Genomic DNA, 108,592 nt, shown 5'->3' with positions numbered 1-108,592 from the left:
TAGTTAGGTTTAGTATGGGTTGTGTAGGTTTGAAATCCATACCGTACTGATCAATGTTTATCACAAAAGTCGATGTATATTATTTTACTCCCATAGTTGCAGTGTATGAGCTTTTCTAGAAGTGACGTGAATATTAAATTAGTACCGTATGAGCAAACCAGATGATCTTTTAATGATCTTTCCAAGCGATCAATTGATTACTGTAGATTCATACATTTGGAAAAAAGTGTACCGTATTTTATTGCCATTTGAAAAGATATTCATCTGAAAAAGAACTACCTATTTAAATCATAAAGATTTATTGACAGACACCCATATAGTGCACTTTCTCAGAAATTTCAAGCAATAGAAAGATTATAATTAAGCAGGATATAGGCCTAGTTTACTAAAGCACAGTTCCAAGTAGAATGTAGTTTATGTTACTCTTCATGCTCAAGTTACTCGTGTAAAAATAGTAATAATATTTGTTGTATGAAGTGCGACTTGACTTGAATTTCATATTAATTGTTTGTTTTATTTTGATTTGTATATTCAGATTGATGATTTAGTGTATAAATTGAAATGGACATACCTTACCTACATAATATTTGGACAATTAGAGAAAATTAGGAAATTGAAGAAGTTTTAGGCAATAGATGCTAGAGCACAAGATTTCTTTTTCTAGCCACGCCAATTATTTAACTACAAATTATTTATTAATTTTCATGTAAAACTGTTGTTGGCTAATTGGTAAATAAATTTTGATTGGATTTGAAAAATAGCCTGTTCTTTCTTTACCGACTATTGTATTGTTTGCTCTATCCAATAAATAAAAAGAGTTTTAAAATAGATTAGCATCCTTGCACTCCTATTCTAACCTACAAATTTGACTAACCTTTCATTTACTTTAAATGGTTTTTGTATATTATTATAAAAAATTACATCATTTCTATTCTTTACTTTTACTTCTCTATTGGAATAGAGATATCTTCAATAATGACTGAGATAACAGGGGGAGCACACCGGCTAGAATTTTGCCCTTTCACCAAATCTCTATAGGCCTACGTAAATTCAATATGTACCCAACTAAAAGCTTTAGTTGAAAATTGTAATCCTTGCTGTCCAAATTCTACAAAATTTAATTGCTGGCACAATTTAAATAGGCGTAATTGAATCACGCAACATAAAACATTGAGCTTATCAGATAAACTTTAGCTTTACTGTATTTGTATTATAAACTAGCCTACCTTTAAAAAATACTTTAAGAAAGAATAAGTGTAAAAATAAATACGTCAAATCTCAACAGACTGCAAAAACTATAAAACATAAACATTCTATTATGAAGAATTAAAAGAAAACTACCTTTACCTTCAAGGACAGCTCAAGACCGGCTATTACAGCAATAAATTATTGCAAGAAGATAATTCTATATTCACTTTTAAATATTTTAGATAAGAAACTCAATTATCACTCATTCGAAAAACACTCAACAGTATAATAATAAATAAAATTAAATTTTCATCACTTATAAAGGTCCTAACTAAACATAAGACTGGAAGGTGAAGGTCTGTAATGCTTGTAGAATAATAGGCTAATTTATTCAAAACTTCCATAGTAATATTTGGAGTCGTCTTAACGATAGAAGTGAAATTTGGAATGTTTACCAAGATGGCGGCCGACCTTCACAGTGAACTTGGAATGCTGACAGCGCTCCAGTGGGCGTTTTGTGAACTACGAGAGATACGAGACACATGATTTTATTCTTTGTAGGTTATGTTATTTTAGCGGAAAATAATGGTTGTGTTTACTTATAATCAATAATTATTAGTTTTCAAGTTACATGAATACTTTAGCTACAAAAGCCATAGTTTCAAAATAAAATTATTTTTCAAAATCGATTTGAGCTAGACTATATAGCTGTATGATAACATAAAATAATGATGAAGAGTGATGTTATTCTTTACTGTACCAGGTTCCAGGTAAGACAAACAAATTTGATTAAAAATCAAACTTTTGAAAATAAACAGGTCCAATTTATTATTCAATAAATAATGATTTTTTTGCCTTTTTATTATGTTATGATATGGTTAGCTTTTCAGGATTATCAATAATTATTCATTCCCTTAACCAGTAGCCTAACTTTTTGTAAAACCAACAAACATTGCTTCTGGAAGATATGCAGTAGCCCTGCAAATTACATGTATTCTTATAATGCATTTTAAATTGCATGTAAATATCCGTATAATGCATTCGACATTAAACATTTATTTTGTGTTAGAATTTTTACTAAATGGCGTCTGTAAAAATGATTGTTATCTATCTAGATCTTTATAGACTCACAAGTTTTTAATGCACTTCTATTGTGCATACTTGTCTACATATTATAGACACTTTACAAATATTACTATATTATAATATAATATGCTTTTATTACCGTTATGATAACAGTGGAGAGAGAGATAGAAGAACAGAGTTACCAGAGTGGACAGATTCTCTGTCCACTGTCTTCTATAAAGGATATCTGATGTAATATTAACTGTTCATTCTTGTTTGAAATAACTAATTATGTTTTATTCCTCATGAAAAAAAATAATGATTGCAGGAGGTTTGTGGCATAGGGTCCTAATCCATCCTGAATGGAGCAAGTCCCTAGCTTAAACTCTTAACTTTTTTACAATTTTAGTTTTTTTTCTTCCCATTCATATCCAACACTTTCTTATTTTTTAGAAAACATGCAGTCTGTAATCTACCCCCATGTCAGTGTAGAGAGGCCTGTTCATGAAGACACAACGTCCTTTGATGGTGAGTAATGCGTTACTAGTTTTGATCATTGGTCTTAGAGATGAACAATTATTATTTGAAAATATCTAGAATCCATTAAACGAGTCTCATCCCCAAACAAGAACATTCAAACTTGTTTCACTTGCCTGCCAATTTGAAACTGTCAGATTATATTACTCTTATGCCCAGTTTCTAGGCCATTTATTAAATCTAATGAACAATTGTATCTTGGACACCACTTATTAAATCTAACTCGACCATTAAACCCTATAAATTGTTTTGTCAATGATTATGTTTAAGAGGGTGTATGATTTTAAATTGAGTTGGTAATTGACTAAGAACTAAATTTCAAATCAAACATCTCTCAACTTATGATGCAAAATTCCCTGAAATTCAAGATTAGAAACATTTATTTCCAGGTAGTTGATTCCCAAAATTCATAAATGCCCGGGAGTTTATGATTATTTTGTATAAGAAACGTAAAACAACGCCTTTTTAATTAAACTAAAGGTGTGTTTTCGTAACGGGCAGATGACAGAATTCACTTTAAATTAACATTGGTTCTTATGGGAGTATTCACCCATCGGCAGAAAGTTGAGCAGAAAAAAAGAACTGTTCAAATCAGAGACGAACTGTCGTTCATCTTGCCGTTCTTTATAAGGCCTATCAACACAATGCTATTTTGCTTCGACCGATCACTGCTCGTGAACCGTTTTGTCGAAAAAGAACTAATTTCGGGATTCTGTCGACGAGAACAGACAGCTTCGAATCACTTTTCTGCTCTGATCACGTGACACCGGCAGAATAATGTTTCTGTAGATCAGACGCCATGTTCTTTTTAACCTCAATCTTTAATTGTTGGATGGTTTGTTTTGATATTGGTTGTCAGATTTCGGATTGCTACTATTATACTGTGAAATTAATTTGCAGTGGAAAATTGAGGTATAAAATATTTCTATTGGTTTCTTTATTCTTATAATTTTTACAAGAGAAATTGAAAATGGATTTACAACAGAAAGGCGTGAAATTTTCGAAGTTCAAAGTTTTGTACTTTCCAGACCTGCACAACAAATTACCTATTTGAAAAATAGAATATGGTTAGAAATTGCTGATATAATAGAGGATTCAAGTAAGTACACTTAAATTTCTCATAATAAAGTAGGCTAGATTTACCGTACACAATTATTTGATATAAATTTTATGAGTAGCCTACTAGCATGTTTACAATTTTTATTCAGGTAGCCCACTGTAGTAGGCCTTTAATAACCTAGTCTCTAGGCCTAAATTGCTATCTTTTTCATTTTTCAAGAGGTTAGAAGTTGACAAAAGTTTATTTATTTATTTTTTTAATGTTTAATTTGTAGTATTTAATAATAATGTAAATCCTAGACTAGCTAGTTTGTGTATGGTAGAGAATTATCACAAGAAAGAGAGAAATCTAACCAACTGATTAGATTTAAACTCATTTAAGATTGATTGATTAGATTAACATTAAATGATCAGATTCAAAACATTATTCAATCAAGATAACATTTAGCATTTTATGCTAACAATCTTTTACACTTTCAGTAAGTTGGCCTAATCACAAAATACATTTTTTATAATGCAGCTAGTAGTTTTCACAAACAGATTTATTAAAAATAATATCATAATTTGACTTAGAAGTATTTCATTACATTCTAAGTCCTAAACTTCCATTATCCTTGTTGCACCTCAAAATATTGTAAACCCATAGTATATCAATATAATAACAAAACTAACCTGACTATTAGAACATTTACTTTGTCTTTGGTACCTATCTATGAATTAATCTTCCCTTAATTTATAATTCAAAATCACTTGGAAACAATATTAAATAGATTGTTATAACTTGATCAGAGTCAGTGTAATTGAATATTGAAAGACTGCCATTGGAAAAATATAAAATAGGTACTATTTTTCTGGTTGACCATTGCTACCAAACTCATTTAAACTACAATAGTAATGTATTTGAAAAACTTATTCATGCTCTATTGATTGATATATTGCGTGATGCCAGGTATATCAATGTGAATAGTATAAATTAAAACAGGAGACACACAACATAGATAGATTAAAAACACTGAAAAACTTACATTATAATCGGAAATTTTTAAGGAACTGTGTCCCCTTTCTCAACCGAGCAGAGAGTGTAATGTAAGTTTTTCAGTGTTTTTAATCTATCTATGTCGTGTGTCACCTGTTTTAATTTATATTATAAAACTTTAAAGTGTTTTCTGTTGTGTGCTATGAATGTAAGTATATACTTATAGTATTTATATCTAATGTAAATAGTTTATTGAGGCCCAGTTCACTTCTAATTTATTCAAAGTCCAAACTATGTCTTATCATTGATGATTAATTTCACATTATCTCCAAAATGAATATGCTGAAAGATTATGTTTCTTTTTTCAGGTACCATTTACAAACAAAATATTGAAGAGAATGTGCTCAAAGGAAATGCATATGAATTCTTTTTTGTTGACCAGGATGGAACAATTCTTTGGAACCTATACTTAGAATAAGTTAGTTAGGTAAGATAAAATTCCACTCATTTTTTAAACTTTATATAGGCGTTGTCATTTTATACAGTTTCCCATTTTTTAAAAAGGTTTATCCACTTCAATGTTTTATTATCGATTTGATGGTAGATATTCAAATAGTAAGATTTAACTATGGTACGTGACTAAAATAATAGAAAACTGACTGAATTTTGAAATCATTAATAGCTTACAGGAAATCTTAATATTTCAAAACTACCTGAAACCACATGAGATCAAGATGGACAGTTGAGAAGAGTGCTTAAAAAACAATGTATTCACTTATCATTCAGGGAATAGAGTTATTCATAATATTTGGGATTCCTTCCATAAAGAAATAATTTATGTAACATTATCTAATAATGTGATAACATTACATCAATAATTTGATGTTAAAATTGTTTTTAAAACACTCTTCTCAACTGTCCATCTTGATCTTGAGTGGATGATGACTTTATAAATGACCATACATTAGAACTATGAATAGATGACTTCAAAAATTCACCCAGCAAGTGCTGGTAGAAAACACTGAATAATAGCTTTTAATGACAGTCATTCCACCTTTTAAAATTTATGATTAAATTCATGGATGAAATACCCACATTGTTCTGAGAGAGATTTATGTATTTGCAGTTTGGTATTCATTTTCAAATCACTTAGTTCTACTTATAATGTTGTAGATAATCATCATTTCAGATTAAGCAATTAATTTATTGATTATTCCATTTGTTTCATTAAAATTGTTTCTCTAAATGTAGAACTAAAAATTACTTTATGCAGTACATTTTGGAAGAGTTAAGTAAACCAAACGGTCGAGAAGTAGGCCTACTGACCACAGAAATAAATAAATAATTGTTCATGGTATCCAAAATATATTGTTCACCAACAAGTTCTTTTGACCTAGGGGCACACTGATTAATCCCAATTCCTGCATGGAGATTTATTTATTCAATCATTCAGAATTACACAACTAACAGATTGATGCTAATAATAATTCAACTGAATGTTGGTTTATTGGAATTTCTCATATAATATTACTTTGTCATTATTGGAGGGTTCCTTCCCAAGAAATATAATTAAAAACTTATACAGATTACAATCAATTTCAGAATTCACTTTGCAAAGTTTTTTTTATAATGAATAATAAATTATCTATAACTTTTTGATTTCAGGCCTAGTGATGTACCAGCCAGAAGTAGAGGATTACAAAGAAAATCAACTATGGATAATATTCCATGGATATGATTCATGTATGATGTAGTAGCCTACAGAAGAAAGAGATGGACTAATCTAAGAAATACATTCATTTTTTCAGTACATCTTGATGTGTTTATTTCATGTTATTCATAATAATATCTTCTTTTTCTGATCGCTCCTGCTAACTGCTTCAATTCAGGTAGTGACAACAGCAAGTGACATGAAATTAATAAAATATGTTTTAATTGTTTATACTTGAGGGATTTTTAAAACTATATTTAACCCAAAAGCATCGAACTCTTATTAACAACTTTATTGGTTCTGTATGTCTTCTGCTTTTTTGGAACTAATAAAATTATTTAACATTGCTGACTGGCAAATGCTATAGGTAACACGTAGTTAAATAATAGACTTGAATTGGATATAAAATAGGGTATCACAATTATTATGTATTGTATTAAGAATTAAGTAATAGTACTTATTTACTGCATTGAAGGGGTAATAATTCTTTGAATATGAAAAATAACTTAAGCAAAAGTTGAAAATATGATGTTCCAAGCCACATCAAATATAATCACTTTCAATTCTACCTTCTAGGCTATATTTCCAAGGTTTTGATTAAAATTGATAAACTTTTAGAACATTATAGTGAATAAGGAGTTTGAAAGGCTACTCTATTTCCAATTAATACTCTAATAAAGTATTAATTTTAATAGGGCAACTTTAATGGTTAATTGTAGAAAATAACTAGTAGGCCTACCCTAAAATATTCAAAATAAGCATGACCAGTTTCTAATTATGTCATTGTCAAGAGAGTCCTTATTGAAAATGTCGAAACTAATCATGTTTCATTTTGGAATATTACAAGGGTACTAGTTACCTTCTATAATTAATAAATATTCATCCATTTTAAAATAGGCTATGTGTTATTTAAAGTACCATAACAGAACTCGTTTATTAAAGCAAGATATAGTTATCTCAACAATAATTATTAGAATTAGTTCGCCTGTTTGAATACACTTTGTACATGTCATATGTGTTAATCTATAATAATAATAATTTTCAATATTCATATAGCTTTTACTGGTGAGGAGTCCCTAATTGAACATTGCCTGAGAAGGCATATTGATTTAGGCAGTCAATTGGCCTCACAATTCTTATACATGATTGTATATCAGCCGGGACCGTACCCATCCAATGATCTAAAAGGGGACTGCTAAAATAAAATTGCTTAAAAAACGTTTACAATATTGATATCCCTTGGTGTAATATATCCCATAGATTCCAAAAATGCCAAAATTAAAGCACTTATTTATTATTTATTTATTGATTTTTTTTCGATAGAGCTTCAATAGGCCTTTGAAGTTGAATACGGTACTCATAGTAGGTAGGCCTACCTATAAACGATGTGATTCAAAGAACATGCATTGACTCTGAAGGCAATTGATTCTAGTTAATAAAATAATTATAATAATAACTTATTAATAATAGAATGCTTCTAGTTAATAAAATAATATCTTATTATAATGAAATTAATATCAATATGAAAATTCATTATTCGAATCATCATTAAACTATTTTTCTTGACGAATAAAGTATGATTGATTATTTTAAACAAGTCACCAGGATCTTGGATTCAAATATGAATTACAATACAATTCCGTAGGGTTATATATTAGGTATTTTCAATAAGAAATTTAGATCTCTCAACATTCATTGGAAGTTGAAGGACAGTGATGGTTTTTCTTCTTGAGATACCGGTATACCATTGGACATTCAATAAATAAATATATCCATCAACAAGCTCTCAGACAAAATAACGTTTTTGTTGAACTAAATAGAGTTTCTAATTGAAGCTTCAATTATTCAAATTGTATTCAGTCTATTTCAAGAAAGTTCTCATTCTAAAATATTAATATCTTCAATTTGAAATTACAGAACAAATCAAGCTGGCCATGTTGTCAGCATTCCAAGTTCAGCTTAGCAGGTAAACATTCCAAATTCCACTTCTATGGTTAGGTTAATTGTAATATTTGGAAATGGAACAGATACTACATTCTGTAACAGAGTATTGGAACAGTTCATTATCCTCCTTGGAACAGTTCATTATCCTCCTTGGAACAGTTAACAGTATGATCGAGATGGCAATGACAAAATCATATAAAAATATAATGGTTAATATTTTGACGGTTGAATCAATTTATTTGAGTGGACAAAATAAATTGAAGTTGAATGATTGATTATGCTAAGGATTTTGATATGAAATTTTTACAATGTGACATCAAACCAAAGTTCACCATCGAATCTCGCTACAATTAGGCGCGCTCCTGTTGAATCATCGGAATTCCGACAGCACTCACAAAGTGAAAGGAATCTTTCAATTTCCAAAAGAAAGAAATCTTCTACTTCCACTCTCCCTTCTTCAACTTCTACTTCCACTCTCCCTTCTTCTACATCTACTTCCACTCTCCCTTCTTCACTGTGCAGCACTGCAATAACGGCACAGAATAGATACAGAAAGGAAACTTGTAATCAAACGCCTATCTAACCAATGCTTTTTACATGACGCCAAAACTAAACACGTCACGTGACCTTGGGAAGTTCCAATCCTGGTCTTCTGATTGGCATGTGGCAGTGGATGAGCTCAATTGATCCGGATCATTAAAATGATCCGAACCTACCATCAATACTATTACAATCTTAGACTATTTATAGAGTAGACACGGCCAATTGTATATTCATACTAAAAGTCGTTGAAGCCAACATCTCTACTGCCAAATTCGCCCACGTTGACGTCACAACAGTTTGATAAACAGGATTGGTCCCAGTATTGAACCCTGTGGCACTCCGAAATTCACAGGAAGTGGGCTGGAAGAAGCTCCTCCAAGAGACACCACTTGTGCCCTCCCAGTCAGGTAGGAATTCAATAGAGACAAAGCTGAGTCCACAATCCCATAGTAATGGAGCTTATCAGACAAAATTCCATGGTCAACGCAGTCAAATGCTCTGCTTAGGTCACAAAGAGTCAGTGCTAGGGATTCACCATCCTCAAATGCTGAACCAATCCGTTCAGCAACCCGATTTACCGCATCAAAAGTAGACCACTGTAAGTGTCGTTACCGACAATGACAGGATAAGACAATAGAAAAAACGTTTCATAAACAGTTGACAATAGCTGTACTTCCACAAAATATGAAATATGGTCTTTAAATATTCCACAATGTACTTTGCTTAGTTTCCATAACACACTAATTTTATTTGAAATAAAGCTGACATTTGAGTTTTTTTGTAGGAGAAAAAGATCATCATGAGAAATAATAGAAGAATGGAGTATTTTCAATTTACAAAATTCGAGACTAGTTACAATGTCAGATATTTTATTATTCAGAAGCAGGAGCGAGTCGAATAACAAGAGGATTGCTGATTCATTTCCATTCGGTTCGATTCATTGAACAAAGAATTAAAGTAATTGCTGATTTTTAGATTATTCGCTCTGATTACTTTCATCTCATTATTGAATTCGTTAATTAATTCTGATTTACAGCAAATTGCTTGTCTACATTGTTACTAAGATGATATTCATTAGATTGGACTGTCTGCAAAATTTTGTCATATCTTTCCTTATCATCAGCATCCATGTTCCCAGTGATCCACGAAATCGCGGATCTTAAACCATTAAAAAGACCTCTTTTCTGCCTATAATTAACGGATTGAATCTCATTCAATTTATTCTTAGTGTATTTCAAATTCAATTTCATCATACTTAAGCGACTCTTATCAATATTATTCCTTTTAGCGAGAAAATCAACAAATGTTTCAATATTACTTAATTCTAAACATAAATAACTAGTATTAATATTATGAACATAGGTAAAAGTTTCATTAATTATATGAGAATTCTGTATCTTGATTGGAGCAATACCAGATGTTCTGCTCAAATCTACCATCTTATAAGACGTTGCTGGGGCCAGCAACAGGAGAATTAGGGGCAGTATCATCACGTCCTGTAACAAATAAATCCTTTTTCTTACCCTTCACCGGTTTTTTAGGCCGTTTCATTCTGTTAGGGTGCAATTTAAAAGGGCGTTTTTGGATAGCTTTAGGATTCCTAGCTAATTGCTGTGTTTTATCGTAATTTACTTTGATGAATTTCGGTTTTGTTTTCTTATTAAATATCGATTTTATGTGTGGCTCGTTTTCAATTTCAACATTCTTCTCACGTTTAACATTCAATTTCTCAGTACGTTTTTGTTTTTCTTCTTCAATTTTATTCTTAATCATTTTATGCACTAGGTTGACTCGTTCAAGATACTGTTGGGACAGTTGTTCAGTTACTAATCTCTCTGTTATTCCGTTTACAAAAGGGTTATTCGATATTCCATATGTTATTTCCATAGGAGACATTTTCAAGGTAGAGTTTAGAGTATTATTGAAGGCAATTACCGCTAATTCATATTAGTTTCAGTGGTGTTGGTTTTGTTTTCAAGTTGAATGGCATTCAGAATTTCAATAAGTGTAGAATGAGTCCTTTCTACCAAACCTTGCGAGTCTGGGTGTCCGGGAGTAACGTAATATGGTTCAATGCCATAAAGTCTCAGGAAATCACGTAGGCCTGCATTGTCAAATTCACGTCCGTTGTCCATTTGTACAATTTTGGGTATGGGGAAAGCAGAGAAATAGTCGTTTAAGCATTCTTGGATATCGACTTGGTTCAAACTTTTAATTGGATGGACCGTTAGCCGTTTGGAAAAACAGTCAGTCATCGTTAAAAACTTTATTTTGTCATATTGGAAGAAATCAATCTGTATTTTTTCGAACGGTGTTTCAGGAGTGGGTGTGATTTTATAGTCAACTCGAACGGGTCTCCTGTCATATTTAACCTTTAAGCAAACAGCACATTTATTAATGTAACCAGTCACGTCCTGTAGCATTGATGGCCAGTAATATTTACGTCGTATTTGATTATAAGATTCATTGATACCGCGGTGGAATGTTTTACCCTCATGATAATTAGAGATTACCTGTTTTTGTTCATCATTTTGTGTCACATCTAAGTTCATTCTTTTATACCGTTTAAGTTTGATCGAATCAAAAGTCTCTAGCAGTACGTTCTTGAAATTGTTAAAAATCCGTTCATACTCATCGTATAGGGCTCCGGCACGCGAGCAGAAAAATCCATACTTTGTATTCGGTTTCAAATAATACTCTATACATTTGTCCTTCATGTCATCGTAATCATTAGCATTCCTAAAATAAATAATCATTCTTTTTTTATCAAAAATCTTAATCAAGCGAGGGGGTTGGTCACCTCGTTCAAGTACCAATTGGTTATGTTCTACATTCAAAATCTTATCGTCATCAGCAATAGTCATTTGCTCGTTGGAACTCTCTTGAGAGTGTATTGTGACTAAACTGTTATTATCATCTTCACGTTCATTACCATTTTCATTATTATTTACAACATTTTCATAATCAATATCACGCACAATGTTTTCATAAGCATCATTATTTACAACGTCGTCATTTCTATTATCAATACCTATAATATCATCATTATCAGTTCCTACGGCCGGGTTGTCTATTTGTTGGAGAATTTCATCAAGGGAACTAACGTCTATGGAGGGAGCTTCAGTACGAGTATTGAATCGCAGCAATTCGTCCACGTTAATATCATCGAATTCATGATCAGGGTCGTGAGCACTATTATCAAAACCGTGAAAGCCATCTTCTAGACCAGTTTCGTGGGGGTCAGTAGCAATATTCGCAAACCCGCGAAAGCCATCTTCAAAACCTAAAAAATCATCTTCCTCATTTTCCATCATGTGAACATTATTAGGACGAGGCAGAGCGTCCGCTACGTAATTGGTCTTCCCATTTATGTAAATAATATCAAAATCAAATTCCTCTAATAATAGTTTTCATCTAATGAGTTTCGAGTTCGGTTCTTTGATGCTATGAAGCCACTGGAGAGGCTTGTGATCAGTTTGAATGAGAAACTTCCGTCCGTATAAATAAGGTCTGAAATATTTACAGCACCAGACAATAGCCAATAACTCTTTTTCTATGGTGGAGAGATTGATCTCATGTTTATTCAAAGTTCGCGAAGCATACGCTACTGGTAGATCTTTTCCTTCAAAAACTTGGGATAATACCCCTCCTATAGCATAATTGCTCGCGTCAGTCGTAACAATGAACTGTTTAGAGAAATCAGGGAGTTGTAATATTGGACTGTTCTGTAACATTGTTTTCAATTTCTCAAATGCATTTACATATTCTGTATTATTAATATCGATCTTTACATCCTTTTTCAATGCCTGAGTCAGAGGTTTTGCGATTTTTGCATAGTTCTGTATCATTTTCCTATAGTAGCCTGTTAACCCTAAGAATTGTTTGATTTGTTTTTCGGTTTTAGGTATTTTAAAATCCTTTATGGCCTGCAATTTGGCTGGGTTGGGTTGAATACCGCGTTCTGAAACAATGTGGCCAAGGTATAACAATTCTCTTTTGAAAAATTCGGTTTTGTCAAGCTGTATTTTGAGATTGTGATTTTGTAGTTTCTTGAAAACAGATTTTAAATGTTTCAAATGTTCTTCCAAATTGTCAGAGAATACTATTATATCATCCATATATACTAATACATTCGGCATTTTAGCAAATAATATATTCATATTTCTTTGAAAAAATGGGGGTGCATTTTTCAGCCCGAAAGGGAGCCTAAGAAACTCGTAGTGACCATCTTCCGTTGAAAAAGCAGTTTTAGGAACAGATTCTGGGTCCATTTCGATTTGATGGAAACCTGAGTACAAATCTATTGTGGAGAAATAAGTGGCTCTCCCAATTTTACCGAAAAGATCTTCAATGTTTGGTAAAGGATATTTATCAGCTATTGTCTTGTCATTAAGTTTCCTGTAGTCTATCACCATTCTTATTTTCTTTTCTCCTGAAGCATCTAGTTTTTTTGGAACAACCCATATTGGGGAATTGTATGGAGAGTTGGAGGGTTGAATGATTTTATTTTGCAGCAGTTTATCAATTTCGATTTGTACGTCTTTCTTGAATATTTGGGGGTACCTATAGTTTCGTGTGTACACAGGATTGTCATCTACAGTATTGATCTTATGTTTTAATAAGTTTGTTGAACCAAGAGGAATATTATCAAGCTTTATTATGATTCCAGCAGCAGGCAGTAGTCTACATCAACGAGAGTCTAAGTCCGGCGCGGAGAAGAATTTTTGCAGCTGCCAGGGAGGCTAAGAAGAAATATGACTATGCTTATCTGTGGGTGCAGAACGGGAAGATACTAATGAGGAAGGAGCAGGGTAAACCGATTGTGAAAATATCGTCGTTGAGTGATCTCGATAGACTGTAAATTGTTTTTTCTTAATGTTTCAATACTAGAGGAAAATATCAATGACTTTCGTTTATTGCAAAAATTTCGCTTTCGCTATTCGGGCAGAAATAAGGAATGTTTAATTTTTCATTGTTTGTTTTCTCTCCTATATAAAATTGATTTCTCTAGTTGGTCAAACGTTTTATATTACTTATATTATTTGATAATAGTATATCGTAGAGGTTATGAATCCAATTGTGCACATTGGGTCAAGCGATGTGCTCTAGTTGGTTTATCTCAATTTTTGTGTAATGATAACATTTTCAGCATTGGAAAGCATAGTACTGGTGACACAAATTCTATCACTCAGTTCAGAGCTTTATCAAGCTCCGTTATGATTGTGATGGCTATCCCAGTCGAATTGATAACAGATTTTTGTAGCGGTCTATCGTTGTTTATTATCAATCATGTTAGTTTAAACTGTTTTCTTCTATTCATATTATGTTCTGGTGGAGTTGCTTTTGCCAAATTGATTTTCATTTGTTCAAAAGATTCATTTATTTTTCCCCCATTTATATCAAATTTAAGGAAAAGAGTGCAATTGTTGATTGATGCTAGTTAATTTAAACTTCAAAGTTAGCGAATGAATAATTCTGAAACGACTCTTTTAAGCTCAATTGATGAAGTGAATGAGTTTTTTGATTCGGATTCTGGTATTTTGTTCTTCCATCAAAACATCCGAAGCCTAAATACTAATTTTGATAACTTCCTTTCATACATTAATAATTTAATAACCAAGCCACATATAATAATTTTAAGTGAAGCCTGGTTGCAGGATATGAATGAATTAAATTTATATAATATTGTCGGATATGAAAGCTTTGCTGCTGCTGGTTCTGTGACGAGGGCGGGCGGTGTTGTGATCTTTGTTCATTCTTCTATTACTGCCACTAAAAAGGATTGTTGCATTGCTGACTGTGACTCACTGTTACTTTTTTGTAAATACAAGAATTATTTATTTAATGTGTTAGGTTTGTACAGATTTCACCTAGGTGATCGGCATACATATTTATTGCCAGTTTTGATAGTTTCTTGGCTACCACCAGGAGCTCAGATTTATATTGTCTAGGGGATGTTAACCTAAATGTTAGTGTTTCGGATGTTTATAGTGATTCATATCTAAATTGTCTCAATGGAAATGGTATGCAGCAGTTAATAGATATAGGGACGAGGGTAGTGGGGTCATCTTCAACCTGTATTGACCACTTATCATATCGTTCAAATCTTTTTGTCATTGACAAAGTTGCTGTCATTGAAACCCTAATCACGGATCACCGGGCGGTGGCTTGTATTTTGCCTATAGTTATTGAAAAGAGAAGGATTCAGCAGTCTGAATTTAAAAAATTGGACCACAAGCGTTTGAGTACCTTATTAAAATATGAAAATTGGGAACCTGTCTTTGAAGAACCCGAAACTAACAAAGCATTTGATATTTTTTATCAAATCTTAAATAACTGTATTGTAGAATCACAAAAAATATTAAATACAAACAGAACATAAAAATGTTAAAGCCCTGGATGACTCCTGGTTTGTCCAATGCCATTTATGTAAGAGACAAATTGCATAAGATGCATAAAAATGATCCAAACAATTTGATCCTCAAAAGAAAATTCGTAAATATGAAAGATAAAATAAAGGTATGGGTGAAAGAGGCCAAACTTCTATTTTACTCTTCACAGTTATTCATTCAAAAACATAACCCCCGAGAAAAATGGAAAACAATAAAAACACTTTTGCCAGTAAAAGACAATAATAAAGATACGGATATTGTGTTGCAGGAGAATGGTAATTTAATTGATGACAACCGCCTAGTTTCTGACGTAATGAATAAATACTTTATTGAAATGCCTAAGAATCTTTCTGATTCTTTTCCTGCTTTACCCACCCATATTCAGGCACAATCTTCAGAGTCCTTCAGAATTAAAACTAGCCATAATCTATTTTTTTCAGCCCTGTTACACTTGTTGAACTCAAAACATTTGTTGACTCTCTTTCTACTCGTAAAAGTTCGGGTGACGATGTTGTGACTGCTAGAATCCTTAAAGATAACTTTTCTTCTATTTCTTCAGTTCTTTTATATTTGTTTAACTTGTCGTTGGTATCTGGTTGTTTTCCTGAAATACTGAAGTCGGCTACTGTTGTTCCCATCTTCAAAAAGGAAATAAACTCAGTAAAGAAAACTACAGACCCATCTCATTATTACCAGTCATGTCAAAACTATTTGAAAAAATTATAAAAACTAGATTACTTTCATTCCTCAATAGCTGCAACTTTTTTTCGGCCTGCCAGTTCGGTTTCAGGGAAAATCTCTGTACAGAAATTGCCTTACAGCATCTTTTGGAATATGTCTATTCAGGATTAAACAGTGGCTGTAGTGGCAAAACAGCGGGAATCTTCCTGAATATTAGTAAAGCATTCGATACAGTTAATCATAGTCTGTTGTTCCGCAAGCTGGAGAGTGCTGGTGTAGGGGAATTCCACTAGATTGGTTTAAGTCCTTCCTACAGGGTAGGAAACAGTATGTAAGGATCAGAAACGTTGCAAGTGAAGTATTACCCATAACTTGTGGTGTGCCGCAAGGTTCGGTTCTTGGCCCTATTCTCTTCTTAATTTTTGTAAATGATTTGTATAATGGTGAATTGAATGGACGGATAACTGCTTTTGCGGACGACACTGCTCTTTCATATAAAAGTAATAACCTTCAAGATTTACATCAGAAAATGCAGTCTGACTTGAACAAAATATCTCTATGGTTTACATGTAACAAACTTAAAATTAATGTAGTCAAAACTAATTATATGATGTTCAGTCTCTCTGGAAGTGCTGACTTGCCTGCTCCACTGCGCTTTCACTCTCCGGTTTGTTCCTATTCTAGCTGTGACTGTCCCAGTATCAGTCCAGCAAAGACTATCAAATATTTGGGTCTTTCACTGGATGAAAATCTGAATTGGAGGCAACAAATTGAAACTCTAAAGAAGTCTTTAAGGTTCTATTTGATGATTTTCCATCGCATTAAATAAATGTAATGAAGGAACTTTATTTTTCATTTGTACATTCCAAAATTGAATATGGAATCACATGTTGGGGAAGCTCCTATTACGCTAACCAGGATCCAATTATTAAACTTCAAAAAGCTTTTATAAGATTGATAACGGGCAGTAGGTTTGATGATCATACATTTCCACTGTTCTGTCATCTTAGAATTTTGCCTGTCAGGTTCCTATATGTATTCAAGGTTTTGTCATTGTTCTTCAATATAAGTGGAAATAGAGGTGTGACAATTGATTACTGTCAGCCTGTTACCGCACTTCGCAAGACCAGGCGGACTGCGGCTTCCCAAGTCAGATGTCCTAAACCCAATTGCACTCTTTTTCGTAAAACGTTCATTTTCCTGGCACCTAGATTTTATAATGCTTTGCCGCTTGAGGTCAAGAATGCCATTGCTGCATATAATTGTGGAAATAAGATTAAGAGATTAATTAAAATTTGGCTTTTGTCACTCACTCCCGAAGCTCTAGAGTTTTGTTCATAATTATTGTTTAATCCGTCTATTTTTCTTTCCATTCTGTTAACTTTGCATTCTGTTATCTTGCTTTTCTTTTTATTTTTTCTCCTCTTTATTTTTTTTTTGTATTTTCCCTGCTCTTCTTACCGTTTTTTTTTGCAACATAAATCAATAAATTAATCTTTTCACACAATTTGAATCTCTATTTTTAATGATTTTCTTTTGCTTTCTCTAATTAGCATCATCTCTTTAATAATTAAATACTAATATCCTATTTTGATTACAGCCCATAAATGTTTTTTTTTATCTCTCTTTTTTCTTTTTTTCAGTCCATTCTATTGCTTTAGTAAAATAGTGTGTTAGACTCCCTCCAGCGGTCCGTAAGTTGCATCTTACGTGCTGGATTGTATTTTTCTCAATAAGTAATATTAAATTTGGTTTGATTCGTTACTATGCAGCTATGTATATTATAAACTTGTTTATTTGTTTTTTTTATATGCATGTATTTTACTTTTTCTTGTATTGAGCTTATTGATAATAATAAAACTTACTTACTTACTTATTATCGCAGGGAATTTCATAATTAAATCGAATATCTCTCTTTTTTCTTCGTCATTCATGTGGTCAGTTCGTAAAGTTTCATGGATCAATTTCTTTATCAATGCAAAATTTTCAGGACGTGTGGTCATTGAGTCATTATGCGAGTCAAGAATCGTTTCTACTTCCTCAATTTCCATGGGTTCAGGACTGATGGTCATGAGTTCATGAGAGAAAGCTATACAAGTACATTCACCATTAACAATATCAACTATACCTTCTTCAATACAATAGTTAGAATTATTTATAGGTTTAAGTAATCCCTGTCCTACAGTGGGAATAGACCTAACTGGGATAGTTATTACATTAAATCCAGGTTTCAATTCAATTTGTTTTCTACTAGAATTAATTACAGATAATAACGGTTTTGATACGTTGCCATAATCTAACGTATTAGTCTCATAATTTACATGGGCCTTGAGTTGTTGCATTGTTTCATTACCTAAAAGAATATCGTACCTGTCGGAAAAATCATATATATACATCTTAATTCTAGAAAGATTTGGAAATAATGTGGATGGACCAAAAAATATATACTCATGTCCACCACTTGTACCAGCCGGGGTTTTTACAACAAATTTTTCCTTATATCTAGTTACAGTTGGTGGTACAATTGCAGGATGTACATAATTCATCATCGATCCAGTGTCAACAAGCCATTTTCTGTTTACATCATCGACAAAATAGGGTAGCGATTTATCAATAATATTCAATTCAAGCTCTATGGGGGGGTTTCCGCCGGATTGGGGCCACACCCTAAAAAATGATCTGCCATTTCATTCACAGCTGATGTTAGATTGTTGAGTTGCGATTGCAACAATTGAATACGAGTCGATGCATTTACTTGATTGATATCATCATTTGATTCATCGAGATAGTGAAGATCCTGGAAAGGATTGTTTCTTGCCGAATTGTTAGCATTTTTATTAGTAGAAGCAGTACGCATGGAGACAGTATTCTGCGAGTCCCAGTTGTGAGACTGTTGAATGTTTCGTGCTCCGTTTGAAAAGTTACGAGAATAGTTATTGAAAGATTTCGGTTGGAAATTTTGAAATTGCGACTGCTGGAAAGTAGAGGTAGAGGGAACTACACTTTGTTGGAAATTAGAATGTTGAGGCTGTTGAAAATTGATTTGTTGAGGTTGTTGGAACCGATTCTGAGTAGTGAAGGGTTGCTGGAACCGATTCTGATTGAAGTGTTGCTGGCGGAAATTCCGAGGAGAGAATTGTCGGAATTGATTGAACACTGGTTGTGGTTGAAAGAAATTCCGCGGTTGGAACTGAGAATTGATTTGCTTTTCACTCACTGCACTTTTGTCACTTACAGGCTCTGCACATTTTAATTGTTTCAAAACAATGCTACAATCACTGCGCAGGGTATCGCGGGCGTCGTCCAAGTTCTTGAGTTTGTATACTTGAAGATGAGCTCCGAGTGTTGGATGAACACCGTGAATGAGCGTGCGGACAAGAGTTGTATCGAGTTGTTCGAGAAGATGTTTCAGGAGATCCCCGGTTACACCATCAAGCTTATAGCGGGTCACCACTCTGGTGCGTTTTTCACTGAGTCTTTGTAGGAAGTCGAGGGGGTGTTCGTATTGGAATGATTTCATTACAGCAATTTCGGCTATTAGGTCAGGGACCCCAAATTCTTTAAAGCGTAAGTCCCGTTTTCGAAAATATCCGAAAACAAGGAAGTTGTGGCTGTTTTTAATAAAGCTTTCTATTATCATATAATTATACGGTAAAAACGAACAGGTACTGTACTATACAGTACGTAAGTACTGTAGCTATTATAATACAACTCAGCCTACACTGTATTCGTGTAGGGAATTTGGTAGGATATTTATCTTGATTTCTGAAAATACCCCAAAATAAGGGAGTAAGATAACTTTGAAAAACCAAAGTTTTCCTGCCGATTGAAGAAACATTAAAAATTAGTCTAAGACATATTATGTCTTAGACTAAAAACGTGTAACAAATATCAGATCACCATTCAAGCTATCAAGCTTTTCATAAATTTATTTGTCTCCTCATGGCAGAAGGTTTGCGCCCAACGTTTTCACTTAAACATTTCTGTGATTAAATTGTGATAGAGCACATTATCGTATTGATCTTCTAAATCCAGTTACATGTACATCGATTTTCGTAAAATTGATTTTCTACCGTTCCTATGAATTCTAAGAATTCTTTATACAGGTTCAGCACAACTTCTTAAATAACATTATGTTTGCTTCAACAGAATTCATAAGGACGACAAAACATCGAACAACAAAAAAACGCTTTCTGAGTAACTGGTTTTAACAAAGCATGGCTTCACGAAATACAGTACGATAATTTAGAATAGTTGGTACAATGGTTATGCTTTTCGCATTATGGCAGCACTGTGCTTGCTCACTCACTTCTCCAGTTGACACTTGTTGACTTGTCAGTTGTTTACTTGACTTGACTTTGACACCTGTCATTACGCGATGTCTGAGTTTGATGTGGAGCTGTTGATTACTGCAGTTTGCAACAGACCTGCTCTTTGGGATAAAAGTCTTGACATCTACAAGGACCGGAATGAAGTCGCCAAAAGTTGGATGGAAGTTAAAAAGAAATAGTCAATAATTGCTGGTAATTTAAAGTGATATTCAACGATTTGAACCTGATAAATTGGATTGTTGAATGACAACTGAAATTTAGTGAATTTTACTGTACAACATTCCTTTTCCTCCTATTTTATTGGGTGATGAGTGGAGATGATTTATGATTTCATATTTGGATTCATCTTTTCATAGTTCAATATTTTTTTGGAAAACTAGAACTTTTAAAAATTGAAAATGTTTATGTTTAAACTTCTCAGGTGTTCAAAAACTTCTTGAAACCTTTGCATGTCCCTTTGTGAGGCAGGAGTATTATTATCTTAGTACGTTTACTATATAATCATATAATAATGGAAAGCTATATTAAAAACAGCTATAACTCCCTTGTTTTCGGGTATTTTTGAAAATGGGACTTACACTTCAAAGAATTTGGGGTCGCTGAATCCAAATCCGAAATCAGAAATCTTCTATCTATATTTTTAAGGAAGTTAGACTTTGAGAAAAAGTGATGAGTCATACTTTGAGCAAACGTTGGCGTAGTTGTTAGATCTGTCGGCTTATTTGTAAGATCCCCATGTGAAAGTACAGGAGAGCTGCAAAATATTAAATATGATCTTCAGTAATATGATCTTCCAGGAGCGAGGTCTCTGCCGTGTGAAACTGGCCGAAATGTATCATCACTTGCTTTTATGTACTTTTATGATATTTAAACTGGTCCTAATCTGTCAGCATTAGTTCATTAGGAATATTCAGGCGCCAAAGAAAGGACGCGAGCATTTCAGAGAGACCATTATGGTTGGGGGTGGGGTTTGGTTTCGTCATATCATAGCCTACTGTGATGATACTTCCAGAGACGGACGTGTTACCTATGAATCCCACAGTCTGCGATATTTCACATGCCTACTACTTCCAGAGACGAGGATACCCTGTTTCCCACAGTCTGGACCCACACTGGAAAACCCCGAAACTCCGCCAGAGGCTTCACTGTGCCCAGCTACTCCCAGAGACCAAAAGTCAAGATGACCTCCCATTCTGGAGCCTTCACCTGACCGTAACCCATGGGCCAGGCTACTCTCAGGGACAGAGTGATCCTGGTTGACGGCTTTACCATGAGAATCAGCAACCCGCGGCCGGTGGACCCAGTACTTCCTGAGACGGGGCAAGGCCAGATCCCCGAAGAGTCCAAAGACCAGCCTGATCCCTCAGGGGCTAATAGACAATAACAACTATTTGGCGTTTTTAATGCAGAATCCCTATCTTCCTCGTGTAAAATTTTGGCTTAATTGATGAATTGAAGACGCTTCCGATGTTTTCAAGTAAAATGTGTTGAAAAGGGAAAGGGGATAACAAATTAGCTATTGTATAATACTCATTAATTATATTATTCAATTAAATAATGTCTATATATAAAGTTACATCAACATTACATCATGCTCGGCAAAAACCAATTTCCACAGATAAATAAGGAGTTCTTAAACGAAATCCATGGTTAAATAAATATTTTACATAAATATATTTTACAAAACTAGGCCTTATGAAATCTCAAAATCTATCTACACATTTTTACAATGAAAGATGAATAAATTGAATTATATTACTAACTTTACAGAACATCATTCAAGAATATTATAATATACTCAACATATTTATCTGCTCTAAAAAAGAATGGTTGGTTACTTTTATTGACTTCAATTCAAATTTCTTAGTAAATTTCTATAATATAATTGAAGACAGACTAGCTGTCTGTTATCCCGTTTAATGAATTATAGATCATGAGATACTCAGTATTATTCAAGTATAGTACATAAACTTCCCGGGTTCTATAAATCGACATGAGTAATGAGCTCATAATGAAGGAGATGAAGCGAATTGTACAGTTCAACAACCATATTGAGTTCCTGGTACTAATGCTTCGTTATACTCAAGATTAGACAATCTAGGATAGATGGGCTACATTGTGACAATAGAAAAGTTGGATAGACTTGACAATAGAATAGTTGAACTAATATTATTTTAAATGGAAAATATTAAAAAATTTTATGTTAGAAATACTTTAACAGTTTCTTAAAACGTTGAGAATGAGCCCGAAATTCGCTCTCAATCTGATATATATACATTTTCCAAGTTACTCTTTTATTAATACGGTGTCCACATGAGCTCTAGGTTTAGGCGTAGATTATGAAAAATACAATATAAAATTCAAATTGAAGACAATTTTTAATACAATAGTTGATTCTAATAAATGTTTGCAATTCTTCTATCATAAATTATGAAACATAATTTTTCCTCATAGCTCTAGAAGTAGTTTCTATCAGCTTTCATAAATAAAAACTATATGCAATATCTTGGTTCATGGTATATGTTGTGAATTTCGGTCATAAACATTATAAAATATTTAAAAAAATTGAATTTTAAAATGATTAGGAAGCTCATTTGAATAGACCCAAGTTGAAAAATTGATTCAACATGAGCCTCTTTTCTATAAAGGACATTTTTCAGAATGCAGATGAGACTCATCCAAAAATTAACTCTGTAACTGAGGACATGTTACATGTGACAGAGCGAAAAGAGGTGTAATAGGTGAAAGATACAAGAAACTGAGAAAGAATACTTGAAAAATCTAAAAGTTTATGACATTTCATGTCAATAAATAGTAAAAACTATTAAATTGAATAACATGAAGAAAACAGCAACAGCACTGTATAACCGGCAGGTTTTTCCGTCAACAAAACCAATCCAATTATAATAATATCAACAATATAGTGTTCTTGCTATGCTTAGTTGGACAAATTTAGGACAAATTGAATAAATATAATCTATCATTTATTATACTAATAAAACGATACATAATCTTGGAGCAGATAACATTATACAAAAAAATCATAACAAAACCCTATTTGGAGCCTGGTTCAAAAATACATTTAGCTAAAATTGCCAAAGTAATAATCAGAGTAAAAAGGAGCAGCGGAGCGTTAGTATAGCCTCTTCATAATTCTGTAAGTTATAATAATTATCTGTTGGGATGACTTGTTGGTGTGATGTGATGTATTTTGTTCTAAACAATAACAACTTGAGCTTGATTAGGACATAACTATATGGAATTTGAAATTTAATTTAAATATTTCAAATGTTTCAAAATTTAAATTTTAATAATATTGTATTTCAAAAGTAATACAAATTAAACTACAATTTTTATAGAATCATTCACAAGTGATTAATTCCATAAATTGATATGTGATTACACACATGATAAGAACATTGATTTTCGAATTATTACTTACAGAGAGTATTTACTAATTGAATCCTCGAAATATATATATATTTATATATAAATATTGACAATTAATTATTAATTAACTATGTAAGTGAATTTTTCAATCCAGTTGATTTAAATATGCAAAAAATCGAGCATGACACAAATTGCTATTATATGTTTAATCAATATATTAAAGTTTTCTCTGAATTACTAACATTATATTTGAACGGATTACTAATATTGTTCAGTAATAACTTGGATAAAAATGTTGTTCACAGGTACCATTGGTTATTATTTGAAAAATAGATTGGCATGTATTATTAAAATAAATTGTTGTAAAACGATTTTATTAAACTGAGAATTCTAATAAATAATGCATACCGTACTGTTAACATGCTAAGGATGGTCAAAATATCATTCAACAATCTAATCTTACATTATTTAAATAATTTTCTCTACCTAGTTTATGTACAACAAAAATAGTAACTATGTTTGATAGCTATTACTATCAAAAATTGATATCATGCACATAGAGAAATAGAATCTGATCGAAAATGCTAGCCATCTTTACAATAGTTAGAACAACTGTCAGAAAGATGAAAACTATAGAAATCAAATTAAAATTTGCATTTTCTTACAATGAAATATATTTTTCCACCATTGCTATTGCGATTTGTGACTCAAGGAATTCGAAAAACAGTGTGGAAGTTCATAATACACAATGCAAATAAGAAGCATGATGAATGATGGAAGACAAAGCCAGTAGTAAATTGGAACTGGTGATAAGTGAAGAATCTCAAATTGAAATATCTTTGTAAACTTGACATTCATAACTAAAATCATCTCATTTCAATGAATATTTGAAATATGTTTCAAAATTTTCAACTAAGTTACGATTTTTACAAAGATAATTACGTAATCAGATTTGTATTCAATTTAAATCATAGAAGAACCTCTGATATATCAATTTTACAAAGAAAATACATTAACCTAGAGAGCTTTATGAAATACCTACGTTACAAACTTAATAAATTATACATTTGTATGGTCTTTGGTTACTTCAATACCTTGGCCTTGGCCTTACATGACATAATAACTTCAAATATTGGAATTATTCCCAGTATAGAAATCCTAATACATTAGTTTTTTATAACAATAATAAGCAAAAATTAACACAATTACAGAAATTGTACATCAATTACAGATGTTGTATTCTATGAGTTGATATTAGACGATGAGGTTTAATAGGGTAACTTGTCATTACTTCATTCAAAAACTACAGTTTAGCATAACAAAAAACTAATAGATTCTTAACAAGTTATCTTGTAATTCATGTTGTAATATTAAAAGAACTGATCATAGAAAAGTAATATTTTTGGAAAGTAGGAGATACCAAAACTGTATCTGTTTCAAGACCACCATTTACTATTTTATTCTTAAGTAATAAGGAATGCCAATGAAGATAAATTCAAGTTCAATACAAAATTATTAACCATTAAACAACTTCAAAAACTTCAAATGAAAGATATGAAACTGATATATGAAAGAACTGAAATTATTCATTTATTATTCAACGCTTTGAGCAAATAACATACCTAATAGACCACTTTTTTCTCAATAGCCTGCACAAGAGAAGGAAGTCATTAACTTAATTTACTTCAAATTGTTCACCTTTTCTTTACAGGGATACTACTATTATCGGAATAAATGAAAATCATTAAGTATCATTATAATTTTATTGAAGCATAACATGTTTCGACTCATAAGAGCCATTTTCAAATGCAAATGAAATGAAGTAAAAAATGCTAAATTCAACTCAATGTTATTTACTTAATTCTATTTGCATTTGAAAATGACAATGTTAATTTCAATTTAATGAAGTTTATATGATTTTATTAGCAATTTAGTATTCATTAAGCAAAAATGTTGTGCTTCAACAGGACATAAAAGGGCACTGAATGATTTTTATTTATTTCAATTACTATGAATTATACGAATCCTAGCAAAATTCTCGATTGTTTTAGAAATTGGTGTTATTTTCTCTCAAATAACGACATAGAGAACAGTGATTTTCATTTATTATACAGTACTTGTTTGTTCAAGATATTGCTGAATAGCTAGATGTTTCACATAATCAATATTATATTTATTATTTGAATAACTGGAATATTTAATTTAGCTATTTATCGGCTACAGTACCTGAAATGAAACATTATGTTACTATGTTAATAAGCAGCCCAGTTCTTGAAAGGAATCGCAAAAATCTGAATGATTAGTGATGACTTACCAACTTGAATTTTACGTATCGAAAAAATATTTTGAAATGCTAGTTAAGGTGACTCTTAAGTTGGTCATTTATTGTGGATGATTGAGACATCACTTTCTAATTGAAGTGAATCAAATTTGATCAAACTCGATATTTAAATGCAACACGCAACACATAATGTCAAGTATACAATGTGCTCTTCGCAGACAGTCGTTCATTCAGTCTTATAACCAAGCCCGGATTATTCAAGGCTTCCAATAGACTCTTCTCTTCTACCCGAAATTGAATCTATTACTTTAGATAATAAACCTATTTATTAAAATTAAATACAGTTAACATTTTTTTACAACTGTACATTTTATAAAAGCTGCTTCTACTTTGATGAATGGGTTTCGGCAAATTCATGCTGATTATAAATGGAAAATGTGTTATGCTGTCAAAGCTGTCAAGGTTGGGAGACGACAGAAATGCTGAAAGTAGCAGCAGCTGCTCTACTGCTCATGCTCAATAGCTGGCTTCATGTCCAGCCAATATGTACAGGTCGGCGCCATCTTCATTGCCTGGCGTGGGTGTGCCTTCCGGCTTCACTATTACATGCGATTCCAGCATCACAACTCTGCAATCACATTCAAAATATGCCATTTAAATTGGGCAATTCACCATCTCTTAAACTTTACAAAGAATGTAATTATAAATTCAATGGCATTCACAAACTTTGTTGAACCTGTAATAGATAACTAATAAAATCAATAATATTTTACATTCTGGCAAGATTCTCAGGTTTTGAGATAAAAACAAGCAGGAATGATATTACGACATTGCAATAATTCGATTACTTTTCAAGTCATCAGTGCTGTTCTATATCTAATGAATGTGTTTAATTTGTGACAATTTTCAAGTGAAACTTAATATTTTATTGTACCTTCTTGGTGTTTTTGAGTAATTTATAACATAGGAATGGTAAATTTTGGGTCATTTATAATATAAAAAAAATAATTGCCTTTGTATCTCACACAGTGTTTGGATTTGAAAGGGAACCTTTAAAAAAAAACATATTTTTAATTACAGAGAATCACTAGTACCCCAAGTATTAGTCATTCTCTGTATTTAACATTCAAGTAGCCCTAATACTTGATTGAAAATTTTTATAACCTCCATTTGGATAATTAATCAATATTAGGAGGGAGAGAATGTATGAACGCTGTCTATTATTGATACCTGTAGCAGATTTTATTAATTAAATTTCAAATCTTGAGTGTTTCATTGACTCTAGACTATGAGTGCGTCCATTGACCATAGAATAGATAACACGCGAAAAATAAAACAATTTAAAATTAAAAACGAAACACAAAATACATCCTGTTAGTACAATGCTGCAGTCTAAGGGCTCATATTACAGAAACGCTTTGTTTTATTTTATAATAATTTATATTTGCCACTTGAAAATAGAGTGAACGTCAAAACATGTAGGGCCGGTTTCCGAGTTCGGGATTTAGCCAAGTTCTAGACTTTAAACAGCTGGAGTCAGAAAATTGGCTTTCCGAAACGGGGCGTAATCGTAGTCAAAGTCACGTTTAAATTAAATTTCGAAAAACTAGAAAATTGAACACAAAATAAAATAAAGAGAAAATAGTGTAAAGTTTTAGCTTTTTTGAACTATTTAGGAATGTTTCATTTCGTCAAGGAAAAACGTTTCCAATCATAGAAATGAGAAAATACAGATTTATTTTGCTGCAACTATTTACTGCGACTACGCCCTGTTTTAGAAAGCCAATTTTCTTACTCCTGATGTTTAAAGTTTAGATCTAGAACTTACCTAAATCCCGAGCTCGGAAACCGGCACGTAGTGCCTTCATAAATTATCAATATAGGAGTGAATTATTCTACTTTGGACCACATTTTTAGAGTATATTGATTTAAAGTATATTTTGTGTCTACTTTTGTTATAAAGCTTTTCGTTTCAATTTCTAGTTATTTTAAGGATTTTTTAAGCAACTCTCACCAGCGGGCAAAGATTTTTCTTTTTGCTGGTGATGCCTAGAAATTTTATAATTGGTTTTTTCTGCTTTCATGCATATGCATGTATGTGTAATATTGTATTATGAACATTTTATTTTTATTTTTGCTCATGCATGTATGTGTATGAGTAAATTATTGTTTGTTTTCTTTTTGGCAATAAATGAATTTGAATTTGAAAAAAAATATTTATAATTATGTATTCAATTAAATTTCAATATTTAAAAAAATGGATTATACTTATTGTCACAATAAATGAATGAATGAATGAATAAATGAATGAATTACTGACTTGTCTGATCCGAGCAGCCTGTAGGTGCGACTCTTGTCTGCGATCTCCTGCGTGACCTCTCCGTTACGCAAACTGCGTCCCAGAACGCCATGCTTGTGAAACGCCAACACACTATCCGGCAGGCACACTGCAACACCACAACATAAACTTTATTTCTTTGAGAATAATGCTCACACAAGCCGAAGACTTGTGCGTCAATAATTGGACGCTGATGATGAGAGACAAATGAATCACTTGTGTCGTTTGCACAGCTCCTGTTCAAAAGGATTTCCAGTTTAAGCTGGATCAAATCCATATTACGTCTCATTTGCTATAATGTGGTTCATTTTGAGATTGACCGACCAGCTGATTCATTCTAGTTTAAGCTTTCACTGTGCAAATGGGCCCCCAGTGGAGCTGGCCTATTTTGAAAGAGAGAACTGTGAGAATGTCAATTATTCAAATTAAAATTAGGTTTTAACGTAAAAGTTTACGAAAGAAAAAACGAGAGAATTTCAAATGAAATAGTAAAGGGTGATTACCGGGAAATGCATGTTTTTGTATTAGGTAGTATATGACAAATAATGAGGAAAAACAGCTGAGAAAGTCATACAGTGCGGAGGCTGGTTGGAAGTTTCAGTTACACTCAAGATGAGGACCCTTGAACACCGTGCTTTTGTTGTAAGACGGTTTTACGCCAAAAATGAATCCGTGACACAGATCCAGCGAGATTTTCGCTGGCACTTCAATGCTCCACTGCGTGGGCGGATTCCAAATCGTAACACAATTTTGAGGTTGATGCATAATGTGAACACAACGGGATCATTAATGGAAAAGAAACCTCCAGGACTAGAAAAATCCCGATGTACGCCTGAGAATGTTGATCGTGTGCGCGTCACTACGTTGAAGAGCCCCAAACGTTCGCCTGGGAAGCGGGCCTCAAACCTCAGCATTTCTGTCTCTACGGCAAGAAACATTTTGATTAAAGACCTAAATTTCCATCCGTATAATCTTGCAATATCTCAAAAACTGATCCCTGGTTATTACAGACAGTGTCAGCGAATGTTGGCAATCTTGGACGACAACGAGAATGCAGTTTTTTCATGAGCGACGAGTATCATTTTCATTTGGACGGTTCTGTAAATAATCGTTGGGGTTTCTTGAAGTCATGTGTTTACGCTGAAAAACCACGCAAATTTCAAGAGTTGAAGGAAGCCATTCGAAGAGAAATCCAAGCCATTCCAAGCAATGTTACGAGATGCGATGCGTAACTTCAGGGAACGTCTGGAAACATTTATTCAATCGGAAGGACGCCACCTACGCAATGTTATTTTTGCTACTTAATTTTTGTAATTTTCTCAAAGTTCCGAGTTGGTAGAGCATATTGTGTGAAAATAATACATTTTTTGTTCAACATTTTAAAATTTGTGTTTTTTAAAACCATGCGGTTCTCAGTAAACACCCTTTGCATCAATAGAAGAAATTCATCCTGAGAAAATGTAGTTCAATTACAAATACATTATTTATATACAATTTATGAAAAGCGAGGGTACCAGTTATTTGAAACATCTTACCAATAGATTGTATTGGAAAGTCGAAATGCAATTCTGAAATTTGTTTGCGGTTTGGTTTCATTCGGCCATGTAGGGTCACAACTCTAACAACACCTGCAATCAAACAGAATAATAATTATTTTTCATAAATTGAGTTCACAAGAAAACATTCAAAACTATTTAAGATACTCTATGTAAGATACATCGTTTTATGTTAATTTAATATTAATGTTTTTAATGGAGATGTTAAAAAAAATTTATTATTATGGGGATTGAGATCAAAAACTGTGCAAATATGAAATATGAAGACTTATTCAAATTGAAAAGTCAAAATATAAATAACTGAGGTCAATAAAAATGCTTATTAACATTAAATGCGACTTTTATTAATATTGTCAAGTTTATATTTGCATACCAACCACACTCAAATGCTGCGTCAACATCTCTTTGAATACATTTTATGGTAAATAAATTTGAATTTGATATTACAAAGTTTCCATCATATACAACGTGAACTAGATAAGTGTAGGAGTAGAAAAATGCTTAATATACTTTACATTGTTACTGAAAAACACAAATATAAATATAAATTGTCAAGTAAAAAGTGGTTGACAATTATTATTTTATTTGGTCTTTCATTATGGAATAGGCCTAATACCACATCATACACAACACAACTTTAATATTACTTTGTTACTCTTTATTGATAATTAGTCTTTATATGTCTCTTTATAAAATACATTTTAAAACTTTCCTTTGTAAATTGGATAGTAAGGGCTATACACATGTTTTTCCATTTCCAATCATTCTATGATTATGTGTTATTGTCCTTTTCTAATAAATAATAACTAATTTAGTCACTTTTGAATTTGAAATGTACCGGATCATCAAACGGGCCCGTTTAAAGAGACTACTACTGTGATCACTAATGTTTGGACATATTCAGCAACTAATTACTCTGATGAGCCGTGAATTCCTCCGCCCGCCATCCATCCATTATAGTTACCAAACCATAATATAATAGCAGTGGAGGAAGATAAGAGAAAAACGTTGCCGATCCTCTGTCTTGTCAATGCCTTCTATAGACGGTAGCTGATACAGGTTTATTGATGTAATATTAACTGTTCATTCTCGTTTAAAATAATCAATGATATTTTATTAAGCAAGAAATTATATTTTTAAATAATTTCGTAATGAATTTTTATAATCAAGGTGAAATATTTTGTTAATTAATTATCAATTCTACATTGTTGAAAGACGATCTGGCAACAGAGCAAAGCAAGAAAGAGATAGCGCTATCCGCTTTGTTGAATGATAGAAAAGGATAGGAATATAATTGCTAATCAAACACTGCCATTATAACGTGGACCTCACTATAGCAATAAATACATTAAGGTCGGTTCAGCTGGGAAAATGTTTGACAAGCATAATATTATTGGAACAGTCTGAACAAATATTATTATGTGTTTGGACAAACAGTTTGCAAGTTGTCGCTATAAGTTTGTTTCTATTGTTTGTCCGAAATTTTTGAAATGTTTGTCACTTAATGCATAACAAACATTTGTATTGATTTTTTTGTCAGGAATTGCAAAGATAAGAGACATGCAAAAATATAAATAACTCAAGTCAGTTTTGTAAAAAATGATTGTAATATTTTGAGAGTTGTTAAAATTCCAACATAATAAATGGTGGTAAAATCTCAATAGAAGAATACTTACTTGCATAACAAACTAATATGGCGTCCTTGTCCAACTGGCTGACATTGATCACGTTGATATTCTCTCTCCTTGGAATGACAGTAGCTGTAAAAAAGTTCAATCCTTAATTTGTAAGTTAGAATACATGACCTACAACTCATTCAAGATACAGACGCTAGTCTCTCATTTTCAAAATGAAACTGCATCGTTGAAATAAGAATTTCAAATCAAATCATTTTATATTCTGCCAAGAAACGCTGTTAAACAATATTGAAATAATTTACTATCATTAACTCAGTGAAATAAAGATATATGCATATGCATTCATAGGCCAAGGTTGAAAAAAATAATTTTACATTTAATATGTTAAATACTAATAGAAGATTCTGGAGAGTGAAATAAAGATAAAAACTTCTATACAGTTAGTTCCCGTCAAAATAAAAATACTACTTGCTAAATTATTCTTAATTTGTATGCAAGTAGGAGGTCAGTGAAATTTTTTTCTTTTGCTACATTCACTCACACACACACATCTTTCTCTTTAAAAACTTAATGTGAAAATAGCTCTTTAAAAGGCTCAGGAAGACATCCAATAAGCCATTTGAATATTTGTCTGTTTTAAAGGATTTTGTTCTCAATATTTCTTATATCATCAGGTAAATAATTGAACAAATTTGGTCACAAGAAAACAAAGGATTTCTAATAAAAGTGTTATACGTCCTGGGGTGTCTTACTAAATTGCCAATTACAGTTCTAGTTTCGTATACATTATCAATCTCAAACATTTGCCGACTTCGATTACCTGATAAAATGTAAGAAGATGATAAGACCTTAAAAACATATTTATAAAGCAATTGCAAACATTTGAAATATTGGAAAATAGGAAAAGATTGAATGCTTCTCACACCCTTCATATGACTTTTTATGCACTAAGGCTTTTGAGCACAATTAGAGGTGCTAGATGAGTTTTGTAGGTGGATCAGCAACTGATGCTGTAACTTCATTGGAACCTACCCGAGCAAAATAGAGTTGTCTAAGCGCAACTTGAGGAATTCATTTTCTAAGGTGTTAGAACTGTTCAATAAGAGGTAATTTTTCAAGCTACATATATGATGAGAACCGGACAGTTTCTCTGTACTACCAAACCTAGATACCTAATAAATTCAGTTTGTGCTACAGTACCACAATCACAATAAATTGATTTGGCTACAATAAATTACATGAAATTTTAATGGGTGAAGGAGCTGCCAAGGAGTAGACAATGCAAATAATATATATTTAGTTTTGGAGAGGAATTTTCATTTAGGTGACTTCTTTCAAAAGTCAAAAGACGTGATTGAAAATGTATAATTGATTTGTATATTTGACTTTCTATGCTAGAAGGACATAGGATTTATAAATGAAGATTATAATATAATAAAAATGGAATTATTCTTTTTCAAGTAAGTACATATAAAGTTTGTACATGTACTGTGTGCTTAAAATCTGCATATGTAAGAAATTTGATTCCTTTTGGCGTGAAACATTCTTGCTAAAACTTGAATAATAAATTGTAACCATTTTTAAATTGTCAATGTGGGGGGTGGATGATGTATGAAACAAAATTGAAAATTACAAAAAGGTAAGGTTCTATCAAGAAAATTAGAAATGTACCATTTGAGGATCAGCTTGCACAGAGCTACAATTCTCATAAGATTTATATTGTGCTGTAAATAAAACCCGGCACACACGCTCAAACTTATCGTCAGTCTTGCATGATCATGCCGCATTTGACGGATTGAATTGAATGGTTGTGTCCACACGTTCAAGTAAGTTTGAATAAAATGTCAGTTTTATTCAAATAAGCATTTTACAATTGAACAGTAAATACCTGGAACAGTACATTTTTTGGTTTTTCAAACATTATTTAACTCATGCCAATCGTCGAGTCTTTGGCGCAAACACTCAAACTTGTCTGTCAAATCTGGCAGTATCATACAAGACTGACGATAAGTTTGAGAGTGTGGACTGGGCGAGTGATATGGACCGAGTGATACGCATCGTTATCAAATAAGAGGATAAACCATTCTTAACGTTGCCATTGGCAACCAGGTCACGAATAGTTTTACAGAGGTTGACACTCAGTGTAGTGCCAGCAAAAAATATTATCCAGTACAGTACTGGTAGCTACTGGTAGGCTTTTCGAAGCTACGGGACTGCAGAATTTATCATAAATATGTTTATGCTCTTCCATAAGGAGCATCTAGAGCTCCTATTTACTTGAAAAAGAAATTTCGATTCCTAGCAGGACTCAACAGAAGGGACACAATACTTGGTACAAGCCTGTTGAGAGCATTCCCATCCATTGCACTGTGACATAATTATAATAGATCGTTCTGTGTGACTACTTGCATACTGTGGAATAGCTTACCCGCGTCTTTCAGAAGTGTGCAGAGGCGGACAACGTTCGGCACGGAGGTTTTGGCATGACTAAGGGAGGGCGAACGGGGCATAAGATGAGATAGTGTGTGTGAATGGTGTGCGTTTGAGATTTCCTAGTTTATTGTACTTCAAAAACATATCTTTTTTCTTTCATGAATATATATTGTTTTCTCATTTTATTCTTAAAATTGTATTGATTTACAGCTTTCCAAATTCGATAACTTTCGGGATTTTTCCTCCGTGTGTTGTTCGTCCTTCGTCTGTTGCTGTTGCTATAGGGAATTTTCATCCGTTTGAAAACGTTCAGTTATCTAAAATTAGGGCTACAGGATGGAACGGTTGAGGCCAGACTATTGTTATGAGCTGTTTATAGTAGATAGTAGAAATTAAAGTTACTGTATAATTACAGTTACTTAAAATATACTGTAGTAACTCTAGTAGAAATACAAACAGTCTGTTCCAAGAGGGTATTAAGGTGGTATACCGATGGAGGAAAGCGTTTTCTATGATTTTTCATATGAACAATTATTATTATTCATGGACTAACATTCATTTTATATAACGATTATTGCCAAATTGATCCCTAGTTGGATGTCATGCCCAAAAAGCTGGCAACCTGGCAACCACGCAACCAGGTCCAGCTGGTATTTCTTGCTTATCACTACTTTGAACTCTAGTTATGAAACGATGCAATTTCACTGAAGTCAGGGCATCCAACTAGATACTAGAGATGGATATTAGTATCCAACCAATGTTTGGATATTTATCTCGCAGGAGTGAATCGAAAAAATAGTGATAAGTATTATTGGAGTATACTGTAGATAAATTGAGTACTTTGAAATATTAAAAATGATGATTCAGGTCATCAAAGATTCAGGTCTTTTCATATTCTAGAATTTTGAATTGATAATTAGAATAGGAATATAAAATTTGTTTAAGGAGAATTGATATTTCAATTTTGTCACATCCACATTTATTAGACTTTTACATTTTACACAGGACTGCAGTTTCGTGTTGAAACTAACACATGGAGATGTGTTGATTTCAACACGAAACTGCAGTCCTGTGTAAAAGTCTAATAAATGTGGATGTGACAAAAATAAAGCTGTGTTTTTTCAAGAATAGTAATAATCAAATTAATACAACTTTTGAATTGGAAGAGCTGAACAAAGAGTTGTCTCTATTAGGCTGGGCGTACACCGGTTAGTCAAGACAAGACTAGTCACGTTCAGTCACAATAATTCACATAGTCGCTTATAAAGATACGTCTAATTGCAATGACTAATCAGTGTGAGTTGCGTCATAAGCAACAATGTGAAGTATTGTGACTAGACGTGTCTGATCATGTCTTGTCTTGACCAACTGGTGTGCGCCTAGCCTTATGATGATATACAAAGGTTTATTAGTTCAAGTATAACTACTATAAAGAAAATATAGCATATGCTATGCTATGTTGAGTACTTAATATGAGTCAAATAAAAATTATTATTATTGTCCTGTCGGCTGGTAACTATCAGGTTATAATGATTCCTGGCATTTTTTTGTGCTAAGAAGTTTGCTGGTCAGCTAGTTTGATACTGAAATTTATTAAACCACCTACCATAGTTTAAGCTTCAATCATTATCTCAGTCAGATAAGAAAGCTGTTCTCTTTCTCTCACTAAAAATACTATTTGTTAACTTCATAATAGCCGCATACGGCTATTCTTTGCATTGTAAGTAGAATTCCTGACTTGAATCCAGCTTAAAACCATAATTATAAAACCCACGGAAAACGGATTATAAGATGTTCACACACTGAACAGGAATTATTGTGGTCAGAGTGTGGAAATCATGAAGTCTCCTATTTTCATAATAAGGGACTTCCATAATTCTATAAAATCTGCGGGCCAGAATAGCCGAGACGACTAAGGCGTTGCACACTGCAAGCGCTGCAGAGCAAATCGCTCAAAATGCAGAGAAAAAAATCGTAGAGAAATAATAAAATATTTCCAAAAATGAATAATTTAACGAGATCTTTAATGTGTCAATAAACAATATCAATCACCAATAAGAAAGATACTTATTTTTATCTAAATCAAATCATTTGTCCAAAAAATTGATTCCATAATTCGTTTCAAGATTATTTCACATTCTATAACACCTATTCAATCGGTTTAATTCTTTAAAACAGTTATTGAGGTATTTTGTATTTCTCAAGATTTAATATTTTAGGGTTGATAAGCTCGAATTTTAAAACAAAACAACGTGCATTCAAGTTTGTATTACGTAACAATGCAAATCATGCCTTACTCATAAACAGTATAAGGAAACCAAATCCAAAAAAAAAAATAATAAATAAATAAACTTCATACTAATATCTTATTAACCAGCAATCTTATTCAATTTTCTGTACTTTGAATGAGCCTTCTATGACCACTGCATTGGTACCTCGTGAAAAGCATTCTTTTTGTAATTTGTTGATAGGAATTGCAGCAATTGTAACCTTCTGATTTTCAGGCTTTATGTTTCCATTCCACTTGAAGTCCAACTCTTTTTCAATATAAAGATCATCGTAACTGTTAACAGCCATTACTCTAAGTTTCGTTTTCATGAAAAAAATGAGTGTATAATAATTTGTGGAAGAGCCAGGCATTATTTCAAAGAAAACGCAATTACTGGATTGGAAAGCTGAAATATAAAAATGATTTTTAAAGGCGAATAAATCATATCGATTACATGATTCACAAGTGCTGTTAATTTTAATCATAAAAGTATTTTGCATTGTATAACTTTCAGTTGGTGACGCTGAAGTGATAAAGTGCCGCTGTTGTGACTGTGAAGACAGACTGGCGGGCACAGGTCTTGCGTTCACTTTCATCTGATTCATTCCTATGGCGAATTTTTCATGTGGCGTTAACAGCAAAGACTCGGAAACTCTTGACACACACTGCTGCTGACCGCCGATTGTAAGAAATCTGATGTGTTTTTTGAGATGGTTGAAGCTGGTCGCCATGGATCCGACAGCGATTTCATTGCGACTGGCTTCAGCCAAAGCCCAACGTTCAAAGAGATCGAAGACCTCAAATTCTGACTTTAGACTCAGCGACGAGGATTTCAAAATTAATTCTATAGATTCGGGTTTGGCTAACGTAAAGTATTCACTTGTAATTACCTCGTCAGTTTTTTCTTGAATAATTTTACAGCATAGTTCTTCGAACTCGGATACGCTAACAATTTTGCAACACTCGTAGAATTCCAACACTTCTGCAGGAAGTATATTTTCTTTAATGTAATTGCTGCATACTTCACTTAGCACAGATATTAGGTACTTGCGAGCAGCTACGTAAGTCAACAAAGCTTTTATTACCGATGTGAAATTTATTTCACCAGTGTAAATGAACTGTTTCATACTTTCAAATCCATCCGAATTTAGATCTTCAACTATGACAGTTTTATCCTCCTTCAGATCACCGTAAAACATGGCTTGGAAAACTTTACTTGAAGCAGCAAACAAAAATTTATGTCCCCTCACAACAACCTTTTTAATACCAACTATGAATTCACAATCAAAATCCATTCCTTCATCTGATAAACTTATAAAACGTTTAGAAAATTTCTCAATTAAATTAGAATTGTCAGTATTATTTCCAGCGTTGGAACACATTTTCAAAATGTTTAACACTTACTCAACTACACATTCAAACGTAACATGAATTAGAATCATTAGCTTTTTAAACCTCTCACTCATTACTTTCACTCCGTCAAACAAAAAATTAAACATAAAAAAGAAAAGAACTGTACATTCTTAATTGAACATTACTAGTTCACTACTAAACGATAAATAGCAGAAGTTTTGTGGGAAGCGGAACAAACCTACTAGATAAGATATAACGTCTCAACGATTGCTACAATCAGCCAACGAACAAACAACAATCTGATAAGTAAATTGTGATAATATTATCATATTGGACAGCTTATAGTCAAACCAATAGATTCTTGTTTTTTCTTTAGAGCTACTTTTAATATAAATATGACTTGAAAATGGCATTAGTGTCCGAAAAATGTTGTGACAAAATAATTTAAAAGGGTACTGAGATTTATATTTTTATTTACAATAGATTCTAGTTTGATCACATTGATTGTACAGATGTGCATTAACTGTTGACTGTTGAATCAATTGTTTTAGCATTAGAACTGTAGCAGAAATATGTTTAGGTGTTTCATAAGTTAAGGAAAATTTCAGGAACAATTTATAATTGACATAAGTAAAATCAGGACATAACAATTCTTATGGTTGCCATCAGCAACTATAGATAATCAAAAGATAGACCTATTCTTAAACGTTGCCATGGCAACCACTTACCGAATAGTTTTGCTATATAGTTTGAATTTTAAGCGACAAAGCAGCTAAGTTGGCACCACTTTCAGTGTACAAATCTTCACTTAAAACGCTTCACTTAAAATTAAAGTTGAAATAATTTTCAATTTATAAAATTCAAATTTAGAATTGAAAAAAAGTTAAAATTCAAGGTGGGACTGTTAAACAACACTATTTTAGGTATTAAAAAAATCACAGGACATATTTTCAAGTCCAACAGGTCGTTAGAACACAAATGGGAATTTTGGTTTTATACAGAAAAATTTTTACTTTTCAATATTACTCTAGTAAAGTGGCGACCATCATTTTGAATACATTGTTCAAGTATCACACTGAAATTCTTACTAACACGTGATTAGACGAAATTTTCGGTATTGAACTGCTCAAAATCCTCAAGAACTTCATGAATGGCCACTCCATTCAGCCAAAGTGACTGTCTGGTGTGAAAATGCTGATGTCTTCGAATGGAGTAATTGGTCCACATTTTTTGAGCATGACAACGGCCACGCGGTTACAGTAGTATCAGCTCGCTATATTCAAATGCTGAACAACTTCCTCATTCATGAACTTCTGCGATTTCATGTGAATGAGAACGCTCATCTGCAACGAGATGTAGCAACTAGTCATAAGGCGAGAGTAGGAATGGGGGGGGGGGAGAGGATAATCAGAGGCCTCATACATCACCCCATCTAAGCTCGTGTCATTTCTTTTTATGGGGTGACCTCAAGTCAAAGGTTTTTGAGACTCATCCTGCAACAATACAGGACTTGAAAATGCGGATAACAGAAGAAATTCTAAAGTGCAATAATACTAGAGGTGTTACGGAGAGAGAATTTCAGTGTTATAATTAACAATGTATGCCAAATTATGGTCGCCACCTTACTGGAAATATATTCAAAAGTAACAATTTTTCTGTATAAAACCAAAATTTCCATTTGTGTTCTTAATATTTGTTAGAATATGTATGACTTGAAAATATTTTCTTCGAATTCTATTTTAATACCCGAAATAAAGCCCCGCTTTGTGTTATCCAGTCCTTTTTATAATATTTAAAGCATTACTCATGAGAACCATTTCCACTAATGATAACCAACATTGTTATGCACTAATAAAATAATTAATGGTATTGTAAGTTACTGAATGATATTCAATTGAATTTAGAATTGAATTTTATGTTTCTGAAAATGATATTCAATATTAACAATTTTAATTAATTTCAACTTCAATTTGAATTATAAAAAAAACATGCCTTCTAAATGAAATAAAATATAGGATGATACTACAATGAGTGCCAACTTAGCTGCTTTGCCGCTTGAAAATTCAAACTAGCCAAATTATCAAAACACTGCATTCTCAATTATTAGTTCCTTCAGATATACTCGATGTTAGCAACCAGGTGACGGATAGATTCATTTAAGAGGCAATAATTGATCCTCAACTTCCTGCCAACCTATACAATGCAGTCAGTACCTACACTGAGTATTTTTTGCAACTTTAAATTTAAATTCATAAGTTGAAATAATTACAAATATCAGAGAAATTTTATATTTTACTAGTGCATAAAATGTTTCAATTCATGAGAGCCACTTTTAAAATGAAAGACATGATATTTGAAATGGTATTCATGAGTTGAAACATTTTATGCACTAATACAATATTAAAGGGTAATGGATAGTATCTTTATTTTATTTCAATTTATGAAGTTGAATTGAAGCGGCAAAAAATACATAAAAAATAGTTTACTGTCTTTTTTAAGTTGGCAGAAAGTTGAGGATCGATTGTCAAACAATGCAAACCACTACTGACTCAATCATTAGTATCTCCATATCTAATTTTGAGCTTGATGCATTTTTATAATGCTTTCGTGACTGGTAATTCTGCGAACAGGTAGGCCTGAGACTTCAAGGGAGGGCAATTGAAAAAAACAAATGCATTTTAATGAATCTATAATGAAAAATCAATAATTCAGCAATGCCTATTAACAAAAAAGAAATTTGTAACCCCCAATAAACTCTAGATGTGAAAAGCTTGAATATTCAAAATAAAATAGTATTAATAGCATTTGAGCCTTTTGAAAGTTTTATATCAGTAATAATAAAAATTAGGGGGACCCAGCTCAACTCGAAAGTAGAATGAGCCCAGAGTACATTGAGTATGTTCTTAGTTAGGTCGGACTTACATTGAAGTCGACTTGTTCCGTCTGTTGTTTTTTTTCGGTACGAGGCAAAAAGACGGAAGAAGCAAAATACCTGTTTGATCATATCTATAAACATAGCTCTCGCCATCGGTAGGGTGCGGACGGACGAAAGGAATTGGCAACAATGTGGGATTAGCCTTACAGTAGGCCTATGTCATTAGCCATTCATTTATATCCAACGAAACTCAAAAACAGCGTCAACAATTTCAAATAATTTTGAAGATAGAAGGTTAGTGACATAAAAATTCATTTACAGCAGGTCTCATCCCTTAGATGATTTAATGAAGGACGCACCGTTAAGCCTATAGTGTAAGTGTTGATGTACAACGAGTACAAACTACTTTCTCCTTCTCTTGGCAGAAATTCCAATTCCAAGGAAATTTTCGTGATGCGCTGACAATAGTCACTGACTATTTAGGGCCATGGACATTTAGGGAAGTATTTATGAAAGCTACTAGCTAGTCCACAGACGGCAAAAAATACCACATTTTCAATCTGCCGTGCTATTTCATTAATACGAAATTTGTTTACGCTGATTCACTTGAGATTTCTATCGAAGAAGTTCTGTTATAATAAATAAGTAATCAGTCGACAATACAAACCTTATTATGTATATTGAAAAACCTGAAGAAAGTGAAGAAGTAATGAGCCTGTACTCGTCAGCTCACAACATTCTTGAAAATCAGCGCTTCGGGTGACAGAGTATGGTGAATAGATGAAGTTCTTGTTTTTTTCATAAATAAGTGTCATTCATACTGTCATCTATTTTCACGATTTTTATTAATTTTATCACCGCGAGATGAGTATCACAACGCTGTGAGTGAGATATTCAATAATCTTTTACGCTAAAAATTAATAGAAAACACTATCTCTCCATCGTGTGCATTGCTTTATAATAGGAAAGACACTTTCCAAATTGACCGAGAACAATATTGTTAATTATACAATCATGTCTAAGATAATAATTTCACATAATATACATGATATATGACTGTATAATATGATACAGTTAGTGAATAAAGTTAACGGCGAAAATCTTTTGACATACCTGTTCCATCAAGATCTTCAAGCTCATCACTATGAAACCAGCTCGCACCGGAATTCATATTGATAAGGTCGAGCTTAAGCCGATTCTTTTCATAGGCTTGTTTGACACTGACACAAACCATGGGATATTCCAGCTCAGGAGTAATTATCATCTCAAAAACAGTCAAGGGCTGAGGTAGGGTGCACTCCACGTGCTAAAAACACAACAAAATAGACAAATAATATTTTCGTCTGTATCAATCAAACTTTTTTTAGATTTCTTAGATTTAGAAATTATTCTGATTAAAGATCAATGTATAATGTAAGAATAAAACAAGTCATCTGGAAAATTATCAAGAAAATTTAATAGGTATGTGATTAAAAAATTAGAATCTTTTAAAATAAAAAATATACTGTAGTAGAAATTTCATAAATATTAGACCAATCAATAAAAACAGATAATTTGATCAGTAAGCTACAGTAAGTGAGCAAAAAATTATGCAATTGCGCGTTTTCTACACAGCTAGAATAAGCTCATGTATAAGCAAAGTACATGAAATAATATTCAAATCAATGAAAATATTTTTTCTGTTGATCAGGAATTAAAAACAAAATACAATTATTTGAATATTAACAACAACATGAACTCTATCATCTATGAATAAAATTATCCATTTATTTAATGAGGAAAATCATAATGGTTCTCTACCCTCATTAGGGCACTAATATATTTAGCATTGTATTTGGATATTGTCCAAGCGAATGGTGGAATGATGGCAGAGTTTATAGAGTTTTATATTTCATTCTATAAATTGATATTATAGACGTATAGAGCTCTCAAAGTTTTATTTGCAGTAACCTGCATTCAATATCCAATATGTGTTTCAATATCAAATAAGGGAGGATGCAGACGAACTACAATCGCATGTGGATGTGGGACCGACATACCACAGAACAATGCGACTAGCGAAGAGTGTCTTTCACACTACATTCGAGAAAGCGCTCATTAGTGCAACAGTAATGTTATGCAATCTATCAGGTTGTAAGTTAATATTGTGGTGATTTCATTATTGTGTTTTTTTATAGTGATGAAATTTGTATATTATTATTTATTTAGCGTATGACAGTTTTTTCAAAATTAAGAAAATATGAGATGAGTATCACAACTTAAGTGCCGGAGAGCTATTTTTCAGGCACTGGGCCTCCTGGTTTTGAACTTCCCCGGCGCATCTGGGTGCCGCTTAACAGAATTCGGTCTAAACATGGGAGATGTAATGCATCATTTTTCAAATGGGGACTTGCAGACTCCCCAATATGTGACTGTGGGGCGATGGAGCAGACAGTGCACCACATCATATTTGAATGTGAGAGATGTGCCTACCTGGGTGAGGCTAACGACTCTACTGTAGCCAGTCCCCAGGCAAAACAGTTCATTTCAATCCTTGACGTGCACTTATAGTGTATGAAATTTGTAGAACCAATATCGATATTGTGGAATCTTTCCATAATTGAAGAAACGATTTGAAATTGTCAAACTCCACTTTAATAAACACAAAGTTTACAAAACATGAAACCATGGTAGGCGGCTACACTAATCTGTCAAAAGTACGCAGACAAATGAGTTATCCAAACTAATACATCTCATCCCCGGTAACAAAATTGATATTTTTCCCTGTGGGCAAGCGAAGGATGGCAACGGAGGTCATAGACTGAATCGTTGAAAACTTTTTCTTTGACATCAGTAAGATATTGAAAATTATTTTTCCACTATCAGCTCCTTTGGTTTCTTTTTTGTTTCATGTGAGATTGATTTTGTTTTGAATTGGTGCTCTCACTCAGCGGACAGGATTTTTCCTTTGCTGGGTGATGCCAATAGTGTATTTGAATTGTTTTGTTTAAATTTTCTTTAAATTTGATCTCCCTATCGAATTATTCTAAGAAATTGATAGAATGATTTTATGAATTGTAAATATGTATTAATTTTGGTGAGAGAAATTATTATTATAATTATAATTAAAAACTTTGTGTTTATAAAAGTGGAGTTTGACAAATTCAAATTGTTTTTTCAATTTTTAATGTGAGTTTCAAAGTCCCACAATGTAGGTCTTGAGTCAATTTCAACAATAAACCAATCCGTGTCAAATTCTGGCATTATGAAGTAAACAATAAAATACCAATTACAATTAACTACCGACCTATCTAATATAACCTACAAATTTGAGGTAAAATTCTATAAAAACACTATCACAGCGACTGCGATTGTGGTACAGAAGCTAGGGGAAACGTGGTGCTCAAACCAGTGGTACCACAATCGCGAGGAAAATAATCGCTACCACAGCGTGCAAACGCCATGTTGAAGTATCAGTGCCACTGCCATGCCTGCCAATGCATTCCGTATGCGCTGCGTTTGTGGCACGACAGAAGGAAAATAGTAGCTCCCACATCCCACATGCGATTGTGGTTCGTCTGCAACCGGCCAAGTGTCAAGAATTTCCTCAATTCTGTTTTGATAAAAATCAATGGTTGTGACAATTTCAAGTCCTCTTCATTCTATATTAGAATGTTGTTGTTAAAAGGTCCGAAGTTCGTTATACTGAGCCCCAAAAGTTGTAACAACTGAAGACCGTAGATTATACATGAAATTTGCAAAAAAAAATAGTCCTATATGATTATTATTGGAAAGTTCTAGTTTGAACGTTCATAAAAAATTCAAGAACGTTAAAAAATGGAACACTTTACCTATGCTATTCTTATTTAAAATGTCTTGCTCTTTTCAACCATGTCCTTAGAATTCGATTTCGAATGATAGTTTTCTAGTTATAGACGTTTTTCAAAAATATAGAAAAATAATATATACCTCGAAAACTAAGGTCGATATAAGAAAATTCTACAAGATATTGTTTGTTGCAAATTTTATGTAGAATGTATGGTCTTAGGCTGTTACACCTTTCGTGGGACACTCTGTATACTGTATAAGCAGTGGTGGGATGAAGTGACGGGGGTTTACCTTGAGCAGCATGAATTTGTTGAGCGGGTCGTACCACTGCATGAGGAAGATGCCGGTGGGCGTGGCTCCACACAGGTACTTGTAGCCATTGTAGGGGTTGCGGCCCACGCAGCAGCAGGTGCACGCCTTTGTGTCCGGCACCTAACACAACACAATCATACCATATTCATGCAACCGTACATCATTATAGGCTGAACTTGTTTGTTCACATTAAATAAACATCTAATAAGAAAAGCTGACCTGAAGATGTGAAGGAAAAGGAGTAGGAGGAGGTGGTGGTGGTGGAGAAGAGTAAGGAGGAGGAGGAGGAGGATGAGGAGGAGAAGTAGCGGAAGCCTATTGACCCGACGTTATGGTCGGACTAAACGATAAGCCGGTAAAAGGTGGGTTTTCGTTTGTGCGTAAATGCCGTCGTCGACACGACAGGGTGAGGATCTCACTAGAGATCAACACTAGATTTAAATTTTCTAAATAACCTAAAAGGTTCGGTTTAATTATGTTTTACTAAAATATCACCTAATTATATTTTTTGCGTTTTTTTCTGTCTTTGTAATGCAGCTTGAGTGTACAAACATGCACTTTACACTATTTACACATTTAATATCATTTGGATCGGGCAAGCAAATTATGATTTTGAGTTCTTCCTTTCAAACTGAAATTATTTTTTTTATCTTAGTGTGAATGTTATGAGCATGTGAGTAATTGAGTACCTATTAAATGGGAAGATTACGTTCTTACTTTTAAATGGCAATATGTTGATATTATTCAAAATGTTTTGATAATAATTATCATAAACTAGTAGTTCTGTGAACAGTAGACCTCGCGCTCAGTAAGTTACATTGGCCTCCTGTTATGTTTTCTCAAAAATTAATAAATAATTTATCCATTTAAAAAGTCTAGAAAAAATCCTAAATAAACATGGAGCTTTCTGTCCTATCGTACCGTGACGTGTCGTCCCGGAATGTGAGTGTGAGCGCTGTTATCAGTTCTGGCTGCAACTGTCTACAACGTTGATGGAAAGATACATTTTCAAGATATTCAATGTTTTTGAACGGGTAGTTTTATAGTCAACTGTCTACTAACGTTGATGGAAAGATACATTTTCAAGATGTGCGATGTTTTTGAACGGGTAGTATTATAGTCCACTAGACAGCTGATTTATGATGAATAACTCTATAGTCTGATTTTTACTCTAATATTGGCGTGTGAAGGAGGCTCCTTTTACCTTTTATATCATCCTTGAAATGCTATTATCCTATTATCCAAAATTTTCAAAAAACTTGTATATACGTCGACGCGCAATTTAAAAAGGAACATACCTGTCAACTTTCATGAAAATCTATTACCGCGTTTCGCCGTGAATGCGCAACATATATTAAACATTTAAACATTAAGAGAAATGCCAAACCGTCCACTTGAATCTTAGACCTCACTTCGCTCGGTCAATAATAAACACAAATAACGAAAGATATTTGATCAGATGTTTTTAGCAAATTTTGAATTTGGGTTTTAGGAATGTCACCCGGTTGTGGTCGACGTCGGCAGTTTACGCACAAACCAAAACCCACCTTCAAGCAGGGGATCAAACCGTGGTTATAAGGTTGAAATATTGTCACTGTCATTGTCATGCGATTGGCACCGGCTCTTCTTCCTGTACTTCTTAGTGTTCTTTTCTTTATGCTTCTTCGTGTTTTTTTTTCATCAAATTAAATTCTTCACTTGTCATGCATAATACATTACAATTTTCGTATAATTATCTGTACGCACCTTCACAGGCGTGCCATCAAAACCAGAGTTTGTGTGCTGCAACGAGCATGAATCATAGAAATATTTCATTGATATACATCAATTACTTACATCACGGTTTTGGGCTTTGGGCCTGTTGTATCATCTATTATTATGTATTATCAATAATATATAATACTGTACAAGAATAAGGATTGATTAATATGCATGAATTACCTTGGTGGTGAGTGCGAACTTGCGCGGTACCAGCCGCTCGGGGATGCGGTTCATGTGCAGTGAGAAGCGGTGGCTCTGCTTGCTGTGCAGCGCTAACAGGTCATGCCGATACAGCTGCGGCGTCTTGCCTACCAACATACCACAATACAATCCATTAAACACAAATTACTGTATATTCGGTTCAATAGTATTTACTTCCTTGATTTTCAGAGAATCAAAAGCTTCAGCTGTTCTAGCAATGGAGTTTAAAAACCCGAAAAATTGTCATGACGCAGAATGTGATTTGAACTCTTCCCTTGAACAGAAGACACCTAAAATAGTAACAGTTTTCAATGTAGCTCTGATCAAACGTTTGCTTATCTATGGACTTCAAATTCTAATGAATACAGAAATTTTTGATGAAAGAAGACTTACAGATAGAAGACTTCTTGACTTTTTCTAGATTTTGTTTATGAAAATTAAATTTCCTCCTCAAGTTTTTCTACATTTTGTATATAAAGATAAAACAATTTTAATAATTAAATTCCAATAATTTTAATCATAGATTATTTTTTTATAAAATTAAAGAAGTTCCGTGTTATGGAAACAATTGAATGTATGCTGCCATCACACTACACACGGGTACATGTACAATTCTATACTTGCCTATAGTGTACGACAGCAGATGGGGTGATGAAATCAAATTTTGATTTGATTGGTAAGGTTATGATCTGAAAGCACTTAGGATTCATCCACATCGGTTCAAATAGCTACTTTTGTCCAGTAAAAGAGTCGTCCTATCAATTTCAATTTCCTTTCAATTTCGTCCTAATTTCCTTGCAATTCGTGCTAACATTATCCCAATTATTGAAATAGGCACCTCGACACATAATATGAATCTACCCACATTACTTCAAATTGATTTCATCAAGCAGATCGCGATCCTTTGCTTTTATCATTCCAATCATTAACTTCACTCCTTAGTCTGATTGAAAGAAGAAAGTTGGAGAGAAAGAGAAGAGAATATTTTCCCACCACTATCTCATCTTCTTTTGCTTATCCTCCTCCTTCTTCTTCCTCCTCTCCACTGATAATATTATGATTATCATGATCATGATGTCGATCAATGCTGCTCATTTATAATCGCATACTGTTTAAGCTGGATTGCCACACACCAGTGACAGTATAAGTAACCATTACAATGATAATATTATTCCATAAGTTCAAATGGGATTATACAGATAGATATCTTTCTTGATCCATGGGCATAACGCAGATAGATGCTTAACCCAGACTCGTAAAAAAGCAGGTGAAAAATTAGAACACATCAGAGTCGAATTTAATAAGCTAGTGAAAGATAGTATGCCTGTATGGTTTCAGCGGTTACTATTCATACTCGCTATGCCATGCTGAGTGGGAGCATTTCAATCAGAACACATGAAAATTATATTTTAACTGTGTCGATCACTTTCACTGTCACTGGTGTGTGACAATCATTTACCATTATTATTTATCAATACAATTATTACAACGATCTATAATAATAGATATCATAATCTGATAGAGGAAAACCAAGCTTAGCTTGCACTATTCCTCTTTCAAATTTTAATGGTAATCAAGTCCAAAAAGTACTGTATGTGTATGAAATGCACTTCACATTTTTGGTTCGAGAATACACATTGAGATTAATTATTGATATAACAATTGAAATTAATTATTGACATAAGTGATAACAATTTTGAAATTTTTTGTATTGTTAGAAAGCCAAAAAAAACTTGAAATCTCATCAATTTCAATAATAATTTTATTTTTTGGAATCCAGCTTCAAAGTTTTTAACTCACTATTGCACCCATTTCTGAGTCACTAATAGCATAGAGAAAAGATAACATGAGAAGATATCCCATGGTAAAAGTAAAAAGTAAATTCGTATGGCTTTTGTTGATGGGACTCCCTTGCGGGAAGGTCCTGAATATTTAATTTAAGCCGTCAATGGGCCTTACGACTGTCATACTTCAGCCGGGACCGAAAGTCAACGTGCCCATCCGATAACACGGGAGTGATCTGGTTAAAAAACTTTTGGTAATGAGAGGGTTTGAACCCGGGATCTCTATGATGCTACGCAAGCACTGTATCCACTAGACCACGGATCACTCCATCACGGATATCCCTTGGTATATGGCATTTATGATCCAAATTTCACTGTTAAATCAAGCCGATAGTCCACGTAGTTCTTTTAGTGAAGCTCTGTGATGCTGGCAGTTTCTCTTACTGAGCCGTTCTTAGACTCTCACCTGGCCAAAAAAGTATTAATAGTAGTCGACAGTATCGGCTTGAAATGACGAGAATATCAGCTTGAAATGACGAAAATATCAGCTTGAAATTTGAAAATAAACGACCTATAACATGGGATATATTCTTATGCTGATAGTTTGCCGATTGCTTACCTGAGAGCGACATGAGGACGTCTTTGATGACGTAGAGCCAGATGGTCCTGCGAGGGTAGAGCTGGTCGATGGCGGTCTCGTGCAGCTCGTTGAGGTTGAGGTTGTAGATGCCCTCCTCGGCGCCAATCAGGATGTGCTGGTCACGCGTGTCCGGGTGGATCCAGCTCGCCGTGCAGTGAATGCGCAGTGGACACCCGTTGAACACCTGCGCAAAATAATTCAGAAAATCATCATTAGGTTAAGAGGTATGAGTACATCAAACAAAAAAGGATGCAGTAACAAATCATCACTTGTAAGGAGATCATCTGTACAAAGTTTGAGAATTTTGATAGATAAAACAATTTATTATATACAAAGAGCATAAATATAATCTCGAACTCAAAATATTTAGAACATTAAATTTGAGATATTAGAATTTTTTAAAATGCTATCATAAAATTGTCTTACTGAATCTCAAGAAATTTGATTTCTCTCCTACGATGAAAATTTAAGCTTCATATCGTATTTTTCTCTTAGCTGACTTGCAAAGGGCAAATAGTTGGGTTATTCATGCTTCACTGCACTCACACAACAAAACAGAACAACCACAAGTGCGCCAGGTAGATAGGAAACACTTGTGTTCCTCACCAAACAAGTTGAAGCAAAACGTTGCAAATATGTACCCTCACCCTTACCTGCCAAAGGGTAGTACTGTTCGTATTGTTCTCCCTTGATCGTTCCATGCCCCCATTCAGATACGTATTACCCATAGATAATATGCTTATTTCAAAGAAGAAATACTTTGACGAAGGAGTTCAAAACAGCTCTTAGTTAAGAGATGAGTCTTTACTCATCAATCTTTACTCTTGAGGTCATTACACACACAGCTATGTTTAGCTAGAAATATGTCTTCAAAAGACGCAGCCTTTTCCCAATATTAAAACCTATAGGAGCGGTGGTGGAAGAAAATTGGGAACCATGCCGAATGAAATCACTAAAGGTTATCTGGCGGTTGATTGATATAAGGAATGTCACCTTTGAGAAGCAGGCGCCCATGTGGACTTTGGGCGTGGGCGGTAGGCCGTTGCTGACAGGGCGTGGCGGGGTGTGGCGCTTCCGCTCTCTCCGGCGCGGCGGAACTGGTGGCGTATCCGACAATAAGTCCGGCTCCGTGCATTCGCCTAAAACACCAATCACAATTAGGTGAAAAAATTAATTAGTTAATCAAATTAATTGTCTAATTATCGAATAATTACTGATATTATTGAATAATCTTGTCCATGATTTTGATATGCTAGTAGTACATTACCTCAAATCGTACAATTATTAAAAAAAACCAATGAAGTTGTTTCATCATACAATTTTTTATTAATTTTAGGTATAATTAAAAACATGAAAGCAAAACCTTTCTTTGGTAAAGATGATGTAATAGACACATTAGAATCATCATTATTATACATATTTAATATTATTTTCAGACACTAATTTTTGAAGATTTGCTGAAGTTTAAAGGGTTAACCTGATTATTTTTTTATTGATAAATATTTATAACCATACTAATAACTGTAGTCACTTTTTGTGTAGCTGAGAAGTTGATATTGTGGTAATTATTCATGTTAAATGAAAAGTTGAGAAGTTGAATGAGAAGTTGATATTGTGGTAATTATTCATGTTAAATGAAAAAGACTAAGAAATTGTCAAAAAACACAGATTTATTAATACTTAGAAAGACCTGTTTCGGTTATTACACCATTGTCAATCTCTGATAAACAATGGTTTACAATTACAATTATCAATAAATCTGTGGTTTTTTGCAATTTCTTAGTCTTTTTCATTTAATAATTGTAGTAACTAACACCACTAAACATATCACCATAGAGAAAGCATGTAAACAGGAAACTTTAAAATATCAGACTTGCGAGTGAACATTGAAACTACTGTAGTTGTTTCAAATGCAAGCTCACAAATCTAGAGGTTTTGTAAAGGAGAAAGACAATTTTTTTAATAGCCATTTTTTGTATTAGCGTAACCAGTCTATTCTAATTCCTTTTGATACAAATTACTTTGGGAGCATATTTTTGAAAAATGGGTTGTTGGGAAACTTATTTCCAACAAGTTATTTAATATCATAAAACTGGTATATCAATCAAGTTATTTATTATCATAAAACAGGTTTATCAATCAAATAGTGAATTGAATTGAATCCATTAGGACTTGGAAAATCGCGTTATTGGCATATTTATTTAATCACAATTTTACAACGGAAACAACAGGCAATAGCCCAAATATGTTTCCTTAACATAAGACTTAGATACAATTGATATTCAAACAAAAAATTATTAAAAATGTTAGAGAAGAATAAAAGAATATTTTGCTGAATACCGTATCTCAATGACATTTAATTGCAGTTCAAAAATTGTATCTGATTCCATTGGGAATAATAACTATTTAATTGAAAACTATCAATTTAAATTCAAAATGAATGTCACAAATATAACTGTGAATTTCAAAAAGAAAAAATGAAATAAATTATTTTAATTAAAAACTTTTCAAGAAGCTAATTGTAGGAACTTATTAAATCATCACTTCATCAATTTGAAGTATTCTTAGGTATGAAAAACACATCAATATTCTGTCTTAACTAATAATAACTTAGATTTAATCGTAGAATACGCAATATATATATATATATATATATATATATATATATATATATATATATATATATGTGTTTCATGCTATTATTACACAATTCAAGATCATTCATATAAGTGTTGAATGCGTCTTCAGATAGTTGAGTTATTATTATTGTGCTACACTCAATCCAAAATAACGTATTGTAGATGAATTAGTAGACAATTTTAAATAGTTTTCAACTTTAACACAATCAATTCCAACGAGTCAAAGCAGAATATTAGTCATTGCATGCAGCACATAAAGGAAATAGTGGCATCAAAATCAAGTTACGATTCAATTTACAACACAAACTAGAACATTCTAAAATAGAACAACCAGATTTGCCACACAATTATGAAGAATTTGATCATCCTAATAGATCAAAGAAAAACAATGCACAAACATACATTATTAATAGCCCACAATACTTTCAAGTACTTATCAATTGGATGGAATTAATTGCGTGATTAGTTGCCAAAAAGTGTAGGAAGAGAACGATGAATACAAATATTTTATTAAGAACATTCAAGGACATTTTTGTGAAAAATGAAGATTAGGTTTTGTAGCTGCATGCAGCTCGTACAGATAGTGCTAGGCAACATTCAGTTACAATTTCAATTGAAAAAATTTTTATATAATTATAATATAATTACAACGAATAAAACAAACCAAAAAGTATATATGTCTTTCGAAATACTTTCGATTTCATCGAATCTAGCAATAATACCAAAATCAATAATGATGTGATTGGTGAACAACAAGAAGATCTCAAAGCATATTAATTTCCTCTCTAAAATACAAGGTTTTTCAATCGTATTATTCACACAAAGATATGAAAATTCTGCAAAATCCAATTAATAATGCCTTGTGCACACTACTGCGATTCGCATGTTTAATAGTTTTTCTAAGAATTGAGATTGCATCATTTGAATTATAGTACTATGCCTAGAATTTCGTCAACATTAGTAATTCATCTAGTCTCTAGAAACTGAATTTTGAACGTGTTCATTACATTCGTACAATAAGAGATGAATCAAATAAATAAGATGACTGTTATTCCAAGATTATCTGTTTAATAAACAAAACAAAACAAAATTCAAGAGTTAGCGAATAAATGGTAGTAGTAAATTGATTTATATTATGCTGCACGATCTTCCATGGCCGAAGTAGCCAATAAGATTGAGGCATAAGTGAAAAGAATTACAAAAATGAACTAAATATAGATGATAATTGTTATTTCATATTCTCCCTAGTTTCCTAACTTGCACTGAGCAAGTCGACAAGGAACGAGGGAAAGCATCAGCAACTGCGGAAGCCTGTGAGTTGCAATGAACTGGATGATGGAACAACACTGATGAGTAGATGATACAAAACATTCATAACCAACGAGAGTGAATGATGCGGCGAGCGATCCAAGTGCATGCATTTGGGCTGCCACATTCTGTGGAGCTGAAGCAAGATTGTGGTTAGCAGGGTGAAGGACATGCTTGCAGTGCCAGGGGGTGGGGGGAGGTAAGAGCATACCGTTGAGATCGGAGGAGGGCGGAGGGGGAGAGTCCTTGTCATTGGCTCCACTGTCGCTAAGTGATCGCTGTCGCTGACCACCGTTAACAGTTAGCGTGCCCGTCAGGCTGATGATCTCATCCATCGAGCTGTGTCGTCGGGGTGAGCCATCTGGCCCTGTTAACCACCACAACTCACTTTATATACCATCCAGTAATTTCTACCAACAAATCTTCACTTTGTGTTATCTCACAGAATAGCCAACCAAAACAATCACCTTTACTTTGCGTTAACTAGCCAACGTATGTAACTCCAACATACTAGCCCATAATTTTTAGTCCGGTGAATTGTTGTGAAATTATAGGAATTGGTAGCATAACCTCATTTAGACTACTGGCTCATCAACTATCTAAATTCGGGAGGGGAATAGTTTTGGATTAATTCTTTTGTTTTTCTTCCAATCATTGTTTTGATTTTGTGCATGTGTGAAATAAATGAATAATTCCTCTCTACTTTGTGTCTCACTTTCACATTCTTCAACTTTCACCATATTCCACCTGAAATGTATTCTTCCATAACGAAGTGCTTACTATTGAATCACTTTTTTGTTATTGGATATAACGTCTAGCAGTCAAATTTATTCAATAAATGAATTTATTCACTTGACAACGAGATCTTTTGGCAAGTTCGCCATCTTCCTGGTTATTGATCTACTTCTAACTAAATACTTTTAATCGGCAGATCCTGGCCTTAAGTAAGTAAATTCTTTTATTGGAGAAATTTGACTGCTAGACGTTATATTTAAAAACAAATACGTTATCTATAAAGTATGTATGTGATTTAATGTATCCAAGGTGTAATGAATTATGTATTTATTCCACATTGTACAATAATTATAACTTTTGAAATGGCACAATAGGCTTATGCCCGAAAATTGTTCTATTTTAATTGAAATAATTGATTATTCATATTAGATTAAAATATTAGAAGGATTGTTATTTGATATTCAGTAGTAGCCCTACCCACTGGTGTATTCATCAGTACTTATGTAGCTCAAATACTATGTGTCTCATTGAGCACAAAATTATGGCTGGCTCAGGTCTGTTGTCAGAGTTTTTAGGTCGCAACTGATCAATTACAGGGTCTCTGACATGAGTGAAAAGCCCACTACAACCGGTAAGTGTGCTTTACACTAAACAATTTATGAACATCGAGTTTTACGGCAATCAACCGTTGAGTCTCTCCAAAAATAAAAATCATACAATATTAATTTGATATACCAATTGAATCTATCCACATTTGCCCAAAATCATTAAATTAAATATTCTGAAAAAAAACATGGAAGTACAGGGAGTTAAATACTCAGAATAGCTTGATAATGATAGGAAACAAATTTGAATTTCTCAAACTATTACAATTGCGATGTTAATTTGACTTGATTACTGAAAAGCAGGCATTATTTCAACTGTGATAAATTATAGATCATACATTAATATATTGTATTTGACCCATTTTAAACTGTGTTTGAAAAATATCAACTTGGCCCAACAAATCCGTACAGTGCGACTTTACAGCGCTCGTCAGTGAGTAAATGAACATTGTTAAAATGACATGTAGCCATTATCAAGTGGGTTATGGGTTTATCAAGTTATGAATATAATAATTGATGAGTTAAGTGGTACCGGATAATCGGAGCCGTTAAACCCATGGTATACATTAATAGGTGATAATAAATATGCAAATATAAATTGAGGTGTAATCTACCTGTGAGGTTTGTGAAGTAGTTATGATTTCTATGTAGATCACAGTGATGACTAGAGGCGAGAGATGATTCGCCAACAGGTAACGTTGCTCTGTAAACAAAAATGGCAGTCAGTGATCTGTAAATAATTAACAACAAGAAATAGATAATTCAGTAGGGAAAACAAAATAAAATGTTTGTAGTTTCATCCGACTCCCAAGAAATAAGACTTATAATAATCGAATATATAATAAAGAATACAATAGAATATAATAGAAAGATTTTGGATTTATGTAATGATGCAAGATTTTTCTGGTAAAAGAGAAAGTTTTATCAATAAAACATGGAAGATTATTAAAAGTCATAACTCCGTACAAGAAATTATTATCAAAGGAAAGAATCAAACTCAAATGTAGTGTAACGTAATGGTAGATGACTGTTTGGATTGAATCATTTCTTTGAAAACCAATGCTTTCTTTGCTCATGTTGTGCTGCAAAAAACATAGGCCCGGTTGCACAAAAAACTGTTAAGTTTCAATCATGATTAAATGCCACGAGAACCAATCAGAGAAGACTTTTACGAGTAGACTTCTCTGATTGGTTCTTGTGGTGTTTAATAACGATTAAAGTTCAATACTCTTTTGTGCAACCGGCACTGAGAGAAAAAGAAATTTTGAATTTAACGTTCACTTTACTATTAAACCAATGTAACGTTCACTTTATCAAATTATTAATGAATTCAGAAAAACTATTATTGTTATTATTATCATTATCATCATATTTTAATATGATTATTTATTAAGACAATTTTAATCTCAAAGCGTTGAAAAACTACTTTTAAGACGTTGCTACCTATTTCGCAAAGCTAAAAAGCACTGAGATGAAACTTTATTAAACAAAAAGCATAGAAGATTTTAGGACAAATACTAAGCATTAATAAGATCAAAGAGATAGATTCGATTGAATTAATATTATAGATATATTCATGTACAGACTCCAGCCAGAATTTTCAACATATCATCAAAACAAGCTAATCGGGATTGGATAACCGGTTAGATTTAATAAAGGTATAAATGCGTTCTCATTGCACGTATGAGATATATTCACTCCAACAAAAATCATTCCAAATTTCATTCAACCAAAGTAACTAACTAATGATTCAATTAATGAGAAATGATGCTCAAATTATTATACAGTTTATAAAAAGTCTTATATATATGTAGCCTAGTACCTAATTTACGATTAAATTATTACAAAAAAGAATGAATTTAAAAAATATATATAATACATATTTTCAAATAAAATGTTTTGATTATGTAAAAACTACTCAACTGAACGATGATGATTGCATAATTACGTGAAAATAGAACCCAATTGGAGCAATCAAGGTGTTACTTCAACCATATTAGTGTGGCAATTGATTCTTCATTCAATCATCAACTTCTAATTATATTACAACAAATTATGAACAAATACAATATTTGATGAATACATTAATAGATAAATGAGAGAAGCAGTTGGTACAATTCGGCCTATGCGTTGGGCCATATTATAGATGAAAAGTCATGCAAAATCTATTTCTTGTACCAATTTCTAAATTTACTATTTCTAAAGTATGCTCCAGTTTATCAAAGAATTACAATATAAATTGTAACTACAATATTGATTCAATGACTTGAAAGATCTCCAGGACTGTCTTATGTGTGGTACATTCAATTATTGTGTAAATTTAATTAAAACTTTAATCAAATCAAGTAATTTATCAATGAATGACATACTTAAATCGATGAAATAGGAAAACAAGACAAGATTTGAAGAACAAAGACGCCACATAATAGAATCAAATTAATAACTCATTGGAAAGTAAAAATTGGACATATTTTTCAATTCAATAAATAAAAAAGTATCCTTAACTAACTTTTTAATCCAAGACTATAATTTCAAATATGGTAGGCAAGATTTTTTGATAAATATCAAGTTCAAATCGATTGTTATTGTAAAATAGAAATACATATTTCTCTATTATCTGAAGTTGAAATATTTATGAAAACATCCCAACTGGCAATTGAAGCAATTCATTACGGAAATAGAATTTCTAATAAATGAGGAATATCCAAATTTTGAGTTAAATTGAATTCAATTCAAAGAAATCGGATTCAAGTCGAATGTAGGCCTATAAAGCTGACGAGGTAAACTGGTTACTAAAATAATGGTGTGAATGTACATGGTGAAAGTAAAGTATAATAATTATTATCAAGCGAAAATCCAATTTAAATGCAGTAAATAACCCTGAAGAATTCTGCTACTGTAAATATTGATAACAGGGTAAACAGCTAGATGGAAATTCGATGAGCGCTACTATTAAAAAATTATTTCAGAATAAATGCAATTTCTCATTAATTTTTATCTGTAAAGTATAATACCGTAGTAGTTAAGTAGAGGAGTTTGAAATAACCTTAAAACTACTCCTTGTAACTGTGAGAGTTGATTCTATATACTTGCTGAGAAGCATTACAAGAGCTTAATACCATCTCGATAACCAATATAACCCAATATACGCATACCAATACGATTATAAATGTTTGTCAACACAAAGATAGGATTTACAATTCTATAAAAGAAGTGAACATTTCAGGTGAGCTGAGGAAGCTTTTCTTGTTGATAAAGAGCAATAGCATTGTAATTAATGTTAAACTAGCCTTCACTAAATCATGCTAAATAGAGATTATTTCATATTAATGAACCGTCTACGGAATTTAACTAGCTAATATTTTAGAAGCTGATGAATTAGCTAATGACTAATAATTTATAGAAGCACAAGCCAGAGCATGTATAAAGGATTAAACTATCCAGCAATACTTTGACATTTGAGACAGCTTCTTGAAAGTTTAATAGATAATATCGAACCAAAATTGTAGGAAGCAAAAAGTATCTGTCAGTAGAGTTCTATGTTTCCTTGAATGTGAATGTTGAGTTCAACATTAAGAGGAATTTACAAGAAACATTTCAAGTCCATTTTTTAATAAACCAAAAGCCAATGAAGCTGACTATCCTGAAGCGACTATCTTATTTTAATTAGAGTTATCATCTATATTAGCCTACAAAGTTTTTTGTTATAGTATTAAGAATATTCTCATGATAATAAAAACTACAATGGATAAGCTTAGATAGTTAAAATGGAAGAAGTATATCTTTCATTAAAAATTATAAATCGTATTATCATACAGTTGACAAAGGCTCTATAATTAGAGTGAACTAATCGATTTTCCATACAAGGAACACAAAAAATATACAAAACTTGTTTTATTCTCACAATCCTACTTATGTACACATTACTACTTAGCTACTTGGATCTTTTTACATTATATTTTTGAATAGATTAAACACTTGAAGTGTTTCAAGTGGAACGATTTTACAGAAACTGATGAAAGACCTAAGAATGACAAGTTCGTATGGAAATGAATAAGAACATTTCTTTGCCAGGTGAATTAGACGAAAGATAGCAGCTGCCTCATATAATACAAATTGTGTTGCTCTTACATGTACCTGCCTTCATTCAATGTTGAAATTCAAAAGATGATTGAGTGAACCAAGATGGCAAATATTCAATTAAACCCAAAGAAGAATCAAATGATTGCCATGAATATCGAGCTGGCTCAGGTTGTCAGAGTTTCCAGGTCGCTCTCGATAAACTCCATGCCATGTTCGCCATGACAATTGCCATGTTCATACTCAACGAAGTTCGTGGGTCATGCATGACGTTTCAGAAAAGGAAGTAGGACAGTAAGTAGGTCTCACTTATCCCACACATTTACCAAATTTAGTCGAAAGTGTTGAAGAAGGAGGTGATCCGGGGAAAATTTTCAACAAGAAAGTCTGTTATTATGAATTATAACAAACAATTCAAATGTATTATCAAGAATGAGTGAGTCCGGAAACATTTTTGCACAATCTTACAGAATGCATTAGGCCTATTGGAATTCTCCAGTGTTATCGGATGGGCACGTTGAACTGTTTGTCCCGGCTGAAGTATGACAGTCGTAAGGCCCATTAACGGCTTAAATGTTATATTCAGGCGGTGGGAACTTCCTGCAAGGGACTCCCCACCAACAAAAGCCATACGAATTTACTTTTTTTTTATTGGAATTCTCAAGAAATCGGAATCTTCTTGGTGAATTGTTTGGAGATAAACGTAGCAAACAGGTGAGTCTACTGCTAGGCATATCCTAAAGAAAGGACGTGCCATTCTCTACCCTCGCATGCTACCAAGCGGCGGGGCGGTCATGCAGTCAAGAAGAGAAATGTATCGACCAACATTATAATATTATCATGATCATCTAATAACTGAATCTTATTATAAATTGTCAATTTGTCAAATTACTTACTGAAGCGCGTATGTCTCCTCGATCTCGAACATTGGAATCCCGTGCGATCCCCTACGCAGAATTCATTCAGTTCACAAAACTACAAAACTAACAGCACATCAGAAATCAATGCCCAGCTAGAATCATTGGCACCGAAAACGTAAAAATCCATTCTAAATAGTTTCGTTCCACAACTAAGTCCTAAACTACCTTTCATACTCACAATTCCTCAGTTGAACTTATCTAGTATTCAACTAGTAAGGACTGACTTACGTTTCAGAAACACTGATCTTTCTTTTTGTTCCAGGCAAGAACATGTTGGGTAATAACTTAATTTTGATGATCGACAAATTTCTATATACCTTCCTCAATCGATCATATTTACCACCATGACCAACACATTTGTGACTTAGCTACGTACAATTTCACAAACTAAGTGAAATTAAAAATGTTATGATAATTCATGCTTACATGCAATTGAAGTGGAAAAACTTGTTTGAATTAAGGAAATAGAATAAAGCTGATAGAACTTATTCTATTTTTATGGATTTTCATTAATTTCAAGCGATCTATAGTAGTAGCTACTATATTACGATAAAATAATATGAGAGGATTTGCGAAAGTAGATTGATTTGTAAGATTAATATAAATTGAAAAATACTATTTTTAGCACTCATTGTATTTCAAAGATGAGAAATGATTGTCATTGATGGTATTATGATTAAGTTATTGAGGTGTTATTGAATAGCCTTTATAGTATGAATTTGAACACATGATTTTCAATTTCAGGCAATTTTGAGTACTTGCTCAGCATTTTGAGGATATGACAATTTGATCATTCAAATTCATTTTAAATTGTACAGTACATGAATCATTATAAAATATTGAAGAGGTTAGATAAGGATTGATACTTCTCACAGAAAATTAAAAATTACTAGCGGCTTTGCCTTATGCTAATTTTCATGATAACATGCCGACATTTTGAATCTTATCCAAAATAATAAATTTGAAATTAATTCAAAGTAGACTACAATTCAACAGTGATTGGATCTTGAAATATAATATCAATAAACAGGACCCAAAATGATGCCAAAAACAAACTAGTTAGAACATGAAAAATTTTATGGAAATGAAAATGTTAATTAACAATAATGAATAATGAATAGTTTCCTCAGTTACACCAGAACGATTACATATAGTTACTATTATTATATTTGGACAAGAGTCAAGAAAAATTCATTCTCATCTCTCACATGAGTATAATAACTAAATTGAATAAATAATAAGTTTTAGACCTTTTTTCATGCAATTTTAAAATGAGCTGGTAGAAACATAAATTGAATTTTATAATAGAAAAGTTTGTTTTTAAAATGAGTAAGGAGAAATTCAAATAAGCGATAGTAAATACATAGAATTCTGTTACAAAAAAGAATCAACACAAAACAGAACTAACAAAAACATTCAAACATTAAAAGTGTTTTAACATAGAAGGGATTGTTAATTTATAACAACACAGTTAATTCTCCAATAATTACTTGAAGTGGAAAATTCAAGCAAAGCTACAACATTAAGAGTGCGAGCAACATAAACTTATTGTGCAAAACTAAAAGCCTAAGGGCCGGTTTCCGAGCTCGGGCTTTAGCCAAGTTCTAGACTTTAACTGGCTTTAAACTCTGGAGTCAGAGCGTTAACGTAGTTGAGGACTTAAATAGATTCTGGAGTTTAAAGATCATGTTAGACCCTGGAGTTTATAATTTTCCTTTCTGAGTGAAGGGCTTATAAGTCCAGGACTTGAATTAGATTCTCGCCTCTTTCTGAGTCAAGGATTTATCAAAAATCGTTAAGTCCAGGACTTAAAACAGCATGATTTTAAACCCTCGACTGGGGTAGGGTTTAAATTCAAGTTCTAGACTCAACTGAGCAAACACAATTCAGTTATTGTTTTGGAGTAGATAAAAAGCCAAATAGATATCATGGAATACCTAAATTATTTGGAGTAGTCCATCTAAATTCATAATTTATAGTTTGCAAGTTAATTTTGGAATAAAATTGTATCAGAAATATGCGTAAGAAACTAACCTCATTTTACGACTGTAAAATAACCTAAAATGTTCAAGCAAAATAATACAAGGATTGCCTTGGAATTTATATTCCAATCTGAATGTTATTATTCAATGTCATATTCAACATATTAATAATAATAACAATAATAAAGTATTACTCCAGTTTTTTTTTTTTAAACAAATACGTTTTCAAACTCAATAGCCCAATGAATTTTATTCCAAAATCACTGGTTAGGATCAATGATCAATAATAGCATAACGTAAAATGAAATGTTTATTCATTCACCTTTCAAAGGTTTTGCTTTGAATAAGCCAACAAAGAAATCGGAACGTATTTTTACAATATAGTTTGGAGAACATGCTCATTTGAATTGTCCCGCTGTAATCAGCTGTTTCCGATTTGCTATAATGCCAACAAAACAACAGCAAAATATTGTGAATTTCCCTCACGTTTAATGCGTTAAAGTCCTGGACTCAAATAAGTCGAGAACTTGATAGACTCCGGAGTTTAGAAGATATAATCGTGACTCAGAAAGTCAATTTGGACCCGAGAGCTTATTTCAGTCCTGGACTCTGTAAGTCCAGAACTTATAGATCCGGAGCTCGGAAACCAGCCCTAATAGTTAAAAGAGAAGCATTCTCAGTGTAATTGAGAAGAGACTTAGCATCGCATCAACGACAAAGGAACATAGAACAATACCTTTGGATAAGCTCTTCATCTATGTACTGCAAAAGACTCCTGCAGAGAATAAAAATAAAATAAAAATGAAAAACGAAAAATTAGAAACTTTCTAACTGATAAGCAATTTTATCCTTTTTACCAGTACATTAACATCTATATTAAATCACAAATGTTGAAAGCCTGCCTGACATCAGAAAGCAACACATAACATTGAATATGTTCATAGCTTTTAAACATAATAAACAATCCATTATAATATGTTGACTGGTAATCCTTTTTTTTAAATTGGTACTATTAGATGTAGAAAGTTGTACTTGACAGTAATCAACTTCCATAGATCCTATTCTATGGTAAGATATGTCAAGCTGTCATAATTGCTTGAATATGAAGCATAGATGTTATTTATAAGGAATGCTGACAGTTGAAAGTGAATCTCAATATAACAATGAAACCTCAGAATTTAACAATTTACTCATCTATAAAGACATCTTGACTTCAAAAGAAAAATTACCCATTTGAAACTTAAAATTGTGCAAGCATTGCTCTGGTTGGGTGATGTGAGAGCAATCAAGATCAGAATGAGAGTTGTGGGTACAACTGGGGAGTTATTGAAGAGTTGCAATTAGTGTGCAAGCAGATAATATGTAAATTACAAAGCCAAATTTTCGAATAACAGAAAATGTTCAGTATGCACACGTCCAATATTGGAATTCCAAGTGATAATGAAGACCATACGTTTTTTTAATAACATGAAACCTTAGATAATTTTTTTGGAATGTGAGATCTAAAGAAAGGAGATATAATTCAACATTTATCATGAAAATTATAAGAGTTATCGAGTGAACTGTATTTGATAATCGTCAATTTCTGAGAGAGAGAAATGACTTTTTATAATGAATGGAAAATAAATTCTCTAGGAGCATTCGATAAGGAACCAAGTAGGCACTTGGAGCACTGAAGTGAAAGTTATTTGGAGCCAAATACAATACAATCCAGAGTAAGATACCAGATAATATATTATGTGATCTAAGCTAAATTTTGCTCAGCCTCACACTGAATAATTCAATCCAGTAGAAGAAAGATTCGTTGTATCGGGGATCTTGAAATCAGGGTTACTTTTAAATTGAGTCTAAGGGGTACACAATGAAATCGTATTAATCGTATCGGGTTATCGTAATTTGAGTAGTATAAAAGATGATAAACTAGCGATTTAGATAAATGTTTGATTATGATATAGCTTGCCAAGCAAAGTGTTGTTCTGACTAAATGCGTTCTATTACTAACTAGGTGGTTCAGAATGCACAAAACACATCAAATGTTGCATTCCAATCTCGCTAGTTGCTGCGTCTGAAGAGAAAATAATACTTCCAGAAGGTACCATGATTATTATACCATTATTAGATCATCGATATTCAACAGTAAAGACTATATCTCTAAGAATTATTATAAAACCATCTTCAAATCATAAAGATTCTGGCTAGAAAAGACAGAAAAATATACTAGCTAGTAATTAAACAAAGCATTGTTTATTATCTTCACTGTATTTTGATTAGTTCAAGATTAACAACTAGCTGACATAAGCTAGCCGAAGTGATAAATTGAAACAGTTACGTATGTACACGTAGTACATTGTTGTAAAACAAGTAGTTCTACATGCAACTTTATAAAATCTAATCGACTTCATGCTTCAAAATGTCCAGGAGAGAATTCATAAATGGAAAGTTTTTGAAGATTGTAAGGGAAGGATAAAATCTGTTCTCATTCTCGAAAAAGAATTGCATGAAAACTAATAATTATGATGATACAGTTGAGGAGGAAATTCTTTTTTATTAATACATTATCAAGGATTTCTTATGTTTTTTAGGATGTTCGAGTCGAAAATTAGAGAAGAGATTGCAATCTTCCAAAGTAATAATCAAATAGATTTCATCAGTGTTTATTCACTTCTATTTACAAATTAAATTAAAAAGTATATTTTTTCAAAAAATCAATCTGCAAGAATCAAAACTTCTCTATTATTTGTTACAATATTATCATTCTAATTATAATTGCACTATATGAAAGTTGAGACTACATATTGCAAAAATAATCGAACAAGAAAAATCCTGGAACGAATATGAAGCGTTTATTCAAAATATTCTGTAAGTGAATTATTCTTGGGATTGCCTTAGAAAGTATATGTATTGACAATTGCAGCAAATTCTAAAATATGCCAGTTTAATACTCGATGAGAAATAAGTGGAGAATTTAAGTAAGCTTTTGAAAGGCGTGTTGTACTAGGATCGTATCGAAATTTGATTAAGGCAGAGACGTTCAATTGCACAGAAGTGGTGCCTCAACCGAGTGCCAACAAAATCCGCTCAACGCTAAAATGCACAGAGGACAGCACACAGTCAACCTCTAAATTTGAAGTGAAGCATCTTTTCTCAAGAAATTCACAAAAGTTGGACGCATTAGTATAGTACTATAGAATTCCGTCCAACAGTAGATTAAAAAAACTTACATGCCAGGAATTTGTAAGAATCTACAAACATCATTGTCGAATTCAATCCGATACAAAATAAAATGTTGAACAACCGAGCAAAGAACACTGTGAAATACACTACAAAGTCTAACCATGCAAGGTTTACTAGTCCAAGTCACTAGCAAATCAACATTGAATAAATAGGTTAGTCTGGTGGTAGAATGATCAAGGGGGTACCATGCTTCCACGATGATTGTGAGTTATTTACAAAGATAGAAGTTTTGAAAGAGTGAAAATTCACTTTATCTTTATTCATTAAACTTCTCCGATGAAGATGTATATTTTCATATTATGTTATTAACTTTCAAACCACGATTAATAACATACGAGACACGAATTACCAGAGAGAACGAATTTAAATAAATATAAACAAAACATCTTTTAAATGGAAGAATATGCTCCCGCTGCCTGACAATCGAGTCACACATTGTTTTCCTTCATAGCAGACATTTAGTAAGCTCTAATACTAGTTTGATAATTATATAATGAACAATAATTATGAGTAAAATTTTATAATAAAGTGACTAATCATTTATTATCGTTGACAATATAACAGCCGCGTCATTTTATATTTATTTCTGTTATAATTGTAAATGTACCCAACTCAAAAATTTCTCTTCATAAATGAGAGAAAATGAAAATAAGACGATCTATCTACATTACACTAACGATGACAGTAGATGAGTATGTACGACACAGATGAAAAAGATGATTAGAAAAAGCTAATGTAGTATCAGTAAAAATAATCCAATCATCAACTAAAAATTCAAACCCATACTCTATTGTACGGTTTTTACACAGAAGAATAATTGATTTGAAAGAATACATTTTTTATGTATTTAGCAAAGAAGAATTGTTATTTTCAACAAGAAACACATGATTAGTAGATGATTTCTGCGAAAATTGTTGGAGTTAAATGAAGGCGAAGACTCAATGCAATTGGAAAATGCATGAGATGAACGAGGCTCAAAAAGGGGCAAACTCACAAAAAGATACAAAATTAGTAATAAAGGACGAGCTATGACAAAAAGAACAAAACGGGGTAAAAGATGGACAGAGAAACGAGAAGGAAACATCACGATTGGAGTACCTCAGCGACATTTTAAGGATGGCCGATCCACTGACGCGTGGAGACCACGGCGCGTGAGGCGAGTTCTCCTGTATTTCTTGTGCGACCGTTTGCAGCCAACTAAAAACAGTACACATAACACACACGCTAAACCAATATTTTTGCATATTTTATGGGTAAAATTGGGATTCCATGGGAAATCTGCTATTCAATTGAAATCTAATTTCATTATAATTTCTAAGCTACGACAAAGTTCTACCTTAAGGTTTTAAAAAAAAGAGCATCACGATAACCAAAATTCTATATTAAAAATTTGCATATCTATAATTTCTTCAGACGTAAATAATGTTAGATCCTGCACTTGATAACTCGTCGAACTTCTTTTTCTAAAACAGTAGAGAATAACAATTATAGAAATTGATTGGTAATTGTAGACCAGGATCAAACGGTCTAAAAGCAAGACTAATTTTTTGAAACTTATCAAGATGAGCTCATTGAAATAACTAACTAATCTCGGGAAAAAAATCCTTCTATGTCTTTCAAATCAATAAAGTGATTGTGTTTGTGATAGATATGTATTTGATATAAGTGAGATTGAATTATTAATTTGAAAGGTCTATAAAAGTTTTTAAAAATCTATTATATAATAGTTTATATAAATAGCTAATATAATAGTAATGAAAACGAAAGTTGGTATATTTGCAATAATATTCAAAGAATGATTTAGAATTTCATCAAGTGTGGTTAATCTGAATTTCTAGGATTGTTCTTTTTCTATAAAAAAGGTGTCTTTATTCAACATATTTACAACGCAACTATTATTTGTTGACAGACAAACAATCATTTTCCTTCGAGCGACAGTAATTAAATGTAATAAGTTCAAGTAAACATTAACCCGCAAAATTATTTCGATCAATTTACCGTTATACTGGGCTTCTTGATGAACATGTGAGTTTGTGGCTGGAGATGAGCTGAGTATAAACATGCTGGTACACTATTGAACAGTGGGACTACTACACACTACTGAATTAATCAAAGCCCTACCGTTGAAGCTCGAAAGCCAACTCAATTGGATAATTAACCAGCACCAGTCAATAGTGGCACTCGTCATTCCGACTCGAGTCTCGAGTTTCACCATTCTATTACATCAACTGCACTTGAGCAAGGGAATTGTGAACACATTCCTCAGACGGTGAATTACGATTTAAGATTTCCAAGACAAAATTTTTTTATATTATTTGCAATAATTGTTTACCATAATTTACATCAGTAAGTAAGATTGAAGGCCATCAAAAAATATATATTTACAGAATTAAGGGATTATTATATTATTTACTGAAATGGGGAGAAATTTTTGAGCTGAATCTCTAATCTTTAGATCTTGCAAGGTGCATTGTTAATATTAAATGTCACAATGATCTTAAAAACGTCGACATTTCTATCGATTACTAAGATAAATACTATAGTCGTGAGAGAAATTACTAATACGGATTTTTACGAGTTGAACTTCGAGTTCTATGGAAACGTTTTTTTTTTACTATTTTTGTACTTCACTGAACACGAGTGAGAACTATAGTGGGACTTTTATGTAGAGACACAGAAGATAAAACAATGGGAATGTAATCAGTTTTGCTTTACATTTATAAAGTTCTCTAACAAATTTGAGTTTAAAAGAATACATAGGGAGTGACTTATTTTAAATGTAAATGTTACATTATGATGTGTTTCTCTATTAATCCTGTAAATCATGGGGGATAGCAAATACACCATACAGTAGAACTATTGAAGGCGCATAAATAATTCAGTTAAAGCAACTGTTTCCAATGACCAACATTTACAGCCACACCAAAACTTTAGATAAAAAAACATAAAGAAGACAAATAGATTAATATAGAATAATAAGTAAACATCGTCTGATTGAAAAATCGATTCACCAATGATAGAAAATTGTCCTGACTTCACAGTTCGATTCCGATAACTGCAATACATTTTTGTGTAGAAGAGTATTCAGATTGATAGGAAGCATTTTTAATGGCATCAAAAACCTTGAAGCCTAATCATGACATCGACCAACATTGAAAATATAATGGCAGGAGTACTGTACAATCCCCTAATCGGTCAAATTTACAAATTTTCAACCAATAGCTTTACGGAAATAATGTAGCGGAACAAAAAAAAAACACTTATTTTAAACCCAGTTACTTACGCGCTTCACTTCTCCATTACTAAATTTGAAGCAACTGTGTACTTACTTTTCATCAGCATTGGTTATTTCTCCTTCGAAGAGATTTTCTTTCCACTCGTTGTTACTACTACTACTACTATTATCACAATTATGCACGTGCTGCAAAAAATATATAAAACCATGTTAATAACAGGAATCACCAATATGAAGACATGAATCTTGGAAGTAAACAGAGCATCCTATGCAATAGAACTTCAAGTGGAAAACAATAGTTGAAGTTGTACAATAACGTAGCTTCATAAGGACGATCATGAGTTGAAAATACTGAAAAGAACAGGTCTTCGTAATAAAATGCATCCGCTAAGATTTAACTATTAGAAATACAATTGAAAATTAATATTAGTCCATCATTTTCCCCTCTAAATAGCATTGGAAAAGCGTAATAGGTCTGGAAGTGTCTATCCAACAGTAAGTATTATTCATCAACTTATAATATTTATATCATGAGCATTTGAATGGTACAAACTAAACATAAATAAATAGAATGTATTTGGTTTGGCCAGAGCATTCGAACTGTAGCGCCAAAATGCCAGACTGGTTCTGCGAATAGCAGGCTTGTGTTTGCGCCGGCGCAAACCGTCCTGCTTGCTTGGCATTCTGGATGTTTTTGTGAGTCGTTCAGTTTGTCTTGTTTGTCAGCCCGTTGTCTTGTTGTGAAGACCGAGTTTGTATTTTTGTCATGTAATTTTGATCGGAAATTTCTTGTAGATAATTGTTTGAGTGTAGTGTGTGTGAATTATGAATATAACAGCGTAAATAGTGTTGAATTGAATTAATTTGAATCAGATTTGAATTTATAAAGAATCAGTTTGAGCTTTGTTCGAACATAGCCTGCAAGTTGAACACAGAATCAACGAAAAGACAGCCCGGAAGCCAGACCTGTCTTATTCCCAGATTTTCATCCCACCCTGAACCTGACCAAAACACCTAATAAAGGCTTAAAAGGGCAAGTAGACAAAATTGGATTAAATCAGGTGAGTTTTTGCTCTTTTTTATTGTTCATTAATGCAGAGTTTAACTGTACAAATAACCTGGCTCAAATTGAAGATTAAATTTTGCCCCTTGTTTGTATTTGATTATTCGAATAGTAAATTACAGTCCTCTGGTAGCTCTAGCCTGAGCTTTGTTCAGAACATTTTTGATCCTGCCAGGCCGGAATGAATTTAAATTTGTAATTTATTGATTAATTCACACACATTGGACTTGAGCAGTTTCGTATTTGTCCAATGTTGGCATGTTGAGAATGGTCTGATCCATGCTCAACTTAAGTTTGTTGTAGCCTTGTTTGAAGAGCAAGGTTTCTTGTCAATTTGTATTTGTCTGAAATTAAATTTATTTCAGTTAAAATTGTAATTTTCCTGAAACTAGGCTCATTGTGCTCTTTTTCGGGAATTTGTTTGTTGGAATTTGTATTGTCCATTTTGTTATACATGTTAGTGAAGGTTAATCACAGCATGATTTTGTTTGTTCAATTCAACAAGTTATCGTTTGTTTGTGAGTTGTTGGAAGAACATTATCTAATCATATAGTTTTGTCTTCAGCAGTAACTTATCTTGTGAATTGATAATCAAAGTTTAACTTTGATAACTTACTAGTCGTGATTCTTCCTTCCATTTAATTTTGAACTCATTCTTGTTTTTTTTTTTTTTTTTGTTGTTTTGTATTGTCAGGGCTGAATTGTTTTGTGTATGAGTTCAAGATGAAGGAAAAATTACAGAAACAAATCAGGGTGCATCGCGCTAAACTGGAACAATTGTATGCCAGATTGCAAAGAATTTATGAACTGTCTAAAAATGTCTCTGATCCAAAAGTTGCTGAGCAATTTTTAATCTTGTATCCTCGGGTGTCTCAGACCATTTCGGATTATGAAAAGACAGAATTAGTGGTTAATGAGTTGGAACTTGAGTTGAATAAAGACCATGTTGTAGCATTCAACGACTCACATCTAGATCTGTTTCAGTATATTGAAGTAGCGGCTAACACTCTCAAACAGAGAGAGGCGACTGATGCTATTGCTCAATCTTCGGCAGCTTCAGCAGCTAGTGCACAGCCGGTCGTGTCCGAGTCGGTACTGCCCAAAATCGACCTTCCGAAATTTGATGGGAACCAGACTCAATGGTCGGTGTTTTATGAACTATTTAAGGCATTGGTACATGACAACAAGAGTTTGAACGATCAGCAGAAGGTCCAATATCTTGTAAGTAGACTTACTGGACAAGCAGCAAATATTTGTCATCATTTGCCACCATTGGCTAATAATTATCAAATAATTTGGCAGGCATTATTGACCCGCTATAACGATCCACGGGCGCAAGTCGATGCCTATTTCAAACAAATTTTTGAATTTCGTCCAATAAAATCAGAATCAAAGGCAGGTTGTATTGCGATTTTGGATGGGTTTTGCAGTTCAATCAATGCAGTGAAGAGATTGCGACTCACTGATTTGTCAGACTCGATATTCCTCTATCATGGCTTGAGATTGCTGGATCCAAGTTCTCGTAGAAATTTTGAATCGGCCGTCCGTGACAAGGCTATGCCAACTTATACCGATTATGTCAAGTTCATTGAAAAGCAAATTAAGACTCTTCCTTCTGATGAGAAACAGACTGAATCGTTTAATATGAGGCACAAAAAGGATAATAAATCAAAGGTGTTTGTGGTTCAATCTAATGATTCATCTGACGATGCATCTAGTAAAAAGCCCAATTGTCTGAAGTGCTCAAAACCGGGTCATCGGTTAGTAGATTGTGCTAGTTTCTTGAAAATGACTCCTTGGGATCGTTATTGTTTGATTAAAGGAAAGTTTTGTTGTTTTCGTTGTCTTGATGTGGATCATTTGAGTAGAGATTGTCGTAGTAAAACTCAGTGTGCTCAATGTCGAGAATCTCATCATTCTTTATTGCACTTTTCCAGATCAAGTTCCAATGAAGGTGTTGCGTCCTCGTCGAACTCCAAGGCAGGTGGCACATCACCTATTAGTTGTTGTTCTACATCCAACGATGTAGAAAATTCGACCGTTGTGTTGTCGACCGTCACTGCACATGTTCGAGATTGTAATGATCAGCTTTGTGATGTTCGTTTCTTGATTGACACCGGGAGTCAGTGTCATTTTGTTACAGCCAAATTGTGTCGGCGTTTGGTGGTGGTACTAGTGAAGTTCGAGGTCGTACTTGTGTGTCGATTCAGTCGAAGTTGGATCCTACCGTCAAGTTTTCGATGGATGCCACAGTGGTAGATAAAGTCATCGACAAGTTGCCTTCTTGTGAAATCGACAGATCCAAACTTCATCATCTTGAAAATCTTACACTGGCTGACGACAAATTCTACCTTCCTAGTAGAATAGATGGCATCATTGGTGCGGAGTTAGTTCCTCACTTGCTACGTGGGAGTCCTAGTACAGGTGAATCGCACGAATTGATGACTGTTAATAGTGTCTTTGGTCACATTCTGATGGGGAGAGCGCCGATTCTCACTTCAACAACGAATGTGTCGAATTGTTTTACAGCCATCTGTAGTCCATTCGTTAAAAGTCCATCGTTGGATAGTTTTGTGGAACGTTTTTGGGAGTTGGAATCGTGCCCTGCACCAAGCTGTCAACTGAAACCGGAAGAGTTGGAGTGTGAGGTAAATTTTCGGAAGTCTGTACATCGTGTGAATTCTGGTCGTTTTGTTGTTGCCTTGTCATTTGCGGAGCCGCCCAGCAGCTTGGGAGATTCGTATGCTGTCGCCGAACGCAGACTGCTGGCTTTGGAGAGACGACTAGAGCTTGACAGCAATACTCGTATTTCATATCATGAAATATTGATCGATTACCTACGTCAGGGTCACATGTCGTTTGTAGCAGATCAGACAGACCGAGGTGGTTACTACATACCGCATCACGCCATCGTGAAAGCAAGCAGCACTACCACGCCCATCCGAATTGTATTTGATGCTGGTTCCAGAACATCATCGGGTTTGTCATTGAACCAGGTTCTTCATGCTGGTCCCAAATTGCAGACTGACATTTTTGTTTTGTTAATTAATTTTCGTTTGTTCCCAATCGCACTAACTGCCGACATTAAACAAATGTATCGACAGATATTAGTGGAGGATTCCTGCCGTCGTTATCAGCGTGTATTGTGGAGATTTTCGCCGGAGGATCCGATCGAAATTTATCAGCTCAATTGTGTTGTTTTTGGTGTTTCAAGCTCTCCATATTTGGCGCTTCGCACCGTCCACCAGCTTGTAGAGGAGGATGGAAATCGTTTTCCAGCAGCCAAGGCGAGAATACCAAGAGACATGTTCATGGACGACTTAGTCACATCTGTCACCACAGAGTCAGAGGCCGCGGAGCTGTATCGTCAGTCCAAGCAGCTGTTTGAGGGAGGAGGTTTCTCGCTCACAAAATGGACTTCAAATTCACCATCAATGTTGGAGAAATTCTCGGAGGAAGAGAAATCGTTTTCGTACAAGGATTTCGAAGCAGACAACTCCTTGGCTATCTTGGGATTGAATTGGCAACCTAGTACTGATCTGTTTCAGTTTTCCGTCAAGAGTGGTGAGGTCGTCGCTACTAAGCGTTCTATTCTGTCAGTGATGGCTCGTATCTATGATCCACTTGGTCTCTTGTCACCGTTTACATTATTTCTAAAATGTCTTGTCCAGAAACTGTGGAAACTAGGAGTGGATTGGGACGAGAAGCCGCCTGAGTCTATCTGCAATCTTTGGGAGAATTGTCAAAAAGAGTTGCCTCTATTGTTGAAATTTGCTGTTCCACGTCACGTTGGTTTGTTTCAGAATTCTCACATCAGTTTGATTGGTTTTTGTGACGCATCATTGTCTGGTTATGGTGCAGTTATCTATGTGAAGTCGCAGAAGGAGAGCGAGGAGCCAAGAGTTGTATTATTGTGTTCAAAGTCCAAGGTAGCACCATCTAAAGTTGTTTCAATACCTCGTTTGGAGTTGTGTGCGGCACTCTTGTTGGCAGAACTCATGAATTCAGTAGTCACTATTATTAGTGAACGTTGTCATGTGTCTCGTATTGTCGCACTCTCTGATTCTACAGTCACCTTGTGTTGGATTAATGCTCCATCCGCGAAATGGCAAACTTTTGTTGGTAATCGCGTCGCAAAAATACAGGATTCCTGTATACAGGAGTGGATGCATGTTGCCGGAATTGAAAATCCCGCTGACTGTTTGTCTAGAGGTTTATCACCAGTTGAGCTTGTGAACTTTCCGTTGTGGCTCTCAGGTCCATCATGGATAGCAGAGGACGAATCCGATTGGCCAGTCCGAACTCAAATGGAAGAGATAGTGGATCCACCGGAGGCGAAAAAACCGTCAGTGTTGACAGTCACAAAATCTCCTGATTGTAACAGCAATGCAGTATATTCATTGATTGGTCGTTGTTCGGATTATGGTCGTCTTTTGAGAATTGTAATTCTTGTTCTCAAATTCTTGCAAATCTTACCCCAATCAGAAGAATCAGATTTCGATGTTGCTGAGAGGTGTCTATGTAAAGTGGTACAGAAGATACATTTTTCATCTGAATTTGTGCAATTAGAGAAGGGAGAGGATTGTTCTATGCGCCTACGTCGCCTGTCTCCATTCATTGATAAAGGTGTGATTCGCGTCGGCGGTCGTTTGTCTCATGCTGGACTGGAATTTGAGACTTGTCATCAGATGATATTACCAAAATCCGACGCTTTCGTATCGATGTTGATTGATTATCATCACAAGAAGAATTGTCATGCTGGACCTTCGTTATTGTTTTCCTTGATCAGACAGAAATTCTGGATTGAAGAATTGTCTTATTCATAGAATTCATATACATACAGTAATTCATAACAGTATTCATAAAATAGAATTATAGTACCCTTTTTTGAAATTAATAAAATAATTGTAGTTTTTTAATCTATTATTTTATTAATTTCAAAAAAGGGTACTATAATTCTATTTTATAAATAAATCAATATCAATTCAATCAGATTAAAAATTCAAAATCAATCTTGAATCATGATTTTTAAAATCTTCAGAATTAACTTGATAATATTATTATTGAACCATAATCATTGTATTGAACAATATATTATGATTATTTAATGAATTATGATTATTATAAAGCAGAAACAGAAATTAGTTTCAAATTTTCTTCGTCAGGAATTCTAAATCCTCTGAGAAAGCGAGACTCATGCAAGTCTTTTAGTTAGTCGTTTGTAGGCTGTAGGTAGCTTCTTATGCCGACTGCAAAACTGTAGAATCGGATAGAAATATTCTTATAGTAAAACTTTGCCGTTAAACGATAAATTAGAATAGCATATCGTATATTTATCTAATGGATAAAAACAGAAATGTCACATAATTTGATTAATGCTGAATTCTTTTACAGCGACATAAATATTATATTCCCAGCAATCTCAGTCGATAGATCAACTAGCACAAAAAATAAAATAATGATTACCGTATCTCATTTTGAACATTATCATCATTTCCCAGAGATATATTATGACTGATATTGAGTTTGGGAAAAATCAATAAATCATTGTTAGAAGAAATATTTGAAAATTACCGATATGATCATTAATCGGAAATCAGTTTTGAAATAAGATGTATGATGTTATGTTTGATGTAGTGTACTGCACTTACTTCAATGTTATTCATAATGCGGTTCATGTCCATTATATCCCAAGCTCGCGTAGCGTCAGTAAATTGACTCCCTTCAACCGGGCTGCCCTGGTCCCCGTCACCTGAACAAATATTTATGTAAGCTATTTATTGGATCGAACAAACATATTATATTTCAGAACAGTAATAGAACTTCACGCTAAAAATAATTCAAAGCAATAGAATAGAGAATTTCACACATTAAAAACTCAACAAAATTAGTAAATTCATTAGAATTAGCACTATTTATATTGAATTATGATATTTATATTTCAATATGGATAATGTACATGAATTTAGTATACGTTTTTCAAGTGATTACCTGGAATCTGTCTGGGCACACCCCTTGCCGTTAACCTGGATGCTATTCTTTGCGGAACGTTGGGAACAGCCTGTAAGCAAACCATTAAAATCGAATTGAGAAATATTGGCCAAGGCTATTCTATTCCCATATATTTCAAAAGGAGATAGTATTGCTGTAACTCCAGAAAAACGTTAAATTCAGAGAGTAGACGTATGTCGCTTATCACATCTGTACAAACGAACTTGGAAAGGTTCTTAGAACCCTTTTTTTAATGTACTTGCTTTTGTTCTAAGCTTCATCTCCATTTTAGTCAGAATATTTTTATTATCTGTATGAAGATTTCAATTATTTTTCATTCATTCGGTGTCACCTGGAAATAATTTCGAATGCTACAAAAAAATATGAATGTTATAATTATTCGAATGAAATAACTTATAGTAATTGGACTCAACTAGAAGAAGATACAAATAAGTAATGGGTAGAAAAACACAGTTTCCTAAATAATGGATGACGTCAATAAATAATGGCATAGACATAGATGTAACTAACGTCAATAATAATAATAATAATGTAGTACAGTGATGTAACCCAAGTAATATATAGTAGAAATAGAAATAGAAGATAAAAATCTAAGTACCCTTTTTTGAATTGTTTACTGACGACATGTTTCGGCCATGATGCCAGCAGTATCAAGTAATTGAAAATCAATATGTAATTATTCATCATGGCCGAAACATGTCGTAAGTAAACTATTTTAAAAAATGGTAGTTGGATTCTTATTTTTTATTTCTACTAAAGAATAGCCCTAACGAAAAAATACAATAGTAGAAATACTCTATTAATATTAAATCAATAAATCTATAGTGATAACAGTTTAGAGAAATCTAAGAAATAAGGTGCAATAAGATAATTGGATTTATTTTTGTTTGGGTTGGAGAACAATTCAATAATAGCTCTGCACGGCCAATTATTGTTTCTATTTTACATCTGTTTACAAAACCTTGTGCGACAACTGTCACCGTGTGACAATTTTTGTCCCTTGGTTTAATGGTTGAAATGGTCACCGTCGCCATGGTCTGCAAAAGGCTTGATAAAGTTTGAGATAATGAGACAAGAGAAGAGATAAATGGTATGTATTTATAAATGCAATAATTCATTATGTATTTGCTTTCTCTAATTATTATCAATTTTTCATCAAAATACCTACAAGTTATACAATAAGAGAAGAAGAGAAAGACATATTCAGAATGTATTAATCAAGTTTACAAGTAATTAAAATATCAACTTACACCGTCGTCATCAGGCTCAAGTTCCACAAAGGAATGGGAAGGATTGCTGACTTTCTGAAGTAGTTCCAATGCAACCCTCTTGTTCATATCGCATTGAAGGAATGGATGCTGCAAAAAGACAAAACAAGATATAGATTTATCTCTAATCAAATTGAAAATCTGAATAAGAATCTGATTGATCATTCAGTAGATAAAACTGTTAGTTGATTAATCTTAAGCGTGATGTTGAAACGATTTTTAGACACCGTTCGACCATGAACTGGGAACCATTATACCTCTTAGTGCCATTTGCACAGTACCAGTTTAAACGGGATTTCAGTTAAAACTAGATTGAATCCATATCAAGTCTCGTTTGTTTAAACATCTGTTCATTCAATTCAGTTCAAGTTTTGACTGTGCTAACGGCTCTTAATCATTGTAATAGAATACTTTTGTTGAAAATTGAAAAATATAGTCTAGCTGTATGTAATAGATCACCAGAAAAGATCATATAATTTTAGCATTCCAACAATGAACAATGGACAAATGGAATTTAAAAGCTTTGTGTTATTTTCAAAAACATTTATTTCAAACAAAAGTTTCTAGGACATTTCTTGAATCTAATGGACCATTAAACCTTCAGATTTCATAATCTATTGAATTTAATAAGTCTCCGAGAAACAGGGCCTTATACTTCTGAAGACATTACTTCTTAATAAAACTAAAACTCACCAGGAGAAGTTTATCAGCTGTCGGCCTCTTCTTTGGATTTTTTGTTAAAGCTGTTTTTACAAAATTGTGGAATGTCGGACTCCTATAAAACGAAAAAAAGGATTAACTCATTCTGCCTATGCAATAGAAACATCGACTGAAAAAGTTGGGATTAGTACCTTACACTACATCATGAATATTATTTAGAAAATTTATTTATAAATATTTGATTGCATTCAACTTGAAATCACATGCAAAATTTTAGACTGCATATTTTGGTAAAGAATGAAAGTTTTCCAAAGAATGGGCTGAGCCATACAGTGTCAGCTAAGTGGGAGATTGCATTACTCTCAATTCCCAATCGTCACAATAATGTTGAGCTTTAGGGTTAGGGTAGTAAGAAATCGATCGCAGATAATCTGCAAAAGGCTAAACATTAAATTTAGGAAGTGTAGCAAACTATAAAACCATTAGGCATATAATCAATTTCAAGATTATATCACTCAGTTTTTCAAACAAAAAACATGGTAAATATACTCTAGTATGAGTCTACGAAACTATAGTGTAAAAGTATGAAGGAACAAAGGGAGAAAAAAGGGGGGGGGAATAAGATCTTATTTTCAATCAATCGATCAAATTACATTTTCTCACCTCGATTGAAAATCCCGGTTGACTGAGAGTTGGCTGTAACTAATGACTTGGCTGTATGTATAGGCACAGAATACATACATAATGGAAAGTATCAATACAAACAATGCATTTTACAAGACGCAAAAACTTGAGTGCACCAAGACCACATCACGTGACTGCGCCATCTTGTTAGAAATTAAAATTACTGCTATCCGGGTATTTTGATTGGTTCGCGGCAGTGAACGAGACCGATTGACCCGGATCAGTAAAGTGATCCGAACCTCCCATCTTTCTATTACAATGCTTCACTTTCTTTCAAGATGGCGGATTTTCGCGTAGGTATACTGGCCGACTTTTCATTCTGTATTGTATTCTGTGATATAGGCTTCACTATAACATCATGCATGGAGAAAGGTAGAAGAACATTGTTGATAACAATGAGCAAATTATGCTGTTTAGATTTTTCATATGTAGAGGTATTCTAATACAGTTTCATGAACAATTCAGTTCTTTTATTAATTTATTTCCAATAATAAACATTACAAATATGAATCATACAGCAGGCTTATGCTGAAAACTGCTTCAATCTCGAATTTAAAGTTTTCAACCGGTTATTTTCATACACCGAATTCATTACATATGATCTTCACTCATAAAAACTATGAACTTTTGAAGAGGTAATATATGGTGAACTGACCATTTATCCCTATCCTTGAGCGTGGGAGGCTTGAAGCCACTCTTTGACATGAGGAAGAGAGCGCGCATCGGATGAAGGTCGAACATGGGCGGCTGCAGTTCTGCCAACTCAATGGCAGTGATGCCAACCGCCCAAATATCGCACAACTGGTTGTAACCACCTTTCCGTTCCACTGCTGCCACCTAAACAAATGAAAAGTCAAACGTATTAAAGCAAACCTTCAAACCTAATAAAACATTGATAAGAAGTTTGCTCTTTTTGCTAATGCCCACAAAAGCCAACTACTTGTGTGTAGTGGTATAAGGGAAGATACAGATGAATGTCTGACGGAATGATTATCGAATCCATGACCGGAGAAGCCGGAGACACCAGTCTGAACTTGCGACGCTCCAGACTATTAGGCAACGTCGACTCGCCTCTTTTGTTTCAGAAATATCAGGATCTTCTTCATAATTCGAAGAATGAATGGAGTGAAGATTGTTAATTCTGCACATGGTTTCTATAGATGGCATTCTTAAATAATTTGTGAAATAGACAGTATCTATTTCATTCATTGTAACATTTATTTCTGCAATAGAATGTCCTGGGATATGTGGAGGAACTACATACAAGCAAGAAAACTGAAAATATAGCCATATAACTTTTGAATAAGGTTGTTGACATGTGTACAAAGAAAACTTATGTATAAAAAAGATATTTTGATTTTATTATTACCTCAGGTGCCATCCAATACGGCGTGCCAATGAATGACTTCCTTTTGTTGATTGTTGCTGTTATTTGAGCAGATACACCAAAGTCAGCTAATTTTACATCACCATTTTCAGTCAAAAGTATATTGGCGCCCTGCGAAATTAAAGATAATCAATCACATGACATAAGATGTAAAACTTTGCAATAGTGGATTTAAGAAAGTTTGAAAGCCTCATCAAGACATGAAATTTGTTAGAACATAACTTGAAAATACAAACTTATACAAGTAAATACTTATTATACCAACAAGGAATGATTAATAGCAATATTATTAAAATAAGGATTATTGAAAACCAAGAAATTAATAAAACATGAAGTATTAAACAACAACTTCGTACGATTAGGTTGTAACTATGAAAAAGGAATAATTGTCAAGCTTATGTTGATGTTTACCTTGATATCCCTGTGCATCTTTCCCATACTATGTAGATAAGCCAATCCATGGAGCGTTTCTTTACTCATGTAAGCGATTTGGACCTCAGTCAAAGGACCTGTAACTATACAAAGAATTCTACATTAGAATCAATTATTGTATATTCTACAAGCAAATAAGAGGTAGATGTGAAATTACAAGCTACCTAGTGAAAAATTGACAACTGAGATTTATAACCAAATTTTGATAAGATATTGCTGAGTAAATACACGATTATTCGGAGCAATCAATCATTAAATAATCAATTAAGAAATGTTTAATCATGAACACAAAAATTGAACGATTGTTTTTTAACCTTTCCTTTGATTGCGGGAAATATTTTGAAATCTGAACTACTGGACTGATTTACTTAAAATGCTGCTTAGAAATATTCTTAATCAACCGAGGATTCTTATAGGCCTATTTTCATTAATTCTTCTATATTTCATTACGTCACGTTTTAAAATAGACCCTTGCGAAGCACGGGTTACCTGCTAGTAATAAATAAAATGTATAGCTTGTTCATTTTTTCATTTCATATGATCCTTCACTTTGTTCTATGTGAAATATTCTGTTCAAAAAACAACTTTTCCCCTACAAGCAGATGATAGTCTTGTAGGAAGATTCAAAGTTTTTTGTCTTGTTTAATACGGTACTCTTGAAATTGGTTTTTCTAATTAAATTTGATTTGAAATTTATAAAATAGAATTAAAGTACCCTTTAAAATTAATGAAATATTTAAAAACAAGAATACAAATTGTAACGTAACAATTTTTTATAGTTACGTTACAATTTGTATTATTGTTTTTTAATATTTTATTAATTTTAAAGGGTACTATAATTCTATTTTATAAATACAAGAAAGTAGCCCTGAATTCATTGATTTGTAATATTGTTCATTGACAGATTCTGAATGTCAAAAAATGGAGTTACATAATCATATTTGGACAATTTGAAAACTCACTGTGATATATATCCTGTAGAGAGCCACCGCCACAATATTCCATGCAAATCCACAATTTATCTCGCCTCAAATAGCTGCCATAGTACGCAATAATATTGGTATGTTGGCAATCTTTCATCATAAGAATTTCTTGTTGAATAATCGCGAAATCATCTCCTGGAAGACAAATGGTAAAGTATGAGATTATCCAGCATAGAGTCTAGTAAGTCTGGTGATATAAACAATAGATAAAAAACAGTAGATAAATATAAACAAAGAAGAGCCAAAGTTCCTTTGTTTGAAAAGTTTCCAATTGTTGTGCGTTCCTCAAAATGCCTTATAATCCAAACCACTGTAAGAGAAAATACATCAATAAAAAATTGCAATGCATTTGTGTGATTAATGCCCAGTTTCACCAACCTTGATCAAATATAGCCTAGCCATGGTCAATTAGACCATAGTCAAAATTTGATCACTCGTTCAAACATACAACAGTTTCATTAACCTCGGGATTGATCAAAACTCCGTCGGTCAAATCTGAACATGGTCAACTCTTGTAGCTGTACTTTTCTGAAGTTGGCCAACATGTTTACTGGCTTGCTATTGGCTACATCTGATTTTGATGGATGGAAATTACTGAGATATTGCAATTATTCAAATGGTAATGAAAATCCAAATTAAATGCTGTAATATAGTAAATATAGTAACACCCCATGATACTTGATATCAGTTTTGCTGCTCATATTCAGAGGGTGATTTGCGCTGAATGCCCTTTTTACTTTACCGTCAGGCTGTCAAAAATTCAGATTACTGTACTTTTTTCTGTAATTACTGTACTGATTTTTCTTCATATTCATTATTTGGGGGCGGGCCCCCTTGGCCCCCTTCTCATATACGCGCCTGGCACAGGCGTTCTGTATAGTCACACATCTATAATAATATTTCAAATATGAATTGAGTACAGTACAAAGAGATTTAGAAATCACCATCAATTTTGACAATTTTTTATAAACAAAAGAACATTACAATTCTAATGAGAAACATTGAAGCAGCAAGGTTGATCTAAGGATTGATTAATAATATAGGCCCACTGTGTCATAGAGGAGTAAAGCCAATCTTTTTCAAAGCCTTCCTTTATTTTCTATACTATAGTCTAATAATTTACTAATTAAAAGAGTCCGAGAAAGAACCTAATAAATAACATACTACAACTAAATTCAATCGCACTGAAAACTTTGAAATTTTTAATTGTGTTAAAAACATAACCCAAAAACAAGCAAGGAAATTGATCGAACCAGAATTTTGACCGTGTTCAAATAATTTGATCGCCCGTTCGGCGCGCAGTCAAACTTAACCATTGGTTTGACCGTGGTCAAACGTAACTGATGTTGGTGGAACGAAATATTGCTGATTTGATCATCGGATAGATTTTAACCATGTTCAAATGCCTTGACCAAGGTTGGCGAAACCGAGCATCAGAGAGTAAAAGGATCCAAGTTGAAAATCAGCTTTAGGAAGATGATTGACCAATTATATACAGAAAAGGATGGTAAGACCAATTTATTATGGTTTCTATCATTCTTCTTCTTTGGTTAACAGCCATTGAGCTGGTTGGTAGAAACTCTCCATGCCTCTCTGTTATCTGTCATCCTTATATCATTCATTATAACTGAATAATTCTATCATTAACTGGAAAATTACTTGGCATTCAAAATAAGATTTCTCTTGTAAAAAATAAATTTTTACTAGATCAAAACTATATAAAATTATATTTCAAAAAAAGTTTTGTAATTACCTGGTTCCAATTTGATAACTTTAATAGCAGCAAGGTCGTTTGTTGAAAGCCGCTTTGCCTGAAAAAGATAAGAAAATCTTGTACAAAATGCTTTAGACCTACATGCCAAAAGCAAAATTAAAGAAACATTGTTTTCTAGAGCAATTTAAATCTAAATACAAGATAATTTAGAATAGGGCAGTATTCCTTTTGAGCACTCAGACTCTGAATTTTAATTCAAATATGAGTAATAACTACAGAGAAAGTAAGTTTTTGCTATACTTCATTGTTCTATTTCTATCTTATTCTGGTCAACGATTGATTAAATTGAATTCTATGTAAAACGAACTAAGCGTACTCATTGTTATTATTTTACTTAATAATTTTATTTTTAGAAAAGTCTAAAAGTTTCTGTCTTTTTGTTACTTCCCTGTTTCGTAGAAACATAGACTTTCAACAATACATCGATATTTTTCACAATATGATATAAATAAATATGACGAGCCCCTCGTCCTAGCAATGTAAACAGTGATTTAAAATAAAAATGCTGTTAGGAGTTTATCAGCTTGTAAATATTGTTTTGTATAGTAATATAAGTAATTTTTTCGATTTCAAAAATGTGAATATGGGATACTTAAAACTTTTTTCACTGGAAACGCGGTCGCGTCATGGTCATCATTATGCTGGGAGTTACCTACTTATTAATGAAGAGATTGCAAATGCATTTCTTGAAAATAAAGACTTGTTGAACAGTTAACTTTTATTTGAGAGGTTTTATACAGTATTAAGAAGTTCAATTGTTATCCGTATCAAGTTTATGTGATGGGAATAGGGTTGAAGAAAGCCAAATACCTTTTGTAAGGTATCCCATAGTGGAGAATATTTTTTCATGTCCGTGTACTTCTTTCCCGTTAACAACATTACTTTCTTACAAAAATTGTTTGTTGATTGCTTGTTTTGAAAATATAGCCTACATAAAACTTATATGTAGGAAAATCTTACTATAGATTATTTAAGTTAAGGCTACAAACAAGCCAGCTTCAAGTGGTCTGCGACATTAGATTTTTATTCATTTATTAAACAAGCGGCCTATAAAAATGTGCATAGTAGCCTATACGTTACAAAAGTGCAATAAAAGATATATTTTTTAATCAAGTTACAAGAAAGTTGTAAAAATGGAAGTCACTAAATTTACCATGTTTTATATAATTTAATTGATTCATGACTACTAAATGACCAGAATCTTAATATGCTATTAGAATTCAACAAAATGAATAAACCAGGACAAGTTTTTAAGGGTTTAAAATTGAATAGTAAACAATTTACCTTGTAAACGTCTCCATAGGTACCACTCCCGATCCTTTGAATAAGCTCATACTCATCCTGAGGGTTTCGTCTACTAATATCAGAGGATAGAACACCAGCCGCATGAGCCATTTTGCTTTTAGTATCTGATAGACTATTTAAAATTACAATAATTAGCAAAAACTTCAAGTCGCCATTAACACAGCAAGGGTTCGTCAGGTAGGGCTAGCCTAGGCTTTTTGATGTTTGAATATCATGGAAGAGAAATAATCATCACGAGCACTACGACAAAACATATTGATATAGGAAAAGAAAGTTTCACATAATGAATAAAAATTCAAAAAACACACAATTTTGCTTGTTTTTAATTAGAATAATAAATAATTTCAAATTCTCACTGAACCTATTCTTCAAGTCGAGTACCTCCTGTAATCTGACTGAATCACAGCTGGGCTGTATTTCAACAACAGCTGTCCGCCATCATGATCTGTCGGCTGTAACAATATTAATTTCAAGTCTATAAATTCAAAAAGTATTGAGGAATAATAAATCGAATAAGAATATTCAATAATAAAACTTTTGAAAACTAATGGAGTGATATGCGGTGATAATACATTTTTCAAACTCAAAATTCAAAAACTGGACTAATTTTGGTTGTAAAGTGCTGCACTCATTCTTTATAGTTTTATCTTGTTTGAAACTCCGTACTTCTATTAATTTTATGCTCAATGCTGCAAGCTGGCAGTTTTGGAATGAAAAGATGAGATTGTAAACAGTAAAAGCTAACCTACATCAATTTATTGTAATTTCAGTATAAATAAATATTTATTTATTTTTGTGTTTTACTCAAAAAGTAGTTCTATTTCTTTTCTAGCTTTTATTTTTTCAAATGTCGTGATATATTTAATATTGATTTGAAAGTTTTGAAAATAACTTTGTTGAATATGACTTCTCAAACTAAGGTTATGTCTCAGAAGGAATATCTCAAGAAATATCTTTCAAATGAAAAGGACAAGAAGAAAAAGAAAAAAGTGAAATTATCATCTTCGTCAGTATTAAAAAGGTAGCACAAGTTATTTAATTTTCCACTTTTATTTATATATTATGTTTTGTATGGTTTCCTGTTTGCCCATTTGAGTGAGTAGAGATCACGTAGGACAGGACTATCCAACTTCAAATAAACTTTTAAATTTTAAATGGTATACAGAAACATTTAAACACTTACTTTTCAGCAAGATCATTAAAGTCGGATAAGATACTCAAAGAAAAATAATGCTATATAAATCTGCATGCCCTCGTTATGAATTTGAAAAAGTTGACAGTAATATTATAATTAAGTTAGCTATAGTAGGTAATGATGCGGTCTGCTCTATTCTGCATTATAAAACAGATGCATGACCCTTTATTTCAGCCCATGACCCAGTATGCTTATGAAGAGAGAGCATAATAAACAAGTCAAATATAATTTGCTATGCTAACCAACTTCAGTTTCCTCAGCAATTTTTAATTTTTTGGTCGTTGTTCAGAACATTCCTTAGTTGATCGCATTCTTTTAAAAACATTTTACAGCAGGTGCCATATGAAACTTCATCACAATGGTCGATAGACCGCACGATAACATGATCATATATGTTGGCAATGGATTATGAGTATTCTCATTAACCAAGTAGTTCATTTAATTTATATAAATTTCTAGCAATCAGTCATCTTGACAACACTCGAATCTTTATTGGGCGCTCTCTCTCTCTCATTAATTCTGGTAAATTATAGTATCTCACTCTTGACAGATAACAGCGTGGCACATCCACATTAGTCCTCCTTTGAGTGTTTTGAGAGTGCACTTGCTCCCTCTGCTGCAGCTTTTTTATTCTGCTCCTAACATGCAGCAGATACCAAAATGTAATGTTGTTGTAGTAGCAACTCAGGACCCCGCTGTTTCATTCTTCCTCCGTCTCAAGGCACAGGAAGCGGGCCACCCCGCAAGGGTCGGTCCAGAGGCTGGAGGTTGTTAAATTTGTCGGCTTCGTGGGGCTGCTAAAAAGATGGTCTGTGGTGTGGGGTCCATTACCACAGTCGGGACAGACATCGGTCACATCCTCTGCGATTCTGGACATGTAACTCTTCAGAATCACAGAGTAGCCTGATCTCAGTTGCGCGAGGATGGTGCGGGTTCTTCTGGGTAGGGTCTTCTCCTCGGCATTTATTTGGGGTGGATACCCCCCAAAAACTGGGTTTGGCCTCAGTCCGCCGATGCTGCCCTCGACCGTCCTCCTATGAATAGACTTGATCCCTTCCTTGTATTTTGTGCTGTCGATGGATGATTTTGGTTCCAGCCACCCAATTTCGCCATTCAGGTCATTTACTGACCTTCTTATATGCCTTGGGGACGGTTCCTTCAGGGTAATGTGGTAGGCTAACAGGTACTGGTGGGATATCATGCTGTTGTGGCTCTTGATATTTAGTAGTTCGGTCTCACCATGTAGATGGTCTTCATCGGACATGAGGACACAGCCAGTGTGTATGTAGGGCTGCATTTTGGCATGCTTGCAGATTGCGCGAATGTGTATCTGAAAGCTGCGGTGACCAAACAGGTGCTGCATAGTTCAGGATAGGCCTATTTATGGCTTTGTATGACCTCAGCAGTGTTTCTTTGTCCTTGCCCCATGTATTGCCTGATATGTACTTCAGCGCATTGTTCCTTGTCTTCAGCATTCCGCGGACTTGCTGCGCCTGTGCATTGGATCAAATTGAAGTGGATCAAATGTAATTCCAAGAATTTTTGGGTTAGGGACGGTTGGTACACTACAGCCATTGATCTTAATTTATTGGTAGCATGGTGCTTACTTCTCTAGTCCAAGTTGTGAACAGAGTCGCGGATGATTTTTCTGGTGCAAGAGACTGTGTGATTTGAACCATTCTTTCAGGGTTCCCAGGTAGGTGTTAATGTTGTGACACATGATGTCCAGGTTGTTGCCAGTTGCAAGAATGGTGCAGTCATCGGTGTATGGTATTAGAGTAATACCATTTGGTGGTGACGGAATCCTGCTCATGATAAGGTTGAATAATGTGGGTGACAAGACACCCCCCTGGGGAACACCTTGCTTCACCATCCTGTATCCAGATCTGCAATCACGGAACTCAACAAAAGTCTGACGGCCACGAAGATAGTTTATCAACCATCTTTTGATGTATGATGGTGCAGATGTTTCATGGATGTAGTTGAACAGGTGCATGTGAGAAACCGTGTCGAAAGCTTTGGACAGGCCCAGTGCAACAACAATGGTTCTCAAACATGGGCGCTTCTCATGGCATCATCAGCAGACTTCCCTGGCTTCAGGATGGGTATTATCCGACCAACCCTCCAGACATCAGGTGTTTGAAGGGTTTTGATGGACAAGTTGAAGAGTTCTGTAAGGAAATCCACTGCATGAGAGTCAAGGTGTTTGAGCATTATGGCTGATATACCATCGGGACCTAAAGCTTTTGATGGCCTTGATCTTTTAATCGCTGCATGTGTCATATCTGAAGTGATGGTCCAGTCAGTTGATGAAGTGTCTCCATTCAAAGATTTTCTGGCTAGGCGCAACATCCGGGTTTTTGCTTTGCAGTCTACGGATTTGCTGATTTAAGAATGGTATAACCGGATCCAGGGGATTTCTCTGTCTCTTCTGGTCACATTCCTCAGCTAGTTTCACAGCCTCCGCAGGATAGCAGATTCCGGCTCTAATAAGCAGTGTCCGGAGCGGGAAGCACCGCTCCATGATCCAAAAAACGGGTTCTGAGTGGTCCATAGGGTTCCTGTGGTTGAAGTGGTTTGGAGGCCCTTGGTCGCTGGAGTCCAGCGAGTGGTCCCGGAGCGTAGACCCGTCCTCCGTGGGGACACCAAAATGTAATGATCACATACGGTGCGAATTTCCAATCTGCGGAAGATGCGTTAAAAAGAGCACCATGCTTACTATATATGTAATAACACATTGTACCCTCTTCTGGAGCAGCTAAACTTCCCTGACATATGGGAATGGCCCTAGATTTCCAGGTAGTCTGATAGCGACTAGCATCTCCAAAATACCAGGAGGACTTAAACATTGGATCATTCTGTAATTTCATGATCCGCCCCAATTAATCCAGATAATATTCCAACTTCTTTTCCAAAATGTCTACTATCCATGAGACAGGTTTTCTTGTTAAAGTTTTAAGAGAGTGGAATGATTTGCCTGATCATATAGTTCTTTGTGGTTCGTTTAAACTTTTCAAAAAGAAGTTGTTCCAGCATCTTGGTAATTATACAGTTTGAGGTGGGATGACTTAATCGTTGTAGGTGTGAGCTTGTCAATGAATTAATTATAAATTGGAAAGTACATAGACCGGTAACATAAATTGATCAGTTTGAGAATATATTTTTGTTATTCTCAGTAATTATTTATTTTTCTTTTATTATTATTATTGGCCGTTCTAAAGCTCGCGTTCGCGTTTCCGTGTGCGTGAGTGTTGATACGAGGGCTGTTTGAAAGGTATGTTTTCAAAATATGTCTAACTTAGTGAAGCCACCTAGTATTCCTACAGAAGAGCAAGGAGAACAGGAAGCCACTAACGACAGTATGGACACCAACACCATGCTGAATACATCAGAAATCCAGTGTTCACCGGATAAATATATCAAATTAAATAAACTCGAAACTTCAACCGAGCAGGTACTTTCCATCGCCTGGAAAGAGACCGATGAGAAGAGGAAGGAATTAGAGGAGAGCAACTTAGAACTGTTAAAAAAGTGCAGGATTTGGAAGCAAGATTTCTGAATATTGAGAAGAAGATTCACAGCTCACAGCCTACCAGCTCAGCAGCCGAGAACTACTCAACAAATGAGGAAGAATTGGCCAAAGAAACGGAATGGATCAGGACTCGTACTAAGCCGGCTACCAAGAAGAGGAAGCTTAGTACTCCATCGCCAGAAGTCAAAAATGTGTCTGCAAAAAGAATTCAACAGAACTTGAATTCTAAAACCACTGACGTGGAAAAGAGAGAGAAGAAAGAAATGCCACCACCCCCAATCATAGTGGATGGTATCAAGAATCTAGATGGACTCCTTAAGAGTTTGAAAAAAGTGTCGCCAGCTGACAAATTTAGAATAAAACTCTTGAGTAGAGAAACGTTCAAAATAAATGCAGTCGACTCCGAAACTTATCGGAATGTTACCAGAGAACTGATTAATGACCGATTTAACTGGCATTCCTATGAAGATAAGCAGTCGAGACCAATAAGAGTAATGATTAAAAAACTTCATCACTCTTGTAGTACGGGCATGATACTGGAAGATTTGAAAATACGAGGATTGAAAGTTCTAGAAGTTGTGAATAAGCTAAAGTGGAAGACAAGAGAGCCATTAGATATGTTCATAGTCTCATTCAGCGCGGAAGAAAATATAAAAAAGTTTTTGAACTTAAAAATATACTTGGTTGCAAAGTGGAAGTGGAAGCACTGAAGAAGGCCAACCTGATACCGCAATGAAAACGATGCCAAGCATACGGTCACACACTAAAATACTGTAACAAGGAGCCTAGGTGTGTAAAGTGTGCAGGTAAACATCAAACAAAAGACTGTACAAAACCCAGTGATGCTTTTCCAAAATGTATTCATTGCGAGGAAGCACATCCAGCCAGCTATCGAGGCTGCACTGTCGCAATCGAATTGCAAAAGATTAGAAACTCAAATAAAACAAGATATATTCCAGATTTACGGAAGAACACAGTGAAGAATATTCCACCAAAAATCACAGAAAATACACAAACCCACAATCCAAACAATGAAAGCGCGGTTAAGAAATTAACTTTCGCCCAGATTGTCTCAAAAGAAAATAGACCTAAATTGGGAGAGCCAAAAAGTGAAGTAGGAGATAACAATAATATTTTGCAGCTCATCTTGGTAAAACTGGATAGACAACAAATAATCACCTCACTGTAGTCTAAATTTCAGAAGTTAAAGTAAACTACTGCAATTCAAATGATTCATTCACTAAAAATAAAGGAATGGAACGCAAATGGATTGTTACAACGGCAACAGGAGTTGGAAGCAGTTCTAAACATAGAAAAAATAGATATATGTCTTATATCTGAGACTCATTTTACAAAGCAGTCGTTTATAAAATTCAAAGGCTATAGGATCTATCATGCTTTACATCCCAGCAATGTCGCAAGGGGTGGGAGTGCCATCATCATCAGAGACAATCTACATCATGAACAAGTGAAACTCGAAAGTGATAGAATACAATTAACAGGTGTAGCAGTGAAAGCAGTCAATTATCATTTTGTTGTTGCAGCTATTTACTGTCCCCCAGATATTCCATCAGAAAAGATGAATATTTATCATTGCTTGATATGTTAGGAGACAAATTCATTCTTGGTGGAGATTTCAATGCAAAGCACGTGCATTGGGGATCGCGCTTAACAACACATAAGGGAAGACAGCTCTATGAAGCAATGAGAGAGATGAGGTGTGAAGCTCTTTCAACTGGTAAACCAACCTACTGGCCCACCGATACGAGGAAAATCCCAGATCTTATAGATTTTTTTCTGACAAAGAATATATCGGTAAATTATTTTCATTTAGAGGATAGTTTTGATCTAAATTCAGACCACTCACCCATCATTTTGACTCTGAGTGATTCAATTCTACCGAAGGAAAATGCTTGTCCTGCGCTAGTCAACAGCCACACGGATTGGGATGGTTTCCAAAAGATGCTGGATGAAAGAATAGAGTTGAACTCGCCATTAAGAAACGAAGAACAGATTGATCGGGAGTTAGAGAAGTTTGTTACTGATATCCAACAGGCAGCATGGTGTAATACTCCACAATCCAGAAGAAGAACCTCTGAAAATAATTACCCTGCGGAAATCAGAGAAATGATTGTGGAAAAACGAAGAGCAAGAAGGAGATGGCAGCAATTACGTTCCCCTCAAGACAAAATAGTTTTAAACAATCTAACTAAGGAGAGAGATTCAATGTATCAAGAATGAATCAATCAATAATTACTTGATAAACTTAACAGCAGAACGCAGTACACTCTGGCAGCTACACTCTGGAAGACAGCTAAAAAAATAAAAAAACCCATTCATCAATCTCCTCCTCTCAGGAAGCAGAACAGACAATGGGCAAGGAGTAGTGATGAAAAGGCACAGACCTTTGCAGATCATCTTGTGAACGTTTTTCAACCAAACAACACAACTGAAGAAGACACTTTAGAAGCAGAGGAGAACATCTTACAGCCAAATCAAGAAATAATGTGTGTCACAGTAGAAGAGGTGAAAAGAGAAATAAGAAATCTGAATAACAAAAAGACCCCTGGAATCGAAATGATAACTGGCTTAGTCCTCAAGCACCTAACAAGAAAAGCAATAGTAAAATTAACACACATTTTGAATGCCTCTTTCAGACTCAAATTTGTACCAGGAATATGGAAAGTAGCAGAGGTTATAATGCTACTCAAGCCAGGTAAAGAGCCACATGAAGTATCATCATATAGGCCAATATCATTACTACCTGTGCTTGCCAAGTTGTTTGAAAGGATTTTACTGAGTAGGCTAACACCAATAATTGAGAGACAGCACATAATTCCAAATCACCAATTTGGATTCAGAGTGAAACACTCAACAATAGACCAAGTGCATAGGATTGTGAATGTAATAGAGAAGAGCCTAGAAGAGAAAAAAGTTTGTTCAGCAGCTTTTGATAAAGTGTGGCATGAAAGTCTTCTTTTCAAACTGAAAAAAGTGCTACCAAAGCAATTTACAGATATATTAAAATCCTATCTTACTGACAGATACTTTAGAGTCAGGCATGAAAATTCATATTCTGATTTGAAGGAAATAAAAGCAGGAGTTCCTCAAGGAAGTGTTCTAGGACCATTTCTCTACCTACTCTATACCAGCGATATTCCCAGCCTTGATGAGAATACTACAGCAACATTTGCAGACGATACAGCCATATTATCAGTAGACAGTAGTATTCATATTGCAACAGAAAAACTACAGAGATCCATCAACAAAATTCAAGATTGGACTAGAAAGTGGAGGATGAAACTAAATGAAGCAAAGTCGATTCACATCAACTTCACCAATAAGAAGGACCTGCCCATATCAATAACAATTAACAACCAAGTTGTACCATATGCCAATGATGCCAAGTATCTAGGTATGACCTTGGACGCAAAGCTTCGTTGGAAGGCCCATGTCAAGAAGAAGAGAGAGGAACTTGGAATCAAATAATATAAGAAGCTGTATTGGCTGATCGGTAAAAACTCCAACCTACAAATCCAAAACAAAGTACTTCTGTACAAACAGATACTAAAGCCAGTATGGACATATGGTATACAACTTTGGGGGTGTACCAAAGACAGCAACATCAATGTCATACAACGGTTCCAGAACAAGGTGCTGAGGAACATTGTGGATGCTCCTTGGTATGTCAGGAACAGCGATCTTCATAGAGACCTGCACGTCGACCTGGTGTCCACCGAGATCCAGAGGCATGCGGAGAGGCACGAGGGGCGACTGCACCAACACGACAACATTGAGGCGATCCAGCTGCTAGACAATGGAGGGTTGGTGCGGAGGCTCAAAAGGAGGAAACCGTATGAGCTAGTGTAGTGCTTGTTCAATTAGTGTCCAGTGAAAGAGCAGAGCAGTGATTGAGTGAATCTAGCTTCTATAGTACAGTCATAAGTGTACATATTAATTAAACAATCAATATAAGTAAGAATATCTAATGAGATATTCGCTGTTAACATTTTCAAGTAGTATGTTAGGGTAGAAAAAATTAGCTCATTAGTCTCCAGACTAGATAGCTATAGTATCGACAATAAAAAAAATTATTATGATTTTTTCCAATCTTTTCTATTCCATCTATATCTGTCTGCCTGGGAAATCAAATAATTTTTATGTAATGTATTCTTGAATTTTCATTCATTCAACAACATTTATAAATCATATATATTGAATTGACTCAGAAGCAGATGTAAACAAGAATTGAATTGATTCATATTCATAGTATTTCTTCAATTTCTCTTCTTCTTTCTCTTTTCTAGAATTGAATAAGCTTTTATTTCATTTCTTCTTCTTCTTCTTCTTCTTCTTTTTCTCATCTCTCTTACGCATCTACTTATTTCATTCTCTACTCTCTCTTTTTCATAACATTATATTTATTATCTACTTATAATTATCTTAATTTATACTAGTAGTTCTGTGAACAGTAGACTTCACACAGTATTCTCATCCACAAGTACCTGATTGAAACTATAGACCTTATGGAAATATAGCAATAGACTGACTTCTCCACACATCTGTGTAATCACTTGTCAGCTGATTTGTGATGAATAATTCTATAGTCTAATTTTTATTTACTTTCCTTGCCCTATTACCATAGGTAAAGGAAAGTATTGCTTTCCGAAAAAAAATTAAGGTACCCCAATTTCTAAATTTCAATACGTTTCAAGGTCCCCTGAGTCCAAAAACAGGGGTTTTCGCGATTTCCTCGAAAACGGCTCCAACGATTTTGATTTAAGTTATACCTAGAATAGTCATCAATAAGCTCTATCAACTGCCACAAGTCCCATATCTGTAAAAATTTCAGGAGCTCCGCCCCATCTATGCAAAGTTTGATTTTAGATTCTCAATTATCAGGCTTCAGATACATTTTAAACAAAAAAATTCAATGGAAAAGATTAACATGAGAATCTCTACAATCAATGTTCAGTAACATTTTCACCTAAAATTAAAAATAAGCTCGAAATTCGAGAAAATGTGATTATCCAATTGCAAATTGTTGGCAACTGTTGATTCTATTAAATGATTCACTATGAAGAGATAGCAGACCTCGTGTGTCTCCAGCGTTATTGCCCTATCACCAGCTGGCTCAAATCTTTGAATAGTAGACTTGTGATGCGCGGGAACACTAGCGTCAGGTGATCAATTTTCATAACGGCAAGGAAAGTTGTGTGAGTGCGCCACACCAGATTTTTACTCTATTATTGGCGTATGAAGGAGGCCCCTTTTTCCTTTTATATTATCCTTGAAATGCAAAATTTCCAAAAATCTTGTATATACGTCGACGTGCAATTAAAAAAGGAAAATACCTGTCAAATTTCATGAAAATCTATTACCGCGCTTCGCCGTAAATGCGCAACATATAAACATTCAAACATTAAGAGAAATGCCAAACCGTCGACTTGAATCTTAGACCTCACTTCGCTCGGTCAATTATCTAATTTAATTCTATTTTAACTTCCAACAGTTAACTGTTTTTATTTGTAATACTTATATTTTGTTTATTTGAATACTTTTGTATCTTGTTTATTTGTTTTGTATTGTACTGTTGTTTAGTGCAACGGGTCTATCGAGACCTAGCACGTCATAATAAAAATCAATCATTCAATCTATCTTGCAAGGTTTTTATTGGCTAGGATAGTGTAATTTAAACTGGTTTTAATTTTTGTAATAACATTCTTCAAGTTATGTTATTCTTTTTCTCTCACTAATTCATTCTAATTGGAAAAACACAGTTTGGATGTGATAAAATAAAATTGTGTTTTTTCAAATATGAATTCATTCTATTTGGTTTTGTTAGTTACTTAGTATTTCGTTATTCGTTGTTCAACGGTTCTCACGCCCTTATTTGACAAGCCGTAGGCGTGTTTTGTCTTGCCAATGACAGAGCCACATTATTTAATTTCTACTAAAACGTGAATTTGTACGACTTTTGTTGGTGTAGAGTCCCTTGCCGGAAGGTTCCACCTGGCCTGGATATATCAGCCGTCAATTGGCATTTCATTTTACAACTGTCATACATCGGCCGAGACCAACAATATAACCGTGCCCATCCGATAACACAGGAGTATTGGTCGGTTTTTACTAGAGATTGGCTATGGTGTAATAGCCAAAACTATCATCGCAAATTGTTTCAAGAAATCAGTGGTCTTGATAATATAAAGTTGTTTCCATCCAATAGATAAAATATTCAATCATATTCATACATTCAATAACATTGTCTTTTTTCAGGGCTACTTCTAATATCAATAAAAATATAAATCTGAGTACCCTTTTGAATTATTTCGACACAATATTATGTTATTTTTGTTTAATATTATTATTGTTATTTTTATTCAATAACATCTTGAAATTCTTCAGTTCTAGAAACCGTTAACAATGTTATTACAATTTTGGTGTTTTTCAGGTCGCAGATAATCGATGATGATGTCGACTTGAAAACAATGAGAGTATTGAATGACGACGAGATCGACCTGTATCAGCTGGATGAGGATGCGCCTCAGATAGCCGGAATAATTGATGAGCGACCCACCGAAATGCAGGCCATGGAATACTACAACGACAAAAAACGGTGGAAGGTATTTGGAGATGCAGATGGAGACGGAGATCTTTTAGTGAAAGACAAATATCAAAGAATATCGAATGCCGATAGTAGTGACTCAAGGAATCAGAAATCACAGAAATTATCCAACCAAGGTGAAAACGACGATTCGGATCTATCGCCACCCCGCGATTCGAAAACTGGTCAGAAGTTTTCTCGCGATGTTTACAAAACGTCAGGAGATAAACCAAATAAATCAACGTTTGACACCGATCTATCTCCCGAACGGAGGCCGAAAGAGAGCAAATCCCTTCTCCATAAGAAATCAAGGAGGAAAAGCAGTGATTCTGATCAGTCTCCCCCTAGAAGAAAAAGTAGATTTGAACCTACTTCATCTAAAAAGTGTTCTGATAAAAGTGATTCGGATCTATCCCCTCCAAGACATTCACAAAAGTCTTCAAACACTAGGAAACGCGATAGTGATTCAGATTTTTCACCTCCAAGGTTATCGAAGAGTGAAAGAGACACTGATAAAACAAAGAAAGGTGGTCGAGATGGTAGAGACAGTAGATTCTCTCAGGGAAGCGATGTCAACGATAAAAAACACAAATCAAAACATGGCTCAAATTCAGAGAGGGAAAATGTGGGATCTCCAAATTCAAAAAAGAGGTAAGAATAAATGAGATTTATTCATGAAAGATTGATAAAATATATAATTATTTAAATCTAAAAAACCAAAAACGACAATTCATAATCTTATTCCAGTATCTAAATAGTACTGAGGTTTGCAGAAAGAATATGTACCTATTCATATTATTCTCATAAATAGGTCTCTATTTATCCATTTGAAAAACAATTGGACATTTTTTGCGCTGGTATGAAGCGGAAATCGCTCAGATTAAATAAGAGATGTGTACTAGTCACTCTCATTGGATGGGAGATGTCTTGAAAACATTAACCGGCTCTGCTAATTATCTTTTATGAGCTCCAAATCACGTGTTCCGGTATTCGGAACCCCTTGAAACTGTAAGTTTTTTCATCACTCAACATCATCATAATCCTCGCATAACACAAGCACAAGCTTATGTAGGTATCTTACTCAGAAAATACAAACACGTGAACACTATGATATATTTTTAATTTTGACCTCCAATAGAACACCACAGAGCACTATGAAATCATTTTTATATGTATAAAATATTCTGTATTCGAGGATATAGCCTAGTATTTGTGATTGTTTCAGCGACAGGAGAATGGAGAAGACCCTGGATGGAAAACGAGCTGGGTTGCAAAATGCCAGCCAGTTGAGGAAAGAACTCACTGATTTCAAAACAAAAGAGGACACCGCTTTTTCAAAGGTAGGATGCAAACTATCAAATTAGGGCAGTGTGAAATAGAATTGATTCAAATTTTACTTGCCATGCTTAGCATATTAGAAATCTAAATTGTAGAATTGCATATTGTTGTATGCCCCTTCTAGTCTGTTCCAAGAGAAATAATAACTAAATTCATTATTTTTTTTAAGTATCAGAATCTATCTACAAAAGTTTGTTTTCGATAGTGTTTTCACTTTTTCAAAAGTGATAAAAACTTATCTCTCTTCTGCCAAAAAAAACTATTCAAACTACAGATAGTACAGATCATATTCACTTTCTGCTTGATAAAATATAATTATATTATTTGTATTTGCATAGGTACTTAAAATAATTATAACAGCATTTTCAATATTAATTTACAATTTTATAAGCTCAAGTAAGTTGATATACCTTGCAATTTTATTCAATTTTCCGGGCTGTTTTCAAATTTGTATTTTTTGCAAAAAATTTATTCGAAGTTAAAAGGCTTGAAACAGAACTGAATTTGTTACTACACAATTATTGGCTATTACTTCTTCTGTACTATCATATTAGAAAAACTTGTCAAAAAATTTAAGACAATATCAACGTGTGAACTGAATCACTTTCCCAAGTTTTCTGTTCAACATTACAAGCGGACGAAAGTGCCATGCGTTTTATAATTATTAAATGTTTGAACCCCAATAAATTTACTACTATCGGTTCTATGAGCTGAGAGACAAGGTAAACAAATACGCATCTGAATAATCTCTGTATGTGATTTAGTGCGAATGAAAGCATTGTAAACTGGAATCCACGAGTTTAACAGTGGATATATGTTATCATTTTATACGCTCACAAGTTCAAACTTCTTTTGATGAACACTGTAGTATAATTCTATTACTAGTGATTAATCTTAGTGATAACGTTATTATTCAACGAAAATAGTAAACTCAGTTTACAGCGGCTTTGTAAATGAGAAGATCTTATTTTAATTTAAGGATTAGATACCTAAATATGTATGTACTATATCAGATATGTATGTGATATTGATTTTGTTTCACTTTCAGTTGGCATCAGACATGTCGGGAGTGAATGCGGCTCCAGTGATTCGAGACCGCAAGACGGGCATGATTCGTGATCTGCAGCAGGAGCAGCGTGTAGCGGAGGAGAAGGCAGCCAAAGCCGCCGTGCAAACCGAGAAGTACTCCAGATGGGGACGTGGGTCAGTACACAACTCCAAAACAACTAAATATGATCTTTTAACCAATACAATAGTATCTCACAAGAAAAAATAGTTGGTCCCGGTTGCTTTGCTTAGAAATGGTAGTTGGATGTCGGAGGCCTTGAAATTGATCAGGTGTGACCTGAGCCAGCCAGGTCACTCGGCATTATTTTTATTGTTATCATACCATAGTAATATTACATGCAATATTGTTTTTGTATGTAAGTTTTATTATAGAAAAACCATTGTTTATCTATTCTTATTCTATGATTTAATTATATAGATATTTTACTACAGTGGGATTTATTTGAAAGCGTCTTTATTCCATTTTCCATATAAATATGATCAATGCTTCCCATTCAACCAATCCCGAAAGATTGAAGTGAATCTCACTATAAATTATGATCATTAAACTAATCTTTAAAGATTAAAGTGATATCAATAGAATTTTGAAAATATATTTCTACTTAGGCTTTATCCATAAATAAACAATTCTGAACGATTATTATGCTGGTATTTCATTCAAAGTCAACATTTTTTCAAATCATTAACCTTCAAGAAGTTCAGTTTTCACTCATTGAAAAAATCTAATGCAAATCAGATATAAAAAAATCAAATAGATTCGGTATGCAAATTAGATATTTCAAGGAAGGGTTTAATAGATAGATCACTTTTATGAAATTTGGACTGTCAGCTTTTGATATATCATATATCATAGATACCACCTAGATAGGTTGTTATCGATAATACAGGATTGGGTAATGAGGTATGGAGGAATTGGAATAGCTGTTACATACTATATTTTGGACGAAACTCAAAGTATTTTTCCAGTATGTACCTTGGATTTTGTCATTATGATAATTAGGAAAAAATGAAGTAAAGTTGATTATGTTCGAAAAGTAACATTTCCTAATTGGCTTCCGTTTTTGTCCATACAATTCTGCAGACATTTTGAGGAGTTGTCCATACTCCTTTGAAGCGTTGCAGGTGTTATTGCTTGAGTTTCTTGTTTTAGTATCACACTTTTTTATGTAATTTACACGACGTGCAGTCAATTATTTTGAGTAAATAAGCAAATTTGTTTACTTACTGACTGGAGTACTTTTGAACGGCAAGCGTTCATTTTCAATAGTCAATAAGATAATTTTGTCTCATTATCTCACTCAGGGCTCCAAGTGTACGTGGTTTCTTATGTGCCTTCAGCTATCCCATAAAAGTCTATAGTAACAAGTCTCAAGATGACAGACAGGTCCGGTAACCGAAGATTCCACGCAATGAGATGAGAAGTCTAGGAAATGTCTATCTTAGAAAATCTATAGTTTTCTGGATGTATGACATGTTGGACCAAATAGTATTGAGGTTTATGTCAGCTTAATTGTTCCAGAAAAAAAAGCACGCAACATTGTTAGATAACGACCTGAATTGACAGTGACGTTTTCTCGAAAACGTAAGAGCCAATAATGAAGTGTTGACTAATGCCTCAACAAACAATCAATTGTTCACCATTGCTACAAAAACAGCAATCACAAATAGGAAACCCCAATATTTAACCACCAAGGTTCCCGCCATGGCAAATATGGCAAGACACTCTTGCATGGCACTCTGTCATCAACTTTTCACAACGTCTTCAGGAGTGCTCCTACAATAACGGACGCAATTTTGCACATGCTATTTTTCGTACATAATCAATTTCACTACAACCTTTTGCTCTATCGTTATTAAAATGACATCATTCAAGGTAAACACTGAATAAAAATATTGTTTCTTGATAGAGTTCCTCTCAAAATGAGTATGTAACAGCTTTTTATAAATTGAAATGGCCTTAACCTACATATTTGGACAATTTAAGACATAATTAGGAAATTGGAGAAGTTTTGGGCAATAGCCTGTTTTTTCCTTTCCGACTACTGTATTGTTTACTCTATCCAATAGATAAATAAATTGTAGATCGTGTATAAAGTAGCTACGGTGTGATTAATTCTAGGTTATTCGGCATTGAAATACTATTTAACTGAATAAAACTACTCAATTAAACGCTTTGCTAAATTCAAGTCATAGTTTGAGTTGGTAATTGAATCGCAGCAAGATGATGCATCAAGAGCTATGAGATGATTGAGTCATTTTAAAACATAATGTGAACTTATTCGTATATGAAATGTTGTATTGTTTAGTGTGAAACAAACGGAGGATGCTGCAGAAAGGGCAGCGAGTGCGATCCACGAGATGTCGAAGCCCCTCGCTCGGTATGCGGATGACGACGACCTGGAGCGAGTGCTCAAAGCGCAGGAAAGAGAGGGAGATCCCATGTTGGACTATATTCGCCGAAAGCAGAGTGAATCAACGTCTCTCAAAGAAGGTTAGTCTTTTAATAATTTTATGATATTGAATTAGAACCTTAAACTAATCCTTGTTATGATATCATATAGTCAATCATTATCTATCCTATCCTTATTATAAGTTATTTTTTGATTCAACAACAATAATACTCAGATACTGTTGATGGTGAGATATTGTGATACCTATCCATAATGAAAACACTGGGTTGTTGTCAAAAATATCACTTACTTAATGTAAACATTATAAACATGTTTCAACACAAATGGTGTCATCATCAGGGTGCTACTGAAGATGTGCACACTGAACAGGACACCATTGGTGTTGAAACGTGTTTGTGATTTTTAAAATGAATAAGTGATGTTTTGACAACAACCCAGTGTTTTCATTAACAATAATACATTTAAATCTTCGAAGTCATCTGTAACTAAAACTTCAACAGGCAGCTCATCTTGAATAGAATAGAATAATCTCAACTGCTATATTTCTTTGAACAAATTATGTATTTCAAAGTTACTGGAGTATAGATCTGGAGGTTTTGAAATGCTTTTCGCATTTATTTTACGTCTGTCGTGGTTCATAAATAGTAACTCTTATTTCAAACTGTTTCAGATTTACAATTAACAATATTTCATCAATTTTAGGAGAATCTGACAATAAACAGTAGCGATCAAGATGTCAGAGTGAAAGGTTGTGTCTGAGGCTCTGTTATTTTGTTTCAACTCCTTAGTCGTTTATTACTTAAAAATTATGAAAATAAGTTACATAGAAGTTATGAGAAAGTCTTAGTGATACAGTGTTCTTCAAGGAAATTTCGAATTGCGTTTTTTTGTGAATATTGATCAATTTTTCTTTCGAAAAATTTTTATAAGCTTGAAAGGTGAAGATGAATCATCGGGCAACAAGGTCAAGAGCTGGCTCAGTAAATGGTGGGGATAGGAGAGAAGGTGTGTTGGGGGCAGCGGGATGCGGGGATGATGGTGCAGGTGGTGAGGGCAGTGCTGATAAGCAGCCGAATCAACCAAATAACAATCCAAGTGACGATTTATCTGACGATCTAGCTTCATTCAATTCTAAGTTCGACATTGTTATCAATAAACTAAACGTGATTCAGAACGACATTGCATCTATCAAAACTGAACAAAAAGACATTATTAAAAGTATTGAACATTTATTTGGTTTAAATAAAGAACACAGTTCATTAATAGACAAAAATACCAAAGACATGGGAAAATGTTCTGATAATATAGCTTTAATAAAAAAAAGACAGCGTGCATTGACAGCGTGATAGACTTGTTTCCGAAAATAATGATTTACAGCAATATACGCGCAAAAACTGTATCGATATAATTGGCGTTCCTTACAATAAAGATGAAAATTTGCTTGATATTATTAAAAACATTTCTTCATCAATTGGCTTCTCACTAAAAGACTATATGCTAGATAACTACCACCGTCTTCCTGCTGGCTTAAAATTTGCAAAAAATGAGCCCGAAAGACATTCTCCTATTATCGTTAGGTTTTGCGCATATTCTTATAAAGAGGTCTTGATGAATAGTAAAAAAACCAAGGGCAATCTGTCATTATCAGAAATTGGTTGGCCTAACAGTGCAAAACTTGTCTTCGTTAATGAAACTATGTCTCCTGCAAATCGCGATATTTTTAAAACGGCCAAGTCGATGCAAAAGGATGGCAAATTCCAATTCGTTTGGTTCAAAAACAGACACATTCATGTTAGAAAGGACAAAAACTCTAGATCACACACTGTACACAACTTGCCAGACCTTCTGAAACTCATATGAACTATTACAATTTACACATAATCTAGACTTGGACTTTCTTTCGGATTAATATCTATATTATTCATTACATCTTTTATTAATTCATTATTCTGTAGTTTTCAATTTTATCATTGAAGTATCATGGTCAATTATTAAAGCCATACTACGAGGAAGGGAGAATATTGTAGAGATTTGTTTCGTATTATTTATTCATTTTCAGAATTGACTAGAGTTTTTCATTTTGGTTTTTTATATATTATTTGTTTAATGCCTCAGATCTAGGCACATCTATTCACTTTCAGCGATTCAGCGAATAGACGCTAAAGCTAAAAGTGTTTTAAAAATTATTTATTTTGTTATAGAATATTTCTTTTTTTTTTTCTTTAAAAAGGTTTTTTCTCAAAAAGTACTTCTTCTTTTGCTATTTTGTAATTAATAAATCTTGAAGGGATTGAAGATCCAATCATATACGGCAATGATAAAGAAACAATTGAAGTAAACGATTTCTTTTCTTTTGACCCATGTAATTATCACGAACAGACGGGTACATTTTTCAGCATTGTACACATGAAAATACGTAGTATAGCCAAAAACTTTGATGAGTTTCTTTATTATATAGGCAACAGTAATGTTAAATTTGATATTATAGTTTTGACAGAGACGTGTGTTGATAGTTCTTCTGCTTTCAACTTCAATGTCGATGGCTATTCCGTTGTCAATCAGAACAATAAATTCACGAAATGTGATGGCCTATATGTTTTCGTAAATAACGATATTAAATTCAGTAGAATAGATATCACAATAGACTTTACAAACACAATCTGTCTGGATTTTGAATTTGATAGAAAAATGTACAAATTGTTGGCTCTTGATCGATCTCCGTCCTTAGCTGTTAATAATTTTCTTATCAGTTTGGATTCATATCTGCAGTCTTTACGGCCAGACAGTTCGGTCATCTTGTTAGGAGACATAAATATAAATATTCTTGACAATGATAATTTAAGTAATGAATATCTAGGTGTTATGCAGCTAAATGGATTCAAGTCATTTATAAATAAATCCACTCGAGCTCAAAACAATAGCAGCAGCTGCATTGATCACATCTTTTCAAAACAAGATCCGTTGAAGAGAGTGATACATTTGCAACTATTTTAAAATCTACTATCACTGACCACTACTGTACCTCATTCCATATAAATTGCCTTTCTAATTCTATTGAAAATCCACCTGTTGAAAATACCTTTATGAAAATAAACTACGAGACATTGAAGAATAATGACTTGGAGGTAGAAAATTGGAATTGTTTAAATATGATACACTCTGAGGGCATTGATAAATTGGTAGACGTTTTTATTGACAAATTAACCTATTACATAGATAGACACAATAATATCATACACATATCACATAAGAAAAGGCCATTAAAAAATGGATTACACAGAGTATGGTGACTGCAATGCGCAAAAGAGATAGAATGGCTCAAAAACTGAAAAAGCAGCCTATCAATGCAGTTTTGAAAAAGCATTATAAAAATTGCAGAAACACCTTAAATAACATTGTTAGAAATGCAAAAATTGAATATTTTAATAATAAGTTTGAATTGAAAAAGGTAATACAAAAAACATGGGAAAATAATAGAGAAATTTTAGAAATAGAAAAAATCTCAAAGATAGAACCTGAAATAGATGCTGAAATATTTAATGATTATTTTGTAAATGTTGGAAAAAAAATATGCAGAAGCACTAGATAACAATAGAAATACATCTCCCCTACGATCATTATCCATACCTTCTGTAAATAGTCTTTATCTACTTCCAACAAATGCTGTTGAAATTTCACTCACTATAAATTCCCTAAAAAATTATGCTTCACCTGGAGAGGATAAATTCACGCTGCCTGAAACAGATCTCCCCCTATATTGCTGGCCCACTCGAAATCATAATAAATATATGCTTTAGTAAGAGTTATTTTTCAAAACGTTTTAAGAAAGCCAAAATGATATTAATTCATAAAGTAGGCGATAAGAGTAATCCAGCAAATTATAGACCAATTAGTCTACTTAGCAATTTTGCAAAAATATTTGAAAGACTGGTTAAAAAAAATTGGTTGACTTCCTAAATAAAAATAATTTAATTGCAAAAAATCAGTATGGTTTCCAGTCTGGTAAGTCAACCATAGATGCTATTATGGTATTGATTGATTCAGTTAACAGGAATTTCAATAAGAACGTTAAAACACTGGCTGTTTTCCTAGACTTGGCGAAAGCTTTTGATACCATACCCCATTCGACATTGATAGATAAGCTCAATGGATGTGGTATCCGTGGAGTGACAAAAAGTTGATTACCAGCCATCTGCAGGATAGATCGCAAACTATGACCTTGAACAATAAAACTGATACAAGAGTTCTTACAAGTTTTTGGTCTTCCTCAAGGAACGGTCTTATCGCCAATATTATTCTTGATTTATTTGAATGATCTTCACTAATTAAATATCCCGAATTCCACTAAGATATCTTTTGCTGATGATACAGTATTGTTATTTACTGGATCATCATGGAGAGAGGCATATGGAAACGCAAATGAAGGATTAAGCATTGATAAGCGATGGTTTGACGAGCATACTCTCACATTAAATTCAAATAAGACCAAATTTATTGCTTTTACTCCAACAAAGACTGGTGAACCACCTACTGAATTAGATATAAAAATTCACAACCATGACTCTCATGTCGTCTCATGACCCAATAATTGTATCTGTGGAACAATCGAAAAAGACAATTTCTTAAAATATCTTGGAATAATAGTTGACAGTCACTTAAAATGGAACTTTCATGTACAACACATAATATCTAAATTAAAATACCTAATATACATTTTCTATAAAATTAATACTCTCAAGGATATCAACATCATAAGAACCATATATCATGCATACGCTCATTCCTTGTTTCAATATGGAATAGAATTATGGGAGGGTGGGTACCTTTGACACGCACTTTAATAGAATATTTACCCTGCAAAAGAATTTAATTAGACGGCCCAGACTGTATCCTAGCAGGAATTTGTTTGTTGAGTTTGGGGTTCCAACGCTACGACAAGTCTTTGTAGGGAAAATCATTAAACATGCCAATAGAAATAAGCAGCATCTTACTTTGAATACACATTTACACAACCTTCGTCCGTCTGTTCTCAATCTTTATGCTCGAAACTTATCAAGATTAACTATAAATAAACATCAATTCACATACTTCATGGAATACTCTGCTAATATAGTCACAAATCACTTCATAAACAATAGAATAACAAAAAACTAAGTAGTGAAATAGATGAGTAAAAGCTAGAGTTTATTTCAAGATAAGTGTATGAAATTATAATTTTGTAATAACTTTAGGAACATAGTGTATAATCCGTCTGTTATAATACCTTTTTGATTCATGCTATAATATTTGTATTTCGAATCGCACTCACTGCTGGCGAACAAGTTCCACTTATGCCAGTAATGCCTTTTTAAATAAATGATTTATTTAATTAAGTCTCATACTTATTTCAATTTTATGTTATTCGAATTCAACTCAATTAGAATTTGATCTAGATCAACTATCAACATTCTTCTTACTGTGAGGTTATTAGCCTACATCTGCAAACTAATTGTATGACAACAGAAAGACTCTTGCATTCTATACTATGCATTATCTGGAACACAGTTTTAGTAGATTGTGTTTTTGTTACACCTCGATTTCCCCGTTTTTTAAAAGAACTAAACATTTCCATTACCTCATTCTTCATCCACACTTACACTCTTACACTTACACTTAAATATTCACTTCAAAAAAGCACTTCACTATAAATAGTGAAATATACAAATATCCACTTCTTTGAATTAAAGCACCAGGAATGGACATGCAGTAAATTTTTCCAGATATGATACTTATATCCTCATTATCACATCACAATAATTGATGTTTATTACTGTCGACGATAATTGATTCCATCTCATTTAATTTGGACTGTAATACCACTTTTGATCCATGAAATAATTCTTTACACATAAATACACTGTATTTTCTAACACCAGAGCATAAATATGTAATTGAACAACTTTTTTTTGACGAATCCGCATGCCCCCTCCATGGGCGGTCAATGGATGATTGATTGATAATAATAATAATTATAATTCATATGAATAAAGTAGGTAATCTGATGAGACATTATGATTATGTGGCGTATTAATTTTATTACTTTGGACCAAAAACAATCAACGGTTTTTGGGCTATTTATATTCGGCATGAATTATTGACTTATCCTCATATTGTGATAAGGACAATTACTAGTAGTTCTGTGAACAGTAGACCTCACGCAGTATTCTCATCCACAAGTACCAGATGTCAACTGTTTTAAATGTTAACAAACTCAGTTCACGTTTGAATTTGTATTTCATATGATATAATTCATCCAGTTCCGTGATGATCTTTCTATCTGATGAAAATTAATTTTTTAGAATCAAAAATATTATAATTTCTCCAGCATTATTTAGTTCATTTGTTTATTTTTATTCACCTATTAAATTAGTTTTTTCGAATGTGAGAATATTGATACTGATGGGCACGCATAATAATACCATGACTGCAAAACAAAATATTGAAACCAAAGACCTTAAAGCTGCGATTAGACCAAATTTATTAAAAAAATGTTAATAACTCAATCCTTTTAGATTATGTTAGATTGAACATTGAACAGCAATGAAAATTTTACCCCCCCCCCCTACATTGAAGCTGCTATAACAATAATAGGAATACTTTGAATAGTGAAATAATACATCATTTCAAAGAGAATTCAATGCTTTACAAACCTAAGATAAGCATCAGTTTCTATGATGCATTGTTGGAGAGTTATAAGCCCTGAAAGAGCAAAACATTGAATGAAAAGCTGTTATTTTAACAATCACACATTTTCAAGAGCGAATATCTCGGGAACTGTTGGGAATATCACAGAATTCCACTGAACAAACAGTGTAGAGAATTTATGAAGCTTCATTTTTGAACAGTTAGTTATTTCGGTTAAACACATTGTTCTCAAGATATGAGCGTGGAAGCAAAACGCTTAAAAATGCAACTTTTAAACCACCCTCATCCCCTTAGCACATGAGTTAGGAATGGGGACTTTTGATATGTTCTCCTCTCAACTATTCTCAACATAGCTGCAAAGTCAAAAGTTGTGTTTAAAACATTCCCTCCGATTTCGTTTGTCAATTGGTCTATTGTTGCAAGAATTGAGATTTCACACTCAACATTAAAGCTGCTGAAAAAGGTGTAGGGAAATTCGTAAAAGTGTAAAATCAAATTGAATAGAATTTGATGCTCTATAGGCTCATAATCAGCATGAATTTTTCCCATCGATTTTTAAAAAGTTATAAGAGCAAAAATAGAAAAAAATCGGTGGCAAACGTGTTTTTTTTTCAAAAATGTCAAACCTTTAAGAGCGGATATCTCGAAAACTAGAGGATATATAAAAAAAGTTGTACAATGAATATTGTAGGGAATTATGTAAGCTTTAATTTGTTATATGGCAGTCAAGTCCTCAAGATACATAGTTTTTGAGTTTTATGCGAGAAACCAAAAAATGGTACCTTTAAACCACCCCCACTCACTTAGCACAGGGGGTAGGGGTGGGGACTTTTGATATGTTTACCCCCTTACTACCCTAAACAGAACTGCGGGGTCAAAGATTGTCTTCCAAACACTTGCCTCTATACCATTTTTTGAGCATTCATTGCCTGGACTATACAGTGATATGAAGTTTGAAATAATTTCAGCATACAAACATAAATTTCATATATTGATCAAATGTCTGGTTGAGGTATTGAATTTAGTTGGTTTAATGACTACTCTATATGCTTCCTCATCTGAGCTTAGACCTTCTAACCTATTTCAAATGTACCGTTTTTAAAATAGAGATGCTTTCCATGTTATTTAAATGGAGTTACTTTTACGCTCTAGGGAGTTTTTCGGCCCGAGAGCGAAAAAGTGACACTTTAGTATTATGTTCCAGGGAGTAAAGTAAGCACTTTAGACAGTAGCTGGAGGAAAAAATTATTTTATTTGCAGTTTTCAGAAATGTAGGTGGAGGAAAAATGTAGTGTTACATCAGGAGTGAAAAATGTTTTTTCTCCCTCGGGGAAATTGTTGCCCTCGGCTCTGCCTAAGGGCATCAAACTTTCCTCTCAAGGAGAAAAAGCTGTATTTTTCACTCTAGATAATATACCGATTACTATTGCATTATTTATGAATTTGTTTTATTTGCAGCCAAACCCATGTACCAGGGCTCATTCACACCAAACAGATATGGAATTCGGCCAGGATATCGGTGGGATGGAGTTGACAGGTCCAATGGATTTGAGAAGCAATGGTTCACTACTCAAAATAACCGCAAAGCAAGGGATGAAGAAGCCTACAAATGGAGTATTTCGGACATGTGATATTGCATACTCCTAGGATTCATCAATAATTTTATTTTTTATTATTTTAAGTACTGTCCAACTTTGATTAGTGATTATGAGATGTTGTAAATTATATTTTCTAATGCTAAACTATTTCTAAAGACGTTTATTGACCTCGGAAATGTGAATAGATTACACTTTTCAAGAAATGAACGATCAATGTCTGCAACTTGATGTTTAACTCAGAATCACTGAGATTTGAGACATCAAAATTTATTATAAATACTGTGTATTTTTATTGAATAGTTTGTAATAAAATTCAGAATTCTTTTGTTTCAATTGAATCCCTTAGTATTTATTATTATGAGGTACTATAGATCAATGTTCCCATCTTCTCAGGTACCTATCAGAAGTGTTTAGGTTGTATAAAAGTTAATTCAAGTTTTTATGCAAGTATTTGTAAGAGAAGCTCCCAAGTAACGATAACTCATAGCCCAAGTAACCATAACCCATGAAATTCAATAATAATACAATAATAATTAAATTTGTTAATGTTCAATGATTTAGTGGAAATGTCAAAAGTTACTTTGATCAAATAGACATATATATTATTTTGATCTGAGTAATTGTGATAATTATTTCATTAATTAAATAAATGCATAGGCCTAATTGAAATAGTATCCAAATGATATTCATAAGATGAAGCCTTTTTCAATACTCGACAAAATTTAAAAAAGCGAATAATGACTTTGGTAATAATGGAATATGTACAGTAGTTGCTTGTTATCATTACCTAGT

The 108,592-nt window shown here is 33.5% G+C and overlaps 3 protein-coding genes across 13 annotated transcripts; 1 reads left to right on the top strand and 2 right to left on the bottom strand.

Annotated features, from left to right (window-relative positions):
• Window positions 1-21,951: 21,951 nt before the first annotated feature.
• LOC111051278 (mitogen-activated protein kinase kinase kinase kinase 3) lies at window positions 21,952-83,781 on the bottom strand. 11 transcript variants are annotated; one of them, XM_022337754.2, is made up of 25 exons: window positions 83,350-83,781; window positions 82,045-82,102; window positions 80,271-80,426; window positions 79,288-79,391; window positions 78,859-78,987; window positions 78,145-78,326; window positions 76,839-76,920; window positions 76,128-76,235; window positions 74,857-74,926; window positions 74,517-74,617; window positions 67,897-67,988; window positions 65,666-65,764; window positions 62,070-62,108; window positions 59,328-59,378; window positions 54,966-55,054; window positions 53,223-53,378; window positions 50,058-50,203; window positions 49,044-49,248; window positions 46,620-46,747; window positions 44,658-44,798; window positions 41,673-41,865; window positions 31,669-31,752; window positions 29,972-30,064; window positions 28,419-28,545; window positions 21,952-26,726 (listed from the first exon to the last, which is right to left on the bottom strand). In XM_022337754.2, exons 1-25 carry the CDS (start codon window positions 83,458-83,460, stop codon window positions 26,615-26,617), a joined length of 2,856 nt encoding a protein of 951 aa, XP_022193446.2. In that variant the 5' UTR covers window positions 83,461-83,781; the 3' UTR covers window positions 21,952-26,614. The 11 variants fall into 11 exon arrangements, with proteins under 11 accessions (XP_022193446.2, XP_022193491.2, XP_022193461.2 ...); XM_022337799.2 differs by lacking the exon at window positions 53,223-53,378 and having other exon boundaries at window positions 83,350-83,767; XM_022337769.2 differs by lacking the exon at window positions 59,328-59,378 and having other exon boundaries at window positions 83,350-83,767.
• LOC111051329 lies at window positions 36,309-37,925 on the bottom strand. Its single transcript, XM_022337827.2, has one exon. The coding sequence runs from the start codon at window positions 37,711-37,713 to the stop codon at window positions 36,445-36,447; it is 1,269 nt and encodes a 422-aa protein (XP_022193519.1). The 5' UTR covers window positions 37,714-37,925; the 3' UTR covers window positions 36,309-36,444.
• Window positions 83,782-84,068: 287 nt separating the features above from the next.
• Window positions 84,069-108,138, top strand: LOC111051338 (BUD13 homolog). Its single transcript, XM_022337838.2, has 6 exons — window positions 84,069-84,391; window positions 94,549-95,352; window positions 95,927-96,041; window positions 97,088-97,242; window positions 99,414-99,598; window positions 107,661-108,138. Exons 1-6 carry the CDS (start codon window positions 84,273-84,275, stop codon window positions 107,831-107,833), a joined length of 1,551 nt encoding a protein of 516 aa, XP_022193530.2. The 5' UTR covers window positions 84,069-84,272; the 3' UTR covers window positions 107,834-108,138.
• Window positions 108,139-108,592: the final 454 nt, after the last annotated feature.

Source organism: Nilaparvata lugens, chromosome 3, assembly GCF_014356525.2.
Source record: "Nilaparvata lugens isolate BPH chromosome 3, ASM1435652v1, whole genome shotgun sequence".
Classification (NCBI taxonomy): domain Eukaryota; kingdom Metazoa; phylum Arthropoda; class Insecta; order Hemiptera; family Delphacidae; genus Nilaparvata; species Nilaparvata lugens.
Note: the sequence above shows the minus strand (reverse complement) of the source record. Positions and strands in the feature narration are given on the sequence as shown.

Excerpts from the sequence above, each read along its gene's own strand:
- LOC111051278 (XM_022337754.2), bottom strand. The coding sequence starts at position 83,460 with ATGGCTCATGCGGCTGGTGTTCTATCCTCTGATATTAGTAGACGAAAC. Across the intron at positions 79,392-80,270 it reads TCTACAGGATATATATCACA|TTACAGGTCCTTTGACTGAG; the intron begins GTGAGTTTTCAA and ends TTCTTTGTATAG. Across the intron at positions 46,748-49,043 it reads CGTCCTCATGTCGCTCTCAG|GCAAGACGCCGCAGCTGTAT; the intron begins GTAAGCAATCGG and ends GTATGTTGGTAG.
- LOC111051338 (XM_022337838.2), top strand. The coding sequence starts at position 84,273 with ATGACTTCTCAAACTAAGGTTATGTCTCAGAAGGAATATCTCAAGAAA. Across the intron at positions 84,392-94,548 it reads TCTTCGTCAGTATTAAAAAG|GTCGCAGATAATCGATGATG; the intron begins GTAGCACAAGTT and ends GGTGTTTTTCAG. Across the intron at positions 95,353-95,926 it reads TCTCCAAATTCAAAAAAGAG|CGACAGGAGAATGGAGAAGA; the intron begins GTAAGAATAAAT and ends TGATTGTTTCAG.
- LOC111051329 (XM_022337827.2), bottom strand. The coding sequence starts at position 37,713 with ATGTGTTCCAACGCTGGAAATAATACTGACAATTCTAATTTAATTGAG.